This window comes from Phascolarctos cinereus, unplaced genomic scaffold (genome assembly GCF_003287225.1).
Source record: "Phascolarctos cinereus isolate Bilbo 61053 unplaced genomic scaffold, phaCin_HiC Scaffold_5;HRSCAF=322, whole genome shotgun sequence".
Lineage (NCBI taxonomy): Eukaryota > Metazoa > Chordata > Mammalia > Diprotodontia > Phascolarctidae > Phascolarctos > Phascolarctos cinereus.
The window spans coordinates 365,862,441-365,982,032 of record NW_027555958.1 but is presented as its reverse complement, the minus strand read 5'-3'; the positions used below and the strand labels follow the sequence as shown (position 1 = coordinate 365,982,032).

Here is a 119,592-nt window from a genome sequence, read left to right as displayed (position 1 = left end):
TCACCATGTTTGCCTGTTTCCTCAACTGTAAAATGAGCTGGAGGAGGAAATGGCAAACCATTCCAGTATCTTGCCAAGAAAACGCCAAATGGGGTCTCAAAGAGTCAGACACAACTGAAAAAACGACTGAATAACAACAGAGTATCTGAACCCTGGAAAATAACAGGAGACAATTAAAGCAAATTACCTTTTTTGAAGATGTAAGGCTTATTACATGGAACGTGCTTTGCAAATTAGAACGTGTCCTACATTCAACCATAAATTATTGTTATTTTGTGTATCTTTGTGCTACTTTTAAAATGATACAAAACGTCAGAATATGCTTTTACCCCACCATTTTTTCCATCTCTTTCCATTACTCCATATAGCCTTCCCAGAGCTTCATTTTTTCACATGCTAAAAGGGGATGGTTGGACGCAATCTTTCCCAGCTCTAAACTAGCACATTAGTAAAAGATTTCGTACTTGGCTTCATTATTTTTGCTTAAATGGTCCAGCTATTATTTACTGGGGAAAAAATCCTATAGCTATGTCAAAAGAAGAATATTTAAACGGGTCGGAAATGACTAATAATGCTTCTGGCAGAATACTAGTGAAATAACCCAGAAGTGGAAAATGAGGAAGGGAGCAGGGAAGAAGAGCTCCACCATCTGTGACAAGGGAAAGCAGGTTTGCACGCCACAAAGATGCCCAAAGCTCACAAATGAGCAGCCTGCTCAAAAGGACAAGACGGCTCGAGAAGGCTCCGGGACAATACCAAGGATAATCCCCGGCGTCAGCTCTCAGACCTCAACCCAGCAGCTAACAACGAGGCAGCAAACACACAAACACAACGACCAGAAAAGCTCCGGCCAAACAACCCTCCGAGACAAGTCAGCTGCTGGATTGTTTTTTAAAACCATGCAAATGCACCAATCAGAGGCTGTGTACCTGGAGTGCGAAGCGGATTGGTCCTCCCGCGGAGTAGCTGAACCAATGAGCTACAAGATCGCTCCACGCACGGTTGCGCTGTTAAACGTAACTGACGTAGCGGAGGCGGCGCCAGGTTTGAATCTACGAGTGTTTTTGGCTCGTGGGGTGGTGAACCCTGCACCCCAGCTTTCAGGGCCTTCGTTGGAGGTCGGGTAAGGTAAGGACTGGGGTAGACTCTTGCCTTACGGGGCGGGGGAAAGGGTTGTGGAAGTGGTCGCTAGTTTTTTTCTGCTAAACGACCCCCAGGTCGTGAGAAGGGGTAGTCCCCCCACCTCACGTTCCGCACCCCGGGACCTGTAGAGGAGGAGAAATTCATTTCTATCTCCTTCCCTGCGCGGTGTAATGAAAAAGTCCCAGTTTCTCTCCTCTACCCCTTAATGAAGGTGTCCTTTCCTTTCCTCCTTCCTCCACCCACCCCCGTAATGAAGCTATCCGTGCGCCCCATCCCTCGTGGCAATGAAGGTATCCCTGCCCCTTCCTCATAATGGAGGTAACCCTATCCCCCCATAATATCTCTCTGCCCTACCTTCCCCCCCCATCCAGGTATTCCTGCCCGAACTGCTGCATTCCCCTTCCCCTCATTAAGAAATCCCTGCCCCTCCCCTGGTAAAGAAGGGATCTTTACCTTTAATCCCAACCCGTCCGCAGTGGTGGAATCCCTATTGTTCCTTTTTGGTGACTAGGTTATTCCCCTCCCTTACTAACTGACTTCACTCCCTCCGCACCCCCCCCCCCCATTGGAGTGAATTTGTTGACTATTCCAGAGCCCCCAGGTTTCACAGATTGACCTCTGGCCCTCGTTTTGGCCTGTGGTTTAGAAGGCTTACTGTACTCGTTCAGAGTTTGAAATGGGATTGAGAATGCCAGATGCAAATCAGACTGTGAAAGGCTTTAAACTTCCAATAAAGGCATTTCTGTTTTATCCTAGAGAGAAATAAGGAAGCACTGTAACTTTTTCTTTCCCGTGTTCAGTATACAATTTTATTTTGATGGTGGGGTAAAAAGCATATTTTGACGTATTTTTGGATCTTTTTGAAAAATAACACAAAATATTTGCTGTCCACAATATCATATATTTTTTTAAAATTTAAAATGAAGTATTTATTTTGTTCCCTTTTCGCCTCCACCCCCAATAAAATAAAAAGGAAAAAAAATCATTGTAACAAATAGAAATAGTCACACATGGTCAAGCAAAACAAATTCCCCCTTTGGCAGGCCGTGTCGCAAATGATTGTCTCATTCTGCAGTTTGTATCCGTCATCTTGGTCAAGAAGTGTGTAGTGTACTTCAGCACTGGCTCGGGAATTGTGTTTGGTCACTACACTATATCAATCAGAGTTCTTAAATTTTTCCAAGCTGTTTTTCTTTACAATATTGTTATTTTTGTATAAATCATTTTACTGCGTCAGTTTATATTGAGTTTGCAAGTTTTCTTTGAAACTACTTCTCTAGATAGAATGGGATGATGGCTGAGGGTTTTAAGATGAAGGTTTTGAGAGGAGTAGTTCATTGCAAGAGGCCTCAGTTTTTTCATTAAGTAATGGATAAGGCCTTCAGCTGAGAAGGTGGAAGGAGATTGAGCTGTGGACTGGCTCGAGGAGAAGACAATTGAATAGATTATGTGGGGGAGTGAGTAGGGGAATCAATTTAGGCAGGAGTGAGGGAATTGCCTTGTGGCTATGAATGCCCGTTTGCGGTTAGAAAAACTCGTTGTGTACACAGCTTAGTTGTGTGATTTGCTTTAGCTCTATTCAGCAGTTTGAGAGTAAATGGTGAGAATAATAACACAATGTTTGGATTTGGCAAAGGATGAGTGACAATAAGACAAGGGAGAAAGCCATTAAAAAACATCTTGGAGTTTAACTGGTTAGCTAATAGTGTTGAGATTGAGAAGAGGTTACTTATTGGTTGTGGGTTTGGAGGATACAGTATGGGAGTGATGGGGATAGGATCTGGACCCCAAAAAGGAAAAGCCCCTGAAACTTTTCACACAACCCAGTCCCTAAACTCAGATCTCTGGCCTTCACCCGAAGCATCACCCATCCCAATAATTCTTTTAGCTGACCTTTCTTAGTGACCCCATTCCCAACCCTTTATTCTCTGTTACTTCTGACCCAGCCCAACCATCCTTTTCTGTTACCTCCAGACCACCCCAGGCTGTTTCTCTCCCTGAATTCCATCTAGACCACTTCTCTGTTACCTCTAGGTCACCCCAGTCTATTAGCCACTCCTAGATCCCATCCATATCTTCTCTCGGTTCATCTTGAGCCCCCATTAAATGGTTCAGCTTCTTAAAATCTGGCCCCTTTGCTATTAGCAGCACAAATAGGTCAGATTCTTAAAACCTGTCCCTTGTCAATAGAAGCATCACAAATGTGCAGATTTTTAAAATTTCACCTACCCCAATTATTGTTATCTCTAACTGAAGAACCTGCACCTTTTGCTTTTGAATTTCGGGGTTCCCAGCACCCTTGAACCGCAACAGGCATAGTACGTTTAGGATGGGTGTGAGATAAGAGGAGAGATGGAATGGTAAGTTCTGGTCAGATAGACGGATGTCAGTTATTACAGAAGTGGAACACTTGTGGGTAATGGAGATTCATGATGTGACTGTCTCTGTTACCGAGGTGGAATGGAGGAGTAGGTCATTAGATTTCAGGCTATTGAATCACTGAAAGATTAGAATGTTTGAAGGAGCATCAGTGTGAATGTTAACCTCTCCTAATGTGAGGACTGAAGTTGGGGAGAAGAATCTGAATCGGGCACTAAAATCCTTGAGAAAGGAGAATGACTTGGAGTCTTGGCAACAGCTACCATGATCTGATAGATGAGCATGACCCCAAACAGACAGTTTCATATATTTGCTGCATGGTAGGAGTAATCCAGGGTTGGGATTTTGGAATGGGGTGAGCATTTATAAGCCCCAAAGGGCCCTCCTTCAGCCTTTTGCCCCTCTAACCTGGTCCTTAGGTTCTCTACTTATCATCCCTCCTGATCCCTACTTACTCTGTTGGACCTTCCCACAAGAGAGCTGTAGTGTCTTCATCTACCATTTATCTTCCTGAGCAATTGTTGTGCCTGACCCCTTCTGATGTCCCTGTTGCTGTTCCTTTTCTCAGGGTCTTTACATACCCTCATCCTCTAAGCTAGTGTGCTTGGGGGGGATTATAGGCACTTAAAGGGCACACAGATAAGTGGGACAAGATCCTAAAGGACCCTTCTTTAAAGAGTTCCTAGCCTCCTATCCTGAGATTGAGTCATGAGTGAAAAGGCTTGACATGAGTGCCTTCACTGAACATAACACAGGCACGCACAGACATCTTACGTCTTCCCTCAGGACACGCTCATCAAGATACATTCAGACATACATACATACACACAGACATCATACACTCACTGGGAGAGTACAGAGCAGGACACTTGCCTGGGTGCCTGCCCCAGTCTTCCATGGAGGTTCCTGAGGATCTCCTCAAAGTAATGTTGGCTAGTTCTATCAAACTGGAAAGTGGTGAGAGGGCCTTTTATTTTGTGAGTGGGTTAGAATATGAATGTCCGCATGTCAATTATCTGTGAGACTTGGTGTCTGTGTGAGAGTAATGACCCTGAGATGATCTTAGTGATACATATATGGCTAAGGAACTGTGAGTGTGTGTGTGTGTGTGTGTGTGTGTGTGTGTGTGTTGAGGGCTTTATGGCATATTGTATTTGGAGGAATGGGTCACGTATTCAGGGTGTGGGTATGGTGTGTCTCGGGGGGATGTCAGGGTCACTTTTGTGCCTTCCCATCACTATCCATGATGCCTATTTTTTTTTCTTTTTTGTCCCTGCAACCTTCTCCTTTACCCCAAGGTCTCTTCCTTCCCATCCATACCATGTGTATCCTTCATGGGAATGCCTTACTGATTCCCAAACCCACTTTCCTAGGGCAAGCTCAGGGTTCTCGGATCTGTCTGACCGATAGATGTGTTCTTTAAGGGTGGGGACTCTCATTTTTGTCTTTGTCCATTGACTAGTGTAGTACCTGCCACCTGACTGATACTTGTTGAATGATCTAGCAAAGGACACTTGTTAAGGAGTAGTTAGATAAATTGGAGGTAAACGGTTAGGAGCACTGTCATAAACGTAGTAATGAGAGTACCTAAGATGTCAGAAGAATAACAAAGGATAAAGACTAGGAAAAGATTTAATAAGTAAGAAATTTTTGGTAGCCTTGGAAAGAACAGTTTCAGTTCAGTGTTGGGTTGAGACACTTTATTGGAAAAGCTTAAGAAATGAGTGGGAGGTGAAGAAATGGACATGAGTACAGAAAGCTTTGTCTATGAATTTGTCTGTGAAAAGGATGAGCACTTTAATTTAGGATGTTAGCTTGAGGGGGATGGTGGCATGAAATGAAATTTTTTTCTTTAAGGATAGGCTGATCTGGACATGTTTGTAGGGAACAGGGAAGGAACCAGTGTACAAAGAAGATTAAAGAGGAGAAAGAATGATTCATCTGCCAAGCTCCTGTAAGAGATGGAATCAAGGACAAAACTAGGAGGGATCAGGCTTGATAAGAAGAGGCACCACCTCTTCATTAGAGACTGGAGCAAAGGAGGAGAGAATGGGGAAGCATGTCAGGGTTTTGAGATAGAATTGGAGATCAGAGGGAGGTATCAGGAGAGATGCCTTCCGTTTTCCTCATAATGTATTAGGCCAGATCTTCTGTTAAAGGGTGAGGGGTAAGGAAAATGGAAAAGTATTTCTCTGAAGAGAAAAGGTAAGGTTTTGAACTGCTACTTTGGGAGGCATTCTTCAGCAGCATGCAGTAGAATAGGAAAGGGGAAGTTGAGTGGGCGGGGGTAACACAGGCCTGAGTGGTGAGAGATAGGACAAAGGAGTAAAAATTTGATGGAGTTGAAAAGGTTAATTGTGTGGTTAAGATTTTAAAGTTGAAGAAGGGATGATGAACTTGGGAGAGCAGGGGGGAGGGTGTGGAGTTCTGGTAAGTAGGAAGAATTGGGTTAGAGGGAGTGAGGGTGAATGAGAGGATAGGAAGTTGTAGTTGGAGAGAGGTTTATTCCAGAGTTCTAGATCATAAAGCCTCAAACAACATTTAAGTGTGATAATGAGATTCAGAGCACAACCTATCCTTTTGTAGAAGCTGAGGTTGATGAAGGTATAGATCAGGGGAGAGATGAGTCTGTGTTTGAGCAATGTCGAAATCAGCCTCCCCCCCATAGAGATGTAGACATCACTATTTCTGTCTTTTTCTATAGACATAGATAGATATGAAGATATATCTATATGTTTATCTCTCCCTCTCTATCTATATCAAGGAAGACTGAGCCTGATGCTGAACTTCTTGAGAAAAGAGGAAGAATGGGAGCTGCTAGGTAAAAACAACCATGTTTGGACAGATTTTATTGAATCTCAAAGGAGAGGTTTTGGAGTAATGGGGGAGTAGGAAGTGGGAGGGATAAGTTTCTCTAAGTAATTGAAAGCTAGAACAGGTTTCCAGAAGGCACAGTGGAAGGGGAGGGGAGAGCAGGACATAGGAACTATGGAGGGTGAAGATAGAGGTAGTTGGGGATGATAGATGGTAGCAGGAAAGGTTTTTTTTTTCTTTTGCTTAAGTATCTTGGACATTTAAAGAAGACGAGGAAGTTTACTAGCTAGAAGATGATTGATTTTCTTTTTCTTCCCAATTAGCAACAGTAGTTCTGCTCTAGGGAAAGGATAACTCCATTAAAAGAGGGATTGTCTGGCTCACCAGATGGTTGTGAGGGAAGTGCTTTGCAAACTGAAAGCTCTTATGACTGTGAGTTGTTCCTATGGAAATGGTGATGAAGCCTGAATCCTTGACTGCTCCTAGCATTTCCAGTATCCCTGACCTAGTTCATATTCCCTGGTTCCTAAAAATGGCCAGTCTTGTAAATAATAAATTTGTACTACCTGTGACTTTTGCTTTTTTTAAGTCACCCTGTTTATGGAATCCTAGCAGTTTTGGGTATTATAAATTATTTGAGAAACGTTGAAGTTTTTGGGTGCCAGTGATAGCATCTCATTTGGACAGACAAACTTGGTTTCAGTGTTGCAAGATATCTAAGGTAGTTGGGCAGAGAAGCTTTTAAACATCACTTTAAGAAGGTTTCTTTGGGAGAACAAGGCTGCAATAGAGCTATGAGTAGCTGAGTGACTCTTTGTAAAGTAGCTGAGATAAAATAGATTATTCTATCTACAGCCAAAACTCTTTTTTAAGGATTTGATACTTAATGAATGAGCTTGGTCCTTTGTTGTCTCCCTCTCTTATGAGCTTTGGTCCTTTCATTACTTAAAAAAAAAAGACTTTTAAAATTGTATACATTTTGTTTAGTCCCAGCAGATACCCAAATAAACATCACTACAAAGTACAGAAGAAAAGTGTGTGGATTTTAATTTTTACAGAATAGTGCTAACATTGATTGCTGTATTTAAACAGTTTCGTTTCCTCTTGATATTGACTTTATTAACATTATTGTCATTGAGTATGATATTTTTTGGCTCTACTTTCTTCACTCTTTATTATTTCACACAAGTAATCTCATGTTTCTTTGATTACTCTTGGTCCTTCTTTACAGTGAAGTATCAGAATTTGAGAGTTAGAGTTGCACTCAGTGGAGGACTAGTCGACTAGTCTAACCCCTACACAAGAGTAATCCCTGCTATAACATGCTGGATAAATTATCATTTATCCTCTGCTAGAAGATCTCCAAGGAAGTGAAACCTACTAGTTTTCTAGGTAGCATATTCCAGTTATGCAGAGCTCTAACTTGTTAGAAATTCTTTTCATGACATCAAGACTAAATTTATCTTTCTGCTACTTGTACCCTTTGCTTCTCATATTGCCTTCTGGAGCTAAACAGAATAAATCTAATCCTTTTTTTACATGACAACTTTTCAGATACTTGAAGGAAGCTATAACGTCTCCCTGAGTCTTATCTTTTCTAGGCTAAACATGTCTAGTTCCTTCAACTGATTCTCTCATGTCATGGACTCAAGGCCCTTTACCATCCTGGTTGTCCCTTCTGGACGCTCTCTGGCATATCAGTGTTCTTCCTAAACTTTTGTGCTTTGAACTGAAAGTAATGCTTTGGGTGATGAGCTTTGATAAGGACAGAGTACAATGGGATTGTACCTCCCTATTTCTAGAAGCTATGCTGCTCTTTTTATCAAGCCCAAGATCACATTAGCTTTTTTGACTGCTACATCACACTGCTTAAATTCAGCTTGTAGTCCAAAACTCCTAGGTCTTTTTCAGAGCAACTGCTCTCTATCCATACTTCCCTCATCCTTTACTCATGAAGCTAATTTTTGTGTCTAATTGTATGATTAGATTCAGCCTAATAATTTTCTCACCTGTCAAGATCTTTTTGGATTCTGACTCATTCACTTTGTTAGCTATACCATCCAGTTTTGTGTCAACAAATTTATTGAGCACCATCTATCCCTTTATTCAGTTCATTTATAAAAATATTAAACAGTTCAGGGCCAATCACAATACTGAGGTACTTTTCCAGAGATCTTTAATGTTGACAGTGAACCATTAACAACAACTGTGCCCAGTCATTCAACCAGTTCTGAATCCATCTGATTACATTCTTCTCTGTATATTTTATATACCTTTCACACAGTCAAGTGTTATGAAATCTTGGTAATTTATATCTGTAGCATGGAGTGATCCTCTCAAAAGAGAAAATGAAGTTAGTCTATCATAATCTGTTCTTGATGAAGTCATACTGGCTATTTATATTCACTGCTTTCTTTCACCATTTCTTTAATGAATTATTCTAGAATTTCCTGAGAATCAGAGCTAACCTCACTGGCATATAGTTTGCAGACTCTGTCACTTCCTTTTTTTGAAAACTGAGACATTTGTCTTTTTTCAGTCTTTTGGTACGTCTCTTATTTTCCATGATCTTCAGGATATTGATAGTGGCCCAGCAATCCCTTTTGCCGGTTCTTTAGTACCCGAAGATGTAAGTTGTCTGGGCCAGGTGACTTGAATTCATCAAGGGAAGCATCAAGGTGCTGTCTTACTGTCTCATTATCTTGGGCATCACTTCCTTGATAATCATTTGTGTACTTTTCATTTCTGTATTTCTAGGCCATTCTTGGCAGATAAATCAAAGCAACAAAGAATTGAATCTTTCTTTTCTCTTTTGTTGGTGTCATGATTCTGTTCACCCTAAGCAAAGATTCTATCTCTTTAGTTTTCATTTTTCTCCCATTACAGCTAACCTTCCTCCCTTCCTTTTTTTTTTGTCGTCGTCGTCGTCGTCGTCGTCGTCGTCGTCGTCGTCGTCGTCGTCGTCGTTGTCGTCGTCGTCATCGTAGTCCTTAGCTTCCCTCACCAGCCTTGGCTTATTCTGAGTTTTAGTATTTCTGATGCTATATTTCCAGGACCCTGACTTGATTTTGTATACATGATCTCTGTTCTCTGGCCTTCCTTCTATCTTCCGTACATTTCTTTTAAGTAAATCTTAGTGGGTTGTTAAATTCCCCATGGATCTGCGTTTGTCTCTCCAGACAAATGCTATTTTTCTCCCTTGGAATTGTTTCCTTTTGTGTCTTTAGGATAATAATATTCTATTACGTTCACATGCCATAATTTGTTCAGACATCTTAGGTCTAGAATTGGAAGGGACCTAAGTGGCCATCTAATCCAACCCCTTAATTTTATAGATGAGGAAACTGAGGTCAAGGGAGGGTAAGTGACTTGTCTGGAAGTCCCAGAGGTGTAGTAGTATCTGAGGTGGAATTTGAACAATTTAGTAACTTTTCTTGCACAATTCCAAACTTTTCTAGAATGTTTGAGCCAGTTCACTGCTCCTCTCTCTAGCCATGAGTTTTCCAGTCTTTTAGAATAGTATGAGGTGTTAACCTCAGGATAATTTTTATTTTGCGTTTCTGTCATTATTGCCTTTCACTGCTTCTTAACACAAACAGCACCGGGCTCTTTAGCCACTTGTTAGTTTTGATAATGATGCTAGAAACAACTTCAGTCCTAAGGTTCTAGAGGGATGGAGGCATAACAGAAAATGAAGTTTTAGAGTCCTCTAGATCTGATTCAATTGAACTAAGCCATATACTTTTTACCATAGATAATAAGCTTGAAGTTACTGTTACCTTTTCTATCATAATGGCTTCATTGTCATGTACCTGAAACAAAGGATCAGAATATTTTTATCTCTACTACCCTCCCCCCGCCCCCACCCCACAAGAGAAAAAAGATTATGGTCATTATAGTGAGGTATGAAGTGGCTGAGAGGGAGACAGATCAATTTGAAGTACAAACTGCTGACACATATACAGAGGAAAACACTCACCTGGCATCGGGAACATGTATAGCCTTGATGTGTGCTTCAGAACAGTAATAGCATGTATTCTGAAAAATCACATTTCTTATTATAGTAATAAATGCATAATACTATATATAACACTAAATACCTTGCTTCATAAGCAACGGAAAAGTAGAAAACTATATAAGAAGTCAAAATTAAGATATAAAAAAAGACATGGGCTAGAAGAAGCAGGGACAAAAAAGGAGCTATTACTAACTTGTCATTGTACCCTATCTAAGTGTCTCTGTTCAAAATTATTGTTGATTTAGTGGAAAGAGAAAAATAGCTCCAGGTCGGTAACTGGAATCCCATAGCCAGGCGAGTTGTTCATTTTATGCCTGAGATGTAACATTTAAATGCCTGCTCTGTGTATTCTGTGCTAGCTGGATGTTACTTTTAACTTACCTCTACAGAACTTGGATGGGAACAGACTGTTTAGTCTCTGAGACTGAATTCCTTTTTTATTTTTATTTGTTTTTATCATTTTTTCCCCTTAATAATACAGGAGCGATTGGATTCTCCTTTTCAACTTATTTTTAAATATTGATTGAGTAATAAACAAGGTAGAACAAAATGAGTTGGGCTTTGGAGGAATGGAAAGAAGGTCTGTCTACCAGAGCCCTTCAAAAAATTCAAGAGCTTGAAGGACAGCTAGAGAAGCTGAAGAAAGAAAGACAACAAAGACAATTTCAGCTGGAATCCCTGGAGGCTGCCCTGCAAAAGCAGAAGCAGAAGGTAATATATGATTGTTTAAGCATCACTGGGGGAGAGGCAAGTATTATTATTTCTTGCTTACCTTTTAATTTTCATTGTATAAAATGGTGAGTCATTCTATTGTCTTATATTTTGAGAAAAATGTTTTTGTTATTATAGGTCACTTACTGTTTTTTTTTTATAATCTTTTAGTTCTTTTTTTCAATTCTAAATTCCTTAGCTTTCTAATGTTGGGAGTTCCTGAGTCCCATTCAGTCTTCTTCTTAAGAGCTTATTTTGGGAAGTACTCCAGAAGTCTTGACTAATAATCCAGAAGTTCTTGGCTTAGAATCTAATATGGCAAATCATTGTTAACAGATAGTGGAAATGGAGGTGACGTTTCTCTTTCTCAGGTAGATTGGGTGGTATCTTAGATTTGTGAGAGATGATCTCTCAGAAGTGAAGCCTCCTCAGAGGGTCATTAGTGCTTGTTAATGGTTCTGGTATTGTTGCTTTTGAGTGGTACATGTGTACCAACACTAAGTGAAGACCCCTCAGAATACAAGACCCCCTCCCCTAGCCTTCTCCCTCCCCTACTCTTAGACAGTGTTGGCAGAAATTCCTGAGCCATAAGAGCATCCTGTCTGTTCATCCTCTAGCTAGTTGTGTGACCTTGGGTAAAAGGCTGCTGAAACTGTGAGGCCCTGAAAAGGGGAACATGCTAACATAATTTCTATACCTCTTTGTTCTCTCTGTTACTGGGGTAGTTTTTACACGAATAGATTGTACACCTGAGGCTCAGCCAATGAGCCGACGGGAAGGGGGTTAGGGTGGGCTGCTGAGTTAGGGTCTATGTAATCTTGCCTTAAACAAAGAGCACCTGCACTCTTGGGGCAGCTTAGGCAGCACGGGGGTGCCCTTTATCGAGAAAGTCAATAAAGAGATTCCTCCTTTTTGCAAACTTTTGTCAGGACTCTGGTTTTTAGTTTGGGTAGGTGGTCTCTGTCCCACACAGATTTTTCACTTGGAATAATTAAAAACAAATAAAATAACTTAGGGCTTGAAAATGAAAATATGATTTGTATAATCTCCTAATTGTGTACTAGGTCTAATTAGTAACAATTATTTTGATTGCCAACTAGAAGCAAATATATTTTAAAATTTGTGACCAAAAATGTACTTGCCAAGTAATTATGTATTGTTCTAAAATTATATATATTAATATGTCTCCTCATTTTTTATGTGCCAGAAGCAATCTTCTGCTTTTCCATAATTTTTTTTTTTATTTCCATGGCACTAGGAGAATGTGCTCACAGGGCTGTTGAACATTGGAATAGTTTTCTTAGGAAGGTTTGGAGGGGGTTTCTTTTTACTGAAGAATTTAAAAATATAATGCAGTCTCATTTATCTGTAATAGTATAAGTGCAGCCCTGCATGAAGGCAACAGCTATGCCTGGGTGATCTTCTTAAATCTTAATTTTTTTTTTTTAGGATTCAAAACATGTTAACCTGAAAGTCTCCTTAATTAAAAGAAAAAAAACCATGATTAATAAAATACCTTAGCAGTAAATTTTCTTTTAGTGATTGTCACTTTTACTAGATTGTAAATTCCAGAAGTAGAAAACTAGTGACTTGTGTATATAAGACCTTAAATTTTTGTTCAGTATGTTACTTATTGACTGATGAATGCTTTAACTTTGGCAGCAAGTTTGGTAAATTTAGAAAGAAGTTCCTTATTTTAAATTCCTAAAAATATTTCTGACAATTTTAACTAGGTTGATGATCAGAAAAATGAAGGGGCCACCCTCAAAAGGGAGAATCAGAGCTTGATGGAAACATGTGATAATTTGGAGAAAATGAGGCAGAAGATTTCTCATGAGCTTCAGGTTAAAGAGTCACAAGTGAATTTCCAAGAAGGACAGCTAAATTCAAGCAAAAAGCAAATAGAAAAACTGGAACAGGAACTTAAAAGGTAACTCTTTGGATGAGTGTTTTAGAAAGTTGTTTCAGCTTTTTATTTTTAATTAAATTTGTTGTAGTTTTAAATTTTTTTGTGGAAGCTAGACTTTTAATTTAGAAGAAATCTAATAATAAACTATTAATTTAATAGGGTATTAAAGCTGCAAAACTACTTTAAGAATTTTGGCACACCCTTTATATTGGAAATCTGTGTGTTATGGTTTATTACAAAGATTGGGTCAATTGAGAAGTATCATGGTGTAGGTATTTGTGCAGGATTTGAAGTCAGACTCCCTAGGTTCTGATTCTAGCTTTCAAACTTACTGTCTGTGCAGGTCACAATCTCTTGTCTTTAGTTTCCTCACCTATAAAATGACAAGGGTTAGACTTGACTTCCAAAGTCTTTTCCATCTCTAATCTCCGAACCTGTAAGGCCTAGCCTCATATTTTGACTGGGCTTTTTACCTGAGTGACGACCTTTCTAGGGTTGGATTTTAAGATCACAGATTTAGAGCGGGGAAGGAGCTTGGAAATCTTGTGGTCTAAATTTCTCATTTTGCGTATGAGGAAACTGGCCCAGGGAGACCTGGACAAGTCACTTTATATATCTGGGTCTTAGTTTCATCATCTATAAAATGAAAGTGTTGAATTAAATGGACTTTATATCTTAAATCGATGTTACTGTGATGACTAATGTTAGGCTCAGAGATCAGAGGATCCTAAATTTTTGATTATCTGACTCCAAATCCAGCATTCCTTCCATAGTACCACTAGTGTGGCATAATTAATTCCTTTGGTACTTTCCAGCTCTCCACTGCTGAGGTACCTAGGTGGCAAAATGAATAGAGTGTTGCACCTAGGATAGGGAATACCTGAGTTCAAATCCTGCTCAAACATGCATTAGCTTTATGGTCCTGGGCAGATCACTTACCCTTGATCTGACTCAGTTTTGTCATCTGTAAAATGGGGATAGTAGTAAATCTATCTCCCAGGGTTGTTGTGAGGATAAAATGAGATAATGTTTGCAAAGTGCTTTGCAAACCCTAAAGTGCTATATACATACATGTTAGCTATTATTCTATAAGTATTACATTGAGCGAAACTGTGACATAAAGTATATGTACAGTAAAAAGTACATATCTGTCCTGTTGTCCAGTACCAGTTTTAGGAAATTAATTATTTTGTTTAGTTAACCAAATATTAATCTTGGGAAGAGTTTTAGTATTTGACATTTATTCCTGTTACTGGTTTTTCATTACAAAAATTCAAGGGGTCCATGTGCCTTATAACAACTCGTGATGTATGTAACAAAAGCAGTATGCTACTAGGGCCAAATTGGACTAGTTGGACTTGCAAATGATAATCCAGGTGCTTTTTATTCTCCCCTCCCCCCAACAAAATGGATTCTTGTCAAAATAAGAAGCAATCACAGGAACTGAAGTACTGCTTTAACCAATTCTTCCAAATTTAAACCTGGGAATTTTTATTAGTATTATCTGACAGTTACCTTTTCCCTCCCTTTATTCTCTCTCTCCTCTCACCTTTAACCTCTCTCTGTTTACTGGTTCTTTCCCTGTTGCCTTCAAACATGCCCAAGTCTGTCATCCCTAGGAAACCTTCCATAGGCTCAACCATCCCCTCAAGTGAGTCCAGACTTTAATAATGTTGTTGCTCTTTGGAACTTTTTGGAATTGCCCGCATAGTATTTTTAACATACTTAGTGATAGCCAGGCTTTCTTTCTGATGGTCAATTTGATTTTCTGAAAGTAGCAAAACATATTTTGGGGCTAAAGCTGGTAAACTGTCAAGTGATCAAACTGGATCTGTGCTGAATACTATGGTTGGAATTTGCCCAAGATGAGAAGGTATGAATCCTTTGCAGAATTCAGGAAAGATCATAGACCCACTGAAGCTGAAGATCAACCTAGGTAATAATGTTAGTATTGGGATTCTTTTACATGGCATGTAAAAAACATATATAATGTAAATTCACTCTGAAAGCAATTTCTCACATTTTCAAAGCTGTTTTGAGTAGCATTCTTGTAATTCTTATGTAACCTCCCTCTATGAGTAATCTGAGGGGTATATGTTTGGCTGGTAAGAAGTACTTTAAAAATATCTCATTTTATCCTCACAACAATCCTGTGAGATAGGTGCTAATGTTAACTATATGTTTTTTTTAAACAAATGAAACAGGCAGTGAGAGGTGCACAGGGTTATGGTTACATGTGTATCCGGGAAGTTTCTGAAACTTCCTAACTCAAAGACTACCCTTCTAACTACTGTAACAGCCATCTGATTTGACAACATGTTCTGGTAGAGAAAAGAAAGAAGCTGGGTTGGGAGTCAGTTTCAGTTAGGTGGTAACAGGACACGATTTGTGTCTTTGAGAATCCATTTTTTCAGTCTAAGGTGCAGAAGTGATATAATGTTACAATATCCATCACTTTTCTTTGCAAAGAAGATGCTAATGCCATTCTAAGATTTTCTGTGCCAGTGGGAAGTTTTTAGTGTTAATTTGACCTTGTTCCCGGCAGTTCTCTTTCCTTTCATTTCTATCTTCTATCCCACCAATTATCATAGGCCAAATGTGGGCCTTTAGTGGCAATAATAAAAATTGGCAGTTATTTCTTTCTTCATTGTCAGTAACTAGAATTAGATAAAGTTAAACCATGGGCTAGATCTGAAGTGGAAACTGGATATTCTCCACTCCTATCCTAATAGGTTTATATTGATCCCAAGTTGCTTTATTGTCTTATCTCCTTGATATAGTAGGAATTGTTTTCAGTTTTTGTATTCCCTGTGCCTGATATATAGATAACAGGTACTTGTAAATGTGAATCTATGGATTTGATTGCCTGGGTACCTTGTAATACTAATTGGTTCTTTGAGAATGGCGAGGCTTCTAGGTTAATTTCTTGTTATTGTTGTTCAGTCTTATGCAATTTTTGTGCCTACCTCATTTGGGTTTTCTTGACAAAGAAATTGGAGTGGTTTGCCGTTTCCTTCTTCAGCTCATTTTACAGATGAAGCTGAGGCAGAGAAGGTTAAGTTCAGGGTCACACAGCTAGTAAGTGTTTGAGACCATATTTGAGTTCAGAAAGACAGTGTGCCTGACTCCAGGCCCAGCATTCTATCCACTACATCACCTAGCTGCCCAGGTTAATGTTATTTATGTAATATTCAAATAATATATTCCTTTTTCTTTTCATGCTCTTATAAATGTTGTGGTGTAATTTTGTATTTTATAAATAATAACAAAATGTAGGACATTATGTTGGTATTTGCACTTTGTACTTTGGAATAGTCAAATGTAATTTGTAATATCAAAATTTTTTAGGGGGTTTCAGTCTTTTAGATGATGTATAGGTAATTAGAAATGTATAGTTTCTATAATTCATCTGCTGTTTTCTATAATTAGAGCACATTTCAAAATTCCTTTTCTAACAGATGTAAATCCGAACTTGAGAGAAGCCAACTGGCAGTGTTGCCAGGAGATGTCTCGACACTAAACAGTACGCCACAGAAGAGTTCTACTGCTCCCATACAATCAAGTCATCAGAATGGTATGGATTTGGTACTTGGGTTGTAAGAGCTTAGTGCAAGGACCTCAGACAAAGGATATAGTAGAGTGTGAGAAATGTACGAAATTCCAGCACGCAGTCCTACATGAGGTTTTCTTTCTTCTGTAACAGGACATAATTTAGAGTTGCTGGACTCTCAGCTCTACTTCTCTTATTGTTTGCATCTGCGTGTGTGCATGCATGTGTGTATATGCGTGTGCGAGAGAGACTGAGTATATGTGCACACACATCAAATTTGCAGTAGGCCTTTTTTCCCCCTCTACACCCATCTCTACTTGTCCTGTCTGACTTCCAGAAATCCCACATTTTCCCCATCTGGACCACACATGTATACAAGCTCTTCTTTCTCTTGAGCTGCTTTGTTTCTGTAGTTCTGTCCCTAGGGCTTAGTATAGTACTTTGCAAACATAGTATCAAGGAAAAGCATAATAAATAGTTTTTGAACTGAATAAAGGGGAAATGGCCAGAAAAAAAAAAAGAATTTGTTTAACAGAATGGAGGATCTTGGTTGGCACAACTAACCTGCTCTTGCTCCTACCTAAATTATCTCTTTATGTTCAGCCTACTATGCTCATTTTAGAGAAGAAGCTAGCCTCTAATTATTCCCTTCTAAGGGCCAATTCTAGCTTCTGTTATTTTCCAGGGCAAAGTTCTTGTCCTTATTGTCTTTGCTACCAGTTTTTGGGATCAGAGTGCATGTAGGCCATATTATTTTTTAGCCCATTTGAATAATTGGCAAAGACTGACATCAGCTGGATTCTGTAAAACATTTCACATCTGTCTTAGCCCAGTTGCCATCTCTGAGCACTTCTCTCTGCTCAGTTTGAGTTATAGCTTACATTTCCCATCTTGTTACCTCCCCTTCTCCTAGGTGTCTCTCCAGAGTCCCCACAATTTTACAACAACACATATACAGCAATAACAAAATGTCTTTTCCAGCAACATTTTGAGAATGACCATTTCATCACAATTCCCTCTAGCTTAGAACAGCAATGTACAGAAATTGTTGATTGACTGATGTAGTTTGAGTATATTTGCTTTTCTGTGTTCACCACAAGATATTTCTCCAAACTTTAGCAAGCAGGTGTTTTAGAGACCTATTCTTATAGCTCATATATTTCTTCTCCTGCAATGGCTTCCAGAAAAAAAAAACAAAGCAACAACAAAAACCCATCCCTCCTTCCAAATGAAAAACATTTCTCATCTATAATACATGTTTTACAAGCAGCTGCTTTGTAAATCTATCCTCACAAGTAATTATTGGCAGTGTACAATCTCACACTTAAGCATCTGTATCCACGAATTAAACAGAAGAAGATAGTTGATTAATTCAAGTTTGCTTAGGGAAAAGGAATAAATATTTATAAAGTGCCTACTATGTGCCAGGCCCTGCTAGCTAAGCAGTTTTGACAAATATTATCTCCTTTGATCCTCACTACAACCCTGTGAGGTAAGTGTTATTATTATCTTTGTTTTATAGTTGACAAAACTGAGGCAGACAGTTAGTAAATGACTTGCTCAGGGTTACACAGGAAGTATATGAGGCCAGAGGTGAAATCAGGTCTTCCCACTGTAGGCTTCAGTGCTCGATCTGCTGCACCACCAGCTGCTTGTATTTATACTATTTACCTTTCTCCCTGAAAGGAAGGATGTGAGAACATTGAAGTAAAAATCTCAGATTTTAGGTCAGAGCATTTCACTAACTTAATTTCGAAGTAAATAAAAGAATGAAAAAAAAACTGCAGTTTTGAAAAGAACAGATCTTTATGTTTTTTTAATTCCAAGTTCTCTTTCTACAGTGAACAAGGTTTGTGAAACTGTAGTGGCAAGATCCTTGAATAGGAATTTGTGAGACCCTAATCGCAGTCCTTACTCTAACTGTAGTAATTAGCTGTATAATTTTGAAAAGTGCATTTTCAGGGGCAGCTAGGTGGTGCAGTGGATAGAGCTCTGGCCTTGGAGTCAGGAGGACCTGAGTTCAAATATGACTTCAGACACCTGATACTTACTAGCTGTGTGACCCTGGGCAAGTCACTTAACCCCCGATTGCCTCATTCAAAAAAAAAAGTACATTTTCAGTTTATTTTTTTAACCTCATGTATTTAAATGGATAAGATTAAATATAACTGTTTATAAAAGATTCAGCTAGGTCTTGTTATGAAATTAAAAATTCAGATCTGACCTTTAATCTTACATTGTATGTCTTTAAAGGAATTTTGATGGTTTTTGTGTGCAGCCCTTGAGTTTTTCTGAAATCTGTGTTCATAGCATCTTTCATTCTATATATATTTTTAAAGTTCTTTTGAGTAATTTAATAGTTCTCTTGTAACAAAATCATTTTGTTTTCATTTGGAATTTGAAATGTTAATTTTTAGATTCTCAAGTATTGGGATGGATACTTGAACGGATTTTACTTTTTTAAACTGAAATTCTATTCCTGAAATTAGTTGTATTCCACATCCGTTTTTAGCTTCCAAGTACGAAGAACTACAAGAAAAATACAGTAAAGAAGTTGAAGAACGAAAAAGGTTAGAGGAAGAAGTAAAAGCTTTACAAATTAAAGTAAGTTAATTCTTTGAAATATGTAACTCAAAAAACCTGTTTTGTTATAGTTTAGTATAAGATTAGAATGTATTTTTCCCCCAGTTGTTGACAGATTTTTATTTACTTAGAAAAGTAAGTTACTTGCTATTGGTCATGTACATTATTTTATATGAAAAATGGGAATTATTTAAGAGTCAGGTGCAAAATAAGAAATTAAGGATAATAACAGGGATGATTAGTTTGTCTTTATCCCCACATATAAATCCTAATGGAAACATTAAAAAAAAACCCAGAGTTTAGTTCATATACTTAAATTCAACTGTGGAGCTATTTTTCTAGACAGTGAGATGTAACAAATGGAAGAATGCTTGAGAAGGCTGAGCTCTCGCTGGCTTGATTTGTTAACTTCACCAGGTTGCTTCACATGTTTTGTTACTTATAGAAAATGTTCCTCACATTTATTTCAGGCATATTGCTTTCTTATAATGCCTCTTCCATTTTATATTTGTGAAGTTGATTTTTTTTTTTAAACCGAAGACTTTATGCTAGCCTACTGAAATCTTTTTGGGTCTTGACTTTGTTGTCCAACATGCCAGTTTTGTATAATCTCCAGATCTGACAGGGATACTGTCTGTCCCTCTATCCAGTTCATTGATAAAATTCTTAAGCATAACAGAGCAAACGTAGATTACTGCGGTACTCTACTGAGACCTCCTGCCCAGTTGACATTGAATCATTGGTGACTACTACTTGGCAGTTCCAAATCTGGCTAATTATATTATCTAGTCAGCGTCTTCCGTCTTTTCCATAAGAATGGTATGAAAAACGTTGTCAAATGCTTTCCTTAAAATTGAGGTAAAATATATTTACAGCATTCTTCTGATTTGCCAGTTTTGTAGCCTTATCAAAAAAGGCAACAGATTAGTTTGGCATAACCTGCTCTTGATGAAGCTATCCTGGTTCTTTGTAATTGCCTTTTTCCTAGATGTTCACCAACCATCTCTTTATTGATCCCTTGTAGAATTTCCTTCAGGGAGACTATAGAGATTCTTAACATTTTTTTGTTTTTGGTTCCTTTGTCAGTCTGGTGGTGAAGCCTACAGACTTCTCAGCATAATTTTTTTAAATGCAGAAGATAAAATATTCGAGGTTACAATGGAAAGCAATTATATCAAAATATATTTATCAAACCCCCCCCCCAAAACAAATTCTGGGAGTGTAGGTTAGAAACTTTAGGTAATTCAGAATTGTAGGTTCTCTCTTTTTTTGAAGATTGGTATTCTTGTCGTTTCCAAGTTGTATAGTACCTTTCCTATTTTCCATTATCTTTCAGATATCAGCAGTAGTGCCAGTTTTTTCAATACCCAGAGGATTTAGTTCACTCAAGTCGGAGAAGTTAAATTCATCAAGGGCAGCTAAATGTTCTTACTACCTTTGTGTACCAAGATTCCTTTTTAGCCATTTTCATTCTCTTTTTCAGTGCATGGTTATTCTACTTGGCAGACAAAAAACAAAATGAAAATTTAAAATTGATCATTTCTAGTTCTGCCTTTTCTCTGTTGTCATTTCATATTTTTTCCCCTCCCGTGATGGGTCTTCCCTTTCTGCTGGGCCTCTTTTTTCCCCTCTTAGTATAGCTAACAAACGCTTCTTTACTGGCTGTCATTGTCACCTTCAGCTCATTCTGAGCTTTATCAGTTCTGACACTGAGAGCCAGGTGCCAAACTTAGTCTCTTACATGTATGAATTAATGAATGAAAAGCATTTATTAATAAATGATTACAGTGCACTAAGCAGCTTATTAAATGCTGGAGAAACAAATATAAAAGGCATGGTGGGCCTCATTCTCAAGGAGCTTGCATTAGGGGGAGACAGTATATAGGCAAGTTGTGGCCAGGGAAGGGTGTCGTGGCCAGAGGATTCACAGGTGGAGTGAATTGATTCCTAGGACAGTTGATCAACCATATCCTTTCCAAGAGTTTGGAACGTGGGGGGGTTAGTGGTGACATTTTAAGTGGTAATGGTGTCAGAAGATGATCTGAGTACATTAGGGTTAGTCTGGGGGGCGCCCAGATATGGTGAACTTTCACCAGCCACGAACACAAGTCTCCATGACTAGAGCTGGAGTTGTGAATCTGAGGAGAAGGGTGACATGGCACAAAGATAGCTGTGGTGCCTCATAGTGGGTCTGCAAGTACAGAGGTATGAGCAGCCCAATGACATAGGTCCGCAGGGCCCCAGAGTGGAAGGGGAAGGTGGATTGCAGCAACGTGGCAGGAATGTGGCGCATACCTGGTGGATGATTCTTAAACTTTCACCTAGATCTAGTTAATCTGTTTATTGAAGGGGAAACTTATTGTATCTGTGCTATATTATATCTTAAATTGGAAACTATAATGCACACAAACACTTCCTTTCCAGAAGAAATTAAGGAGGGTCTTATGTATTACCATTTGGCCTATCTTATTGTGACAAAGCAAGTCTTTGTAATTGCCAGCTCTGCCAAACCAAAGAGCCAGATTTGCTCCAAGATAACTGGACATAAAAGGTTGTTGTCCATCTCTTTCCACTGTGGGATGAGAATCATGTCTTGTGTAGAAGTGAATGTCTCTCTCACTTACTCCCATGTATGTCCTCCTTGTATTTCTTGGTCAGCTCTGTTGTCCCAAATCTTTCTCTTTAAATTTGTTGGCACTGTGCACCCAGGTGCCATGAGTGCTCTTGATCCATCCTCTTTCCCCACTTTTTTTTTCCCTCTCCCCACTTTTGAAGTCTCATAGAGGCCTCACTTCATAGTTGTGATATAGCGGTTCTATAAGTATATCAGAGTGCCCATTACTGCCTTGGGATTCACCTTCAAAAGGAGTGATTGTCCAGCTGCATACTAAACTTTGTTAGCCTACCTGTTAACAAGGGTGTGATCTTCTGTGTGACATCATACTATTACTTGATCTCATTGCATCGTCTGTATTTTTGAAAATTAAGTTGTTTGATGCGTTCCTTGTGCATTATACCTTGGTCTGATTGGATGCAACTTATGTTCTAGCATTGTGCTTTATAGATGTTTCTCTCCCAAATATCGAAATGCTGATACAGCTGATCTGTAGAAAAGAAAGTCGATGTTGATATTTTTGATTCTCAGTGGTAATTTAAACCTGGTTATTTAAGGAATCTGATAATACATCAATGATTGTGACTGTTATTTAAAGATAAGCAGCCTTCAATATGGAGGCTTTTTAAAAGAAGTCTTTAGCTGTTTTTTTATTATCTTTTCACAGAAAGCAAGTAAGACAGTTCTCCCAAACACCATGAGTCATAGGGAAATTGCTCGGCATCAGTCTTCTTCATCAGTGTTCTCATGGCAACAAGAAAAGACACCCACTCATCATTCAGCCAACGCTCAAGAAACTCACCTTAGGAGAGGTCTTACTGCCTTGCACATTCCTTGGGAACAAGACACAACACCTAATAGGATGTCAAGTTGGGAAATGGAGAGGAAAGATACTAATTGTAGTTTCCATGAGAACCAGAGTAATCCTCACCTGCTGGATCAGATAAAAGCTCAGAATCAAGGTAATTATTAAATTTTTAAAGTTTAGTTTGCAGTGTGATTCTTAGAAAACTTTAAAAAGTGATTCTAGAACTTTTACTAGAAGTATCAAAAAGTTTCAAGTGTTAGAATGGGCCTGAGACATCACCTTTAAAGTTGGGAATAACATCCCTTCATTTTGTGGATGAGGAAACTGACATCAAAATGAAGTGATCTTTCTTTCCCACTTCTTAATAATAGAGCTGGGATTAGACTTCAGGTCTCCTCTGACTCCTAGCCAGTAAAATTTTCACTATACGTTGTATCCTGTTATTACTTTGGAGAGCTTGACAATATTTTATTTTTTGAACTTTAATTTTTTTTCAGGTAACAAGCATTTTCTCTTTCTCTCACCTACTACTCCCACATTTGAAAAAAGAAGGAAAAACAAAATCCTTGTAAGAAATATGCTTAGTCAAGCCAAACAGATTCCCTCATTGGCCATGTCCAAAAATAAACATCTTATTCTGATTTTTGAATCCATCACATCTGTTAGGACATTTGGGTAGGATACTTCATCACTGGACTTCTGTAATTGTGATTGGTCATTGCATTATTTAGAGTTCCTAAGTCTTTCACATCTTTTTGTTTTTGTATTAGTTGTTCTCCTGATTCTATTCACCCCGTTGCAACAATTCATATAAATCTTTCTAGGTTCTTCTGAAACTCTCCCTTTAATCATTTGTTTTGGCACAATATTATTCCATTACATTTAACTTAATATAATTTGTGCAGCCATCCTCCAATTGATGGGCACCGCCTTAGTTCCTAGTTCTTTGTCACCACAAAAAGAGGTGCTACAGATATTTTTGTACATATCAGTTCCTTTTCATTTTTCTTTGGGGCATTGGACTAAAAGTGATATTGCTGGGTCAAAGAGTATGTACAGTGTAGTGATTTTGAGTATTGAATTCCCAGTTGCTTTCTGCAACCAGTTCACAATGGTCTTCATAATGCCATGATATCAAGATTTCAGTGATGTGAGAAATGTCATGCACGTCCAATGCTGTTAGATTCAAGTGTGTGTTCTTGGTGGTAGTGTGGTTGTATAGGTGTATGGGGAGGGGAGATCGGAGATTTCTAATTTTGTCATTTTGAAGGTACAGAAACCTCTTTAGCTTCTTGATTGAGATAGCTACCTGAGATAAGTTAGAATTAATTAATTTTTTAGATTTAATTTTTTGATGCAAAAATATTAAATTTTACCAGTGTAGTACTTCTTGTATCAATAATAAGGGTAATAAGTAGCATTTAGATAGCACCTACTGTATTCAAGACACTAAGCACCATCTAATTTGTTCTTTACAATGCCCTTGTGAGGTAGGTGCTATTATCCCCATTTTACAATTGAGAAAACTGAGACAGAGTTTGAGTGACTTGTCCAAGGTCAAACAGCTTGTGTCTGATGCTTGATGTGAACTTGAGTCTTCTTGACTCCCCAGGCCCAGTGCTCTATTCATTATGCCACCTAACTGCCTCATATGGTTGTAATTTTTAGTGTTTTAGTTTACTTCTCCCCATGCCATACTTCCCTGCTCAAATTTATTCCTGATGCTAGACAGGTTCTTTTCACTCCCCGGCCTGTGACACATTGCCTGTCCTGCAGAGAGGCTTACATTATCATTCCCCTCAGACCTTTTCTTCTTTCTCCTCACTTTGCCAGCAAGGAGAAAGGAAATGGGGTGGGGTTTGGAGATGGCACAATGAATACTTTATGCTGCCCTATGCCCTACTTTTCTATTCGCCCTCTCACTAGAAAGGATAACTTCACCCCTAGGTTATTGTGTCGTCCTCCCCACCCCACTCCCATCCCCTCAGTCTCAATGAAAAAAGCTAAAGACAAAGAATGAGCTGGGGGCTAAAGTCAGGTGTCATGGCTGGTGGTGGTGGTGACGACGACGACAGTGGTGACTGTTTCTGCTACATATCCTCTTTCCATGCTGCATCCTGTAGGCACTGGGTGTCAGCCTTACCTGTTGGCAGCTGCACATTTTGGACAAATAGGGCTTCAGATAAAGAAGTTTATCACAAATAGTGTGTCGGGATATTTCCATGGGTCTGTAAGACTGGTACATGTTGTTTTGATAATGAGATGCTAACTAGGTCCACAAAATGTAGGGTCCCACAGATGTGCTTAGATTGTTTCTGACCACATCATTTCCCACCAGGAACTTGAATAGAAGATCATGTTTCCTTGCCACATCTTAGTTCTAGGAGAGGAAAAGGAATGAGGCCTATGGAGAGGGTGGTGCTCAATATATTTTAATTTTGCAATTCCTTTACAATGTAGAAACACTGAAATGCTTCAGAGAAAAGGCACATTTCAATTAAAAGTACAATTTTGGTAGTCGAAAATCTTTTCTAAATGTTTTTCATTTGTGTAGAAATATGAACTCTATCTTGTTTCTTTTATGGTAGTTGAATATGGGAGAGAATGGAAAAGAAAAGAAAATATTGTAATTTAATGTTGCATTCAGATTAAGTGGTCTAAGGTGAAACTAATTAATTGCAAACTAGTTTGTAAAGTTGTAAGTTGTAAGGTTCAAGTGAAAGATATATTGTCAATCTAAAGTTTTCAGTGTGTTTATTTTGTGTTTTTGTGTGTGTGTATGTGATTTAAGAGTTAAGGTGCAAAGTTAATGAATTGGAACATCGATTGCAAGGACAAGAAAAAGACGTAAAAGGACACATGAACAAATGGCAAGAAACACAGCTCCAACTAGAGAAAACAAAATTGGATTTAATGGAGAAAGAGAAAGTTTTGAACAAAACTAGGGATGAACTGATGAGATTAACAGCACAATTTGATCAGGCAACTGCCAAGGTACTTCTGGGTGGGGGGGTTTATTTTAAAATTTCTACTCCATTCATCATTTCTCTTCAAAAGGATTGTACAACAAATGACACTAAGTAAATGTTAGTAATCACGTCGGATAAAGCTGATTATAGGGAAGCTTTGAAAGCCTCAGGACATATGAAGTTATAATTTTTAGACTCACATGAAATTAAACTGCTCAGCTGATCTTCCAGTGTTCCATAGACATCATAAAATCTTAGAATTAGAAGGAAACCTTGAGGTTAACCTCGTCTACCTTCCCACCTGTCTCCTCTTTAGTGTTTTGGTTTGAATATATATTTTCTTCTTGAATATGTCTAGTGATTTTTGCCCTTAATAAATGGATTTTTATTTTGTTAATTTTGATTCGAATGAGGGCTTCCACAAGAAGGGTGCCCAAGTTGATGAAGGGCCTTGAGATAATTCCATAAAAGGACTAATTGAAGGACTTAGGAATGTTTAGTCTGGAGAAGAGAACATGATAGGGTATCTTAAGTTAGTTGGATTATCACCTAGAAGAAGGATTAGGTTTGTTTTACTTGACACTAGATAGCAGAAAAAGCAATGGTTGTCAATTTCAGAGAGACTCTTTTCAGTTGAATGTAAGGAAGAACTTTAACAATTAGAACTCTCTGGAGGTCCTGGGTGCCAAAGGATGGATAAACACTTCTTTGTGATGTTGAAAAGGGGATTCTTGTTAAAATATGGATTGGACTCAATAGTCCGTGAACTTTTTTCCGTCTCTGTATTTCTGTAATAAGGTAGTGAAGACTTGATAACTGAATGAGAGTAGGTGAAAGATAATAGAATTGATGGTGACCGAGGTTAGGAAATTGAATGACTTTTGAGCAGGATGATGATACCTACAACAGAAATTAGGAACCTGGCTGACAGGTTATGGTGGTACCTCTAACAGCAAAATGGATATTTGGAAGACCAGATTTGGCTCTGGAGTAGAGAGGATCTAGTCTGTTTTAGTCATGTTGAATTTGAGGTCTTGGTGATATGTTCACCAGTGGGTTGACATGGTATTGATGCTTTGGAGAGAGATTAGGGCTGGATATGTAGTTTTGGGGGTTATTTGTGTAGATATGATAACTAAACATGTGGAAACAGATGATTGAGACTGAGAAGAATAGAGGACCAGGACCGCATCTTGGGAAGTACCAGGTGTGAGGAGAATGATGATCCAGCAGATGAGACTGAGAAGGATTGGTCATCACTGGTAGGAGGAAAGCCAGGATAGAATATAGGATCCCAGGATTATTATAGATAGAAAGCAGAAAGAGGCCACATAGTCTAACCTTATTTTACAGATGAGAAAATAGACTCACAGATGTTAAATGACTTGTCTGAGGTCACTGAATAAGTGTTAGAGGCAGGATTTTGGACCCAGGTCTCTAATGGTGGCAGGGTTATAGGGTGGGGTAGGGATAGTATCCAGTAAGTAGAAAAGCTGGAGAGGTCTCAAAGTAGATGAGGGCTGGCAAAAGACCATGTGTTTTAGCATTTAAGAAATCATTGGTAACCTTTGAGAGAATAATTTCAGTAGTGGAGGAAGGGGTTATATTAAACAAGATTACAGGGAATTGAGAAGTGGGTGATGAATTTAGGGAGTACAGAGAGTTCTTTCCAGTTAATTGATAGTGAAAAGTGATGATATTTCAGGGCATGGTAGGGTCATTTTAAGGATGTGGGAGCTGGCAGGTTTATTGTTATCAAGGATGAATCCTGTACATAGGGAGATAATGAAGATGGCAGCTGGGTTACCCTTTGGATAGAGTACAGGACCTGGAATCAGAAAGACCTAAGTTCACATGTAGCTTCAGACACTTACTAGTTGTGTGACACTGGGCAAGTCTTAACCTCTGTCTGGATTTCCTTGTCTATAAAATGGGCATAATAATATCACTTGCAGAATCATTGTGAAGATGAAATGAGATAATTATAAAGTGCTTTACAAACTTTAGAGCGCTGTATAAATGTTAGCTATGTAAGATGAGAGGGAATGATCAGTGGAAGGAAAGGAGACCCTGTATAAATCAACTTAGGAAGCTGTTTTTAAAATCCTCTATAATATATGAGATTATCATATTAGACTATTGCTAAGATATCAGACTCAAAATTATAAAAGAAAGTAAAGGAGCCCCCATATAAATTAACTTAGAAGCTCTTTGGTGCCATTTACCCCGTTTTATCTTGTCCTTTCTCTGATGCACTCTGCGGTAGGAGTGTCCTGAAAAAATCCATTTTGCTTAAATGTAGATTTTTCACTTGATTCGCTTAACAAACTAGAATACTGTACACTTTGGTTTATATTGATTTGTTAACTGACATTGAAATTCTCTATTTCGGACTGAAAAATGACAGTTCTTTTTTTAAGGCAATTGGGGTTAAGTGATTTGCCCGGGGTCACACAGCTAGTTAAGTGTCAAGTGTTTGATCTGAGACTGTATTTGAACTTGGGTCCTCCTGACTTCAGGGCCAGTGTTCTATCCACTGCTCCACCTAGCTGCCCCTTAGGTTTTTCTCTTAGGTTAACTACAGACAGTTCCTGCTTTATGTAAATTCATACTGTGCAAATTTGACTTTATGTAAAGAATTCTGAAAGAGATTCTCATTCCCAAACCCTGTATTAACTTTACTATACAGTATCAGTTTGGTGCTCATTGGCCTCCCCCCCCCAAAAAAAAAGCCCCAAAAATCCCTCCAAGTGAAAGCTGAATAGACAGGTAGAAAGACCACCACCACTGAATTTAGGGCTTGGAGTGAGATTTCCAGCACTGAGAGAGGACATGTCTGTTTTTGTTCGTATATGTTTGGCTACTACATGTCTGTTCCTGGCCCCTGCACCTCACTCATCCTCTCCTGTCTGTGTCTATGTCTGGCTCTCATGTGGCTGGCTCTGGTCCCCTGAATGTTCCTCCTCCTGCTTCTCTGCCCCTGGCCACCACATGTCCTTGAACCATGTGCGGGTCCCCTCTCTTCATGGGTGCAGCTTCCTTCCTGCCTCCTTTTCCTATGCCTGTGGGCAAATTTGCATTGCATAAAATCGTTTTTACAAAGAAGTCTGTTTAACTGCCCCCTTAGGTAAAGCAAGAAATGTCTGTATTTTATTTCATATTTCATATTGTATCTTCCAAAACTCAGGACAAATTATTATTACCAAGAAAAGGAAACCCAAATTAAAAAAAAACACTTTTCTTTATTTGATTTAGTTGAAGTTTTTATATTTTAGTGAATTATTTCATTTATTGGTAGTGTACAACACTGGAGCAAAAGTTGAAAAAAATGTCTGAAGATTTGAGTTGCCAAAGACAAAATTCGGAAAGTACCCGATGCTCTTTGGAACAGAAGATCAAGGACAAAGAGAAGGACTATCAGGAGGTAAGGAGGAAAGAACAATCTATTTAATATTCTTGGTGCATTTGTACATGGAGGTAGCTTTATAATTTTGAGCATCTCTCTGGAATACATTCTGGTTTTGGTGGTCATGGCACTTTTAATGCATGAGATTTCGGGAAAAAAAGGGAAGTCAACATAGTGTGATATGATAACTGGAGAAATGGTTTTGTGATTCTAGTCAGCTGTTTACCATTATTTTTGTGCTCATGTTCATCTTTTCACATCTTTCCCAGAGTAGTTAGTAGAATAGGCAAGCAAAAATCCTTTCTATTTGTTGTTTTCAGTCTCTTTGGAGAGTTGTTAGAAGATAAGAAAAACCAGTATTGCCTTTTTGAATCATGATTAACTGTATGGCCTGCCCCCGTGAGATAAATTGTAGTACATTTCCTAGCTTTTGTAGCTTGGAGTTTGCATAAAAGCACATGGGGATTGTTAAAGGAAAGGGCAGAGCAGACTCTATGATAGGGAGACTTGACAGTTTGCTTCTTTTAAGTTAGATTTGTGCATTAGCATAATTTGTTTCTTTGTGGTATAGCCAGTTTAAATGTTCATCTGTGATTATTCTGGTTATCAGAGTGGATTGGTGGCTCTTACAACTTCTACTTTTCTGAACTTTTTGAATAGTTTCTTGTTTACTTCTATCTTCAGTGGATCTGTAATCTCACCATGTGTCTACTCCTTCCATTGATTCAGATGGATCCGTGCTCTCTCATTTTGTTACATTCTTACCACTAGGCATCTATCAGTTCTGCTGGGAGTTTTCTTGTAGGTTTCTTAACATACATGGATGCCACAATGTATGTTGAATTATGCATCACTTTATCCTTTGTCTTCACTGCATCATTAGCTCTTTTTTTCCTTTATTATTTCTGTTATCTTTTATGATGCATATTACTCAACCTCTTGTATGTTTGCTAAAGTCACTGTTGCTGTTGCTATCTGTAATTTATTCATTCTTTCTGCAATTCTGTTGTTTGGGGTGTTCAAGAAGCAAACAATCTCTTAGGTTTGATTTTCTTTCTGAAAATGTTTCAAACTCTTCTTTATTATTAAATATTCTTTTTTTATCTTGTACAGTTTAGCTCAGATTTATCGGATACCTCATTGAACTCTAATTTTCTTTTGTACAATTCCATTCCTTCATTTTTTTTAGAATAATATTGCATTATTTAAATATCTTTTCCTTTGTATTTGGTCTTTTTCTTGATGCCTTGTGGAACCTGTTTCTGCATTGAATCAGTAAATTTAACTACTATGAGTCTTGGAGTTTGCAGCTGTGGTTTTTGTTTTTTTTTTCCTAGAGGCTATCTGTGAATTCTTTAAGTTGGAATTTCATTTTATGTGTTCAGAAGTTCTGGGCAGTGCTCCTCTATCATTTCCTTCATTATGGTGTTAAGGTTTTTTATCCTGTTGTGTGTTCTTCTGGAAATCTATGAGCCTTATGTTGTTTCTATTTAGTCTGTCTTCAATATCTATGTATTTTATAGCTTGCATAGTGAACATGTCTTTATTTTTTGCTTCTCTTCTTTTAGGTTGTCCTTCACTTCTGTGTATTTGTATTCCCAATCTTTTTGTCTGCTCTTTTGTTTCTTTGGTGAGGCCTCTCATTACAGATTCAAACTTTTTGATTCTGTTCATTATTTTTGCTGTGGAGGACATAAATTCTGTTCTCATAATTCATATTTCTCTTTTAAACTACTCAAGAGCAACATATTGTAATTCCATGTTCTCAAATTCCATGGGGTCCTGTTTCTCATATGATGTTGGATCATTTTCCTTCATTTCGCTGTATTTATAGATGCCTTTTTTTTAACTAGATCTGGATGCCATATTTCCTTCTGTTACTGTTTTTCTTGTTGATTTTTCTGTTTATGTTCTGTTTCTGTTTGAGATTTCTTCCTGAAATCTTTGGTATTTTCAGTTGTCTACCCTCACCCCCTTTTATTTTCCTTATCTTTCACTTCCTGATTCCCTGCCTTCTGATTGTGGTTTCCTTGGGGATGGATCTCAAAGCTTCTTAGCTTTTAGCCACAATGGGCAATTCAAAGTTCTGTGTCCCAGCTGACTTTTGGGTGGTCCAAACTGGCTCCATCTGGATGCTAGGCTCTTTTCTCAGGCTTGGTGGAGTCCTGCACAGCACCCCATAGGCAGAGTGTCCTGTCCTAGTGACCTGTCCCATTTCTTCTGTTCCTAAGATCTGTGGCAGTTCAAAGCTTTGCAGTACTGGTACTTCTGGGTTGCAGCTCCCAATCAGGCTTTTGCTCCTGAAGTACTGGCCACACACTGGTGTTGAAGTCTAAGCAACTGGCCTTTCTGTTCCTCATGTGATATTCCGCCTTCCATTTTTGCCTTTGTACATAATGTCTTCAGTGCCTGAAATACATTCATTATTCCCTTCCACCTCTTAGAATATCTAGTTTTCTTCAAAGTTTAACTTCAGGCATATGATTCTCAATTTCTCTTTCTCCTAACCCCATACATGATTTTTTATTTTTTGGTATATATTGGCATGTGTACATGTTTCCTGTGGTAAACTGTAAGCTTCTTGAAAGTAGGGACTGTTTTGATTTTTGTCTTTTATATTTAGCATCTAGCATGATAAATGCTTATTGACTGTTTCTGTTTGAACTTAATGCTGGACATCATCTTCTGTGATGATAACCTAAACCTTTGATGAGCAAACATTTCATTTTATGTCTCGTTTGTTAATCAGGATTGTGAATAAATTTGTTCTGTTTCATCTTTCAATTAATCCTATGTAATCTAAATGTGCATGGAAAGAGGAGTCCTTAATGTTCATTTATTTTTGGCTTTTTGGTGAGGCAGTCAGAGTTAAGTGGCTTGCCTAGAGTCACACAGCTAGTAAGTATCAAGTGTCTGAGGTGCGTTTGAACTCAGGTTCTCTAGACTATACATCCGGAGTTCTATCCACTGGGCCACCTAGCTGCCCCATTCATTTAATGTTATATTTTAAAGCTGCCAAATCAAATGCATTTTTTATATTAAATTATAAATATGGTTAGTGTCTTATATTCTTTGAACTCTAGTCTGTTATATGACAGCTAACGTAGATTGTTTTCATAAGCTTCTCTGTTCTCTCCTCATATTTTTATTAAATGTGCTCTCAGTATACATGCTACATTTATGGGTTAATCTTGGTAATCTCAGCTGTATTTATGTGTTTGAGCTCCTTTTTGCGCACTGTTTCAAATAGAAAAGAAAATTAAATTAATATTCTAGTAGAGGGCTAACAGACTACTTTGAATCTAGATTACTGCTTATATAGTGTTACTACTTGTCTGTTCCCTACCTAAACAGACCTGGATTTGATTACCAGAACCAGTATTAGTGTTAATTATATTTTCTTATAAAATTGATGTGAAGTCTGGCTCCCTATTGTCTACAGCTCTTTCAGTGTACTGACTAAATAATTTTTTATTTAACTCTCTCTTCTCCTGAACAATAGCTATTATTTATTTATTTTTGTTCTCTTAATTTTTAGGAACTCTCTCATCAGCAACGTACCCTTCGGATGCTGGACCAGGAAAGCACTCAGATAAAAGCCAAACTAAACCAAGAGTTACAGCAAGCCAAAAGCACTCAAAACATATTGCAGGCTGAACTTGATAAAGTAAGTTGATCTTCATATTCTGTCTCACTACAACCCCACTTCTGTACCCTAGCCTTTAAAAAAATCCTGCCCGTACCTTGAACTCACTTAGGAAGATTGTTTTATGCTTTCCTCAACATTTCTCCTTTTTAGTCAAAACGAGAAATAGATTATTTTGGTTTGATTTCTCTGGGACTCAGTTTCTTGTTTTTTAAAAATTCAGTTTTATTTTCTGTTCTGAGTTCTCTTCTCTTTCCTTACCCATTGAGAAGGCAAGAAAAACAAAACTCATTACAAATAGGTATAGTCATGCAAAACATTACTTCATTAGCCATGTCCAAAATAAGTAAAAAGAAAAATAAAGGAGGATAGGAAAATATGCTTCAATCTGCACTCTTGAGTCCATTAGTTTTCTGTCTGGAGGTGGATATCATTCTTATTTAATCCCTTCTGTTTGCACATTTATGTTTCTCTGTATTTGTTTTTGTATTTTGAAGTGTACCATTTTTTTCTCCAGAATTATACTTTGCTTTTAGGGCAGCTTATCATTGGTTATAAACATTTATCTTTTGCCTTTTGGAGGCAAGCTTTCCTCATTTTCATAGTGGTAGCTGACAAATCTTGTGTGGTCTTAAGTGGGGCCCCTTGAATCTTGAACTCTTTAGGTGCTAGTTTTTGGCGATTGTGTTTTCAACTTATGTTTCTTTCCACGAAGGTAGGGGAAAAGGATATATATGTAGTGCTTACTATGATGCCAGAAACTGTAGAAAGGGCTTTACAAATATTATCTCATATGAGGGATTCTATTTTCCTTTTTTTTCTTTTAAACATATTTTGTTATACATTTTCTTCAATTAAATATTTTTCTTCCTCTCACCTTTTCAGCCCCCTCCCCCAAATGAATAAACAAAACCTTAGTAACAAATACTCATAATTAGGCAAAACACATTGCTGCATTAGTCGTATCTAAAAAATGAATCGGTACATCTTGAGTCCACCTCTCTGTCAGGAGGTGAATATTTGCTTCATCCCTCAATTATCTGGACTCCTGGTTGGTTTTTGCAGTGGCCAGACTTCTTAAGTCTTTCAGAGTTATTTTTCTTGGGACAGTTTTTTAAATTATATAATTCTGCTTACTTCACTCTGCATCAGTCCTTACTAGTCTTCCCAGTGTCGGCATAATAGCATTGCATTACATTCATTTACCACAGTTTATTTAGTCATTTCTCTGTTGATGAGCATCTCCTGCCAATTATTTATCAGACAAAAAGAGGTGCTATAAATATTTTATGTTATACATAGATCCTTTTCCTCTTTCTTTGATCACATTGGGAATCTAATCCTAATGTTGTTGTCCCTAGATTAAAGGATATATACAGTATAGCAATTTTTGTAGCTTTGTGGTTCTAAAAGGCCTCTTTGGTTTTCTGTCATGATTTCTTAAAATATAAAGTCCCTTCTCTTGATCTTGCCTTTTTAGTAATCTGATCCTTATGTTTTTAAACCTGTTATCCTGGTCTGTTATTTATGATAAGAGTTATTTTATATTTCCAATTTTTTTAGTCTTTTAAATTTGTCTTAATATTTCTTATTGTTTTGTAGAATAATTAACATTTGTTTGTCTATTCTGGTTTTCAGAGTCTGTTACTTGGATAAAGTTTTGCAGCTCTTGTACCAAGGAGTTAATTCTTTCAAGTTTTACTAGTATTCTCATTTCTTTTCTAATTCTTTATTGCTTCTAATTTAAGTTAAAATATGATTTTAAACTCTTGCTCCATTTCTTCCAGGAGTTCCAATTGACCTTGTGGCCAGACTGTTGGTTTTTTTTTTCTTTCCTTTAGTTTCCTCTCCTTTTCCCTTCCCTTTCCTTTTTCCTTTCCTTTTTTTTTTGTTCTTTCTTTTTCTTTCTTTTTTTTTTTTTGGGTGATATCTCTTGCAGATGTTGTGGAGTTAGTTGTTTGCTTCCTCTGGATTTTGTCTTGGTTATCCGTGGCTCCATAATGATCCTATCATCAGTGTTATTTTTTATTTGAGACTTTTTTTTGGTGGTAGGGTCAGCCTCTGCACATTTCTGTATAGAACGTTTAGGCCTTATATGGTTGTGATTTTTATTATTTGAAGTACTGCCAGTGCTTTCTGGGGGTACTGAACTTTTTTTTTTTTCCCTATGGTTGGTCAAAAATCAACAAGTATTCATTAGACCCCTCCTATATGGCAGGCACTATCGGTGCTTGGTGTGCAAGTACGAGGAATGAAATAATTCTTGCTCAATGTGTTTACATTTTATCAATGCATATAATAAGTATGCATAAAACATAAAGAATAAATAAAAAGCTAATATAAGTAACACAAAGTAATCAAAAACAAGGTAGTTTGAGAGGGAAGGCTAATTTTTGGGTGGAGATTAGAATGGATTTCAGAAAATGGTGCTTGAGCTGTAAATTGAAGGAAGAGAAGGATTATATGAAGTTGAAATAATGAGACATTGAATTCTAGGCATAGGGGTTTGGCCATTGTAAAAATCATGTAGACAGGTATAGTGTGAAGTATAAGGTACAGGAAGGCTAGCCTGGCAGGATCCAAAAGTGTGGGATAATAACAATAATTATAATAATACTACCACTAATAACTTTTATGTATGTAATGCTTACTATGTGTGAGACTCTATGTTAAGTGCTTTATTCTTTTCTCATTTGATATTATCTCATTTGAGGTAGAGTAATATGTAATGAGATATATAATTATAAAGATAATTTAGAAGGGATTTAAAAGCTAAACATGGGTGTTTCCCTTTTATCTTAAGAGCCAAAAGGGAGCCAATGGATTTGATAGAGTAAAGAAATAACATGGTCAAATAGGACTTAAAGCAAATTACTTTTTTAGCATTATGCAACATGAAGTGGAGTGGGGGGAGATTTGAGGTGGAGAGACCAAATATGAGACTTTTAAAATAATCTAGTCAAGAAGTGACAAGGGTAGGGGCAGGTAGGTGGTGCAGTGGATAGAGCACTGGCCCTGACGTCAGGAGGACCTGAGTTCAAAAACGGCCTCAGACCAAACATTTCACACTTACTAGCTGTGTGACCCTGGGCAAGTCACTTAACCCCAACTGCCTAAAAAAAAAAAGGAAATAAGAAGTGACAAGGGATCTGTGTGTCAAGCTATTTATTGTGTAACCATATAAATTATACTATTGTATAATAGATGTTTAAACAGAAAGATTTGACAGATGATTAGATTTCTGGAATGAGGTGGAATAAGGTGAACTTTAGTTGTTTTTGTGGGAATTTGATTCTTTCCTTTTCTTTTTTTTTTGGTGAGGCAGTTGGAGTTAAGTGACTTTCCCAGAGTCACACAGCTATTAAATGTTATGTGTCTGAGGCCGGATTTAAACTCAGGTCCTGTTGACTCCAGGGTTGGTGCTCCGTCCACTGTGCCACCTAGCTGCCCTTGTAGGAGTTTGATTCTTAAATTATATAGCTCTTAGGTGTGTTTTCTAGATTAGTTTTTTATAGTGGATACCTTACCTTTTAATACATATTTTTTAGTCTCTTAATTTTTGTAGGCTTCTTGTAAGATCCTGCCTAAGTCCCTCCTTCCCCCGACTTACTTCTGGCTTCCTTTGCTGGACCTGTTTCTTGTGGTTATTTTGATAGGATCACTGGTTTCTGGCCTCTTAGAGCACACTGGTATTGGGACTGTCTGAGCTGTGCAGGTGTTGTCTCTTTCTGTGACTCTGGTGCAACACTGGCTTTAGGCCTCTTAGAAGACCCGCGATGTATGTGTGTTGTCTAGCCTCGTTTTCTTTGTTCATTGATCTTTGAGTGTTGGCCTTGTGTCTTGATGCTTTTGACTGGTTGGGGTGAGATTCCATGGACTCTAGTCCTTAGATCAAGATACTGATTTTCCTTCCTCCCTTGACTTGTTTCTATTCAGAATACCTGTATTTATTCTCTTTATCCAGTTTTTCTTGGTTGTAATCCATCTTTTAAATTGCTGCCAAAATAATCTTCCTAATGCATCTGACCATCTTAATATCTTTCCCATAAACAAAATTAAAGCATTTAGGATAATCAGGGGAAGTGGTCACATGTGGAAAAAAAATCTTCATATCAAATTTCTCTGATAAGGGCAGTGTTAGGTTTCCAAGATATAGATAGTATGTACACACACACACACACACACACACACACACACACACACACACACACACACACGTACGTACACGTGCGGGTGCACTGTTTTTCATTAGAGAAGTAATTAAAGGGTATGAATAAATAATTCTTAGAATTGCAAACTCTGAGCAGTCACATGAAAGAATGCTCTAATCATTAGTAATAAGAGAAGTGATCATCATCATTACTCTGAGGTTTCACCTCATGTTTAATTCCTTTTTTTGTCTTTGTGGTTCTTTCCATTTATATTGTTGTAGTTATTTTATATATTTTGTTTTAGCTCTGTTTTGCTCTGCATCAGATTATTTAAATTACAGTTTGTTTAGCCATTCCCTAATTGATTGGCATCTACTTATCTATTTTCACTTCTTTGCTAACACTGTTTTGGTGTATATGGAGACTTTGCCTTTCTCAGTGACCTCCTTACCCCTGTAAATTTCTAACAATAGATGAAATAGAGCCAGTGATAAAGGAGACCATAAAGGAAATATCAATAAGTGTTTAGTCCAGGTCTGAAAAAAATATTGCCAGAATCTTTTGGAAGTCCTGATCATAAAATGAGCCAGGGTAGGTGTAAGGCAAAGGATGCATTTAATAACCAAGGAAGGAGTCAGGGCCGGACTAGTGTCCAGGCAGTCCTGCCTGAGGTAGTAGAGTACACAGCCAGACCACATTCAAGTCCCTTCTGTCATTAGTGAATTATTCTTGGAACCTTCATTCTAAGGAAGGGCCCAGGCTAGCTAACCTTTATTCCTCTCCTAATTCTGCATCTGACCCTTACTTTACCACCATGTGGATACCTCCCCTCCAACTCCTTTTCAGCTGCCTTTTATGTGCTGTGTTTCCCCCATTAAAATTTAAGCTTTTTAAAGGTAGGTATTGTCTTTATTTTTGCTTGTATTTCTATTCCTAGTGCTTATTATAGGGCCTGGCACATAGAAAGTGCTTAATAAATGCTTATTGACTTCACTCTACCCAAGCCATCAGAGAAGGTAGTGTCAGGTCAGCACCTGGGCTCTTCTAGAGAGACGCCTGTTACTGGCATACCCAACAACATCTGTTGTGCAGTTATCAGGCTCAGAGCAAGGAACAGAGTTAACTCAGGCTTCAGAGCTTTGTAAAGAGGAGAGGGGGAAATGAGGCAAAGGCAAAACCACCAGGTGACTGAGCCAAAAATCCTGGAATTTCTGAAGATGATAGGACCTAGTCATAGCATTTATATCCAAGACCAAGCACAGCCTGCCCACACCATCCAAGGGTATGGAAGGGAACAATTTCTGACCCAGTCACAGAACCCCAATAAAGAAACTGAGGTTGGAGATAGAGATTCTGATCTGTCAGAAGAAGCCCAAGTAGGGCTTCAGAAAAAAAAATACCCAGGCTATAAGACTTAAAAGAAGAAGTGAAATGACATTAAATGTAATTAATGACATTAAAAATGTAATGTTAAAGGAAATGAGCCAAGCAGCAAAGTACGACAAGGAATATTAATAGCTGAGTCAGTGAGTAAACTTCCCAGTGACTTCATAATCCAGAGCTTTTAGGTCTAAAAAAAAATTACTACAAGTTGCCAAAGAGAAAGATTTCAAGGATGAAAGAACTTAGGATCACAGAAGAATTGTCAGCTGCCAGAGAGAAGAGCTTAGAATACAGTATTCTAAAAGGCAAAAGATAAAGGCATATAATCAAGAATAAACTATGTAGGAAAACTGCATGTAGTCCTAAAGGGAATAAGATGGATCACTAATGAAGTACAGGACTTCTAAGTATTTCTGATGAAAAGGCCAGAACTGAGTATTGACTTCAAAATGCAAAAAATAAAAGACCCGGAGAATAGTAAATATATTGATCACCTGGAAGAAACTGTAAGATGATGATTGTTTTTATTCTTCATAGGGTGATCAGAAACAAGTTTGCTCCCAGAATTCTAATGTCTTCAGGTTATTGAGAAAGTTAAGTAAGACAGGCAAAATGCCTTTGTGTGGTTTTGTTCTCCTTTAATGGTGTTAGGAGCAGAAGGAGAGAGAAGGAAAGAAGAATATATTAAGAGGAAAGAAAGAAGGGGAAGGAACTCACTTTTTCACAAGGTTAGGGTACAAACATGGTTGTGTGTGGGAAAAATGGTATCAGATGAACCTAACAGATGAAGGGAGAACACATCTTTCCACACAAAAGTGGTACCTAAATACATTAAACTCAGCAGGGAAATAGGTGAGAGATGTGGACAAGGGGGCTCAATAGGTGAGGAAGTAGTCATAAACAAAACAAACTCCGTTTTTTAAAGTGCAGAATAAAAGGTGGAATAAAAGGAAAGAAAGTATCAACCTATGAGAAAGGCTGGTTATTGAATTCTAGTTTTCAAAGAATTGAAATTGAGAATTAACTAGATGATCTTGGAGAAGCAAATGCTGAGTGTGCAGGTTGCAGAATGTTAGAAATGAAGAACTGAGTAAGAGAAATACAGTGTAAAAGAAGTCAGTATTATAAGTCCTGGGAAAAAAGATGAGCTGGGACAGTCTGGGAATGAGATATGTAGATCTATAGAAGAACTTTTAAGAAGCAAATTTCCCATTTTAATTTTTACACTTGTAAATATTATTGAATATGTGAATTTGATATGAAATATGTGATATATTTGAGTTTAAAAAACTTCCTAGGAATGAAAACTATTTAGAAATGAAATGAATTGCTTCTGGAGATAGTGAGTTTCAGCTCCTTAGAGGTCTTCATCAGACCCTTTATGACAGTTGTTGATAATGTCATTGTTCAGGTGCAGCCTAGACTAAGTGGATTTTAAGGTCCCTTGTAACTTTTAGGTTTTCTCATTTTGTTGTTTTGGTAAATTCATGCTTTCTAAGGTAATTGTTTTTCTTTCAACCACTCAAGAATAAATATAGAAAATAAATCATATTACGTGTATTATTTGTCAGGAAGGAAGGAAAAAATAGAATATGCTCTTCTCTTGTCTAGGTGGTAGCAGTGAAACAGCAACTGGAGAGAAATTCAGACGAGTTTAAGCAGAAGCTCTGCAGAACTGAACAAGCATTGCAGACAAGTCAGACAAAGGAAAATGAACTGAGGAGGAGCGTAGAGGTAAGCGAGAAGTAACTGTCATGATGCACCATGGAGCAGACCCCTGGGGTCAGTGATGAATGTTTGCATATTTTGCTACAGCTGTATTTATAGGGGGCAGCATTTTTTCTTTTTTCAGATTTATTTTCTGTGTATCTTAGAACTGTGGGTTATGTGTTTTCAGGCAAAAAGTAGCACAGTAAGTTTACCAAAACATGTGTTCATCTCATGACTTATAACTTGAAAAAATTACTAATGTTACTATAGAAATTATAGAAATACATAAGTTACATTAAAAGAGCATAACTTTTGTTTATATTAAGTGCCTGACCTTTTGAGGAGGGAGGTAAAAAGAAAGTTTGGAAATATAAAAGATAAAAACTCATACAAAGTAATAGAAATTCCAAGAACTGTTATTTCAGTTGTCAAATAGAAGAACCATGTTATTGAGCTGCTTTTCAAAGTCCCTTTACTGTTCAAGGCACTCTTTGGGTACTACTTCCTCTTTGAAGCCTAAGTGGACCCCTCTTGCTACTAAGGGTCTTCTCCTTCCTTGTGTTACCTTGTACTTATCCATATACCAGCTCTTAAAGAGCAAGGACTGGGTCATTTTGTTTTTGTACAAAGTTCCTTGCATGTAGTAGGATTTAATGTTTTATTGCATTCAGTTGAATAGAAACCTCATAGATGTAAATGGAACAGTGGCTTACGTGAACATGGTTGTTAAGCATGAAATTCACTGTTAAAAGTTGGTTTAAAATAACCTTATGGTTTGTACAGTGTAGGAATTTAACCTTAGTACTTATTATGAGTACCATTTAACTTTAGTACTCAGTGTAAGTGCCATTTCTCTAGTGTCAGCGTGGCTTTCTTTATGTTATAAGTTTGGTTAGTAGAAAAATTCTCAATTGCAAGTGTATTAGGAACAACTTGGTGTGTTTTTTTAGGTATGATTTTCTACTGACATACTTTTAATTGATAATTCATTGGTTTTATGCAGTAGACCTGGGAGTTTTATTTTGTGGCTTTAGTCATTTGGAGGCAGTTAGTAAACTGATGCAATTTGGAGAGAACTGTGAATCAGTATTGAAATTGTTGAAACATAATTTTGAAAGAAAGGAATAGCAAAAGAATGGCACTTTTTTTCTCTATTGAAGAACTTCTGACAGTTTCAAGGCGCAGTGGATAGAGCTGTGGTCCTGGACTCAAGAAGACCTGAGTTCAAATCTGCCCTCAGGCACTCTTTAACTGTGTGGCCCTGGCCGAGTCACACTTTGCCTCTGTTTGCCTCAGTTTCTTCATCTATAAAATGGTGATAACAATTATAAAGCACTTTGACCAGTGCCTGGCACATAGTAAGCGCCATGTAATGTTAGTCATTATTATTAGCGATTAAATAATTTTGAAGAGGATTCAGTTTCCTAACTAAACTAAATGATAGTTCAGGTACTTTGTTTTAGCAAGCTAAGATTTTCCCTGAATTATTAATTGTTGAGAAACATGGAAGTTTAAAGCTATGAAATATGCATGTTAAAGAAAACCTTAAAATCTTTGTGCCCAAGAAATATAATGTTAGGATAGAACTAAGTGGTTCCTGAAGAGTGTTTTGTATGGAGAAGTAAGTGAAAAGCTGCCAAACTCAAAGTAGAGAAAACTTCAAATCATATGTTGGTTTCATTAGCAAACATTTTGAAATGGAAGTGTTTGTTTCAGGAAAACAAATGTTTGCCTTTTGGCCAGGGGGATCTAGTGACAGATGCTTCTGCTGACATAGCCACAGGCAGATTGGCACCGAGCAGTGTCCTCTGTGAGCTGTATTTTGAGGCCATCATCATGTGATGTTACTGGCTGTTGGTGAAAACATTTTGTAAAAGTGATCGATTGATTAGGATGGTTAAAACACTTATAAAATTTGTCTGCTTGGCCAAATCATGGTGGCAGTTTAGGCATTCTTGCAGTTTTTTTTTTGGATTCTTTTTTATATCTTAACTTGCCCAACATATGATTTGCTGGTGTAGATAGCTAGCTGCAATTATACTCTAGTTTCAGATGTTTCTAATGTCTAAGAAAAAACTTTCCTACAAAACCAAATCCAAATTTTATATGATAATTTAACATTGTTTCCTTATACAATGGTATAGGGTTTAGGGGAGATTGATGACAGATTAATTGTACTTTGAATTATGATTTGGGATTGAAAAATGATTTAACAAGTTTTGCTTGTTTGCTTCTTTAACAGCTATTATGCCCCTTGGTTTTTGCTGCTATAATGCTAATAATCATTTTTACCACCAGCAACAAAACAAATTGAGTACAGGAGGCATATTTTATGTAGAGTAAATATTTTAAATGCTGAATGTCTTTCTGTCCTTTTGATCTTGGTAATTGCATTTAAAATTGTGTCTAATTCTTAGTAAGTGTAAAGTTTAATATACTTATAGATTTATGGATACAGAAATAATATTAAAGTTCTACTGAACATTTTCTTGTCCCTATTCAGTAAATTAATGTGGTACTTAACAATGAGAAGCTATCAATACCAGAAATGCAATTTAGTGGTTTAATTATGGATAAAGTTACCCTGTAGTATCAAATCAGATATAATACAGAAATAACTATTCAACCAGGTTGCAGTGCCAACTCAGTAGCATTATGATGTAGTGCAGTAAAATGCTATCATGTTGACAATCCAAATCTATGAACATTTGCCTGGGGACTTTTCCAGGCATGGAAATCTGAATGACTGAGTACTCTGAGGAGTTTGTCTTGGCACATAAGAATGGGTGAGATATATAGGAAGAAAAATAACCCTTCCAATCCCCATTTCCATGATGATGCAGCCTTTCTCCATCAGGAGACATTAAATTTTATTCATGGATGGAGTTGAGAAGTACCAAATAGAAACTAAAATTTGTCTTCTTTAGCCTTAGGAAATGATGCCTCCCTTGTTTCTCCTAAAAATAGTTGAATCTGGGTAGTTTTGCTTGCTGAATACTAGTGCTGGCACATAGTTATAGGGATTTTTGTTGTGTTTTTCCAGGATAGTACCCAGTTTTGCAAATTATGTGAGGATGCCTAGGAGAATATATCCTTGTATACTTATCTCATTGTTATTGACAAGCTACCCAATCAAGTCTAAAGTAGCTACAGCCACACTGAAACTAATTGCTTATGGATGCCAGCCTGAAATTGTATTTTCAGATGTTCATTTTTGTTAATCTTGCCCTTTTAAAATTCTTGGATTTCATAACAACTTTATATCCTTATTAAACTATTGGGCCCAAGATTAGCTTTATACTTCTTATAAATAAGAGTTTGATGAGGTAATTCCAGAAGAGGGAGAACTGAAAATGAAATTATCTTATGTTTGAGATTGACTTTTTTCAACAAAGCTTTTGGGAAAATACAGATGCAGGTAAAATTCTTTGTGCATTAATATGTTAGCTTTTCCAAATACATTTACTTCAGACAGTCTCTCCTCATCCCTATTGAGACCTTTGGAACAAGTAACATTTGATATATTTGCATTTCAGGATAAAAAATTATTGCACAATATTAATATTTAGTTTATAGTTCAACAAAACTTCAAGCTCTGTTTAACAACTGGATCATCCATTTATTCTTACTATTAATCAGAGAGGTCCAGCTAATGTTTAAATGTTGGATTGAATAAGGAATATTGACTTTCTCGGTTTAGAGGTGTGTTATTTGTGAAAATTCCTATTATGTAATGATTGAACTATACTTTTCTAATTATTTGTTATAAAATTTTAATTTTACCCAGAAACATCATCAGCCAGATAATGTTGACAGTCTGAGTTGATACTTTATCCCTGAGATACCTGAATTTAATGTAGTGTTATTTTCATGAATAAAGGGATGGGGCTAGGAAACAAATGATTAAAGTTAGATCAGATTTCATCCTAGTAACAAAATTAAAAATATATACTTGAAAAGACAGCTGCCAGTAAGTTTCCAAGTACTTTTCCCTAGTCATCCTCTCTTTTCTTGCATTTGGCTTTCCTACATTGGTACCCATCTGCTGGTAGTAACTAGGCTGATAATTGAAGGCAGTATTCCAACAGAGCATTGCCAGCACCATCTGTTATCTAATAGCGTAGCAGCGTGTTGGGGGGAGGGCAGTACTTGTATTTTTTTTGAGAATCATTTTCATTTCATTTTTTGAATATGGTCTTGGTGAGACATTTAAAGTACAGTTGCTAACAAGATAAAACTTAGTTTAACTGTTTCACAGGTACCTGTCTTATCTTTCCAACTTGATTATAAACCCCTGGAGGGAAGATGTTGGAGTAAGCATTAAATCTCGGTAACTTTTCCATGTTCATGTCCAAACAGACATAAAATAGTGCCCCAAAACAAATCCTAGAACAGCAGTACCAGCAAAAAGACAGGGTGAAACAATCTTTTAGCCAAGAAATTTGGAAGATTGGCAAGGAAAGTGTCTCACTTGGGTAAAAGGGGAATGCAGTGTAGGACGGGAAGCATCCCAGTAAATCAGCAGCAAGTTGCACCTCAGCAAACCAGTAGTAGATCCTGATCCCCAGTGTGGTGGAGCAGGCAAACGCCAACACCAGGACCCCTCCCCCCCCATGTGCCTTAGCATAGCCAGGGAAACTGGCAGACTCTAGCTCTGATAACCACCATGTGATTCAGCATATTCCCAAGCAAACAGGTAGCTGTCAACATTGGGTCCCCGCCACATGCTTCAGCGTAGCCCTGGAGAAATATAGAAACACTCCATTGGCCTCAGCACACGCCATACACTAACAGGACCCCGGCTCAGCACTTGGTAAGCTGCCAGACCCCTGTGGCCTCCAGCAGCACCAACTACTCCCTACTACACCCCCTCAACCCAGCATTAGCCATGAGGGCCTCAGAGCTACGTCAGAACAGCACCAGGTAAACTACCAGGACTTACAGCCCTTTCCACCTAGGGAGGAGAGCTCAAATTTAAAAGAAAGGAAAAGGGCCAAAAAAGATGAGTAAAAACAACAAAAAAAGAATCTGACCATAGATAGTTATTGTGGTGACAGGGAAGATCAAGACACAAACTCAGAGGAGGACAACAGTGTCAAAACACCTATGGGCAAAGCCCCAAGGAAAATGGGAAATGGTCTCAAGCCCAGAAAGAAATTATAGAAGAGTTCAAAAAGGAAATTAAAAATCACATAAGAGAGTTAGAAGAAAAATTGGGAAAATAAGTGAGAGTGATGCAAGAGAATTATGAGAAGAGTCAACAGCTTGGAAAAAGAAAACAACTACATAAAAAGTAGAATTGGTTAAATGGAAAAGGAAGTACAAAAGCTAACTGAGGAAAACAACTCCTTAAAAGTTAGAATTGGGCAAGTAGATGCTAATGAATCTATGAGACATCAAGAACGAGTCAATAAAATTCAAAAGGATGAAAAAATAGAAGAAAATGTAAAATATCTTATTGGAAAAAACTGACCTAAAAAATAAATCTGAGAGAGACTATTTCAGAATCCTTGGACTGTTTGAAAGCCATAACGAAAAGGAGGACATAGAAGACATCTTTCAAGAAACGATCAAGGAAAACTGCCCTGATATCCTGGAACCGGAGGGCAAAATAAGCATTGAAAATATTCACCAATTACTCCAGGAAAATGATCCTAATATGAAACCTCCAAGGAACATTATAGCCAAATTATGGAACTATCAGGTCAAAGAAAAATACCTCAAGTGGCCAGAAGGAAACACTTCAAATACTGGGGAACAACAATCAGGATTACACAAAACTTAGGAGCTACAACGTTAGACGATCAGATGTCATGGAACATATCCCAGAAGGCAAAGGAGCTAGGACTACAACCAAGAACTACCTACCCGTGCATATTATTGTGCATAATACTTCAAGGGAAAAGAGTGATCATTCAGTAAAATAGAAGGATTTCAAAGCTTTCATAAGGGGAAGACCATTATTGCACAAAAAATTTGATCTTCAGTATCAAGATCCCAGAGAAGCATAAACACATAAAACAAAAAGAAAATTAAAATTTAAAAAATTAAAAAGCTTTTGCACAAACAAAAGTAAAAAGCTGGGAAACAGTCTTTACAGCAAGTCTCTCTGATGATGGCCTCATTACTTAAATATATAGAGAACTGAGTCAAATTTATAAGAATACAATTTTCTGATGAAATCAAAAGTGTTTATAGGCGTATGAAGAAGTGCTCTAAATCATATTTTGATTAGAGAAATGTAAACAACTCTGAGGTACCATCTCACACGTATCAAATTGGCTAATTAAAAAAAAGGAAAATGATAAATATTGGAGAGGATATGGTAAAATTGAGTCACTAATGTGCTGTTGGTGGAGTTGTGAACTGATCTCCAGCCATTCTGGAGATCAATTTGGAACTATAGCCTAAAGGGCTATAAAACTGCATACCCATTGACCTGGCAAAACTGCTACTAGGTTTGTATTCCAAAGAAATACAAAGTTCCTACATGTGCAAAAATAAAGTGGTCCTTTTCCTGGTGGCAAAATATTGGAAACTGAAGGAATGCCCATCAGTTGGGGAATGACTGAACGAGCTATGCTGTGTGAATGCAATGGAATGCAATTGGCAGTAAGAAATGAACAGGCAGATTTCAGAAAAACCTGGAAAGACATGTATGAGCTGTTGCAAAGTGAAATGAGCAGAACCAGGAAAACATTGTACACAGTATCAGCAACATTGTGTAATAATCAGCTATGAATGACTCAGCTCTTCTCAGCAATACAATAACCTAAGACAAGTACAAAGGACTTGGGAAGGAAAATGCTATCCACATCCAAATAAAGAATTGTTGATGGACTCAATGTAAATTAAAGCATACTTTTTTCACTCACTTTATTCTTTTTCATGTTTTTCCCCCCTTTTGATCTGCTTTTTTTTTTTTCACAACTGTGACTAACATGAAATTATGTTTTACAAGATAGCACGTGTATAGCCTATATCAAATTGCCTACCATTTTAGGAGGGAGATGGAGGGGAGAAAAACTTGGGACTCATAATCTTCTAAAAATGAATGCTAAAAATTGTTTTGACATGTAATTGGGAAAAATATTATTAAAAATAAATAATCAAAAAGTACAGTTGAAGACCTAAGCATCATGATAAAGAAACATGGAAAGTGTATTTACTTAAGAAATATGAAGTATTTGGTTCTTTCTGTTTCGTGGTGGTATAAGCCAACTCTTACCACCTGGACACCATAACAAGGTTATCTTGCAGAAATAGAATCCATATCTACACTTCCTTATTAGAGTAATTAATTTTATGTTTCTCCTTTAACACATTATCTAAAAATATAACTAATGGACTTAAGTTTTATTTCCAGTTCAAAATTTCCTTCTGCCCTCCAAACTCTTCCCCCACCCATTGAGAGGACAAGAAATACTATACCCATTATATATATGAAGTCATGAAATAATTTTTACATTAGCCATGTTTCAGGGAGGAAGAAAAGGTAAAAAGAGAGAAAATGAAAGAAAATAAGCTTCAATCTGCACATAGTTTATCACTTTCCTTTCTGGAGATGGATAGCATTTTTTATCATGAGTCCTTTGGTATTGTCATGGATCGTTGTATTGCTAAGAATAACCAAGTCTTTAACAGTTGATCATCATACAGTATTGCTGTTGCTGTGTACAATGTTCTTCTGGTTTTGCTCACTTTGCATCAGTTCATATAAGTCTTCCTAGGTTTTTCTGAAGCCATCTCCTTCATCATTTCTTATAACATGATAGTATTCCATCACAGTCATATATATGTGTGTGTGTGTGTGTGTGTGTGTGTGTGTGTGTGTGTGTGTGTGTGTGTATGTATGTATGTATGTGTATATCTCATAAGTTGTTCAACCATTTCCTAATTGATGGTCATCACCTCAATTTCCATTTCTTTGCCAACACAGAAAGACCTGTTACAAATATTTTTGTATACATGGGTTCTTTTCCTTTGATTTCTTTGGGCTACAGACCTAGTAGTGGTATTCCTGGGTCAAAGTGCATGCACAGTTTTATAGCCCTTTGGGCACAGTTCCAAATTATTCTTCAGAATGGTTGGACTAGTTCTCAGCTTCCACCAGCAGTGCATTAGTGTCTCTATTTTTCCACATCCTTTCCAGCATCTGTCATTTTCTTCTTCTGTCATCTTAGCCAATCTGATGAATGTGAGGTGATACCTCAGAGTTGTTTTAATTTGAATTTCCTTAAATTTTTAGTGATTTAGAGTATTTTTTGTGTGACTATTTATTGCTTTGATTTCTTATGAAAACTCATATCCTTTGACCAATTATCAGTTGAAGAATGGCTGTTATATAAATTTGGCTCCATTATATTTGGGAAATGAGATCTTTACTAGAGGAAATTGCTACAAAAAAATTTTTTTCCCCAGTTTCTTGCTTTCCTTCTAATTTTGGCTGCATTTTTAATTTTTAGTTTTTTGGTGCAACCGCTTTTTAATCTAATGTAATCAAAATTAGCCATTTTACCTTCTGTGATCCTATTGCTTGTTTAGTCATGAAATTTTTCTTTATGTATGGATCTGACAGGTAGTTTTCCCCTTCGTACTCCTCTAATTTGCTTATGATCTCACCCTTTATATCTAAATCATGTACCCATTTTAACCTTATCTTGGTATAGAGTGTGAGATGTTGGTCTATGCCTAGTTTCTGCCAGACTACTTCCTGGTTTTCCCAGCAATTTTTGTCAAATAGTGAGTTCTTGCCCTAGTAGTTTGAATCTTTGGGTTTATGAAACACTGGTTTACTGTGGTCATTTACTATTATATTATGTGCCTAATCTATTCCATTGCTAACCCATTGCTCTATTTAAAACAACCAAAACAATAACCAGCATTTTGTGTTTTTATCAATGTGGGAACGTCTGGTTTGGGTATCTATCATTATACATAATTCCCATCTTTTTAACTCAGTCCTTTATAGCTGCCTTTATAATCCTTTATAGTTATGTGACTTAACCATTGTTACACAGCCAATAAATGTCATAAGTGAGATTCAACCTAAATCTTGCTGATTCTGGAGGCAGGTCCTATCTCATACTTAGCCCTCAAAATTTACTTTTGTGATGGACTTTCAGAAAAGTTCACAAGATCTCATAAAAAAATATTCATTATAAAAATTGTTGTATGTCCAGAGAAAAGGAGGGGGTATATTCTTTTCCTGGATAAAAGTTTTATAAGTATACAGTATTAAGTTTTGTTTTATTATTCTTTGAGTTTTTATTGTAGTCTTTGTGTATATCATTTTCCTATTTCTGCTTACTTTACTTTTAATCCATTTATAAAAAATATCCCATGGTTCTCTGAATTCCTTTATTTAGTTTCTTGTAGCAGAATAATACTCCATTATTCATATGCCACAGTTTGTTTAGATATTCCTTATTCCCCCTTCATTCTCAATACTTTGCTAACATAAAATTGCTACTATAAATATTTTGATATATAATAGGCCTTTCTGTATTTGATCTCCTTGGAGGAATAGGTTCCTAGCAGAGGAATCTCTGGTTCAAAGGGTATGAATACTTTGGTTACTTTTATTTCATAATTCCAAATTATTTTTAGTAATTATTAGACTAATTCAAAGCTTTTACAACTGTATGTTTGTGTGCCTGTCTTTCCATAACTCTCAAGGGACTTTTATTTAATTAAGTACCAAAATAACATTGTCATTAGGTGATTTCACTTAGTGACTCCCCTATGTAGGTTCTGATAATCGCATTATATCAAGTTTCACTAAATTTTATTCTTTCCCAAATGAATGCAAGCAACATAAAGCAATGTAGTTGTGGGATTTATATGTATTTAGGAGTACCTATGGTATTTGCCTTTTGAATGCTTTACATCTGGATTCTTTCCATTCCCTAAGGAAAGCTCAAGTAGCCAGCATTTTTTTCCCTGTGGTACTATATAGATGAGAAAAGACCTATCGTCAGATCCCATGTCCTGTGCTTACCTTTCCTTTCTATTCTTAAGGCTTATTGTTTAAATTAAGGTGTCTGCCTTCAATAAAGAACATAATCTATACATTTTTATTGAGTTGGTATTCATCGGTCACAATTTCATATCCCAATGCCACACCCACATAGTAGCTGTTATTTCAGTTTGTGGTGCCCACATTATTAGTCACGAAGAATTAATTTCTTACATTCTTTTAGAAAATACTTTTTTTCTTATTATCAAATTTTATTATCAATATTTTAGGAAATGATGCAGGAAAAACAACTTTTCAGTCATCAGTTAGATGAAAGAACAAGAGAAGTCTACCAACTGGAGGAAGAACTCAAGCAAACCAAACATTATCTAAAGCAGAATCAGAATCTTGCAGAAGAAATGAAAAGTAAGTTGCATGACTGTTTGTTTTCACTTTTATGGTGAGTCAGTGGGGTTAAGTGACTTGCCCAGGGTCACACAGCTAGTAAGTGTCAAGTGTCTGAAGTCGGATTTGAACTCAGGCCCTCCTGATTCCCAGGCCAGTGCTCTATCCATTGCGCCATCTAGCTGTCCCTGAATGACTGTTGTATTTGGTATCTAAGCTGTTGTTTTCACTAAGAGAAGACACAAATCTTTGAATATCCTGGAGATATTCAAATTGTTAAACTATAAAATTGTAAATTGTTAAAGTTTGCCTTGGGACAATGGTCTTGGTTTTTGGTTAGGAGTAGGGAAGAGAATGAGACATCGGTGCACATATTTACATGTAATTTATTTAAACAATTTATGTTATGACAGTTGGGATTATTTTAAATTAACTATCCCCAAATGGTTGATTTGTAGTTCTTTGAAAGCAAAATGGTAAAATCTTCCAAACATAACTATATCATCAGTATATCACTTTCCCCATGATACTGTTTTTTTTATGTCTCAAGTGTGTTAGTTATGCTAACGCTGTTCATTTCATCTTTCATTACGATTTTTCTTATGAATATTGGAAAAATCAAATCAATACTATTTTTTATTGATTTCATTCTGTATCACTGTGTGCTATTTTTGTAACTGCCTAAGTCATGTTTCATTTGTCTTAGAGTTAAGTTTGGATATCCAGCTTTCCTGTAAATCATTCATTGTCTCTGAGCTAAGTTTAGAGGTTGAGATCTCTCTCCTGCTAATCACTGTTCTATTCTTGTGTCAAAGAAATCTGTTATCCTTGAAGGATGCAGGTGAATGCTAAGGAATCTAGTCTATTATCCAAGGGAGTCTTATCACTAAACTGTCCTTGCAGGTGGAATCAAACAATGAACTTTCTTAGCGACAAGATAGAAGGAGGGGTTGTTTCTAATCCCTCATTCCTAATTTCCAGTCAGTCATTTTGTTCATCATAGTCATGATACTTCAGATTGTATAACTAATCATATTGTTTTCCCCATTTATGATACTATAAACTTTATAACTAATCATACTGTTTTCCCATCTGTGATGCTGCTTTCTATTCTAGATCTTTATAGAAAAGTCTCCTCCTTTTGTCTATAAAAGAAAGCTGTCCTTCTCATTAGGTGTCTTTTGGCTTGTTGAGAAGCTGAGAGACTCCTTTTATGGTAATTGCTAGCCTTACCAATAAATTGAATGCGCTCAGAACTTTGTGCCTCAGTTTACCCTAATTTTGATTATAACACTTATAACCAACTTTTATTTGACTGTGTTGTTTCCCAAGCCCTCAATGACCATTTTCTTAGATTTCCTATTTGGTTGAATGATTTTTGCAGCCAAATAATGTTCCCTTAATCACATCCGAAATTACAAATTTTTGCATGTCTAGTTTTGCCATACCTTGTTCATTATACATATTTTTATTTGCTTACCTCATATTTACTGATTAAGGGATTATATTTTTCTATGAGCTTCATAATACTTATCATTTTAACTATTCTTTTTTTTGGGGGGGGTTAGGCAGTAGGGTTAAGTGACTTGCCTAAGGTCACACAGCTATGCGTCTGAGGCCAGATTTGAACTCAGGTACTCCTGAAACCAGGGCCGGTGCTCTATCCACTGCGCCATCTAGCTGCCCCTCATTTTAACTATTCTGAATTCAAATGATTTCATTCCTTAGAAGAACTTTTCATCTTCACTGTTTTCAAGACAACAGGTGGTATAAATATCAATTATCTCTTGTTTTCCTCATGGAAAACTAAAAGGAAAAGAAACTCTTGTAGATTGCCATTACCATTTCCAAAAATAGACTGAAGTGGTGTCATGCGTCAAAGACTTCTTACCTCACTTTTCCCAGCTGCAAAATATAGATTATTTGGGGCTGATAGAGGAGCTTCCCTTCATTGTAGTTGGTTTGTATTTTCAGGTGCCATGTTAAGATTTGTTGTTCTTGGGTTGTTTTTCAGTTATATCTGACTCTTCATGAACCCATTTGGGATTTTCTTTGTAAAGATACTGGAATGGTTTGCCATTTCCTTCTTCAGCTCATTTTCTAGATGAGGAAATAGTGACAAATAGGGGTAAATGGCTTGCCCAAGGTCATACAGTGTCAGAGGCCAGAGTTGAACCTTTGAAGATGAGTCTTCCTGACTACAGGCCTGGCACTCTATCCACTGTGCCATCTAGCTGCCCCTAGGTTATGATAACAGTATGCTGTATGTTTGAAATTATGTTTGTTCTGAGTAGTTATAGGTGAATCTAGCAGTTTCTTTCTCAGAATGGCAAGGACAGTATTAACCTTTCAAGTTATTAAAAAAAAAAAGCCCAAAAAGATTATGGGAACAATTTGCATTAGGAAATGGGGGGTAGTCCCTCTTTAGCTTTGCTGTGGTCTCAGTTTGTTTCTTTGTCAGTGACTTATATAGTTAAATTTGCTGAAAAGGAAGAATGATAAAACTTTCAAGCACATTGAGAAGGAATGATTCCCATACGTATATTCCAGTGTTATTTTCTATATTGTTTGAAAGAACATTCACTACCTGATCTCTAATAAATAAGTTTCCTTCTTAAAGTATATAAACCCAAAATAATGAGGAGTTCAAATTAGTCTAATAAGGTTTATAAGTAGTTGGTAATTAACTGTAATCTGGCTTATTTATTGTCCTGTAGATTATAATTAATTAAAACATTATGTTTTTTAGATAAGAATGCCATTCAAGAGGAAGCTTTAAAAGATCTTCAAGAAAAAATAAATCAACAGGAAAAATCTTTGACTTTGGAGAAACTGAAGCTTGCAGTGGCTGATCTAGAGAAGCAACGGGATTGTTCTCAAGATCTGCTGAAAAAAAGGGAACATCATATTGAACAGCTAAATGATAAGTTAAGTAGAACAGAGAGAGAATCAGAGGGATTACTGAGTACCTTGGAATTAAAGAAGAAGGAATGTGAAGAACTAAAAAAAGAGACAACTCTATTTTCTCAGTGGAAAAATGAGAAAGAACAACTTTTGAATCAGCTTTTATTGGAAAAGGAAGGCTTGCAAAGCAAAATTAATCATTTGGAAATATGTCTGAAGACTCAGCAGATGAAAAATCATGATGCCAATGAAAGCTTCAAAATAATGGAAACTGAAAAAGAAAACTTAGGCTTGGAGATCAGAAACCTTCAGAATGCAATGGAAGGAAAAAATGTAGAATTAGAAGCACAGAAAAGAGCTTATGATGAACTCCAGCTAAAAGCTGAATGCTCAGATAAGAAATATAAAAAGGAAATAGAAAATCTGTCTTTGAAAATAGTTCAGGTAACTGAGGAAGTTGAACATCTGAAACAAAAACTACAGTTGATGTCCAATGAAATGCTGGGGAAAGATCAGCGTTATGAAGAATTGTGTATACAATATGAAAGGATCAATAGTCTAGTGAAATCTAGAAATATTTCTCAAGTGACAAGTGATGATCGCTGTCAGGATCTTTTGATTTTAGATCAGCCAGTTTTGAACAATTCTTTTACAAATATACTTGAAATTCAAGGAAGCCTACCTTTAAAGGGGGGAGATCAGAACAGAAAATTGCATTTAGAAGACCAGAATGTAAAAAGTACAGCTGTAGTACAACATGAAGTTTCTTCATTTGAGCTTCCGATAGAGTCTCCAAAGAAGATGAATTCAGAATTACAAAAACATTGTGAAGAGTTGGTGCAAATCAAAGGTGAAATAGAAGAAAATATGATTAAAGCAGAGCATATGCATGAAAGTTTTGTAGATAAGCAGTTTCAAATGTTGCATGAACGACGGGAATCTGGACAAGCAGAAATTGAAGATTTAAAAATCAATAACCAATTACTTGAAGAGTCAGTAAAGGAGCTGCAGTTGATGTCTGAAACCCTGAGTTCTGAGAAAAAGGAAATTAATTTAGTTCTCTTTCCAAACAAGAAAGAAATTGAAGAACTGATGCAAGAAAATAGGAATCTCAAGGAAATTAATGCAATTTTAAATATAGAAAAAATGAACTTAATGCAAAAAAATTTCAATTTTTCAGACTGCTTAATTGAAAAGGAGAAAAATATTTCAGAGCTATCTGATAGAAACAAAGAGGAAGAGTCTCTTTTGGTAAAGAGATGTGAAGAAGCTGAAAAAGGACTTGAACTTCTCAAAGAAAAATATAAATTAATGCAGGAAAAGAACACTGAATTGGAATGTATCTTAAGTGAACACACTGCTAGTCTTTGTGGAAACAGAAATAATGAATTGAGAGACTTGGAAGGAGCTTTTGCAAGAGAACGTGAAGATTATGTAGGCAGGCTAGCCCTAGCTGAGGAAAAAAATGAGAAATTAATTCTTGAGATGGAGACAGTACAGTGTGGACTGAGAGATGAGATTGCAGCTATTCAAAATAGTTCGAAGATTGAAGCTGATGGCTTACGACAAGAAATTTCAAATTTCAAGTGTGAAAAAAGTATAATACAAGAACAGTATGATGTCTTGCTGCAAGAGAATGATAGATTGATGAAATTAGTTAAGACAAAAGAGGTGCAAAGGAATGAATTGGTTCTTACTGGCAGCCCAGCTTCAGAACACATCAGTGAGTCTTTAAATGAAAATGGGAATGAATTAGATAATTTTAAGATGGTTCAAGTTAAAATGCTTCATATGAATCTTGAAGCTAAAAATAGTTCTTTAAATACTTATAATGCACAAATGGCACAACTTGAGGAAGTCATTGAACATATGGAACTAAGACTTAAGGAAAGTGAAAAGGAGAAAGAGGTCTTACAGCAAGAATTAGAAGTGATTAGAAAGGAGTTAGAAGCTAGGGATTCAAAGGTAATGGAAAATAAGCAATATGATCAGTCATTTGAAACCAACAACTATGAGGACGGCAAAAGAGAAATGGATGAAAAGTATGTTTCAGTTCTACATGAACTATCAACAAGCCAAAATGATAATGCACAACTAATGGCTTCATTGCAGACAGCAGTAAATAAGCTAAATGAGTTAGAGAAGATGTGTGAGATTCTACAAATTGAAAAGTTAGAACTAACATCTGAACTTAATGATTCAAAATCAGAGTGTATCTTAGCAACTACCAAAATGGCAGAAAAAGTAGAGAAACTAGTAAATGAAGTTAAAACACTAAATAATGAAAATGACCTTCCTGGTGATCTTACTGAAGAGACTGATAAATATGAATTTGGGGGGAAATGTAATGAACAAAAGTCTATTTGCTTAAAACTTCTAGAGGGCAGTATCGAAGATGGTGGCGACTATGAACATTTGAAACTGTCAAACAAAGAAGTTCAAATGCATTTTGTTGAATTACAGGAAAAATTTTCATCTTTACAAATTGAGCACAGAATTTTACATGAACAGCATTGCTGCATGAGCTCTAAGTTGTCAGAACTACGTTCTTACACTGACACACTAAAGGCTGAAAATTCTGTATTGTCAATGAATCTTAAAAACCTACAGACTGATTTGATGAAGCAGTGCACTCCTGTTAAAGAAGAATTTGTACTGGAAGAGGGTGACTCTTTATCGTCCTCTTGCATGAATGAAACCCCCAATCTTGCAAGTTTTGTGGAATCTTCTTTTTATAAGGACTTATTTGAAGAAACAAGAGCAATATCTTCTTTGAACAGTTTGGAAGAGAATATTTTAGACAATCAGTCCAGTGCTAATATAGATGAAGCCCCTTGCAGCAGTCCTGTGGTAGACTGCATGACTAAGAGAACTGTTAGATCTGATCCCACATTGAATATTGAAGAACTTGAGACACTTTGCCAAACTTATCAGATGTCACTGAAGGATCTTGCAGACAAATATCAAAGTCAAGAGATTATGAAAGATAAAGAGATTGAAGAGCTTAAACAACTCATAGGTTCTGAAAGGAGAGAGCTAGAATCTCTCAGAGAGCAGTATTTATCAGAAAATGAACAGTGGCAACAGAAGCTGGCAAGTGTGACTGTGGAAATGGAGTCAAAGTTGGCAGCAGAAAAGAAACAGACTGAGTACTTATCACTTCAGCTTGAAGTAGCAAGACTTCAACTTCAAGGTCTTGATTTAAGTTCCCGTTCATTCCTTATTGCTGGAGGTGACGATGTAAGTATGTTCAACAAGCTTTTTTTCCTGTACTTTAGCTACTGATGTTCAAAGGAAAAAAGGCATTATATTACATTAAATCCAGCATGATGATGAAAGGTTTCCTAAATATTAAAATAAACCAGTTAAATTCTTATATAAAGCTTGTTAATAAACTACATTACTACTTCAGGAAAACAAATTAATTCTTGGTTTTAGCAAATTACTACAGTGATTGGCATTATCACAACCATACTGTATATGCAACTATTGATGGTGACTGCTTTTTAGCGATATTATAATGTTGGAACACGAGCTTGAATGAATGAATACATATTATTCACCACTCATGAGGTAGTGATTGTATAGGCATATCCTGTCCAATATTGTTAATTGGTTCCATGATGATAAGTCTTGGATTTTAAGTGATGTAAATTATTTGGAGCTTAAAGGAGTTAATTCTTTTGGGGATCATTTGCTAGATCACATCAACAGTGATTACTTAACGTGTGTTCTAGTTAACTGGTTAAACATTAAGATTTTTTTTATATTTTGTGTGAATTTGATTAAAAAATACTAAAGACATATTTGTTAAATGATACTGTTTAACAATGTTAGTAAATATGTGTTTGATATAAATCTGACATGAAAATACAAAGTTAATGTGATGGAGTTGACTCCTGTGACTTTTCAGGAAGAATGTTATATTTTAGTATTACAGCAATTAAAAAAGTATTCCTTATAATTAGTACATGTGTTTGAAACTTTTGGCCTGGTAACTTACTATGACATATCTGATTTAGTTCTACCTGCTTAAAACATACCTTTGCTTCATTGAACAATTATTCAGATATATTTTAATTTTTAGATACATTTTAATCATTCATTTTTGTTTCAAGTAGCTAAAATCTTTCAAAAAGAAAAAAAGCTAAGCTACATTAATACTTACCAAATGAAAGCTGAGTAGGTTGGAATTTACCTGCCATTTTTTGGCAGGAAAAGGGAAGTTTTATATTTCTACTATTAATGTTTCAAGCCTCCTACCCCAAAGTATTTAATATAGATAGGTTATAATTATCTACCTTACACCAAAAATAACATTTAAAATGATTGCTTTGACACTTCTAATGGAGAGTTGAGGACCAGTTTGGAAGGTAAGTAGGAGGAAAGTTGCATTTTAACCTTCTTTATTGTGGAAAAATACATCTGGAAATTAATTTCTAGTCTACTTCTATATTTCTTTGTGATAAACAAGATTTTTTTTTCTTATTGGTATTGTGTAATTACAGGCAATTAGGAATGACCAAGAAAACAGTGTCTCAGATAACTCAGAAGAACATATTTCATTCACTGATGAAAAGATAATTAAGAGTGACACACTACACGTTTGTGAAGAAAATGTTCAACAAACCTTACATTTGGAGTATGAGAAAATAGCTGAAATTGATGGTGTCGGCTCTGCAGTGGTATATTCTAGGAAACTGAACTTAGAAAATGAACATAGAAATTCATCAGATAAAACCCCAACCAATTCTGAATGCATTAATGAATTATCATTTTCTAGTAATGATACTTCAGCAGCTATGGATTTCCTGGAGAATCAGGTGCTCATTCAGAATCTACAAATGCAGGTGAAAGAAACTTCAAAGGAAAACTTGAAGTTACTCTGTGGCATAGAGCAAAGTAATAAAAAAGTTGATAGATTGCTCAATGAAATTAAAGAATTAGACTCCAAGCTGGATTTACAAAAAGCTGAATTAACTGCTAAGATATGCTTGTGTTCAGAATTAGAAAAAGTCATTCAGGAACTTCAAAAAGAAAAATCAGACTTGAGTGAGAAATTGGAATCCCTCTCTTATGATAATCAGCGATTACTTCAGAGGGTGACATCTTTGGAAAACTTAAATTCTGGTTCAAGACCATGCAAAGTTATATTCACAGACACTACAGATATTGAAGATAATCTAGCAATGGTGAATAAAGACTGAAAGAACAATTTCTTGAAATAGAAAATGAATTGAAGCGGGTAAAATCTGAAAAGATTAATATTGAGAATCATGCCTTTTCCATTGAAGCTGACTTGGAAGGCCTTCAAACAAAGCATCTCTGTTTAGAAAAAGATAATGATAATAAACAGAAAATGGTTTCCAATCTTGAAGAACAACTTTCTCTGGTTATATCTGAGAAAAGCCACCTTAGTGGAGAACTAGACATTCTATTAAGGGAAAAAATGCAAGTAGAAGAAATATGTGAAAAATTGAAGGAAAAAATTGAAGTGTTGGAGTCAAATCAAAGGGAATCCCTGCAACATATAGAAATAATGGAGTCTCAGGTAAGAGACAAAACACAACTCCTTCAGACCATGTCATCTGATGTAAACCAACTGATAAAAGACAAAGATCATCTCCAAGAGCAGCTTCAAAGTGTAGAGAAGGATACACAGATACTTAGTTTGGTAAAAGATGGCTTGAAAAATGAAATTGATCAATTGATCAATGAGAAAGAGCTTCTTATAAGAGAATCAGAAAACCTGAAAACCAAATTGAATGAATCAGAAGCAGAAAATGTAAACCTTTCTAAGGTTTTAGAGAGTTCTCTAATTGAAAAAGGTGAGATTGCAGCAAGATTGAATTCAACACAAGAAGAAGTATGTCAGCTGAGAAGTGGCATAGAAAAACTAAAAATCCGCATAGAGGCTGATGAAAAGAAAAAATACTACGTTTTAGAAAAGCTGAAGGAAAGTGAACGCAATGCTGACTCGTTTAAGGACAAAATTGAAGCACTTGAAAGAGAATTGCAGATGTCAGAAGAAAATCAAGAAGCAGTGATTCTTGATGCTGAGAATGCAAAGTCCGAATTAGAAACACTGAAAACACAAATGGAAGAGTTAACGAAAGGCCTAAAATGTTCAGAATTGGAATTATTTGCCTTAAGATCAGAAAAAAATATGTTGAATGGATTACCAGAAAATCAGTGTCAGCAGTCTGAATTGGAAGGGTTGACGGAGACCATAAAATGTTTAGAAACAGAAATTATTGCTTTAAGGGCAGAAAAAGAAAATATATTGAAAGAATTACAAGAAAAGCAAGGTCAGGTGTCACAATTGGAACAGTTAGCCCAAAGTTTAAAATTTGTTGAAACTGAAGTTTTTTCTCTAAGGTCAGAAGAAGAAAATGTAATGAAAAACATGCAAGGAAGTAAAGGTCAATTGTCTGAATTAGAAAAGTTGACTCAAACCTTAAATTGTTTAAAATCAGAGCTTGTTGCTTTAAGGTCAGAAAAAGAAATTATTTTGAAAGAACTACAAGAAAAAGAAAATAGAGTGACTGAATTAGAAGAGTTGACCCAATCTCTAAAGTGTTTGGAAACTGAAGTTACTTCTTTAAGGTCAGAAAAAGAAAATATATCAAAGGAATTGCACAAAAAGCAGAGTCAAGTGTCTAAATTAGAAGAATTGACTGAAACCTTAAGATGTGCAGAAACTGAAGTTGTTTCCTTACGGTCAGAAAAAGGCAAAGTATTAAAAGAACTGCAAGAAAATCAAGATCAAGTATATGAATTAAAAGAATTGACTGAAAGCTTAAAATGTATAGAAACAGAAGTTGTTGCCTTAAGGTCAGAAAAAGAAAATATATTGAAAGAATTAAAAGGAAAGCAAGATCAAGTTTGCCAGTTAGAAGAGTCGATCAAAACCCTAAAATGTTTGGAAACAGAAGTTGTTTTCTTAAGGTCAGAAAAAGAAAGTACACTGAGAGAAGTACAAGAAAATCATTATCAAATCTTTGAATTAGGAGAATTAGTCCAAATACTAAAATGCTTAGATTCTGAACTTATTAGCATAAGGTTAGAAAAAGAAAATGTTTTGAAAAACTTACAAGAAAGACAAGATCGAGTGTCAGAATTAGAAGAGCTGATCATTAGCTTTAAATGTTTGGAAACTGAAGTTGTTTCCTTAAGGTCAGAAAAAGAAAAAATGTCAAAGGAGTTACAAGAAAAGCAGAGTCAAGTGTCTGAATTAGAAGAATTTACCCAAAGTCTAAAATGCTTAGAATCTGAAGTTGCTTCTTTAAAATCAGAAAAAGACAATATGTTGAAGGAACTGCAAGAAAAACAGGATCAAATTTGTGAATTAGAAGAAATGAACATGAGCGTAAAATGTTTGGAAACTGAAGTTGTTTCCTTAAGGTTAGCAAAAGAAAACATGTCAAAGGAGTTAAAAGAAAAGCAGAGGCAAGTGTCTGAATTAGAACACTTGATCAAAAGTCTAAAGAGTTTGGAAACTGAATTTGCTTCTCTAACATCAGAAAAAGAAAATCTGTTGAAGCAGTTGTGTGAATTAGGAGAGTCAACTAAAAACCTAGAATGTTTGGAAAATGAAGTTGTTTCTTTATCATCAGAAAAAGAGCACATTTTGAAAAAACTACAAGAAAAGCAGGGTCAGGTGTCTGACTTAGAAGAGTTGACCAAAAGTCTAAAGTCTTTGGAACCTGAAGTTGCTTCTTTAAGGTCAGAAAAAGTAAACATGTTAAAGGAGTTGCAAGAAAAACAAGATCATATTTGTGAATTAGAAGAGATGACCATAAACCTAAAATGTTTGGAACCTGAAGTTGCTGCTTTAAGGTTAGAAAAAGAAACAATGTTGAAAGATTTACAAGAAAAGCAGGATCAAATTTGTGAATTAGAAGAAATGAACATAAACCTAAAATGTTTGGAAACTGAAGTTGTTTCCTTAAGATTAGCAAAAGAAAACATGTCAAAGAAATTAGAAGAAAAGCATAATCAAGTGTCTGAATTAGAACACTTGACCAAAAGTCTAAAGAGTTTGGAAACTGAACTTGCTTCTCTAACATCAGAAAAAGAAAATCTGTTGAAGCAGTTGTGTGAATTAGAAGAGTCAACTAAAAACCTAAAATGTTTGGAAAATGAAGTTGTTTCTTTATCATCAGAAAAAGAACACATTTTGAAAGAACTACAAGAAAAGCAGGGTCAGGTGTCTGATTTAGAAGAGTTGACCAAAAGTCTAAAGTCCTTGGAACCTGAGGTTGCTTCTTTAAGGTCAGAAAAAGAAAACATGTTGAAGGAGCTACAAGAAAAACAAAGTCACATTTGTGAATTAGAAGAGATGACCATGAGCCTAAAATGTTTAGAAGCTGAAATTGCTTCTTTAAGGTCTGAAAACAAAAACATGTTAAAGGAATTGCAAGAAAAGCAGGGTCAAACATCTGAATTAGAAGAGATGACCAGAAAGCTAAAGTCCTTGGAAACCAAATTTACTTCCTTAACATCAGAAAAAGAAAACATGTCGAAGCAATTGTGTGAATTAGAAGATTTGAAAAGAAACCTAAAATGTTTGGAAACTGAAGTTGTTTCCTTATCATCAGAAAAAGAAAACATTTTGAAAGAACTACAAGAAAAGCAGGGTCAAGTGGCAGAACTGAAAATGTTAAATGTTTCATTTGAAAGCCTACTGGAAGAAAAAGAAGAAGAAAAGAGAAAATCTAAAGAAGAATCTAACCATACAATAGAGTTGCTTCAAAAACAGTTGAATGATCTAAATGAGAAAATAGAATCCTTACATGAAGAGCATAACATATGTAAGGTCAATGAACATGATCTAAATTGTCAAGTGGATTCTCTAAAGAATGAGAAAATTCATTTGCTGCAGCAGCTTGAAGAGAAAAAAAATAATAATGCTGTGCTGAAATCTTCTATGAATGACTTTATTCAAGAAATGGAAAACAACAAACAAAAATTAGAGAAGGCAATGGAAGAAAGCAGAATACTTCAGAAAGAAGTTGAAAACCTCAGAAAGCTCTCCTCTACATTGACCCAGATGGAGGCAGAGCAGCAACTCCTGGAGAAAGAAAAATCACAGCTGGAAAATCTTACAGTAGAATTACAACAAAAGATCCAAGAATTATCCAAGAATGAGACTTTGTATGACAGTTTAGAAGCTCTACAAAGTTCTTATGCCAATCTGGAGAATGAACTTGAGTTGACAAAGAGGAAAAACTCATCTCTTCTTGAAAAGGTAAATTATGAAAAAGTGAAAAATGCTATTTGCAGCTTTGTAGATGCTATATTCCATAAGATTTTTTGAGCAAATGCTTTGAAAATCCTTAAATACTATATAAATATTGCTGTTATTTTGAATAATAATAAGTGGAAAGATAGTCTTGGAATTTTCAAATTGCAAACTAGTATATATAATTTTAAAATTTTGTTTAGACCTTGGATTATATTGGTCTAGGGAGCTCCCAGTATGGAAATGTCCGCCAAAGCAGATGGTAACCTTTTTGCAGCTTCTAGTCTTATAGGGTTTCAGGAGGCTATTGAAAGGTTAAGTGACTTGCCCGGGTTAATGTGGTCAATATATATCGGAGGTAAGGCTTGTTAGTCATCCTGACTGCCCTGCCATCTATCTACTACCTTGCTGTCTCATGTTTATAATAATAGGTCATCACGATATTGTGATCCATATTCATATGTTTTCAAAGTATGAGGGGCTGGAGAGCTATTGAGGATTATGGGTGTTATCTGCTCTTGATGTCTAGTAATATCTACTGTTGACATCTAAGAGAATTATGTTAAAATTTAAATTAATCAGAACACTTGATGCATTATTTTGCTTTTTAGAGAGACACAAATTATAAGACAACTAGTTATCAGATGTATGTTTTAGTATTAGGATTTTTTTTGCCCTATTAGACCTTCTGCTTTCACAAAATTTTGTCATAAAAATTAATATTCAGAGGACCTTGGGTTCATGATCCTTAATCATCTAAGAAACATTGTGTTCAATATATTTTTATTATTAAAGCAAGAAAGGAGGTTGATTATATTTACATAGAGATTTATTTCCAGCCTTATTTCACACTATCCCTTTCGTGCTTTCTGTGTTTTAGCCAGACTGAACTGTTTCCAGATGGATTCTTATTTGTATCTGTCCTTGCGTTCGATTTCCTTTGTATTTTTACCTGTTGAAATCTTACTTCAATGTTCAACTCTGTGTTAGCACTTCCATAATAAAACTTTTGTCAGTGTGACCTTTCCCTCCCAATTCCCTTCTACCATACACACCCCTTTGCTGGAGGCAGCTGTTGGTAGAGTCCTGGGACTGGAGTCAGGAAGACCTGAGATCAAATTTGGCCTAAGATACTAGCTATGTGACCCTGGGCAAAGTCATTTAGCCTCTGTTTGTCTCAGTTTCTTGTACAGTAAATTGAAAATAAATCATCTACTTCTTAGGGTTGTTGTGAGGATTAAGTGAAATAATATTTGTAAAAAGCACTTAACATAGTGGCTGGCATGTAATAGGAGCTATATAGATGTATTCTTTTGCTTTCTTTCTACCTTGCTGGAAGTATTCCTTACTTCCTTATATTTTTAATAGCATTTTTCTTTTTAATCTCCCCTTACTTTTTTTACATTCTTCTTTACAACCTACTTTCTTGTGTAAATGTTTCTTTGACCCCCTAAAATATTGTAAAGTACTTGAAAACAAGGCTATATTGTTTTTCATTTTTATGTTACCAGTGACTAGCACAGTGCCATGGATGCACAGTAGACATATAATAGTTTTTCCCCCGTAATAGCAAGGGTTAAAACACACAATAGTAAATCAGAAAATTTACTTATGCAGAACAGTCCTTTTTATTAAAGTACTTTGGGGCTTTTTTATACTGTTAGCCTGAGATAGCTGTTATTTTAGAGATGATTAAACTCTTTCATCTTAAAGCTAAGTGTACATAAAAGTAGCACTCTAACAGGTTCTAGCAAGGATGCTTCTTTTAGATAGCATATAATGGGGATTAGCATGAATCTAGACCTGATCAAATCCAAGAATCTGTTTCATACATTATTTTTTCATATCCTTTTCCTAAATGTTGCTTAGGTTTTAATTCGTAATAGTATGTTTGTGAAAGATTTGAAGACTTGGTAGTATCCTTTGACCTTATCCCTCTCTGTTGTTTTCTGTTAAATCTTCACTGCAAAGGAAAGAATGCTTTCGTGGATGTTGAAAATTATTAGGATGGTTTAATGAGGTGAGAATTTATCAAGTTACATTGCATTTTGAAGGCTAAAGTAATTACCCAGAATATGTGGTAGAGAAGTAGTTAATTTGGTTAAAAATCCACATGTCAGCTAAACAATATCTGGGAGGTTAATAAAAAATTCTATTTCAGATAAATAAAGTGACAGATAATGAATCTCTGCTAAAGAAGGAAATGAATGAGATGATGCAAAAGATGACATTGTTGCAAGAAGAATATACTGGAGAGAAGAACAGGCTTACTGATGATGTAAAAAGTAGAGAAGCAGAAGCAGAGAAGAGGAAAGTAAGTTGCTCTCTGAAATAGTGACTACATTTAAATGATTTCAAATTAATAAAGCCACCTTTGTTATTTAGGAGGCCTTGTATGGTATATTGAACATCTTTGAAACCTTTGCTTTCAAATACAGTGATATCTAATCCATCTAGTAATCAGACTTCATCTTCTCCTTTTAAAAAATGGAGATAATGGTATCTCTCAGATATGCTTAAAAGAGTTCTTGTGAGGCTCAAATGAGGTAATGAGTATAAAGTGCTTTGTAAATCTTAATGTTGTGGATAAGTATCACCTACTGAGTGGCTGTTATTTTTATTATTTACTATTCATCCCCTCTAGAAGGCTAGGAGAAGTAAATGAAAGAAGGCTTAGGAATAGCCAAATAAGTGTTCAGAAGATCATGCGTGAAATAAAGCCCAGTAATTCTTAGAGGAGTCTTGATTGATAAGACATTTTATTTTTCACACAATTTCAGTAATCAATTAGCAAATTTCTCTGCTTAATTCAGGTTAAAAGCTAGGGTACTATGAGGGGTAGACACAGAGGTCACTGACAGTGAAGGAGAAAAAGACAGCTATGAAAGTACTGCTTTTTAGAGTTATTTATTTTAGGGGCAAGTAGTTGTACATACATAATACAGCTTCTAAGAGCAATTCTGGTGTTTATAATGACCTCGAGTCATCCTGAAAAGTTTAAAATTATATTTAGACAAGTATATAAAACATTTTTATGTAGGCTTTCAGTTTAAAATGTTTGAGAATTAAAATGTGTTAGAGTGTTAAGATTATCTCAGAAATTTCCTTATTTGGGGCCACTAATTCTCTGACAGTGTCAAGTTCCTGCAAAAAGACACAATTTGAAAGGAAGTTGAATTAGCTTTTCAGTTTTCTAAGTTCACTGAAGTTTCTGAACTTTGAACATATCAGTATATATTATTATTTCAGTTATTCAAAGCCACTAAGAAGAAATAACTAAGATGTCAAGGTAGATGATGAACATTAAATTGAAGAAAATTATCCATGGCTCACTAATATAGCCATATTGCTTTCATGTTTATTTAGCTAACAGCTTCCTCTGGTGCATACTTAAAATAATGTAAAAATATTGTGTTGTGATATATTAATTGACATGTAATACTAGTTCAGGTTTAATATCATTTTTTAAAAATTGTAACTATAACATACTATTTGATTCTATTCATGTTCCTAGATAATTTTTCCCCCTTCAGAACTTAACATTTCGTGAGCATTTACTTATGTTTTTTCATTTTTTAAAAAAAGAAAATAAAAAGTTTTATCAAAAAATGATAAAATGTTCAAACATTTTTGCGTTTAGATACAACTGGATGAGCTAATCCTGGAAAAGTGTGAACTGAAGAAGAGTTTGGATTGTGTACAAAAAGAGCTGAAGGAAAGAGAAGAGACAGCAAGAAATGAAATATCAGATTATCAGTGTAGGCTTCAGGATGCCAATAAGAAATGTGAAACTTTACTCAAGGAAGCAAACAAAAAGGTAAAAAGCTTCATTTAGGGGGATATGACATATACAGAGAACTGTGGCCTAACCCCTTCTGCGGTGATAGAGTAATACTATTGCTTTCTATTATAGTATTCTGTGGAAGTTATAGAGAGACAGATTTAGTCCTGTGTAGGTAAAAACTTCCTTATAATCAAAGCCGTCTAAAAATGAAGTGGATTGGTCACTTTCCTTATTACAGGTCTCCAGTTAAACCTGGATAGCTACTTGTTTTTGTTTTTTAATTTTATCATTTTTCCAGCTAACAAATGTGTATAGTCAAGTCGTACTGGCCAAGTTATCCTATTGGCCAAGACCAAAAAAATGTGTTATTTTAACTCATTGTTTTAACTCTGCCATCTCTGAAAAGAGCTGGCTTGTGTGCTTCATCTTTGTTCTTGTGAAATTGTGGTTTGTCTTTACGTTAATCAGAATTCTAAAGCCCTTTAAAGTTGTTTTTTTAAAAAATAGCATAGTTTTTGTGTAAGTTATTCTCACTTCACTCTCTGTTATATTAGTTCATAGGAACCTTCCCAGTTTCCTCTGAAAATGTCTTATTTCATCATTCTTATGGTGCAGTAAGAGTATATTCACATAGCATAATTTGTTGAGGTCTTCTTCACTTCTTCAAAAGGTCAGCACACCCCCTTAATTTCCAGTTTTTGCTGCTGTAAAAGGAAGTGCTATAAATATTTGTGTACATGTGGATCCTTTTCCACTTTGATCTCTTTGCGGTATATGCCTAGTAGTGGTATAACTGAGCATAGCTCTAAATTGCTTTCTGGAGTGGCTTTAACAACTGTTCCATGAGTGGGTCATTAGTGTGCTTATTTTACTGTAGCTGCACCAACATTTGTTGTTTTTCTTTGTTGTCATCTTTGCCACTCTGATGGGTGTGAGGTAGAATCTCAGAGTTGCTTTAATTTTAATTTCTCTAATTATTTGTAATTTGGAGCATTTTTTTCACATGGCTTTAATTTCTTCCCTTGAGAACTGCCTGTCCACATTTTTTGACTTTGATAAATGTCCTTCGTTTGTTTTGTTTCTTGGATATGAAGAGCTTCAGCAGATAAAGGTATTTTTCCAGTTATTTCTTTTCTAACTGCTTTTATTTGTGCAAAACCTTTTAAATTTATGTAATAAATTTAATATCTATTAAAGATTAATATCCATTAAAAGATAAAATATCCATTGTATCTTTTGTGATCCCTTTTATTTCTTTTATTATGATTTTTTCCCCTATCCATAGATTGAAAAGGGAATTTCTTTTTCATTCCATTCCTCTTATTTACTTAACAACAATTTAATTCATCTGCCCATTTAGAGTTCAAATTGCTATATATGTGGTGAGGTGTTGATCTATACTAGATTTTTGACAGACTGTTTCCAGTTTTCTAAACAGTTTTTGTCAGATGAGTCCTCAACTTGGTAACTGGAATCTTTGGATATACTACACTCTGCCTGTATTTGCTTGTGTCATGTTGCATACTTAATTTGTCCCATGGATTGATTTATCTATTTTTTTAACCAGTAGAAATCATTTTGATGATTTATGCCTGCCTGCCTCCCTCCCTTCCTCCTTCCCTTCCTCTGAGGCAATTAGGGTTAAGTGACTTGCCCAGGGTCACCCAGCTAGTAAGTGTCAAGTGTTTGCTCTGAGGCTGAATTTGAACTCAGGTACTCCTGACTTCAGGGCTGGTGCTCTATCTGCTGTGTCACCTAGCTGCCCTTTTTTTTTGTAGGATTTATCTTTTTTCTAGCATAGTTTAAGTACTGCTAGGCTTTTCTTGACCACTTCTTTTCATTTCTTCCCTTGAGATTCTTGACCTTTTGGTCCTCTAGATGACTATTGCTGTTACTTTTTTCTAGCTGTATTAGAATAATCCTTTGGTAATTTGATTGGTACATCACTGAAAAAAAATAATTTAGGTAGTATTTGTCTTCTTTATTATATTGGCATGAACTAAAAGCATTTACTCTTTCTTCATTTGTTTAGGTCTGTCTTTATTTCTGTAAAGAGTATTTTATGGTTGGATTCATATAGTTCCTGTGCATGTAGTGATTGATATTCCCCCATATTTTTATAAATTCTGTAAATAATATAAAATTTCCCTTGCAGGAATGCTGATGATTTATGTGTATTTTATACTGGATGACTAGTTTTCAGTGACGTGAGGTCCCTTTTATTTTTGTTTTTGTGAAAGCTTCCTCTACCCCCAGCTTATTCTGTATTACTTATAAAAATACCTTTTGTTGTACCTTTCAGTTTTAATATATCTTTATGTTACTGTATTTATTGTGATAGGAAATTTTCATAGTAGAGCATGTTGTAGACTTGTGAAGACTAATATGGATAGTTAATTCTATTTAATTTATGTCTGGTAAGCCAATTTATGTGTGACTGAAAGTCATAAATATAGATGCTGATGTAATTTTTATATTACTCAATTATCCTTGTAATTTAGTTATACTAGGTCTTCAGTAAAATAAAGATTCTTCAGTAGAGTACTTCTTTGACCTTATCTAAATAGTTGAGTTATAGAAGTTCCAAAAGGAGTGGGCTCTGCCATTGAGCTTATTTTTTAGTCTAGAGCACTAAGAACTATATCAGAGCAAGGTTTTGATATATTTGGCAGAGTTGGGGTTGAGATTAAAGTTAGGACTGGGGAGTACACATATAGAATTTAATTTAAAGGATAGAACTTTAATGTATCAATTACAAAATTTTTTTTGTTGTTTTAATGGTGCCTTCTTTAATTTTTGTTGTTTAGTTCGTTTTTCATGGTTTCCGGATTCCATCACACCCAGATTTGTTGGCTTGTGAAATAGAATAGTGTGATTGGAAGAGTCCTGATTGTGGAGTCAGGTGACCTAGATTTTGGTCCTAATTCTAGTACTACTTAGTTGTGGACTATGGCCAAGTCACTTGTGTTTTCCTGACCTATAGAAACTTAGAGTTGGAAAGAACCTCAGAGCAGAGGTTGTGTAGTCCAGCCTACTATACCTGACAGCCTATAGCTCTACAGTAATTGACAGATGGTCATTAACTCGTGTCAGTGATAGGAAACTTACTGTCTTTCTAGATAGTGAGTACAATTTTGAACAATTTTAATATTTATGAAATTTTCCTGACAGATCAATGTCTCTCTAGCTTTTTTTACCCATTGCTTTTAGGGCTGTAGGAGTCAATGCTAGAAAGAATTTTGTTCATTTTTTCTGATCTTCTCATTTTATAGATGTCGTGAGTAAAATTCCAAGAGACAAAGTTCTGGGTTATAAAAATTAATTTATTAAATAGGCTAGCCAATAATCAATAAATTAATGGTCAATGATTTCTTTCAGTAACCAAAGTCCTCTAGAGAGTCTCTGAAACACCTTAAATCAGGTGTGTACATTCTGGCAGGGTACTTACCTGACAAATGAAACTCAACACTGATTGGAGGACATTTAATGAAGAGGTAGACTAAAAGCTGTCAGCCACTCTCAATCATTTCTGGTCTGTTCATGAGGTATGAGTCTTCTTCAGCAGTCTGGGCACCCCAATTAGGTTCACTCTGGTTTGGTTTCTACTTCATGAGCTGGATCACTCTAACCAGGGGTGGGCAATCTGAGGCCTTGAGGCCACATGTGTCCTTCTAGGTCCTCAGGTGTGGCCTTTTGACTGAGTCCAAGTGTTACAGAACAAATCTTTTTATTAAGGGGATTTGGTCTATGAAATTTGGATTCAGTCAAAGGGCTGCACTTGAGGACCTAGGGGACCACATGTGGCCTCAAGGCCACAGGTTTCCCACTCCTGTGTCTAAGCTCTAATGAAGAGAAGTAAGGATAGGAGCTCTTTCCCTAGGGGAAGGACCTAAACCAAACTGGATCCTGTTTATTGCATAACCCAGATGCCTTGAGCAGAACTTTAATGCTTATGACATTGTTTAGCTAGGGAAGGACTTCTCTTTAAGCTAGTCTTTAGACAGGAAAGAAACGTTACAAATTATTGTTAATAATTAAATGGTACAGCATTAAAATTAATTTCTCTCATAGAGTAGGGAAATTAAGGATGTAGTTAAGTGACCTCTTTAAGGTCACACAAATAAGAAGTTGGGATTTAAAATCAAGTCCTCTGGCTCTGAATCTAGTGATTTTTTTTTAACCTCTCACTGTATCATATTGCTTACTCTTTTTCCAATGTAACAGCTCTTTAAATACCTGCAGATAATCCAATTCCATCCTTCTTCTTCCTTTTGTCATATATCCTTTGACTATTGATTTATTAGGTAATGACTCTTGTTCTGTATCTGTTCCTTATAGATCTTGAATATGAGATCTTTAGATAAATTAGCTACATAAATTTTTGCTGGAGGGATTTTTTTTAGGAGGGATGATAATTGATTTAAGACTTTGGACATCTATGATGAACTTAAAACTGTCTCCTTGAAAAGTGCTTTGCTTTATATGAATTGTTCTTCACATTATTATATAGGTGACATGCTGCTAAGAGGGAACAGTTGTCTGTACATGTCAAATAATGCATTCTTAATGCACTTGAGTGATATATAAGCACATCATGTGAATATTCATATACATGAATTTAGGAATAAACCATGACTGTAGAACTGTGTTAAAATCTTTGTGATAATCAACAAAAGAAGTATATTCTACTTTCTAGCAGTGTATTCAATAACTATTGAGTTAAGAAATTTATTTTTGTACCTTTGGAGTTTTTTGGCATCTCCGTTTTGCCCTTAAGTTTACTCTTAAATGGCAGAGTCTCTTGCCCTTTCAAAGGTACAGATGGCCCTAGATGGTCTATGAGGTGCCTTTAATCTCTAAATCGATGGTCCATTATGACTTTTTTTTTTTTGGATCAGAACTGTGATTTTAATGGCATAGGTAGCCAAGGGATTTTCTTAACCAAGGTAGATTGTCAACTTCTCTTCAAAGTGTAGTCTTAGAGAATATCCTGAAAGGTTAATTGATTTGCCCAAAGTCACACAGCCATTATGGGTTGGAAGTGGGACTTGTTAGGGTCTTCCTAACTCTGAGTGAAGTTTCTATCCACTATACTGCACTGCCTCTCTTAGGATGTATGTTTACTGATAAAATTTGAGTCCAGAGGACGGAAGATGATACATACTAGTCATCTCCTGATAGAGAAGTGATGGACTTCAAATGTAGAATGAGACATACGTTTTTGGATGTGGATAATATGGGAATTTGTTTAATCACAATGTCTGTGTGTGTGTGTGTGTGTGTGTGTTAAAGGGATTTTCTTTTTTTCTTTTTAATTGAATAGGGAAGTGAGAGATTATAAATGTTTGTACATATATATGTATACATTTTGGACATCTCTACCACAATATAGTGATAAAAATTAATTTGTTGAGCAAAAAAAAAAAAGATGTACATTTGCCTGTTTACTGAGTGGGTCCTGAGGTAGAATTTTCTACCTTCACTGTAGAAAGTATAATTGTGAAGCCCAGAATTCTAGGTCATGAAATGTTTTGTTTTGACTGAGATTTTATGTAAACTTGCTCTGCTGAGCTACTTGACCAGTACTGTATTTTGTCTTTCTTAGCATCAAATGGAAATTGAAGCATATCAAGAGAAACTAATTTGTACAGAACAAGATCTCAGTTGCCACAAGTCAGAGATGGAGATTTTAAAGTCCAATAAAGAAGAATTAACTAATTCTCTGAAATCTACTAATAAGATATTAGAAGAATTGAAGAAAACCAAGGTATTTTCCATGATAATGTTCAACCCATATTAAGACGTATATTAGGGGCATTAATGATAAGAGTGACACTAATGAGTATTTGGTTTACATTGAATTTACAGAGTTGAAGTTTAAATGTTTCCCCACTTTTTGCTTTACTTTATAATAACTCATGCTCAGAGATGCTACTATTGTGTGTTGCTGAATTGTGTTGCTGAAGAGACCGATAAATGATTATCTATCTTTTCCAAATTGTGCATATATAAACGTGTTTTGACTGCCTTTCTCCCCGAGTTCCATTGAAAGGGAATTAAGGAGTTGTGGAGATGAATGTGAAGATAATGGACAGAGCTTCCTGATCGATTGCATGTGATATACCAGTAAATCTCATAACCTTATTGCTAATCCTATTACTAAGTCAGTTCCTTCAGTTTCATCCTAGGTGTTTGAGGCTTATATGGAGATAACCAGGTCAGTACCTTGTACTTTCAGCTCTTTCGTATATTTGTGTGTGTGTATATATATGTGTGTGTGTATATATGTATATATATATATATATATATATATATATATATATATATATATATACATGTGTGTTATATATTATATATATACATACATATATATATACATATATATATACACATATATATACATATATATATACATATATATATATACACATATACACACACACACACACACACACACATATACACATATATATATATATATATATATATATATGTGTGGTCCATCATAAGACAGTGGATAAGGTCATGTAATCCTAATCTAGTCATTTTTTAATTGTGAAAAATTTATTATAATAAATGACCCAGTCATCCCTCACCTTTGGAGAGAAGGCTATTGTGAATTAGTCAAGTGGCAGAATTGAATATTAAGAAAAAATTCTTGAAATTTCAGATGTATAAGAATTTAAACCAGAATAATGAGGTATTTTTCTTAAAAATGTTTTTGTGTGTGTGTGTGAGAAAGTGAGGCATTGGGGTTAAGTGACTTGCCCAGGGCCACACAGCTAGTAAGTGTCAAATGTTTGAGGCTGTATTTGAACTCAGGTCCTTTTGACTCCAAGGCCAGAGCTCTATCCACTGCAGCACCTAGCTGCCCCAAAAATGTTTTAAATACTACCTAATTTCAAAGCTAGAAAAGGACCTCACAGGTTATTTTAATCATTAATTGAATAAGAATATTTTCTTAGTGCATTCTTGACAAGTTGTCATCCAGTTTATTTTTGAATAATTACACTTTCATATAGCTTTAAATTTGAGAAAGTTTTTCCTGCTTATTGTTCCTGACTCATGATAATACTATTATTTGGCTTTAAAATGCTTTAAAACTCATTACCCATCAGTATGAGTCTTCCATGTTCTAATATTCCCACTCCTTAGTATATGATTTTGAGTTGTGGCCCAGTGCAGTTCCTCTGGATAGATCATTTGATCCAGATTCTTATGGCAGAGATTTGCTAGACCCCAGGTTTTTATCCCTTCTTCTACTGGTAGTTCAGTACTCAGTGTTCCTTTCCATTCCAACTTGGGCCCTTATGACAAAATAGTCATAGTCTCTTTCTTCACTCCTTACCTATCCCCTCTGACGATTTTCTTGGATTTATCACTGGAAGTTTCATTCATGAGTCATATGTGTTATATAGTTAGTCCAGTGGCGAATATTTAATTTATGTCAAAGAATCATAGATTTAGAGCTAGAAAGGATTGCAGAGGTCTTCTAGTCATCTAGAGCTAAAGGAACACTACTTAAAACTTGTGTCTACCCTCACGTCTTGATATATAGTGTTCTAGCTATTAAATACACCCCAAATGGCATCCTGTTTATAATTCCAGGTGGTGAAATGTTTAGACTTGTGCTGAAGAATAATTTGGAAAAGTCTGCTGGTGTGTTTTTGGATCCTTAGATTTGAACTAAAACTAGTCTTTAAAAGTACAAGATGTCATGGTTCTTGGTGCTTTGTACCATTGGTGAGGTAGCATAGTGGCATACGCTGTGCAGCATAGAAGAAGGTGAACTGGGTGGGAGTGGAGAGACCAAGCTTTGAAGCCTTAGTCACACAATGGTAGTATGCTCTCATCCAACTCACTCATCTGTTAGACTTCAGTTTCCCTGCATTAAATGAATGATGATACTGTCTATTTGGGGTACCCATCTCACAGTCCTGTTGTAAAGGGAGCAATTTGCAAACCATGAAATGTGAGTTTTCATTATTGTTGGAATCCATTGAAGACACTTTCTGTGTGTACAGAGACATTATTTAAGTGTATAAGGTTTTAACTAGAATTGCTTTTGTTTTGTAGGCTGATAATATAAAATATGTAACTCAGTTGAAGAAGGAGAATGAAAATGCTAGAGGAAAAATACAGTTGTTGATCAAAACCTGTAAACAGCTGGAGAATGAAAAGGAAGCATTACAGAAAGAAATTACTGGCCTTGAAGCTCTGCAAGAGAACCAGAAACAAAGTAGCATTAATTAGTGGAGTAATAACCAGAATTCTTTTTCAACAGGGAATGCTCTTACTTTTGAAACATGCTATTATTTGAGACACATGACCCTTTGAGGTATTATTCAATGATACAATAATTCATATTCTTCTGAATTTGTTTTCAAATTTTCTGTCAATTAAGAGGGAACCCCATTTTTCATGTTGTAATAACTATGACCTTCAGATTTAACAAACATTACTAAGGCTTCAATTTGTGCAACTGTTGTACTAGGAACCAACAATGAAAAGCCACATCCTGACTGTCTTTTAAGAAGCTTTCAGCCTACTGGGGGAAACATAGCATGTTTTATATACATATATAGGAAAGTATAATGCACAGTAGAGAGTGATGGATGAGTAAGATAAAGGTTTGTACAAAATATATATTTGAGGAGAGAATCCTCTTATCAAGGGAGACTTCCTTAAGGGATGGAGATTTCAACATGTAAACATGTAGAAGTGAATAAGAAGTATTTTTCAGGTATGGAAGACCACCTGCCCAAATACACAGAGAGCAGACTAAGGTATATGTTGGAAGGAGTAAACTTAGTAACCTTGTTAGCCTGGAACGTAGAGTTCGTGAAGGGAGGCACGGTGATTTGGTAGTGAAAAGTGAGATTGGTTCCAAATCATTTGAGCCTTAAGTAACGCAGCTAAATTATTTGTTGATAACTGCAGAAGGTGTTTGAGCATGAGAATAATGTGGTCAGACCTGTGCCTAGGGAAAATTACTTTGCAAATAATATAGGTAGATTAAAGGAGGTGAGATTGCAGGCAGAGAGACCATTGAGGAAAGGGGCAAGTCAGACTAATGACAGGTGATGAATAGCACTTGGAGTAAAGAGAAGGAAGATAATACATGTAACATATTGTGGAGACAGAATTGACAGGATGTGGCTACTGTTTGGCCATGGTGGCTGAAATTTAGATACAAGGAGCTGGGAAAGATAAAGGACCGAAGTCTGAAAGAATAACTACATCAAAGGAATTTTTTTTATATGGTGACCTGTGTGGGAGGAGTGAGTAGATAAAGGCTTCTCTTACACTTAATGACGAGATTGGAATCACTCTACTGTGGATAGTTTGCCTTCTCCTAAAACATTCACATACCTGTGCAAACATACATCCATGGTCACTGGGGAATATATTCCTTTAGCACTTCACTGAGCTAATAGGCTGCAGGAGGAAGTGCGTGTGTGTGTGTGTGTGTGTGTGTGTGTGTGTGTGTGTGTGTGTGTGTGAGTGTGTGTGTGAGTGTGCGCGTGTGTGTGTGTGCGCGTGTGTGTGTGTGCGTGTGTGTGTGAATAAATTATTTAGGTAGGCCTATCTTACCTACTATTGAAACAGTCGGGAATGTTTGTTCTGTCTTTCTTTGATCATTTCATTGCTCATTATCACTGTTAGCAAAAAGCGTGGATAGAGAAAGTAGGAAATGAAATTCAGACTCATTAATTAGGCTTTGCAAGTACCTCTGGGGGAAAAATATTTGCTAGGAGTTGAGGCTAGTTTGTTTAGCTAAGATCATATGTTGAGTTAGCTATGGGTCAAACTTAATCAGGCCAGTATGTTTACATTTTCAAGCATAATCAGGGGTTTGGCTGATCTGTATTAATATGTATTCTAATAGTTTTAATTTTGTTCTAAGGTTACCTGCTTAAATATTAGCGATTTATGTTAACAGTTAGAACCTCTTCAATTACTGAACTATGATATGACATTTCCTTTTAAATAGATAATGCCCCGGATGTTAATGTAGAAGAACTGATGGCTGAGGTGAAAGAACTGAAAGAAACTATTGAAGAAAAAAATAAAGAGACAGATGAATACTTGGATAAGTATTGTAACCTTCTTGTTAGTTATGAAAAGCTGGAAAAAACTAAAGATATGTTAGAAGCGCAGGTTACTTTCCTGAGTTCTCTGCAAGGAAAACTTACCTCTCAGACTTCTCCTTTGCCAAACTCAATTGATTCAATACACTCTCCAAGTCATTCTGTTACTGAAAAGAAGACATTAGCCAGTCACAGTAAAGTTTCAAGCAAGAGACGAAGGTCTTGTGGTGCCAAAGCAAGTGATGGAGAATCAGTGCCTTCTACACCAGAGACTTTTACTAAAAGGATCAAAAAAGGAGTGGAACCAAAAGGTGCCACATGCTTCTCCAGAGGCTTGGAGAACGCTGAATATGAGCCAGAAGGACTACCAGAAGTGGTGAAGAAAGGTAACTCTTTACTTCTGAAATAACCTCTTTCCCTAGTCCCCCCACCCCTTTTCCTAATGTGTGAAATAAAATCCTGTCTCTGACAGAAATATATAGTCTCTAGAGCATTTGTGGATATTATTATATCATTTGGCCTTTATGGCTTGCAAGTGATTATTTAGATTGGCCTATACTCTTTTCCCCCCTCTTTTTTTGTGATAGCTAAAACTTCATGCCAGAGTACAAGAAAAGGTGGGTTGATTTGAATAACTAAACAAAAATAGTGCTTTGGATTAAAAAGCTACAGATTTTAATCTCTTGAATTGCACTTCCAGGGACTCTTCCTATAAGCCCTAGTAACTCAATGATATCTTGATTACCTGTCATTTAGAAACTAGGTGTGCCAGTGTGAGAGTATTGGGGATATCCCCATCTAATATCCCTACTGTGCCTTTTACATTCTCTTTTGTTTTTGCCCTAGGTATAATTCATAAATAGCTTATCCTTTAAAGTATCTATCAAAGCACAGGAAGTACCTTTAAAAAAATTAAAAATGCCTCCGTCGTTGTGGCCAAGTGGCTGAGAGAAAACTGGTCATTTTAGCTGAAAATCCTAAATATGGCTTTTAGTTCACCAATAACTGTTTAGTACCTACTGTGTACCAGATACACAGGTGCTGGGGATACAAAGACAAAAGTGACGAATCCTATCCTTAAAGAGCTTACAATCTATATACAGTAGACAGGTGGTTTGGGAGCAGGAAGAGGTTCATGGAGAAGGTGGCTCTTAAGACAAGCCTTGAAGAAAAAAGGTATTCTGATAGATGGCAGTGATAGATTGCATTCCAGGCATGGGCTATGAGGACTGAGAAAGAAGACCAGTTTGTCTGTTGTCTCTGATATTCTTTGAGGCCTTAACTTTTTTTTTTTTTAAAGATGCAGCTTAAGCACCACCTTCTAAAACAATGACTATTTAATTCCAACTCCCCCCAACATCTAATGCCCCTTTCCCCACTAACTACCTTGTATTTATTCTAAACATAGTTATCCTCTCTGTGTGTGTGTGTGTGTGTGTGTGTGTGTGTATGTATACACACATATATTGGCACTCCAATTAATAGATAAGCTCCTTGAAGACAGGGAATATTTCATCCCTTGTGTTTGTATCTCTAGTGCATAGCACAGTTCTGGGTGTTTGTTTTTTCATTGATTTATGTCTGTGTTCTGGTTTTGCTTTCTTCACTGTACATTAGTTCATACAAAGTCTTCTAATATTTCTTTATATTCCTACTATTCATTGGTCCTTTTGAAAATTATTCATTGATTCTTAATAGCACGATCATATTTTATTACGCTGACATGCCACAATTTGTTCAGCCATTCCACAGTGGACGGGCACCCTCTTTGTTTCCAGCTTTTTGGTTCCACAAAATGTGCTGCTTTGAATATTTTGTGGTACATGGTACCTTTGTATTTTGAACCTCCTCCAGGTTTATGCTCAGTGGTGTGAGTATTAGGTTAGAGGTTACCAACTTGTTTTTTGGGGATAGTCAATGCTACAGTCACGGGGGACCTCTTGAGTTTGTGGCTTTTTTTTTCTTTCTTCCCTGACTGTACCTTAACCTAAAGTGTGGCATTGGCTAATAAAGAAATAGAGCAAATCATCCACGTGGCTCAGTTGGTGATTTTTACCTTGTTCTTTGTCAGAATCTTAATGTACACTCACGTGCACGTGCACTCACACACAACACATATATAATCTTTTTAATTCTTTGTGAAGGAAAATCTTACCTGAGGAATTCTATGAAAAGTCCCTCTAGATCAGAATGCCTGTGCTGTGTTCTATGGCCAGTGTGAAATGTTCACGAAAGTTACCTTTTTCTAAAAACTAAACTTTGTTTCCTTTCTGTAGATGAATATTATTTTCAACTCTGGGTTAGAATAAGCCTTACTATTTCTATCTCATCAAAGCTAGCTATATTTTAAAAACAAACAAACTTGTGTCACAGGATTTGCTGACATCCCCACTGGAAAAACAAGCCCTTATGTCCTTCGGAGAACAACCCTGGCCACGAGGGCCAGCACCCGTCTTGCTGCACGGAAGTTATCACCTTCTTCTCTGAATCTACAGAAAGGACAGTCGGAAAATCTTGCTGAGACCTCCAAGCCAACAGCTGGTGGCAGCAAATCACAAAAGGTAACTGACTGCTGTGCACACTGATCTCGTCTGAAATCACGGGAGAATCTGGCACTCTGCTGTCCAGCTCCTGTGCTTATTAGCTTTTGATGTCTGATCTTTACTATAGTATGGTGCAAATAAATCACCAAAGGTAAGCCTGGTGAAAATGCCTAATGAAAGACATTGCGCTGTTGTTATTGTACAGACAAATTTTTCACCTTAAAGGACACTGCAATGTTATGTGTAAATGGTTAATAAGAAATAACATTACCTCAAACTCCCAGAGGAGATGGTGAAAAAAAGATTTCTAAGTTAGTAATGAGGACTTTGGGGCAGCTAGGTGGCACAGTGGATAGGTTTCTGGGCCTGGAGTCAGGAAGACCTGAATTCAAATCTAGCCTCACGCACTTACTAGCTATGTGACCCTGGACAAATCAATTAACCAACCTTCTTTGCCTCAGTTTCCTCATCTGGAAAATGAGCTGGAGAAGGAAAGTGCAAATCAGCTCAGTATCTTTGACAAGAAAACCCCAAATAGGGCCGTGAGGAGTTGGACATGACTTAAAATAACTGAACAACAGTGAGGGCTTTGAGGTGGTGTCTTTTCCCTTTGTTCCCAGACACTGATAGTTTGCTTGTTTGAGGCTGAGTGTTTTTACTTCAGTATTTTTCAGTACTCTAAACACCACTTTAATTGAACCAACAAGTCTCCTGACTAGGAGGAAATAGTGATTGTCCTCATTGAGGTACTTGCAGAGGGTTGTAAACATTGAATTCTAGCAAAAAAAACCCCACATTATAGGTAAAGGTATTAAGCATAGTCCATGTTTTTCATGTTCACAAATCAGGATATGTATATTTTTTCATGTGGCCTTTGAATTTGTCATGTTAAGTCATAGCAGAAAGTGAAATCTTCACCATAGTCTTAACAGAAAGAAACAGAAAGAAAAATCCTCTTCTTCCCAAATTCTACCCTGTTACCTTATCTCAAGTCTCACCCCAATTCACTCCATCCTTCATTCAGCTGCCAAGGTGATTTTTCTAGAGTAACTAGGTAGTGCAGTAGGTAGAATACTGAGCTTGAAATTAGAAGACTTGAGTTTGAATCCTGCCTCAGAGATGTAATAGTTATATGGCCAGCACAAGTCACTTAATGTCTGTTTGATGATCTTCTGTTTCCTCATTTTACAAATGAGAATAAACAGCACCTACCTCCCAGGGTTATCATGAAGATCAAATTGAAGCCATTTGGCAAACTTTAAAGGGCTATATAAATGTTGGCTGTTATTACTATTATTATTATTATTGTGTAGATCCGATAATGTTACCCTCTAGATTCAAATAGCATCTTCCTTTGGCATTTAAAGCTCTTCATAATGAGGCCTTTTCTTACAGTTTACTCTCCTTTGTGTTCTCTGATCCGCTGACATTGGCTTAGGTGTACAATCTTCCAGTTCTGATGTATGACCCCTCAGGCACTGCCCCTACCCTGTCTCTAGTCTTTGTCACCTCATCCTTTAACTATTGTAGTAGCCTGCTGATTAGTTTCCTTGCTTTGTTTCTCCCTAATGTATTCTATCTTCCACTTAGCTATCAAAGTGATCGCCCTAAAAGTCTAATCATGTCACTCCCCTACTCAATAAACTTGAATGTTTCTCTGTCATCTCCAGGATCAAATATAAAATCTTTTGACTTTTGAAGCTATTCATAACCTAGCCTCTTCCTACCTCTCCAGTCTTCTCACTCTGCTCTTCATACTGTATACAAGGACCTCTTTGCTGTTCCTGGCATAAGATACTCCATCTCTCACCTGGGCATTTTCACTGGCAGTCCCCATGCTTGGAATGCTCTTCCTCTTCATTTCAGTCTTATAACTTCCCTGCCTTCTTTCAAGCCTCTGCTCAAACCCTGCCTTCTGTAAGAAGTCTTTCCTGGTGTCCTTCACCCAGTTATCCTGTTTATCCTGTCTATATCTTGTTTGAACATAGTTGTTGGCAAGTTTCTCCCCCATTAGAGAGTAAGCTTCTTGAGGACAGGTGGTTTCTCTGTATCCTGAACACAGTGCATGGCACATTGTAGGTACTTATTATATGCTTATTGACTTGACTATAATCGTTGATTCCCTCAAAACTAATCTCACATTCCACCTTCTGTAGGAGACCTTTCTCAATCTCCTTCCCACTAATACCTTCCCTTCTCAGGTTAACGATCTAACTGTATATATACCTTATATGCTCCCAGTTATTTTTGTATCTCTCTGCTAATCCCTCACTCCCATGTCTGTGATGTAGACTTTTTGAGGCCAGGTACTTACTGTTTTCTGCCCTCTTTTTAACCCTAGTACTCTGCACAGTTCCTGGTATGTCATAAGCCCTTAATATAAATGCTTGTTGTTGACTAACTACTCCAAGCTGATATCGAGTTGTCACTTGGATTTGTTACTAATCCTTCTCATAATATTGTGTGTATATATACATATGTATGTGTATATATGTATATAATCTGTGTGTGAGTGTTTATGTCAGCAATAGCATAGCCAGTGAAAAACGGCCATATGGTAATTTTCTCTTTTCATGTGTGTCGTCTAGACTTGATGGCAAAGTTAATTTGAATGTGGCTTCTAGGATTTGCTGTCTAAGAAAAAAAGCTTTGCACACTAGGGGGCCTTCAATCCATATCATTTTCTTTTTCAGCTGTCCAAGGATTAATAACTGGTTACAACAGATTTGCTGCCAAGTGAATTAGATAGGTGGAGATCATTTGGTTTGTGTTTTTGTATCCCCAGTGCTTGGCCTTACTAGGTATTTTATATATATTTATTTATTTAACTTAGTAAATTTTGTTGAATTGAATTGAAAATTTGAAATGGAACATGCAAATGATAAGGTATCCTTTTGAAAGTGGACTTTTAAAAAATGCTTTGATCAGATTCAAACTTGCTTTTAACTCCTACCTAGTCATTTTAAAAGATATTGCTGAATGCTTGCCTTATCTGACAGTGGAGTATACAGCAAAGTTTAAAGATACATCAGTGTCTATTTTTTAAATATCTATCAAAATGTAGTGATAGTTTAGAAATTGGCCCTTCTTGGCTTTCTGTTTAATTTTTTGTAGAGAATTGATCAGAGCAAGTTAATTAAAAAGTGAAATATTGAGTTTGTGATATAAGCTAATAAGTGTAGCAGCTCTTAGATGATCAAAGATGGGCTATGTCTTTTCAAGTTCAGTAGTTTATTCTTAAACAACTTCCTTAGTAATGAATACTCAAATAAGAATCTAATGAATATGTTTCTATAGTTTTCTCTTACTATGAAACTGGACAGTCCTGACTCACTGTTGGCCACGAGTTTAGCATATGGTTTAAATTGTTCCTTCCTCTTAGCCTGGGGCAGAATAGGTTTATATTGCCATCTATACACTACAAAATATTCTCTATTGTGATGAGTAAAGTGTCTTTTATGTTGAATTTGAAAAAAAGTATAGTAAAGCTAATTGATCATTATGGGGAACAAACCTAAAATGCAATCTTTAATCAATTATAGACCATAATTTCCTAAGTTGGTCATGATTCAATATTATAGAGAAGTCAGCATAAATGTAGCATAGGATTTGGCTCTGTAGCTGGCTGAAGTTGATAACAATGTAGTTTTGGTGATCCACATTACTTTTGGTAAAGCTTGAGATTGTGTTGCATCTGTTGAGTAATGATTGGGATCCCTCATTTTATTTTTATTACTCCTGTTGTTTTTAATAGTTCTTTCTGAATATGGTCCATCTTTCCTTTCCCTGTCTAGCTATCCCTTTTTACAAAACATAAAACACAGTTCAGAAAAATCAACCAACTATTTATATAACATTTTTCACTAAAATAAAATGAGGGAGGGAATTTTTCTCACTTCTTAGGGGCCCATATTTAAATTGTTCTTTCAATTAATATTGTTGTAGTCATTTAGGTAGTAACTTAAATTTGCATCAGTTCATGTAAATCTTCCCATGCTTCTCTGAATTACTAATAGTTGCTGTTTCTTAAGATGCAATCGTTTTTCACTGTATTCCTGTACTACAGTATTCTTCAGTTGGATGCTCTGGTAGCAAGAAACTGTAAACAGTGTTGCTATGAATATTTTGGAGTGTATGGGATATATCTTTCTGTCTTTTCTTTGGGTTATATACCTTTCCATTGGATCTCTGGCTCAAAGACTGTGGACATTTTGATCACTTTTTTTTTTAAAGCATGATTCTGTATTGCTTTCTTGAGTGGTTGTACCCCTTCACATCTCCACTAGCAGTGTATTAGTGTTCTTGTCTTCCCTCCAGCATTGAGTATTTCCATCTTTTGTTATCCTTGCCAGTTTGCTAGGTGTGAGTTGTTTTTAGAATTTTTTTATTGTTAGCGATTTGTAGCAGTCTTTCATATAGTTGATAACAGTTTGTAGTTCTTTTCTGAACTGTTTACTTCTTTTGCGATTGTGTATTTGTTGAAATTTCCTATATATCTTAAATATCAGTCTCTAATTGGAGATTTTTTATATAAAGATATTTTCTCCCTATCTATCACTTCTTTTCTAAATATATGTGCATTGATTTTGTTCCTACAAAAACTTTTCAGTTTTATGTAATTAAAATTGTCTCTCTTTTCTTTTGAGATTACTCCCTGTATTCTGTGTTTGGTTAAGGAGTCTGTCCTTGCCATATTTGTGAGAGAGAATAATTGATTTAAAGCTACTTGGGCAACTAAGAGGTATCTTTGGCAAGGTCACTGAGGGAGTGTCAGAGCCAGAAATTTGAACCTAGGTCCTCTGATTCCAAATTAAATGCTCTTCCCACCACACCACACTGCCTCTACTGAGGTGTCTTTTAACAAAACTGTTAACCACTTTACATAAACTACATAGTTTATGTTCTGCCTGTTTTGCCTGTTTTAAAAACTGGTTGCAGTTGTACAGCAGAGGAAGATTTTTAAATTACTTGGTTTGATTTGTCATCATCTTTGTGTGTAAATTGTAGTTTATTAGCAAACTATGTGTAAAGCATATAGGCTAGGGACTAGCTTTTTCCTTTTGCCTTCAACTTCAATCATATGTAGCTTTTATTGATATTATTGCTTTTTCTTTCTCATAAGGTCCATGAGTAGCCCTAATTCTTCCCATCTAATACCTCTATCCCTCTCATCTGTTCAACAATTCTTTTCAACTATCAGCTTTTATGTCAGACTAGGAATTCCCTGAGGACAGAAGGATGTCTTATCTGAACTCTAGCTTGCAAACCTAACAAAATACGTATGCATGTTAAATGTTTGAAATGAATTTTAAGAAGCAAGTTCTAATTGAGTACACTGGGGAGAAGTTCTCTTTCTGTGAACTGTCATCAGGCAGCTGTCTGTCTGCCAATGTTTAATCAAATATCTTAATAAACAACAAATGAAGAACATTGTACTTTGAGGTCAGGTGGCATGTCTTTTGTATATTCTTTGTAAATCACTGAAGAGAATCATTAGAGTTTTGAGTTTAAATATATTATCATCAGCATTGGATAATGAAAACAGCACTGGATTTGGGAGTCGGGTATTCTGGATGGCTTATACTGACTGGCAGAGAAAGCCAGGAATCAAACTCTGATGAAGTCAGTTGATAACTAAGTCCTGGGCTTGTCCCATTACTATGCTGCCTACTCCATTATGCTGTACTTTTCTCCTAATTTCTTCCCTGATAAATAAAATCTTATGCCTCAGGAAAGGAGAAACAACACATACAGTTCTACATAGAAAGCGTTTAACAGTTTTTAGTTGTTTATTTTTGTGCTTTGTTCTTAATTTTGTAGAAATGTTTGTAGTCATTAAAACCAAATTATTAAAACAAAGATGTTTCTATTGTAGGCAAAAGATGTCCATCAGCACCAAGTGGAATCCCTTGTGACAGCCACAGAGCCTACCACAAGATCTCCTCTTTCTGCAAATAATCTTTCAAAAAAACCTTCTGCTGACATCCCTAAAGAGAGTGTGAGAACCAAGCGAGTCAGACGTTCCCCAAGCAAACATGCTGTTCCTGAACAAAACAAAGAAGAAAACTGTAGGGTTCAGTGAATTTTAAAGGGTTTCTGTAGTATGAGTGCCATACAAATTAAAGAACATTTTATAAAAGGCCTCCCAAAGAGGTTTTTGTTTAGTTGTCTTGCAGTTGTCGAGTGTGTGTGTGTGTGTGTGTGTGTGTGTGTGTGTGTGTGTGTGTGTGTGCGTGCGCATACGCGCGCGTTTTTAGATGGGAAATGTTAGAAGAAGAACAATTGTATTGCTTTTGCATATCATTCTCATTGTTGTTCCTCCGTGTACAGTAATGTAAATAGTCCTGTATGAAGTTATGTGGAAAAAGTTGTAAAATACTTTAAATAGGGAATGAGGCATTAAACCTACAAAACACATTTTATGTTATATTCATTAAAATGACCAATAGTACCAAAAATATGTATTGTAATTTTAGTCTGTATCAGGAGACATATGAGAGATTTTGAGGAACGAATTGTAATAGCCATATGTCCACCTGAATAAATAAAAAGAAAACCATGTATTTTAGGAGTAAGTAAAAGATAGGTGTAGTTTGTTTATAGTAAAATTATGATTTTGAAGTGTCTATAGCTAACGTAAATGATTAAAAATAAAAAAAATACATTATCTGTGGAAATATATAGTTCATTCTTTCTGTTGACTCCTGACGTGGGAAATGGAGAAACATGACTGTGTGTGAGAATGCTTAGAAATCCTGTTATTATTCAGATAATAGATTATCAAATGATAATATTCAGATAATATTATTCAGATATAATGATCATATGAAGGTCACTTCCTAAGAAAAAATTCCTAAATTGGTTTTTCATTAAGATAAGGGTTGTTGGGGCAGCTAGGTGGTGCAGTGGACAGAGCACTGGCCCTGGAGTCAGGGGACCTGAGTTCAAATCCGACCTCAGGCACATAACACTCACTAGCTGTGTGACTCCGGGCAAGTCACTTAAACCCAATTGCCTCATCAAAAAAAAAAAAGATAAGGGTGGTTGACATTGTCAAAGGCTAACAGAGAAGTGAAGAAAGATAAGGATTGATTGAAGACTGTTAGATTTAGTATTTAGTCAATCAATAAACATTTTATTAAGTGCCTAGTATGAACCAGACACTGCTAGGCACTGGGAATATGAAGAAGGGCAAAAGATAGTCCCTGTCCTTAAGGAACTCACAATCTAATGGGAGAGACAAGCTAACAAATATATACAAACAAGCTATGTACAAAATAAATAATTAAAAAGGCACCAGAATTAAGAGGGGATTGAGAAAGGCTTCCTGTAGAGGATTGGATTTTAGTTGGGACTTGAAAGAAGCCAAAGAAAGCCAGGAGGAGGAGATGGGGATGGAGAGCATTCCAAGCATGGGAGACAGCCAGTGAAAATGCCTGGAGCTATTAGGTATCTTGTTCAGGGAATAGCAAGAAGGTTGCTGTTACTGGATCAAAGATGGAAGGGGGATGAAGGGATCATTGGTAATTTTGGAAAGAGTAGTTTCAGTTGAATGATGTAGTTGGAAGCCAGACTGCAGAGATTTAAGGGAGTGAGGAAAGGAAGTAAAGGCACCAGTTGTAGATTAGCTAGGAAAGGAGAAGAGATAAAGTATGATAACAGAGATGGATGGATCAAGTTACGGTTTTTGAAGGATGGGGAAAGAGATGGGCATGTCTAGGCAGGAGGGAAGTAGTAGATGGAGAGACTGAAGAAAAATGAGGGCAGATGATAAGAGGTAGAAATCTGAAGGAGAAAGGATGGAAGGGAATTGCTGGTTTACCTTGGCAGGCTATAGGGCCTCCTGTTTATGAGAAACAGGTGAAAGAGGTAGAAGGCATCTAGAAAATACAAGATGAAGAGAGTAGAAGAGGGGGCTCTTGGCTAATGACCTCAAATAAGTGGATGGGGTGCCAAGAACCAGGGTTTGAGCGATGGCAGGAGATGGATGGAGGGAATGATGAGGTGGGAGTGTATATTCATCACGAAGGAACACGTTCTTTTGGGTTATCATTTGTTCAGGTTCAGTCTGGGGCTGGAGTTGTCCCTGGGTGACTGGTGGCTGTGTGTATCTGGAAATGGGGAGAGGGAGTTGCCTAGTGCAGGCTGAGCATCCAAAGAGAGTGCTTGGAGCCTGGAGCATGTTAGGTGAGCTGGCTACTGTAGAGCTCAGGCAGTCAGAGAGTGTTAGTCTCTGCTAGGCAAGCTGGAAAAAAATCTGAATATCAATATCAAAATTGAAACATACACATATGTCTCTATATCTCTATATAGATAGACGATTGATGATAGATGACATGTATATATCTAATGTATCCATCCATCTATCTATCTATCTATCTGTCTGCTGTCTGTCTGTCTGTCTATCTAAACCTCATGTTGTGAAAGAAAACAACCCCCCCAAAACCAACTAAAAAACCCCAACCCCAAGAAAAATAAAGTGAAAAAAAAGTATGCTTCAATCTGTATTCAGACATTATCAGTTCTTTCTGTGGGGATGAATAGCATTTTTCATCGTAAGTCCTTCAGAATTGTCTTGGATCATTGTATTGCTGAGAATAGCTCAGTCTTACAATATTGCTATTACTTTGTACATAGTACATTTCACTTTAAATTGCAAATTTTTTTGAAGCAGGTCAAGCTAGTCCATATGTTCTCATAGATCCAGTGATAGAAGGTAAAAAATCAGCCTTGGTCCGATTTCTTACAATATAGTAGCCATTTTACTCTGTTTGCCTCAGTTTCCTCATCTATTAAGTGAGCCGGAAAAGGAAATGGCAAACCACTGCTGTATCTTTGCCAAGAAAATTCCATACGGGTCACAAAGAGTCATACATGATGGAATAACAATAGGCCCCAAAATCTATATCTTATAAACAGTGAGACAGGTAATCTACTTGACCTCTGGTGACAAAAAAACCCATCACCTCTCACCTCAACTCATTCTACTTTGAGGTAGCTCTGATTTTTAGAAAATTTATCCTTATATTAAGTACAAATTTACCTCTCTGTAACTTTTTTCCCATTGCTCCTACTTCTGGCTTCTAGGGACAAGCAGACCAAATCTGATCCCTCTCCCACATAATAGCCTTTCCAATATTTGAAAGTAGCTATCATGTCTCCCCAAGACATTTTTTTTTAAGCGAAAGATCCATGGCTCTTTCAATGAGTCTTTGTATGGTATAGTTTCTAACATTTGGAATTTGTGATGGTTTAGATGCAAGTTAGGTGGCAGCTAAGTGGTGCAATGGATAAAGTATCAGGCCTGGAGTCAGGATAACCTGAGTTAAAATCCAGCCTTACTAGCTGTTTGATCTTGGGCAAGTCACTTAACCCCTTTGCATCAGTTTCCTCATCCATAAAATGGGGATAATAACAGTATCTGTTTTCAAGGATTGTTGTGAACATCAAATGAGAATATTTACAAAGTGCTTAGCACTGTGGCTGGCATAAAGTAAGTACCATATTTTAGGGGGAAAAAAAGAATGATGTTTACTTTTGCATTATCCAGCAAGAATGGCTTTTCTAAACAAATAAATAGTGGGGGGAAAAAATCCCTAGAAATAATGCCTAACCTAATTTTAACAATAACAATAGCTAGAGGTATGCTGGTAAATGTTTAATGACTAGCTTTCCAGAAAGAAAGGAGCACACATTTTAAAGCTGAATCTGCTTTATTAAATTTTATGTTACTTTCTTAAGTATGGACAAACAATAAATCAAACCCTGATTGGTAGCAGTTGCCTGATTTCCAAGGTGTAGTAAATGCTCCCACCAGACTATCACTCTCTTAAGCCAGTTTGGGCTGACTGCAGCATGCAGTCTGACTAGAGCTCATATTTATATAATACCTCGTAGCTAACAAAGTGCTGTTCTTACCATGACACATTGAGTAAGGTAGTGTAGATACTGTCACTCTCTATCTTATGGATATGGACGCTGAAGCTCAGAAAGGGGAAAGAGGCCCACCGAGTCACACAGCTAGGAAGTGGAGAAACTAGGACTCAAATCCAAGTCTTACTTCAAATTCAATTTTCCCTGCTTTTACGTACACTGGCAACATCTATTGAACAATTAATATGCTTGCTGTAAATGATTCTTATCTAAGCATTTACTGCTGGCTTCTTCCAGAAAAGGTCATGGGAGAAAGCACAGGAGAACAGAGAAGGATTTCAGCTGAACAAGGAGAAGGAAGTTATGAAGGTGATTTGAGAGATTTGATTTTGTACAGAAGGCTAGAAATTGAATCTGGGGAGGAGGCATTTGGCAGGATTTGAGGAATATGTGAAAAAGATCAGTCTGTAGATCCACATTCTATTTTCCCTTTTGCAAGGTAAGATTTTAGGAGAAAAGTCCTGGAAAGCAACCAAGATGGCAGAGTAGGAGGAAGTAGTACAGCCTAGCTCCCCTGCCACTACATGACTCAGCCCTCAGCACAGGGGCCGTAGCTCTGTAAGCCAGATTTCTCCCATCCCAATCCATTCCATGGTTATCTGGGACTCAGCCCCCCATGCGAATAATAAGGCTGCAGCTTGGTAGCTCTGAACTCAGTCTCCTGAGAAGGAATCTTGAGACGTGGATTTCTGCCCCTAGGGGCCAGGTTTGTAGACTTCTCTCTCTAACCTGGGAGAGAAGACCACTGGCAGTCCCAGGGCAAAAAGCAGGGCTTTCACATAGTTGCTTTAGCTTTTCGTAACATCATTCTCTCCTGGTTCTCCTCCTACCTGACTAGTCCTTCTCAGTCTCTTTTGCTAGATTATCATCTAGATCACACCTGGCCACTGTGGGTACCCTAGAGGGCACTGTCATAGGCCCTTTTCTCTTCTCCCTCCATACTATTTCACTTAGCAATCTCATCAGTGCACATGAATTCAATTGCCATCTCTGTGCTGATGATCCTGAAATCTACTGATCTAGCCCTAGCCTCCCTGCTTACTTCTAGTCTCACATCTCCAACTGCCTATTGGATATCTTGAACTGGTTGTCTTATAGACATTTAAACTCAACATGTCCAAAACTGAAACTCATTATCTTTTCCCCAAAACCCTCCCATCTTAATATTTCTATTACTGTTCGGGGTACCACCATGTTCCCAGTCCCCTGGGCTCACAGTTAGTTGCTGTCCTTAACTCCTCACTCTCACCCCACCCCCCTTACCCCCACATCCAATGTATTGCCAAGGCCTGTCAATTTTACCTTGGTAACATCTCTCAAATATGCTTCCTTCTCTTCTCTGACAGTGCTACCATTTTGGTATGGGCCCTCATCATCTTATGCCTGGACTATTATAATAGCCTCCTGGTTGGTCTCCCTGCCCCAAGTCTCTCTTCAGTCCATCCTCCATTCAACTGTCAAAGTGATCTTCCTAAACAAGATGACCATGTCATCTTGCTACTCAAAAAACTCCAGTGACTTCCTATTACCACTAGGATCAGATACAGTTATCCCTTCCACATCGTGACTTTCTCCATCTTGGTTTCAATATATCGTGGGTCAGCATAAGAAATTAAATGGGAATCTTTGGGGAGTTTTGCAGAAGCTGCAGACAACACGCAAAGGCCAACGACAACATAGAAAAAGTTTAGAAACTCAGAAATACTTAAAATAAATGTATAGTGTTGTATTATATTGACATCTTTTATCTTTTTTTTCTTTTTAGGCAATTGGGGTTAAGTGACTTGCCCAGGATCACACAGCTAGTAAGTGTCAAGTGTCTGAGGCCAGATTTAAACTCAGGTCCTCCTGACCTCAGGGCCGTTGCTCTATCCACTGCACCACCTAGCTGCCCCTTATTTTACCTTTTATTACTGTAAATATCCCTTAAAAGGAAAAGAAAAAAATTCAAACTTCCTCTGGTATGAAGGGAGGGCCAAAAATTTTACGTGGATGTTCCAGAATGTGAGAACACTGCTCCCCTCACCCCTGCATCTTATGCCCACACACACTTTGCAATCCAATGACACTGACCTCTTTGCTGTTCCTTGAACAAGACACTTCATTTCCCAATTTTGGGCATTTTCCTTGGCTGTTCCCTATATCTAGAATGCTGTTTTATATCCATATCTTGGCTTTCCTGGCTGTCTTTAAGTCTCACTTAAAACCCCTCCTTCTACGGGTGTAGAGGGCCAGATCTGAGGAGTCTAAAATGGGATAAGGAATTTAGGTCAGAGTCTGACTTTTTCCTGTTCCTACCCTTAAGGGCTCACCATTTTCCTGTGCCCAGGAGGTTTCAGAACATTCTGACTGATCCTTGAACCTTGATAATAAGCGGGTGTGTACAATTAAAATCATACAGGTGGGCTAGGGTTACCGGGGTTAGTCACGAGAACCTTGGGAATGTCTTGGGGGTGATTGTTAGCAACTATGCAGCTTTCACTATTTAAACTGGACCCTCAGAGGAATAAACAGCTCAGTCTTCACTGACCCGCCTGGCCCACGTTTCTTTATTTCGCGCTCTCCCGTGAGGTGTCTCACTTAGTCGCAGGTGATAAGTGGTGGCCAAATAGGGACATGAAAGATGGTACGAGGGGAGAGGCTGTCTTGGGACTCCAGAGAAAAAGAAACACCTTAGTGGTGCGACACTGTGGAAACAAAGTAAGAGAGCAAAATACAATCCTGTAGCAGTTGTAGGGCTAAAGGGGACACCAGGCTAAGTGGAATATAAGGAAAAGAAAGGAAAAAGGGTTTGAGCATAAGAAAATAGTGTTGCTTTGGAACGGCCATGCGCACATATTTTTGGTTTTGGGAGGTGCACCTGGGATCGAAAGCATGGGTCAAACACAAAGCAGAAGCAAAGACAGAGAATATTATCTAAAACTTTTCAAGGAAATAGTGAAAGAAAGGGGTTTATTCATCACAGATAGTCAGTTACTGGAATTTTTGGAATGTGTAGAAACATGTTGCTCATGGTTCCCTGAAGAGGGAACGATAGACTGTGGGAAATGGTGGGCCAACAAATGAGTGAGCACTATAGGGAAGTAGGTCCAGGTGCATTCTCCATAGCTACATTCTCAATTTGGAACGTGCTAAAAATATGTCTCACTCCTCCAGAGAATGTGCCATTAACAACAAAAGTACTTAAGACAGATGTGGGGGCAGGAACAGAGGAAGAAGAGATGAATAAAATATTTCAAGAAAAGCTTAGAATGGTAAAAGAAAACGAGGGTTGCACTGTGTGTGCAGAGTCTATTGTACCTTCAGCACCACCACAGCCTCCACCTTCATGTAGATCAGGCTCATATAAAGAAGATAATAAGGAAATGAATAAAAATCAAAAAAGCCATAAAATACATTGTAAAGGGTTATTAGAAGAAGCAATCATAAAAGCAGAGCAAAAAGGAGAGGAGGTACTCATGGAATTTAGATTGGCTATTCCAAAAACCATGTTATTTCTAGCATATGAGGAGGAAGATGTAAATAACCCAGGTACAAGAATCGGAGTTCAGAGACAGTTTGAATTTAAATTGTTAAAGGAATTAAAACAGGCTTCAGTTAATTACGGACCTAATAGTCCCTATGTACAAACATTGTTGGACTCAGTATCCAATACAGCATTAGCCCCACACCCGTTTGTTCACCAATATTTTTAGAGAGGCAAAAAGCTCAAGCAGCTGAAATGAATGATGATGAAGTAGATAATGAAATTGTACTTAAGCTACCACCAATTGTTAACAAGAAAGTAACACCATTGACTCACACTCCACCAAGTTCAAGAAGAAAAGAGGCAAAGAACAATAAAGGATTATCCTAAATATGGCATCTGCCCAGGGAACTTGGGTTTGGTTATTAGAACCTATTCTTGTATATGATGACAGTTTTGAGTAGTTCTTCTTAACCATTTGTTAATTGTTAATTTTGTGGGGGAAATCTTTTGTAAAATTCTTCCATTTACCAATATAGATAATGCTAAATGACTGCTTTTGCTTGAATAATGTTTGAAAAAAATAGAGGACTCATTACAAGCTGCTATGTCCTGCAGAATAGAATATAAGTTACCTATAGAGGTACTGACTGATATTGACTAGAATTTATTTATTTTTAGCCATTTATTTTGCTAAATGTTTGTCCTGTCCATATTACTAGAAGATTCAGATTCCCGTTTGCAGTCAGACACCATCTCCATTGTCATGTCACTAGCTAATCTCATCATGCTTAAGTAAATGGATTCTAGTTGGCCAATGTAGCTAAATGTAGAAACATTCAGCTGTTCTGCCTCTCACCTATTCATGTTCTAGCTTTCTTCACTGGTTAGTGATTGTTATATGTAGCATTCTATTGATACTCAATTTGGAGAAGAGGTTTTCAACCTGCACAGAGCCACCTATCAAACAAAGAGTGAGACAGCAATGCACATGTTTTGGATGATTTGAAGGGGTGCTTTTCCTAATTCACTTAGTACATTTCTTGCCAATCAGCTTATCTGACATCACAGAATGTTTATGTAATAGAATGGCTACATTTTGCCACCTGCACCTGTCATATCCATTGTGGAAGGACCCAAAAACCAATCATTGGTTTGGGCCAGATAAATTGCTGACCTGGGGGTGAGGGTATGCTTCTGTATTTCCAGATGGTGCAGAAGGGCCAATATGGGTTCCCAAATGGAACATCTGGATCTGTGCTCAAAGTGACCCAGAAACTTCAGAGACTTTGGTTATGAGACAGACAAAAAGACAAAAGAACAAGGAGACAATGGAAAAGGACAATGAAGACACTTGCTACAATTGACTACACTAGAGGCAAAGACTTTGCAATTATGGACACATGTTAATAATCCCCTACGGTCTAGATTGCTTACCTGGGAGGATAAAAGTTACTGACATTGTAAAAGCAGCAGAATTTTTTGAACAAGGGGAGATAGATATAGATATTCAACAAAAATTGGATGCATTGAAGTGTGATTATCATTTCACCATGGTGTGTGTGACACCTATACCTTGTGGTTCTAGTGTAATTAAGTGAAGAATCATTTTTCATCTGATTTGTCTTTTCTATCTAACATTACTCATGATATTGCTAACAGTCATTTCCCAGGGACTCAACCCCAGAACCTAGCTCGAGAAATTTTGGAAAAATTGGGTGCAACCAATGTATTTAAAAATGTACCTGCTTTACTGCTTCATCTGTTGTCATGGGCAACGTGGCTTGTTATATTATCTATGGCAATAATTAAATCATGGTTCAAGTCTTTGGGCACAAATGTTCATCACCTCATGGCAAAACAAGGGGGAATTGTAGAGGTCCAGATCTGAGGAGTTTAAAATGGGATAAGGAATTTAGGTCAGAGTCTGACTTTTTCCTGTTCCTACCCTTAAGGGCTCACGTACTCAGGATATTTGGCTCACCATTTTCCCGTGCCCAGGAGGTTTCAGAACATTCTGACTGATCCTTGAACCTTGATAATAAGCGGGTGTGTACAATTAAAATCATACAGGTGGGCTAGGGTTACCGGGGTTAGTCACGAGAACCTTGGGAATGCCTTGGGGGTGATTGTTAGCAACTAGGCAGCTTTCACTATTTAAACTGGACCCTCAGAGGAATAAACAGCTCAGTCTTCACTGACCCGCCTGGCCCACGTTTCTTCATTTTGCGCTCTCCCGTGAGGTGCCTCACTTAGTTGCAGGTGACATACAGGAATGTGTTCTTGATTCCTTTTACTTGTAGTGTTTCCTCTCTGTTGATTATTTCCAGTTTATCCTGTACATAGCCTATTTGTACATAGTTGTTTATTTGTCTTCCCATTAGACTGAATTTCTTGAGAACCGGGGATTATTTTATGTTTCTTTCTATTCCCAGCACTTAGTGCAGTACCTGGCATGTAGAAAACACCTAATAAATGTTTGTCAACTGACTGACAGGGACAGAACTGTATCTTGAATCTGGTTCTCCCAAAGTGGCTGTGATTTTCCCTCATATGCCTTGAAGGTTGTGTCTTTTGTCAGACACTGCTTCATAGTATTTTCTTGTTCCTTTCCATGTTTGCCATCAGCTAGGCAACATTATGTATGGATTCGATTCAATTCAATTCAATTCATCAACTATTTATTGAATTTGTACTACAGCTAGGTGGCTCAATGGATAGAGTATGTGCTTGGAGTCAGGAAGACTCATCTTCCTGAGTTCAAATTCAGCCTCTGACATTCACCAGCTGTGTAACCCTGAGCAAGTCATTTAATCTTGTTTGCCTCAGTTTCCTCATCTGGAAAATCTGGAGAAAGAAATGGCAAACCCCTCCAGTCTCTCTGCCAAAAACAGAACAAAACCAAACTCAAATGGGGGTCACAAAGAGTTGGACATTACTGAAAATGACTCAACAATAACAACAATAAATAGGTAGAAAAAATCACGCATTGATTAGTTATGTGCACTCAGTAGCTTTCATTTGGTAAAAGCTTCTGCACAAGATATTTTGTCAGGGAATACAAAAGGAAAAAGAAGCATCAGCTCTACCCTTAGGGAACCTACAGAAGATTATTAGATACCTAATAAATGTTGTTGTCATTTTTAATGTTTGTTATTGAGACAGGGAAGAACACATGGAAAAAGAAATAAATGTATAGAGCTAGGTTACAGATTGTAAATGTTAGAGCTGGAAGGGACCTTACAGACCATGGAGTCCTGGGAATCTTAGCATTTTTTGTGTTATGGAGCCCTGGGCAGACTGGGGGATAATGTTTTTAATGCATCAAATAAAATGCATAATATTACTAAGGAAACCAAGGATAGTGAAATACAAATACAATTTGTCCCCATTCAAGCTCAAAGATATCTGAAATCTATCCAAGGACACCTAAGGAGTTCATGGACTTGAGGTAAAGAACCCTTGATTTATTCCAATGCCTTCATTTTTACACGTAAGAACCCAGTATCAGAAAGGGAAGCGACTTGCTGTAATTATATAGCTAGATAGTGGAAGCACCAACACTAGAACCCAGATTTCCTGACTCCTAGCACATCAATCTTTTTAATATACTAATACATAAAATATGCCCGAGGGATAATTGGGACAAAAGGAGTGATCAAGTGGGTTGATGAGAAAAAGTCTTTATGAAGGAGGTGAATTTTCTTTTCTTTTAATTTTTATTTACACTTTTTGTTTTTACACTGCTTGAATATTCTATCCCTTCCCCTTTCCTGCCCTTTCCAGAGAGCCATATTTGGTAATGAATAAAAGAGAGAAAAAGCAGGTCAGCAAAAAATAACCAACCCATCAACAACGTCTGACAACACAGGCAATGTTTCTTTCTCATAATTTCCCGTCTCTGCAAAGAAGGGAAGGAGACACATTTTCTTTTCACAGAATGAGAGGACCAAGCTTGATAATTTTAGCAAGCAACATTCAATTTCATTTTATTTCCCATTTCTGTTGTTCTAGTCATTGTCTTGGTTCTGTTTGTTTTACTTTGCATCAGTTCATACATCTCATACTTCTTTTATCCTACACTGCTGTAATTAATATTCCATTATATTCATGTAGCACAATTTGTTTAACCCTACCCCAACTGATGGATAGCAACTTCATTTTCAGTTCTTTGCAATGACAAAAAAGTGCTTCTGTACTATTGTGCTATTCCAAGCAGGATGGTTTCAGAAAAACCTGGGAAGACTTATATGAACTGATGCAAAGTAAAGTGAACAGAGCCAGAAGAACATTGTACATAGTAACAGCAATATTGTAATAATGATCAACTGTGAATGACTTAGCTTTTCTTGGCATTGCAATGATCCAAGACAATTCCAAAGGACTTATGATGAAAAATGCTACCCACCTCAAGAGAAAGAACTGATGGAGTCAGAATGCGGATCAAAGCATATTTAAAAAAAACAAACTTGATTTTTCTTTTTCTTTTTTTTGGGAGGTATCTTTCATAACATGGCTAACATGGAAATATGTTTTGCATGACTGTACATGTATAATAGATATCAAAATGCTTGCCTTCTCAAGGGAAGGGGAGGGGAGACACTTTGGAACTCAAAATTTAAAAAAAAATGAATGTTAGAAATTGTTATTATGTATAATTGGAAAAAATAAAAAAATTAAGTACCTCTATAAATGTTTTGGTCTAAATGGGATTCTCTCCTCCATCCCAGCCCCCATCTTTGACCTCCTTGGGCCATATGTCTAGCAGTGAGATCAAGGGTATGGTCATTTTAATCACTTTCTTGGCATAATTCTAGAATTATATGTTCCAGGATGACTGGATTAATTCACAGCAAGGAAGGTAGTTTTAAAAGGGAAGAAGTTCTCATTTGGCAGAGAGTCATGGAACAAAAGCCTTCCTCCTAGTTTTTACCCCTTGGTCGAAACTCACTGTTCTTGTCCAAGATTAGGAAAGATGGTAGTGATGCTCACAGGGTCTTAACAGGAACCTTGGCAATAAACAGTAGTTATCTTGGCTTGGTATCAGTCAAGGAGCTGAATGGGTTTGGCACCCCAGTAGGGCAGTCTCTTAATTGGTGCTAAAAGAAGCAAAATGCCAGATAGGAACATCTGAAATCCCTAGGATCAGTAAATAGGTGACTGCCCTTCTCCCACCTGTACCCATGTGACCTCCCCCCTCTGCAAAGAGAAGCTCAGGGTTGGGGGTTGTAGTGCCAAAGAAAGCAGTTGATTATACAGCTGTTCTTGGAGCCAGACTCATCAAATGCACTTCTCAGACAGCAGCTATGAGGCTCCAGGTGGTGATCATCAGCTATTCAATCTCAGCCCAGTTATTGCAGGGCAAAATGTGTGACTGAAGGTGAGATCCAGCTGAGCCCTAGAGAAGAGGGGTGAATATATACAAAGCAAACTGTGGGAGAATTAGAGGCACTACCCCAGATAATTTCAGGGAATAACTAGCCATGGCTTCAGTTTAAGTGAAAATAGGTTTAGAGTATAAATTATTTGAAATAACCCTTAATTCTCAGCCATCCTCATTAGTGAAAATATGGTTTGAATAGGAAAAGTCCTTATTTCTGAAGTTTGTAAACTTTTTACTGCAAAAAAAAATCATGTTTCTACTACTCTAAAAGATAGTTCAGTTCTTTGGTTGTATTAGATTTTTGCTGTGGAAATCTTTTTGATATACAAGGATTTTCATTGTAATGGTTACTATTTTAATAACATTTAGCCAAACTTTAAAAAATACAACTGAATTTTGAAATGTAGGTTGTAGTTTTCAACTTTTCAATAGCCAGAATTTGGTGTCCTTTCTCCTATTCCTACATAAAAGGTGTTAATCCAGGGATTTCACTAATCAACTTGACAAATTTATGGGGGTCAGGGTTGACTATTCAGGATTCTTGAAAGCATTTTTCTATGGAAGATATGGACATATACATTTGAACTTTGTTGAGAGCACTAAAGAAATCTAAGTTTCAGTGAGTGGTTTTGCCACAAAGTTGAATTGATTAGCTTGGAGCTCCACCTTGGAATTGCTGGGGAACGGGTTTCACTGATGGGAACTGTTCTGAGATGAATGAGGTGAATTAGGCTCAGGTGTTGGAAAGCAGACTCTTAGGGGAGGAGGCACACCTTTGTGCTGGCCTATAAAATGGACTGAGGTAAAAGTCAAACTTTTCTCTTCTTTTTGTCCATAGGGATCTTGCAAGTATAACCAATTTCATTGGGGTTTCCCATATTGAATGTCACCCACAGGAGCTATCAATGGCAACTTTTAAGAGGCAGATGGCAGAAGCAGATGTATAATTGACCATGTGGTCTGGACAATGAGTTTTTGAACCTCAGATTTCTGAGGGAGTTCCTGAGGGATAGCTCTCTGAGTCTCAAGCCTGAGAATTGTGGAATCTGATCTTCTAGTTAGAGAAGGGGGAGGGGGCCAGATTTCCTGGGTACTACCAATCTTGGGGTTTGCCTTGTAAGTAACCCCAATTTTGAGAGTTTGGGCATCTGTCTATTGAGAGAAGAGGAATTTGCTGAGTAGTACGCGTCTTGGAGAGAGAGGAATATTGTCAATACTGGCTGTTAGTGTCACTAGGAGAATCCTTTAGGAAACTACAGCCACAATATTCAGGCAAAGGACTTGAACTTTGTACTCCACTATTATGGTGAGTTATTTGTTCAATGTGAGTCTGATGGGAAGGGGATTGCCTTTATAGCAATCTTAAGTACGTTGGTCCATGCCCTCAGAAAGTGGTGGTGGTGGGGGCTGAGAAAAATTATTTGTCAGAATATTGTTAGGGCCTGACCTTCAGCCCTAGGTATATTTTTTCCAGAAAGTCTAAGCAACAGAGAGTGTTGTGAATCTTGGTGGAATATTGCAAGTGCTCTTCCAAGTTGGGGTCCAAGCCATAATGTGGTGATGAACCTGGAGTTTCTGTTATTGAGTTATTTCAGTTGTGTCCCACTCCTTGTGACCCTGTTTGGGGTTTTCTTGGCAAAGATACCGGAGTGATGTGCTATTTCCTTTTCCACTGAGTTTTATAGAGGAGAAAACTGAGGCAAACAGGATTAAGAGACTTGCCCAGGGTCACATTGCCACTAAGTGTCTGAGGCCATATTTGAACTGAAGGCTTCCTGTCTTCAGGCCTGGAACTCTATCCACTGCACCATCTAGGTTCTGAGTACCCTATAAAAAGTAGGCCCCCCTGCAAAGACAGGAGCATAGCACTGATTATGGACTACTGTGATTACTTTGTGTTTTTTATATATATTTTTTCCAATGAATCCTTTTCATCTTTTGCATTTCCTATAGGTTGAAATAATGGCTGTCTTGTTCCCAGTATCATTTGTTACCTTTAAAATGTGTAAAGGGTCATTTACATTTGGGAGACCTAAATGTGAGATATTCTGAGATTTCCCGGAATAAATTCTAGGTGAGAGTATAATAAGCCAAAAAGAAAGTGATCTTTTGAATTGCCTTTGAAGATATGAGTTGGTCTAGATAAGGTCATAGCTAGGGGATCCTAGGTTGTAGGTTACATATACTTTTTCTTTCTGTGAAAAACTTTATAATTTTCTTACTTTTCCTAAGAGCCACTATGCCATTGTCTTAATTCTTAATTTAGCCCCATTAACTATGTAAATGAATGCCAATGTCATAGAAAATCACTGGGTCTTTCTGTTCTTTTATTATTCTCTAAATTATTGGCAAGGATGATTCACTAGACACAAATTCAGAGTTCCGTGTCTTCATAAAATATATTCCTCCAAGAAATATAAATTACTTGAGAAAATATGCTGAAAAAGTAAGCATCAAAATAGAATGAGTACCTAGAGGAGGCAAAGAGTATCCTAGAAGCCACATCCCTTCAGGTGCCACATTCTGTGTGATTTTCATTAGTTATAATAGAATAAGCACAAACCATCAGATGCGGCCTTTGGCTTTAGACCTCAATTTCCTGCCTCAGACATAGCTATCATAGGAACTCTCGAAGATGTAGAGGAAGGCTCTGTGTTGGAAGATTATTGAATATTAGAACTGAATGAGACTTAGGTCACTGAAGTTGAGTGCTCTCATTTTATAGGTAAAGAAATAGAATAAATGGTTTGCTCAAAGTCCCACAGCTAGTGTGTATGAACTGGGGCTTGTACTTGGATTCTCTGACAACCAGACCAATGTTTAGTTCATTCTTTCCTACTACCTGATAACACCTAAGAATCAGAGCTAGTCTTTAGAGGTCTTTAAGCGGAGGGGATAACTGCTTTTTGGAAGGGGGAATGGAGAAGGGGGAGGGTCTGGACATATGATTTCATAGGAGTAGAAACTCCCTCTACTGTATGAAGCTGCGTCTCTTCTGCAACTTGGGGTCGTAGAGAATTGCCTAGGAGCACTTGCCTGCATGTGTCAGAAGTAGGACTTGACCCTATCTATGTCTTCTAGCTCTCAATCTATTACACTTAGGGGCCTCTGACCCATTATTGATTACTCTGAAATTATATCATTTTGGACCATCACAGAAATCCAATACTGAAAAGATTTTATTTTATTTTTTGCTTGTTTAGGCAGAGACATTTAGAACAGGAATACAAGATAAACAAGCTTTAAATTACTTTTCTACCTTTTGGTTATTTGTATTCCTTAGGAAAAGTGAACGTCTCCTCTTTTCTATAGAATCCTTCTGGGACAAAAGCTTTCTATTTCTGTTTAATTTTGCATCAATTTTGGTCAAACAGAGAGTGCCAGGAAGGACTTTAGCATTCAAATCCAGAGGTAAATTGTGCCCACTTACAGTTGTTTTACCATTATATATGCTAACTAGTGCAAGGGAAGTACTAATTAGACTTAGACTTCTCAATGCATGCAATGAAACTTTATCAGTAGAGGCAAACAATACTCTCCCATAAGAATAAAGCACTAACCAGAGTCTTGTGAGTTCTGATAAGCTTCTTTCCTACCAGACTCATGTCAAGGTTCCCTCACTGCCTAGTCAGATACCTTGGGTTTCCCTCTGAGGTCGCTATTTGGCAAGTTTGTCAGTCAGCACTGCCCTCAAGGGAACAGAAGCTGCTTGAATCTCAAGCGTGGGGAACGCAGGAGCAGGTCTCAGACATGACTCAAACCCAGGCTGATGGCTAGAGCCTTTACTGCACCCATAGTTCTAAGCCATGAGTGTTCCTAATTTGTTTATCATTGTATCTGTCTGTACTACAGTGGTGTGGCTCCAGTAACACTTTCCCTCTCCAAAGAATATCCAGAACCTTTTATTTTATTTTTTGGTGTGTCTATCTCTTAGAATCCATTAGGCAAAGCCAATTCTTCCCTTTACCCCATTTCACCCTGCCCCCCCCCATACACACCTATTCACCTAAATATAGCTATGCACACAAACACACACGTAAAACTTCCTTTTACTGCCTCCACTGTCCAGGTGCCTAGTTACTGAATGTCTGCTGCCTATCCCCCCCAGCTGCCATATGTTGCTTGAAACAGTACTTTAAGAATTTGTAGATGATTGGGAAGATAAAAGAACTAAGGCAAAGTGAAGGAAGAGAACCGAAAAAAACAAAATAAAACAATGGTTAGATCGTAATCTCCTAGAGGGCAGAGATTGTCTTTTTATTAACCATGTCCCCAGCACTTAGCACAGCACCCAGCACATTGTCGGAGCTCCATAAATATTTATTGGATTGGATTACAAGAATATAAATGGAAAGATTTCAAAACTGACCAATGTTCCACCCTCATTTAGTAAGTGGCTACTGGTGGCACATTGGAGTACCAAGCCTGCAGTCAGGAAGATCTGAGTTCAAATGTGACCTGAGACACTTGATAATTGTGTGACCCTGGGCAAGTCACTTAACCCAGTTTGCCTTAGTTCTTCATCTATAAAATGAGCTGGAGAAGGAAATGGCAAACCATTCCAGTATCTTTGCCAAGAAAACCCCAAATGGGGTCACGAAGAATCGGACACTATTGAAACGACTCAACAATAGCAAAGTGCCTACTAAGTGCCAGGCACCGCACTTAACGCTGAGGATACAAATAGCAATAGAAAGAAAGACAGTCCCTCCCCTCAATGTTCTTACAATCTAATGGAGGGAAGACAGTATACAAAAGGAAAGTGGAAATCAGGGTGGAGGAAGGAGATCAGCACAGGGGCATGATGGAGAGTCCCAAAGAAGTCCCAAATTGGGATAGCTGGTGGAAAATGCGCTCCCCTCCTTGGTGAGGTGGGGAACACTGAAGATACTGTGAGACCCAGCTGAAGTGTTGGCTAATTTTGCTGAGATGTTTCCCTTCCTCTTTTTCTTTCATATCTTTTTGTTACAAGGCAATGGCTTTCTAGGCAGGGCAGTAGGGAGAGAGATAATTGAAAATGAAGCTGATAGATCAGAAATAGAGCAAGTTAAAACTCCTCTGCCCATCAGTAGTGGCACTGTGGGTGGCTGCACTTTGATCCTGGGGGAGAGAGAAGATATAGTTTTTTAAAAAAAGGAAATAAAGGTTACATAAAACTTAAGAAATCCATTAAAATGTTTCAAAAAGAAATTCTACTTCAAAGCAGCTAGCGCTCTGGACTTGGAGTCAGGAAGACCTGATTTCACATCTTGCCTCAAACGCTAGTTGTGTGAAAATGGGCAAGAAACTTAACCTTTCCCAAAGTTCCTCATTTGTAAAATGAGGTAATCAGAGCACCTACCTCACAAGATTCTTCTGATGATCAAATGAAATAATGTTTGGAGCACTTTGCCAACTTTAAAGCGTTATATAGGTACTAGCTATTATCATTATTACAGGTATAGCAAGGTTTTTGGGGAAACTAGTTCCTTTGTGGGCAGAAAGAAGGTTCTCAAAGGCTAGCTGTGCTAGTTACTGAGAAAGGCAGTTGGTTTTTTCCTCCCCATCTTTGGAAAGGCTGAAAGGCTCTCAAGGGATACGCACCTAAGCACAGTACTGGGAGAGGACATTGGCAGGGGATTAGAAAGTGAGAGTAACTTCAGGAGGCAGTTGGGACAGATTGCCCCAGCCACTGCTGTCGCTGCTGCTGAGACAACAGCCCCGTGTGTACAGACCCTGGGGGCTAAGGGAAGATGAGTGATGGAACGACAGAGGAAAAGGGAGTGGCCATGTATAGTTGGTGTTGAGCACAAACTGTAGCATCAGTATCTTTCATCCGCTGAGGTAGAATGGACCTCTGAGTATGAGCTATGTCCCATCCATGGTGAACTTTGCTCTGCCGGAGATTGGTCAAAGTACCTCTTCATTCTCTGGGGCAGCTAGGTGGTGCAGTGGGTAAAGCACTGGCCTTCCATCAGGAGCACTCATACTAGAGCTCAAGTCACCTACTAGCTGTGTGTCCCTGGGCAAGTTACTTAATTATGTTTGCCTCAGTTTCCTCATCTGTAAAATCATCTGGAGAAGGAAGTGGAAAACTAGTATCTCTGCCAAGAAAACCCCAAATGGGGTCATGAAGAGTCAGATATGACTCAAACGACTCAGCAACAAAAAACCTCTTCCCTTTCCTATTACCTTTCATGGTTATCCAATTGCTTGTTCTTTTAAAGTTGTTTGCATATTGTTTTAACCAGTATCTAAACCGGCCAATTTAGATGAAGGTCAAAGATCTATAAGATGTGGGCACGTGGGGCTGTCTAAATATAAAAGACTACTCAGCTTGTGTTTGTCATGGATAGATATCAGACCTAGGATCTGGCCCACATCTCTCCAAGGATGCATGCTAGTTCTGTCTTGGTGGGGAATAGGAAGAAGGATGGTGGCCATGTGTTTGCTCTTTCCCTGACCTATCTTCAAGCAGGGTATAGGGCTAGAGTTACATCTATCTATCATACTTTAAATACTTAGAGTCTAGGCATACAATAAATCATTTAGTATAAAAAGCGTTTGTCATGATAACTCTCAAAGAGTGTCAGCTCTTAGATTGCACTCTCAGATAAGCTTGTTCTCACCAAATGCTAGTACACAAAAGACCATCACTCTAATATATCTCCTCATCAAACTAAGCAGTAAATAGAAATCGAGGAAATCATACAGATTACAATAGACCAAAGAACCTACAAAGTAATGAAGCTCTTCATCTGGGGAAAGAGATAAGATTTCAGCTTTGAGAGGAGAGATAGGAAAGTCTCCTCTTCGCAGTCAGTAGGGTTGTGAGAGCTAGAAGTCGAGGGATGTGTTGAGGGCTAGCGGCCCCCACATGTCTGTGGCTCTGAGGGCTCCCAGCAGCCATTCAAAAGCTTATGTTTTCCACTCCCAACCATGTCTTTCAAAATACTCCAAACAAGTCTGAAGATGATTTTGCCCACATGCAGGTATGTAATATCATGGCTGGTGTTCTCTCAGTTAATCAGAGGTCACATTCTCATACATGTGCACAATATTTTCTTTCTCCTCTTCTCTCTCTCCCCTGTTGTTTGCAATAAAGCTTTGTACCGAACTGACTCTCTTTGTGTTATGAGTTATTCCCAGCACCTGAACTCCTTAAGGGGTTGTTTTCCCTCAAACTCTCGCTGGTTCACGATCCTTTCCTTAGACATAAACTGGGTCCCTGGACAAAGACTTATTGACAGCTGCACCTGTGTTGAGGGAATATGACACAGAAAGTAAGGGTCAATAGGGGAATCCCATATGCCGGAGGACTGTCACAAAACAATCTGGCACACAGTAGGTACTTAATAAATGTTTGTTCCCTTCCCTTCCCTTCCCCCTCTTTCATATATGTCTTCTAGCTTTTATGTATGTACTTTAATTCAACTGGATTGGAATCCCATCATTATAATCACTTGGCAATCATTTATTATAAGTACCTACCATATAAGGGGACAGCAAGAAAGAGTCTAGTATGTCTTCCTGCCTCTAGTAAGTACTGACCTTAGATGGCCACTGGCCCATCCATAGTTTTATTTTTTCCCTTGTGTTTTTGTTTACCGGCCTCAGTTGTGCGTAGCAACTTAATAGGGACAGAATTGTACCTATCATTTTGACATTACTGCCCTGATTTATGTGGCCTGCTTGGTATTATTTTTCATAATTGTTTTTTTTTTAAACATTCTCTCAAACCTTCAGGTCAGAGTGACATTTTTTTATTCTGCCCCTCCAGTCTTTAGCAGTAACTCACTCAGTCTGGGATGCAAGAAGAGGCAACATTTCCTTTTCCTTGTGGTCACAGGACTCAGGAGAGCAACGGCTGGAATGTAATTCTGATTTCTCCAAACAAGGTCAGCATGCCATAGGCACTCGATAACTATTCTTAACTGACTGACTCTCAGGAAGCAATTGACCAGTTCCACTTTCTATCAAAACCCAAGTATCATTATTTCCTTTGTTTTTCAGCTTCTCTCCATAGACATTTACCATGGCAGAACCTCTGTTTAAATGTATTTTTCTGCTCTGGTCCCCTAACAAATTGCTGGAGAAGAACTAACTGCTAATCTACTTCTCTTTTTGACTTCATTGTCACAGCATTCATGTCCAAATGTATATATAGCTCAATAGACATTTGTTAAGTATTTGCTGTATGCCAGATACTGTGCTAAGTGCTAGAGATGCAAAAATAGGTAAAAATGACAATCCCTACCCTTAAGTAGCTCACAATTTAATGGGAGAAGAGGACAAATCCAATCCAATCAACATTTATTAACTGCTTACTGAGTGTCAGGCATTGTGCTAAACTTTGGGGATACAATGAATAAAAAGAAAGACATTCCTTGCCCTCAAGGAGCTTATAGTCTAACGGGAGGAAACAACACATAAAAGGAGGCAGGAAAGTGGGGGACCCAAAAATGGGTGCCCATTGTGGGGACACTCGTTCCATGGAATCGAAGCCAAGCAGAGCAGCAAATGCAAGGTGGAGTGAATTGAGAGTCTAGTTTCTGCCCTCAGTAGAGAAAGTCATTGGAAGGAGCTACTCTACCTTCCAACTGGAGGGGAGAGGGAGCTGAAGGAGGTGGTGTCAATCAAGTCTTGAGTCAGCAGCATGGTGGTGAGTTTAGAAGTGAAGAGCTTAATTTGGGAGGGGCATCTTGTTCCATGGAGTTGGCACCAGGCAGAGAAGCAGATGCCAAATGAATATACAAACAAACTATATACAGGATAAGTAGGAAATAAAAAGAAGGAAGGCACTAGAATTAAGAGGTTCGGAAAAGCTTCCTGTTGAAAATGAGATTGGGACTTGATTTTAATCCTATCTCTGAGACCAGATCTTTCCACTACGCCATATATGACATTAGTGTAGCTCTTAAAATTTATAAAATGTTTTAAATGCATTCTCGTTGAAGTCTCACAATGTTCCTGTGAGGCAGGTGTTGCTATTAATAATAATAATAATAATAATGGACATTTATACAGCACTTACTCAGCACTAAGTGCTTTACAAATATTATCTCATTTGATTCTCACAACAACCCTGAGAGGGAGGTACTATTATTAACTCCACTTTACAGATGAAGAAACTGAAGCAAATGGAGGTTAAGTTTGCCCAAGGTCCCACAGCCAGTAAGTGAGGTTAGATTTGAACTCGGGTCTTCCTGACTCCAGGTCTTTATCCACTGTACCATCTAATATGTTAATATTGACAGTAGTTACTATCAATTAAAGATCAGTCTGAAATTAAAGTACTTCTGAAATGATGACATGTGATTTGAACTTGGGTCTTCCTGACTCTAGGCCCAGCACTCTATCTGCTATGCTGCCTACCTGTGTCATATCAAGCATTATTTAAAAGGGGAAGTTGTTGGACTGGGAAGGAAAAGTCAGCTGCACTCCCAAACCCCTTTTTAGATGCTACTAATGAGAGAAAGAGAAAAAGAGAACACATAAGCATAGCAGGTGCTTTTGTGATGTTATCACAGGTTAGGATATGCCCTAAATATTCTTAACTTCTCATCCCCCACTGAATTCTAACTCCAGCACTTACTAATCTGGGAGATTACTTGTAGGCAAGTCATTTGTCCCTTTGAAATCCCATCTACATTATTCTTATCTATAAAATGGGAATAATAATACTTGTGTAGTTGAGATCCTTGGGAAGTGACAAAAAGATCAACAGAGCTCCAGTAAGGTAGGAAATGTGTGTGGCCATATATTGCTCAGATATCTTCTGTTTCCCTTTTGCCCTTGAAGAGACTTTCCACCGCAAGTTTTGCAGGTTTGGAAAAAAGAAATGCCTGCTCAAGTTCCATTTTGGGATTTCTTTCTGAGTATCTAGAATGGGAAAAGGAATATTAAATTGCTGCCTTGCTACTCAAGCAAGGTAGAGAAAAGCAAGAATTGAGATTCTTCCTGGAGTGCTATGGGGAGCACATGAGGAGACCTGCAATGCTGGGAACTTGGAACAGGAAGAACAGATGCAGAAGAGACTGGATTGAGATTTGAGGCTGGAAGTTAACAGTCTTCAACAAAAATGAACATTTCAGTTTGCAAAGAATAGAAAAAGAGACTTGCATGTGAAATCTTGAATCTCTATCAAGCTTTTATTTGGTACCCACATACCTAGCACCCTCCTACCTTACCAGTCTTCTTCCATCTTACAGCATGTACTCTTCCATCCAGTGACATTGGCCTCCAGGCTGTTCCAACAAGACACTCCATCTCTTAGCTCCAGGCATTTTCTCTGGCTGTCCCTCATTCCAGGAGTGCTCTCCCTCCTCATATCTGCCTACTGACTTCCTTGGCTTCCTTCATGCACTAATTCAAAATGCCACTTTCTTTGGGAAGCCTTTCGCAACTTCTCTTAATTCTAGTGCCTTCCTTCTTATAATTATTTCCTATTTATACTGTATATAACTTGTTTATATGTATTTGTTTATTTGTCTCTCCCACGGAACGCTTTGAGGTGTCTCTCTCATCTCTTTTTTGAATTTCCAGTGCTTAGAACAGTGCCTGGCCCATTCTAGGTGCTTAATAAAATATTAACTAATAATTTAACATCTTGATTTTTTGAGTAGATGTTAAATTTAACATAGTAGTACTAACTCAGTCCACCTTGTCTGTGGCTCCTTATGAACTTCTTTTTGCTCTCTTTATATTTTTAAAAAGAATATTTCATTGGTATACTTTTTCTTTTTGCTTCATTATCACTATCCACCCCCCTCCCAACTCTCCCTGTACCACATTAAAGCTCTGTCTCTTGTGATAAACAAATATTAATTTTGCACTTACAGTTCACTATTTCTTTTCCAAGAGCTGTGAAATACATTTCACCATTAGTCTTCTGAATTCTGACTGGTCACTGCATTGATAGATTTCTTATATCCTTCAAAATTGTTTTTCCATTATAATATCTAGTCATTATATAAATTGTTCTTCTGGTTGTGCTCATTTCACTCTGGGTCAATTAATACAGATCTTCCTAAGTTTCTCTGAATCTGTCCCTTTTGTAATTTATTACTGTATAATAATGTCATTACATTCATATATCATAATTCATTTAGACATTCCCAAATTGATGGATACCCTCTTAGTTTCCAATTCTTTGCTCCAACAAAAAGTGCTACTATAAATATTTTTGTACATTTAGATACTTTCCTTATTTCTCCTTTGATCCATCTAAATACTACTACTAAGGATACACCTCCAGTTTAGTGACTTTTTAGGTATAGTCAAATTGCTTTCCAGAGTGGCTGGATCAAAACAGCTCCACCAAAAGCATATTAGTATATTCTCCCAAAGCCCCTCTAATAATTATTGCTTTCCATTTTTGCCAGTCTTACAGGTATGAAATGGAACTTCAGAGTCGTTTAAATTTCATTGCACTTATCATTAGTGATTTGGGACATTTTTATATGATTGTTAATAGCATCATTTCTTCTTTTGGGAACTGTTTGCTAGGATCCTTTGAATATTTATTTAATATATTGTTTTTATATTTCATAGATATTAGACCATTATCAGAGAAAATTGCTGCAAAGATATTTCCCCCAGTTAATTATTTCTTCCTAATTGGTTTCTTTTAAAGAATATGTTTTCCCCCACTAATGATGAACACAGATGAAATTCCCAATAATCCACCTCCATTTTCTCCCATTCACTCTGACAAGGGAAAACTTGAATAATGATGATCAAGGACAAAAAAGGAAAATAAAATAAAAGCCCTTTTGGATGAAAATGTTCTAATCTCATAGTCCCTATTAGCTTGAACAAAAGAGCTTAGGGGTACAGAACAGTGTGTGCTTTCAAATAAAATGGGCAGATACAACTGGCCTTGGTCATGTGCTGCCCTTTCTCCCTCCTTCCCTGAGGGCCTCTCATGGAAAATAGGCTGTCCTCTTCTGTCACCTCATTTTCCCCACTTCTGCAGGAGTTCTTGTCCTCCTCCTAAGTATGTGTATTTTCCAAATAAACACAGGATAGTAAACTTAAAATGCACAAAGAACTAATTCATTCTGATAGTAAACATATGGAGAATCCCCATAGAGAGAAAAAACAGTACCCTAACTGTTCACTAATCATTCCTGTTGTGGCCCAAGAGATATCCATTTGTCCACACAGAAGTCCTTGACCAAGTCCCTGGTGTCTTATGGAACAGAGGATCAAGTATATCCCTTTGGACCAGCGAGGGAGGTTACAGGCAGTCCCTAACACTAATTCTATTAGACTTATTGGTTGGAAAAAGTAACTGCCACACAAGTCAAGCTTTCTCTAAAATGGCTCTAGGATACAAACTTTCCTGGATCCTGGCCAAAGCTACTGCATACGGTCAGTGGGGCTACCTTTGCTGACCTCTTGAGTTATTAGTACCCTTGCCTTCCTTAAATTGTCTTATATCTACTTATATTTACGGTATATTTAGAGTAGAATGTAAAGACCTTGATAGATGAGACTGAATTTTGCTTTTTTGTTCTGTGTATCCTCATCACCTAGAACAGGCTTGTTGCATAATAGGCATGTAGCTGTTGAGAGGCTTGTTGAGAGAAAGGAAGAATAAAATATTAAATATGCCATTTCCAATTTCCTTCACCTTTTAGATTCATTTCCTTCTCTAGAAAATGAAAGTATTCCACCAGATGATCTCTAAAGTCCGTTCTATTCTAATCCGATCCCATTTAACATACAATTATTAGGTGTCTACAATGAGCAAGGCACTTAGCTAGGTGCCTGGAATCTAAAGACACTGGAAAAAATGTCCTTGTCCTCAAGGAATTTACATTTGTGGAGAGGAAAGGGTTCGGGAGGAAGAAAATGACTTAACAGAGCCAAGGAATGTAGTTGCAACTCAAGGAGAAAAGAGTAACAGAGAAGATGGTATAGAGATGGTCAGGCAAGCCTAGACAGAATATTGCCTACAACATTAAAGTTCATTGTAAACATTTTGAGCTCTCTTTCTAGCTCATTTATAAGCTACTTCATTGCCATCAACCTTGAATGAACAAGAATATGCCTATTTTTGGTCAGCTCTTTGAAGTATCCTCTGTGGATCATATCTTTGCTTCTTCTTGTTTCCACCCATTTCTCTTCCAATTTCCAATCCTTTATAACAAGTTTACTATTTGTGTATATGGTGATTTTACTTGTGTCTTGGGACTTCACTTCTTCAGTCTCTTGATGGGTTGTTTCTACTATTGCTCTTTGGTTTGTCTGTCGTCCAGGATTTGTGTAATATGTATTTAGAGAGATTCTTTGTAAATCCCTTGTACCCCTTCTCTCCTAAAGTCTTCCACATGACCCCTAACCCCACCTCCTCATGTTTAACTGAGAAAATAGATACCATTAGTTCCCTTTTCTCTACATCTCATCAATCTGTAACATCAAGCCCTGTCTTCCTCTCTTACTCCTGTCTCTGATGATCAGGTGGCTCTTCTCCTTGCAAAGGCCAACCCTCTCTCCATGTGCTCTTGGTCTGATCCCTTTCCATTTTCTCTGGCAGACTGTTACCACAATCATTTCCACTCTCCATACCAATCTTTAATTTCTTACTATCTATTGTTTCCTTTCCTGATTACTATAGACATGCCTAAGTCACCAAATCCTTAAAAAAACAAACAAACAAACAAAAAACAAAACCGCAAAACAAACCTTACCATGCCCTACTATTTCCTGAAGCTGTTGTATATCTCTCCTCTCTTTCTTAGCCAACCTCCTTGAAAAAGCTGTTTACACTTTCTGCTTCTGGTTTCTTTCACTCTGTGCTTTGGAATCTGGCTTCTGACCCCATCAATCAACTGAAATTTGCCAATGATTTATCAAAATTTACCAAAATACTTTTATTAAGCGGGTTTGTTCTGTAAAATTTGGATTCAGTCAAAAGGTTGAGCTTAAGGATCTAGAAAGCCACAAGTTCCCTACCCCTAGTGTGGACACTTTAGACACTTTATTTTAAAATAGTTATACCAAAATCACGGCTCCACTAACCATATATTAGTGTGCCTATCTCTTTCAGAGTGGCTTCACATTTATTATTACTATTTTTTGTCATTTTTGATAATTTATTGGGTATGAGGTAAAATCTGAGTCATTTTAATTTGAATTTCTCTTGTTATTAGTAAGTTGGAACATTATTTCATGTTATTATTAATAATTTATAATTCTTCTTTTGAGAATTGTTTGTTTATATTCTTTGACCTCTCATCTATTGGGAAATGGCGCTTAGTTTCAAATATTTCTGTTAGTTGTCTAGATAGTGTGGATACCAAACCCTTATCTGAGAGATATGATACAAAGATTGTTTTTCCTACTAGACTGCTTGATTTCTTGTACTTGATGCATTAATTTTATTTATGCAGAGGCCTGTCCATTTCACATAATTGAAACTGCATATTTTATCTTTTGTGATTTCCTCTATCCTTTGGTTAATATTTCTCATATTCTTAGCTATGAAAGGTATATAATAATAACAGTAATAATAATACTTATAGAGGGCTTTAAGTTTTACAAAATGTCTCAGTTGATCCTCACAATACCTCTTTGAAGTAGGTGCTATTATTATACCCGTTTTGCGGATGAATAAACTAAGGCTGAGAGAGGCCAAGTGACTTGCTTAGGATCATATGGCTAGTAAGCATCTAAGGCAAGAATTTAATCCAGACTTTTAAAATTTAAGCTTACTACTCTATCTAGCCACAAAGCTTTATGACCAGCAGGTGGCCTTATAGACCTTAATTTTCTTGACCTCTCTGCTCAGCATTTGATGCTGTTGACCATCCACTTTTTCTGGATACTCCATCCTTACTGGGTTTCAGGGACACTATGTTCTATTGACTCTTCTTCTACCTGACTGGCCTTTCCTTTTTAATTTCCTTCGTTGGACCATAACCCATGTCATTCCTCTTAACTATGGGTGTACCCCAGAGATCTGTCTTGATCCTCCTTTTCTCCACGCACTATCACTTAGTGATCTAATTACCTTCCATGGGTGGAATTATTATCTCTATGTAGATGACTTCCAGATCTATGTATCTAGTTCTACTTTCTCTCCTCAGCTCCAATTTTGCATCAGCAATTGCCTAGTGGATGTTCTGAACTGGATTTCCCTTAACATTTCAAACTTAACACATCCAAAACGGAATTCATTCTTTTTCTTCCCAAACCTCTTCTGAACATTCCTACTGCTGTCAGATCACCACAATTCTCCTAGTTACCTTATTTCATAGCCTTAATGTCACCTCCAATTTCTCATTACCTCCAATTTCCCTTACCTCACATATCCAATCACTTGACAAATCTTGCGATTTCTTTTCCCCCTAACATTTCTCACATCAATCTTCTCTACGCAATAGTCACCATTCCAACTCAGGCCTTTATCAATTCTCCCCTGGTCTACTGCAGTAACCTACCATTATAATTGGTCTTACTACCTAAAATCTCTTCCCACTCTAATCTGTCTTCTTCATTGCTGCCAAAGTGATTTTTTTCTGAAGTACAGGTCTGACCATGTCACTCCTTTTCTCAAAAAATTCCAATGGCTCCTTTTTACTTCTAGGATCAAATATAAACTCAGGCATTTAAAACCCTTCACAACCTTACCTCAACTTGCCTTTCTAGCTTTATTATCCATTACTCACCTTTCCATACTCTGTGGTCTAGTCAATCTTGGCTTCTTACTATTCCCCATACTTGACATTCTTTTCTCCATCTTTGTGAGTGTATTGATTGTTTCCCGTGCTTGGAACACACCCTTTCCTTGTCTCTTAGAATCCATATTTCCCTTTTAGATTCAGTTCCTGCATCTCTTCCTACAAGAAGCTATTTTTCTTTGCACTCCTCCCCACCTTCTCCTATCACCTTCTGTCTTGTATGTGTTATGTATGTGTACACATTATTTCCCCTGATATTGCACAAGTTACAGGAAGGCAGGGATTGTTCACTTTCTATTTGTCACCCCCCCTTCCTCACCTAGTACTATTGCCTTCATTTGTTTAATAAATGCTTTTTGAACTGATTGAATTTGAATTTTAGCTAAACCCAGACACCTGAGTACTACAAAAAATTAAAAACAAATTATAAGCCTTCAGGAAGAGAACCATTTCTCTGCAACCATGTGTGGTTTCCTCAGTGAAATGAGTGGTAATATGTGTAATGGAAAAAACACTGAATTGGAAGTCAAGCAAATCAAGCAAGGTTGTGCTGGTAAATGTTTAACAAATGCCTCTCTGAAAACCAGGACATACTTTAAAATTTAACCTGCAGTATTAACCCTTTCTTTGTCACAATCAATGCAATCAACACAACAATAAATCAAGACTTAATTGGCTGTTTTCTGAGGTGTATACACACAGGAACTTTAACAATCAGCTCTCATGAAGCAGTAGAAGCAGGATCTAGCACAGCCCTACATCCAGTGTCCTGCTGTTACCTCCCTAAGCAGCTATGTGACCTTGGGAAAAATCACTTCATGTCTTTCTGCCTCACTTTATTCATCTGCAAAATAAGAGGGTTGGACAGGACGAGCTGTTCTCTAAGGTCTAACATTTCAGGGCCTACGTTTGGACAGTTGGATGTTTACAGATTCCATCATGGTTCCATGATGACCTTGGATAGGAATAGGGAAGATGGACTTGCTTTTAGACTTGTTACATTGATTTCTCTGTTTAAACGTATCCATAGTGATGGTGACTGACAATTGAAGTAAAATTGATGAACAACTTACTCTGTACCTATGAAATTATGTCTTTGTTCAGGATTTTCTCTGAACACCATGTCCTGGATGCAGCGCTTAACTGCTCTTAATATAATGAGGTCTGATGAGCTAAGAGCTTTCAGGGGTTTTGGAGGTGTTCATTTATCTTGCTGATTGTTCCTGCTGTGTATGTATGTTTCATAAGACACCATTTTCTCATTTTCAAAAAGAAGACAGCTAAGAGAGGTTGGAGTTATATTGTAAAATCAGTGGTGGTTAAAATTATGTAGAAAGCTTATAAAGTAGGGAGACAACAAGTTTGTCATTGGAGACCACAGATTTCTACCTGGAGGGTGGAACACTGAGAGCTGGAAATCTTCGATCTCACCAGGTTATAATTCTAAACAGCTGACTGGCAGAATACCCACAGTTAGCTATGGACCTAGGGAAGAATATAGAGGTTTTCACAGTCCTTGGCCCCCCTCCATGGAGCAAAATTCTAGGTCAGAAGGAAGGGAAGGAAACTTAGGACATATGCATGCTTCCATGTCTTCTCTGGCCGTCTTCCTTATGGCCAAGACCGCTTGCATCCAACTATCCCATTTTAGTCTCTTCCTACCAAGTTATGCTAGTTTACAACCTAACCTAAAAGTTGTCTTTGGTAGTGAAATACTGGAAGGGTACATGACTCTGGGAGAGAGAGTGACTGACAACTTTTCAACTCCTGTTCAACTCTGGGCCCAACTCATTTCCCATTTCTGTTGTCTGATCCAGATATACATTCTGATAGATAAGTTTCACAGAGCGCCCATCCAAAATGCATGTTGAAATCTGGAAAACAGATCTTTTTCGTCTACTTAGTGTTTCATGTGTAAATGGACAGACAAAATACCTTTAAGTAATTGTAGATTGCTTCCAGGGGCTCTACAATATTCTGGATCATAATGTAATCAATACAATGTCATCAATACAATACAAAGTGAATACAATACAGACGCAGTTGGATAATTTCATTATCCGTAGGGAATCCTTCTTCAACATAGACTCTTTTGGATCTCCTCTATTACAGTGGCAGATATCTTTGGGGAATATACATCTCCCTATCTTATGCTTTGCCTGATGTTTATATTATCATAGGTAGCTGAATTTTTTTTTTTTTGGTGAGGCAATCCAGGTTAAGTGACTTGCCCAAGGTTACACAGCTAGTAAGTTTCACTTCTCTGGGGCCAGATTTGAACTCAGGTCTTCCTGACTTCAAGGATGGAGCTCTATCTACTGTGCCACCTACCTGCCCCTGAATGGGGTTATTTTTGTAATATCTTCCAAGGAATCTTAAATGCTTATTCCTTCTGTTTCTCTTCCCCTACTAATACTCTCATCAAACATGTCCTGGATAGATGATCCTTATGCAGATATTTGAATATATGGGAGAGTAGGTGTATAGGTCAGTAGTTATTCATGTTTCTCAGTTGCATTTTTTTGTATTAATGAGGTCCAAGATTTTTTCCACATCTTTGGTATTTTCTTCTCTTTCAGATAATTTTTATATAAATCCATCAGTGTCCTTACAATTCTGTCACCTTCAACATTGAAATCTTCAACATATTCTCAATCCAATCCAGTTGCTTTTCCTGTTTGTTTTTTTTTCCTTTAGTTCCATTTCTACTTTTCCTATAAATACATTGGATACTACAATGGTAGGGTTCAGGTATTATGGTTCTACCATCCTCAGTGGAAAACACAATTTGTTATGATGATTTTTGAAAATCAGTTCCATTTTTCTTCTATCTGGAGTCTTTCTATTCTCATCTTTGAATGCCCTTAACATGAAATTTCTTAGTTGCATATCTTGCCAAGCTATCTTTCAACTGGTTTTAGCCCGCACTGCTTTTCTCTTGTTTTGTGAGATTACATTTCTTATAATTGTCCATCATTCTTCTTTGTAAGATTCTACAAATGAGTTTATGTTTTAACCTGCTGTTGCCTTTGGCAATCATCTTTCTCCATTTGGCAAATTTCAGATATTTGCTGATTGAGCTGTACTCTGGGATTTTTTTTTGGCAAATAATTTATATTGGTCAAACTTCTACATAAAATTATTAGAATTGTTAATACCATTTCTGTTTTCCATTCCCATTTTTGATTTTTAATTGCTTATTTAAATTGTTCAGGGTTAAGTTGTTTCAATTGCATGTTGTGTCTTTTTCTCATTATTACACTTTTAGGCTTTTTTCCTGTTTCTCTATTAGCTTTGACATGCTGATGGTCTTATTGTACCCAGATGACTGACTGAAGCACAATTCCATATCAATAATAAGTCTTTTCCTGCCCATTAAAATAGAATCTATTTTGTTCTTTTTAAATTATTCATTTCTTTATTCTGTGAAGAAATTGCAAGCGTCATTCTAAGTCAGACATATGTAAAGTTATGTGCTAACGTAGTTAAATGACACAGTTAATCATAATCTTATATTTGATTCCATAAACACTTTCCTCTACTCCATGGTATGTTTTTTTCCCCAAGGAATGAACACAAATGAAGGCCTGTTATGCAGTATCTGCTATGCAGCTTTTAAAACATGTTCACCTAGATTTTCAGAAGAATATTTTTCTGAGAAATGTTGTAAAAGTTCTGGAAATACATCTCTGTATGGAAAATATTCATAACAGAACTTCATGATCATGGCTGTGTAGCTGATGTGGATGAAATTCCTGGCTCTGGAGAAGATGGCCACTCATTTCATGGCCTTCTGCCCTTCCACATTAAGTCTTTCCAAACTGTCTCAGCAGTACTTCAGCTATTCTACCCAAATTATATACATTTTCTTCCAGTTTGTTTGTACTATCCCCCATGTTGGGATATGCTAGTCCATCTCTTCCCATTAGGCCCAAATAGATCATTCTGCCCAGCCTATCTCCAAATTTCTTCAATACCTGTTGCACTGCAAGACCTCCATTCTCCAACTTTATCTCTTTGATTTTTCCCATTAAGACTTCCTGAATATTGAAGTCTTGTTGGGCAATATGCTTGTGGAGGATCTAATTTGTTCTCTTCAAAATCAGCAGAGTGCTGGAGATAACTCTCATACAGGCAATCTTTCATGCCTCCAACAATTTGTAGGGCTTCATTCACACAAATCCTAGGCTGCTTCTAAGCTTCATACCTTCACTGTGGCTGCTTCCCAGAGCAAACAGACACATCCGGTCTGTCCAACATCCCTGCAGTAAAGTATGCCATGAACAGTCTCCACATCTGATTTCTTGACCATCAGAGCAAACTTTTCTTCAATTAATCCAAATTCACTTAGAGGTCTATTGGACCTTGTATAAGCATATCCTGTTGTCATTCCATTCAGTTTCTTTGTGACTTGATAAGTTAAATTCCTCATGCTAAACTGTCTACTCTTCCCTATCTTAAATAGGTCTCCTACTTCTCCAATTATATTTTCAAGGAGAACTTTTGTATTTTCAAAATTAACTTTGTGAGTATCAAATGCCTAATTTATTTTCAGTTTTCCATTAGTGAGACTACAAATTCTCTTTCAATGATGAAAGATGTTATTTTGTCCTTTTTAAAGCCATCTGAATCCAGGGTCTTAGTCTTGGCAAACACTATGAATATAGTGTCTAAGACGAACTTTTGATCTTCATTCAAAGTTGCTCTGGTTTGAAGAGATGTAGGATAACTCCTTCTTGTTCACCGCAAGACAAAAAGCTGTAATATATTCCCCAATTGCCAACTTGGGCAAATATTTTAGCTTCTGTTCTTTGCCCTCTGTCAAAAGGATGCCCTTTAGTCAGATTACTTAATATACAGCCAAAGTAATGGCAATTACACCATCCTGAGAACAGATTTCTCCTAAACGTGCATACATTATATTTGAAAAACCAAGGCCATCATATTTTCCTGGAATCTTTGAGCTAAAGAGTTCCAGTTTCTTAAATTTATGTAAAGTTTCTTGAAGGATTGCACCATCCCAATACATTTTTTGAGAGTCCACTTCTTTGCAGAAGTATTTTTCTACTGGACTCACAAACTGCTTAATAATATTTAATTCATCTAGGATCATTTATGGATATGGAAAAACTTAATTCTTCTCAATGTTCTTCAGGAATAGCTCCTTGGTGTAGGCGTGGGTCTGCAAGCCCATTACTGGCCCACTGAGGATTGTCCACTATTTGCCACCAGTACTCCACTCTGTGATGGCATCTGTGGCCCAGTGGCCCAGCCTGAAGCTCACAGTACTCTGCTTGCCAGTCTTTCTACTCCCCAGCAACCCCAAATCACCAAGGCATGCCTAGCCCTATTTCATTATTTACAATGTTATTTGGTTCTCTCCATGGAGAGACCCTCCCAATTAGTTTCTTAAAGAAAGTGTTCATGATACAGGAGTGTGAGGCTTCTTAGCCACTCACATCCTTCTTTCCTTCAATATGCTTTCCTGCATATTTCTTTCCATCTTCATCTTTTCCTAGCTTTGCCCTTAAAGTCACCAAGTAATAGAGTATATGTCAATTTAATTTGAGTTGTATCAAGTTCTTCATGGAATTTCTCAGCCACTTCAACCTCAGCAACCTAGTAGATGAATAAAGTACAATAATTTTAGGTGATCTTTTTGTAAATATTTATCATTAGTAACACAATACACCCAAGTATCTCATGAAATAAAATTTCTTACTGCTTTTGGGTATCTGATAAAACTCATTTCACCAACTCCTTTAAAAGAGAAGAAAATAACAAAGATATGGAAAAAATCTTGGACTTTATTAATACAAAAAAATTGCAACTAAGAACATGAATAACTACTGACCTATATGCCTACTCTCCCATATATTCAAAAATCTGTATAAGGATCATCTACCCAGGGCTAGCCTATTGAGTTACATCTTCTTTTTCTCTTTTGTCTTTGTGCATAGCAAGAGTGTCAAGATTGAGATGATTTATCTACTCCAGCAAGGTTCTCACATTTGAGATGCCAATAATTATAATTTATTTACAGTCCAAAAACTGTTGGATTCTTAGCTTACTCTGTTCTCATTCCTCTACCAAAGTGGAAGAAGATCTCATAATACTGAAGGCTATTTCTTACTTTTCTCAGTTTTGTGGACTATCCAGGCCCAAAACAATTCATCATCAGTGGCCACGCTATTGGTGATACGCTTCTCTGCAGTTAGCATAATTAACGATCTTAGTCTATTATTAGGACTATAGCTATAACTGAAGTCTTTCCAGCATGGTAGAACCTTCCAGAGTTTATGCTTTGATGGTATAAACTTTTAAACCCAAATACTGTCCAATATCTTCACCCCATGATGAGACATCAGAATAGGACTTTATCAAGGAAGTTGCTTACATAAACCATGAAATTAATTCAG

General features: G+C 37.0%; 1 protein-coding gene across 1 annotated transcript; it reads left to right on the top strand.

The window, feature by feature from the left end:
- The first annotated feature begins 1,040 nt into the window (after positions 1-1,040).
- On the top strand, positions 1,041-85,400 carry CENPF (centromere protein F). Its single transcript, XM_021007830.2, is given in 21 exon segments — positions 1,041-1,128; positions 10,836-11,065; positions 12,799-12,995; positions 16,433-16,548; positions 19,037-19,128; positions 22,389-22,683; positions 25,321-25,523; positions 28,797-28,922; positions 32,443-32,571; positions 39,696-39,818; positions 50,043-50,178; positions 52,907-56,301; positions 57,570-58,263; positions 58,266-62,311; positions 64,467-64,619; positions 65,946-66,122; positions 71,695-71,856; positions 74,166-74,328; positions 76,084-76,566; positions 78,554-78,741; positions 84,599-85,400. Coding segments are annotated over 20 exon segments (11,247 nt in total). The 5' UTR covers positions 1,041-1,128; positions 10,836-10,903; the 3' UTR covers positions 84,806-85,400.
- Positions 85,401-119,592: the final 34,192 nt, after the last annotated feature.